The 139,931-nt window shown below is 53.1% G+C and overlaps 4 protein-coding genes and 1 pseudogene across 11 annotated transcripts in view; 1 reads left to right on the top strand and 4 right to left on the bottom strand.

Annotated features, from left to right (window-relative positions):
- Positions 1–27,696, bottom strand: part of Ppard (peroxisome proliferator activated receptor delta) — a 70,663-nt gene extending 42,967 nt beyond the window's left edge. Inside the window, exons 1-2 of the mRNA XM_075979697.1 lie at positions 27,541–27,696; positions 23,041–23,124 (exon numbers count right to left, since the gene is read on the bottom strand). The gene's annotated coding sequence lies outside the window, so the exon portion shown is untranslated. The remainder of the gene's footprint in view (positions 1–23,040; positions 23,125–27,540) is intronic.
- A 6,863-nt stretch (positions 27,697–34,559) lies between these two features.
- Positions 34,560–58,369, bottom strand: Def6 (DEF6 guanine nucleotide exchange factor). Of its 2 annotated transcripts, XM_075979695.1 has the most exons (11): positions 58,234–58,369; positions 50,259–50,399; positions 49,626–49,811; positions 48,103–48,339; positions 46,669–46,815; positions 39,553–39,661; positions 39,139–39,437; positions 37,353–37,519; positions 37,065–37,263; positions 35,308–35,398; positions 34,560–35,144 (listed from the first exon to the last, which is right to left on the bottom strand). In XM_075979695.1, exons 1-11 carry the CDS (start codon positions 58,327–58,329, stop codon positions 34,924–34,926), a joined length of 1,893 nt encoding a protein of 630 aa, XP_075835810.1. In that variant the 5' UTR covers positions 58,330–58,369; the 3' UTR covers positions 34,560–34,923. The 2 variants fall into 2 exon arrangements, with proteins under 2 accessions (XP_075835810.1, XP_075835811.1); XM_075979696.1 differs by lacking the exons at positions 34,560–35,144; positions 35,308–35,398; positions 37,065–37,263; ... (1 more) ...; positions 39,139–39,437; positions 39,553–39,661 and adding an exon at positions 46,336–46,529 and having other exon boundaries at positions 58,234–58,367.
- LOC142854311 (PHD finger protein 23 pseudogene) lies at positions 43,171–44,793 on the top strand (annotated as a pseudogene).
- Positions 58,370–59,996: 1,627 nt separating the features above from the next.
- Znf76 (zinc finger protein 76) lies at positions 59,997–84,247 on the bottom strand. 5 transcript variants are annotated; one of them, XM_075979690.1, is made up of 14 exons: positions 83,908–84,246; positions 75,097–75,252; positions 70,346–70,426; positions 70,159–70,236; positions 67,840–68,039; positions 65,420–65,536; positions 65,135–65,210; positions 64,480–64,605; positions 64,173–64,352; positions 63,240–63,476; positions 62,988–63,151; positions 62,251–62,415; positions 61,363–61,476; positions 59,997–60,805 (listed from the first exon to the last, which is right to left on the bottom strand). In XM_075979690.1, exons 2-14 carry the CDS (start codon positions 75,167–75,169, stop codon positions 60,701–60,703), a joined length of 1,716 nt encoding a protein of 571 aa, XP_075835805.1. In that variant the 5' UTR covers positions 75,170–75,252; positions 83,908–84,246; the 3' UTR covers positions 59,997–60,700. The 5 variants fall into 5 exon arrangements, with proteins under 5 accessions (XP_075835805.1, XP_075835806.1, XP_075835808.1 ...); XM_075979691.1 differs by having other exon boundaries at positions 84,022–84,246; XM_075979693.1 differs by lacking the exon at positions 62,251–62,415 and having other exon boundaries at positions 83,908–84,247.
- A 50-nt stretch (positions 84,248–84,297) lies between these two features.
- Positions 84,298–121,545, bottom strand: Scube3 (signal peptide, CUB domain and EGF like domain containing 3). Of its 3 annotated transcripts, XM_075979687.1 has the most exons (23): positions 121,163–121,545; positions 110,979–111,101; positions 110,227–110,352; positions 108,074–108,208; positions 107,114–107,239; positions 106,814–106,930; positions 104,945–104,992; positions 103,004–103,120; positions 101,357–101,479; positions 100,916–101,032; positions 100,098–100,223; positions 99,755–99,871; positions 99,514–99,618; positions 99,230–99,346; positions 98,801–98,956; positions 98,399–98,614; positions 97,892–98,053; positions 97,517–97,684; positions 96,844–97,005; positions 96,409–96,606; positions 95,844–95,996; positions 95,663–95,742; positions 84,298–89,516 (listed from the first exon to the last, which is right to left on the bottom strand). In XM_075979687.1, exons 1-23 carry the CDS (start codon positions 121,245–121,247, stop codon positions 89,367–89,369), a joined length of 3,027 nt encoding a protein of 1,008 aa, XP_075835802.1. In that variant the 5' UTR covers positions 121,248–121,545; the 3' UTR covers positions 84,298–89,366. The 3 variants fall into 3 exon arrangements, with proteins under 3 accessions (XP_075835802.1, XP_075835804.1, XP_075835803.1); XM_075979689.1 differs by lacking the exon at positions 97,892–98,053; XM_075979688.1 differs by lacking the exon at positions 104,945–104,992.
- Between the last annotated feature and the right edge of the window lie 18,386 nt (positions 121,546–139,931).

Below are 139,931 nucleotides of genomic sequence, written 5' to 3'. Positions count from 1 at the left end.
GGTAGAAGTACAATCACAGTCAGGGAACAGGGAAAGGGGAACCAGGCATAGGCAGTAAGGAAGGGAAACCGAGGCCCAGAAGAGCAGAGCCCTTTACCCTCCAGGAGGGCAAGTTTACAGAGTCATCAGGTTCCAGGCTCTGGGCAGCTGCTGAGATAACAGGGCTCTTCTGCGGGATGGCAAACACCACGGAGACTGAGATGCCAAGAAAAACTAGGGTAGCACGCTCACATGTGTGGGGGGGGTGGGGGGGTGTTGCAAGTCTTTAATCCCAGCACTAGGGAGACAGAGGCAAGAGAACTCTGAGTTCAAGGCCAGATTAGCCTTCAAAGTGAGTTCCAGGAAAATCAGGGCTATATAGAGACGTTATCTCTACACAAAATAGGGCTCAGTGGTTAAGAGCACTTACTGTTCCTCCAAAGGACCTGAGTTCAATTCCCAGCACCCACATGATGCCTCACAACCATTTGCAATTCCAGTCTTAGAGACCTGAGCCCTCCTCTGTAGGCACTGCATGAACATGGTGCAAAGGCGTACAGGTGGGCAGAACATCCATACACATAAAAATAAATAAACAAATAAATAATAAAGAAGGAGAAGGAAAGAAAAGAAAAGCTGGGGGAAGTTCCAGGGGCAGCATCTTCAGAAGGCTGGAGCTAGTGGGGCTGTCCAGGGAGGAGGTGGTAGGCCCTAGGGCCTCAGCTGACCCTCCAAGAGCAGGTCCCAAGAGCAGTCCGGGACTCCTTAGTCCCCCAGTGCACACCCCAAACACGTGAGAGACCCCATGTTGTTAGCGTGTTTGGAGAGGTTCTTGACAGCTTCCCAGACAGGAAGTGTGTGGAGAGTAGCAGGGCCTACGGCAGCAGGGCCTACTGCTGGGTGACTCTGGCAGCATGCGCAGCCGCAGCCGTGTGGGAGGCACCTCCCTGACAGGCAGCCCTACAGATTGCATCAGACTTCCTGGAAGTGAAGTGTTCCTCACTGCTATTTACATCTTCAGAGTGACATCTCTCCGGATGACTTCAGAAGGTTTCGACAGCCACATCCGGAGCCAACGTCCCTTACGTACACATCGCCCACCCAATGCTACTTCCTCATCACATGGGCCAGACAGACTTATGTGGTCCACGGGACATGAGCATCAATTTCTAAATGAGGTAGTTATAACAGCAGGTTGGAAGGTGTCATTATCCAGAAGACCACAGGACTTCTGAGGAATCCATCCAAACTCAAAGGGCTGTTGAGCTAGGAGCTCTAATGCTTCGGGGACATAAGTTAGTGTAATATGCTAGAATTTGGTAAAAGTTACCAAAGTAAGGCTGGCTGATGTGGGATTCCCCTCTGTATGCTGTGATTACCATTAATGGATAAAGAAAGTTGGCTTCAGTCTATAGCAGGTCAGAACAGAGGCAGGCAGAGAAAACTAAACTGAATGCTGGGAGAAAGAAGCATCCATGGAGCTGCCTCGGGGGACAGACATGCTGGAACCTTGCCTGTAGGCCACAAGCCTCATGGTAAAATATAAAATAATGGAAATGGGTTAAATTATGATGTAAAAGCTAGCTGATAAGAAGTTAAAGCTAACAGGTCAAGCAGTGACTTAATTAATACAGTTTCTGTGTGGTTATTCTGGAAGCCTGGGCTGGGAAACAAACAAGCAGCCTCCTTACTACAGCTGGCGGGATGGTTCCTTGGGTAAAGAGGCTTGCTGTCAAGCTAATAAACCTGAGTTTGATCCCCAAGACCCACACAGTGGAAGGAGAAACTGATTATTGTCAGTTGTCCTCTGACCCCACACATGTGCTAGGACATGCACGTGTGAGTACACACACAAGCACGAACAATAAATAAAACAATGAAAAAAAACCAAGTCAATGTCTGCCAGGTATGGTGGCGCCCACCTTTAATCCCAGCACTCGGGAGGCAGAGGCACGATGATTTCTGTGAGTTCGAGGCCAGCCTGGTCTACAGAGTGAGTTCCAGGACAGACAGGGTTACATAGTGAGTCGCTATCTCAAAACAAAACCCAAGCCCAAAACAAATAAACAAAAACCACACTACTATCAAAATCTCTCTCCCCCACCTTCAGTCCCTATTTCCTCCCCCTCTCCCACCTACCCAGGCACACTGGCGCACATCCGTCATCCCAAGATGCAGGAGGAGGAGGCACAAGTATTAGAGAGTCACCCTCAGCTACACAGCAAGTATGAGGCCAGCCTGAGACACACAAGAACCCCACAAAAGTCGAAACCACACACCTGCCAAGAATAAGGCAACAAGGGGAGGACAATGATAAGGAGCTAGGCCAGTAACGGGGGGTGTGTGACAACGGCGAGGCGCTAAGTTGGGGGGACAGATGATGAAGCTAGGCCGGCAAGAGGGGTGAGTGCTACTCTAGGGAGCTCCTTTTCCAGGGAACATGGGACCCACGGCGGCCTCCTCCCCACAGATGGCCCGCCTCCCAGACATGAGCAGCACAGCCTGATCTTAGCGCTTAGCGATGAGAGACCCTAGGGCAGCCTTGGCCGCCACACACTGTTCAAGACATACGACACGTGTGAGCATGCTCAGATGGGTCTGCGGAGACCCTGACGCCCTGTCCCACATCCCCAGCAAGCTCTCTGGTGGCTTTCCATGAGCTCATGATGGGACTTCCCAGACAGAGCGTAGAATTTTCCCCAATACATAAAACCCATGATACAGTTTAATTTACAGATTAGGTGCAGGGTGCCGTCTTGGGCTTCACAGACACTGAAGTACAAACAACACGAAGATGAGGACGGCTCCTGCATGGGACAGCGGGCAAATGCATGAAGTGTTGCGTGTTTTCATGGATTTTGTGCAGTCATAAAGAAAAATGGTGAAAATGTGACATTTGCAGAAACGTGGAAATCGTTATGCGAAGTGAAACAATCACTGAGACAGGTGCTAGGAGCCAGGGGAGGTGGGAGCCGGAGGAGCAGGAGTTCAGCATCATCCTCTGCCGCAGGGTGCTTGAGGGGGCCCAGCCTAAGAGCAGTTCTGTCTCAAAACAGCAGAAGTAAATAAACAAAAAGACAAAAACCTCAAGTTTTCTCTATAGTGCAGAGCCCAGATTTTAGTTGTGTGTGTGTCTGTCCGTCCATCTGTGTCTGTGCATGTGCCTGCAATGAAAGTATAAGCCAGGCTGTGATCAGGAAGAAAGTGACCTAAAGGGGAGGAGGGGGAGACATGAGAGCAGAAAGGAGGACTCTGGGGAGGACGAGGAGCAGCAGTGGGAAGGATGGAGAAGTGGGGAGGAGGTGAATAAGAACAAATTAGACTGCCATGAACTTAGACGTCATGATTAAACCCATCATTTTTCCCATTTACTTAAGACATCAGGCACAGAGACTGATTAACAATGGTAATTAAAGAACTGGGCTCGTTAGCACGATAATGCAATAAAGTAACTTCTATTCCTGGGACAGTCCATTCAGTTCCTTTGTAGCATGGAGGTGAAGCTGCAGATAAAGAGACCCTGCAAAAGCAGAAGGCAAGAAACAGCTTGAGCATGTATTAGCAGGACTGCTCAGAAAAGACCAGGCACTACTCTGTGGTCAGAACCCATACTTGGGGCTGTTGAGATGCCTTCCAAGGACCTCAGTTCAATACCCAGCACCCACATCAGGTGGCTCACAAACAACCCCAGGGCGTCCAGAGCCCTCTTCTGACTTCTGAGGGTGTGTGCACGCGTGCATGCACACACACGTGCGCACATACACATTTTAACAATCATTTTGGTGGTGGTGGGGTTTTATGTAGCCCAGGCTGACCTTCAACTTTCAATTCTCCTGCCTCTACCTTCCAGTGCTAGGATTATAGCATCACCACCACACCCAGCAATGCATAATAAACAAAACAATAAAACCTAAAATATTCTTGGGCTGGAGAGCTGGCTCAGTGGTTAAGAGCATGTACTGCTCTTGCAGAGGACCCGAATTTGGTTCCCAGCACCCAGCACCTTCATCCATCCAGTGGCTCAAGCATCCGTAACTCCAGTTCCGTGGGATCCAACACCCTCTTCTGGCTTCTGAGGGCACTGCACTCACACATCACACATAATTTTAAAAACACATTTTTAACAGCTACACTCACATAACCATTTTATGAGTTTTCAAAACCAGTACCACACTGATGTCTGTGAAACAAGCAGATGTTTACGAAGATCACACCCTAATGATCCCACTCACAGGAAGTGTCCAGAAGAGGCAAATCCCAGGGACAGAAGCGGCTTGGCAGTTGCCTGAGGCTGGGGCGGAAAAGACCCAGTCAGGCACAGACAGAAACTTCTGTTTGGAGCAATGAAAGTGTTCTCAAAGTTGTGGCCAGCTGTGTAAATACAAAGCCATTAAACTACACACTGTACACTGTGATCTTTGTGGATTACATCTCATAAAGCCAAGCAGGGTGTGGGCGAACACACCTGAAATCCCAACACTTCTGAACTGAAGCAGAAGGGTCTCAAGTTCAAGGCCACATAACAAGACTGTTACAAAAAAACAACCCAAAAAACAGCATGACAAGGAAGTTTCAAAGGGGGGATGGTCTGGCTGTATACGGATTGGGTGAGAGCCCATGGCAGGAGTGCCAGCACTGGGGAGGCTAGCCTGAGCTACAGAGAGTTAGAGGCTAGCTGGGGCTACATAGCAATATTTTCTCTCAAAAGAAGGACAAAAAGATAAAAGGTGTATGGGTGTGTTCAAATGGGGGCAGAGAGAGATATCAGTGAGACAGCATGAAGAATAGCCACGGAATTAATAAACCATGATGATTTTTGAGAAGGTTCTGGGTAATTTCACACTTTCCTCTATGTTCCTTAGTGTTTTCCCTCCAAGGGAATTAGGTCACTTCCTGAGGGAACCAGGCCTCTTTTCTAGATGCCCGGGCTGTGGGAGGAATCACTAACCACACGCCAGTGTACCCACAAATCGATGAGGGGCTTTGCAAACACAGACTACTGGGCAGCAGCCATGGAGTTCTAACTCTGAGGGCTGAGGAAAGAAATCTCAGGGAGTTAGCTTTTTCGAAACTCCCTGCAAAGCAAGTCAGCCATGCCTGTGTGGGAAACACTAGTCCAGGAACCGTCTGGCACAGATGAAGGCTGGCCAACCTGCACATATGCCTGCGATGCAGTACAGTGGTGAGGGGCCCACCCGGCCAGCGGGGCAGAAGGGGGTGTCATGCAGAGGGGCAGAAGGGGATCTCCACAGGGAAATTCCATGGTGTCTTATGCCTGGGGGGCAGCTGGCAGATCCTGAGGGCACAGCCCATTCTGGAAGGATCTTGACTGCTGACATGCAAATGGGACTGGCACGATTCCCACTTGAGAGGGTGAGAGGGAAAACTGGCAACACAGGCGCCAATACATTCTGCAGCTCCCTGAGAACAAGGAAGGGATGCAGCGTGGTGCAGGGCTGGACAGAGTCCCCAGGCTCTCCATTGCTAGTGCGGGGACTGAAGACAAGGCGTCCTTTGCCACTCTTCTCGTTGAGAGGTAGCACCCGTTCCTGTCTGTGAACAGGGACTAGCCTGGTGTCGGCTGCCGAGCCGAGGCCTCCCACATGGCATCCGGCTGTCAGGGTGGCCACCAGACAGGAGTAAAGATCATGCAGAGACCACTTTGGTCATTACACTCCAGCTTGGCAATCCCTAGTGTCGGGAGACAGGATTCAAGGCACAGGCACTGGAGAGCTGGCTCTGCAGTTAAGAAGTTAAGAGCACTGGCTGTTCTTCCAGAGGACCCGGGTTCAATTCCAGCACCTACAGGACAGCTCACAACTGTAACTCCAGTTTCAGGGTACCTAACACCCTCATATGGACATACATTCAGGCAAAACACCAATGCATCCAAATAAAAAAATTAAAAAGTTACAAAAAAAAAACCCCAAAAACCATAAACGGCACGGACAGTATTTGGCCACTGAGCTGTAACAGGTAGCGGAGGCCCAGGCTTCTTGAGCAAGTCAGGTCTGTACCGAGCCTTGACTTTCCCCTCGTCATGTGGGGCACGCTCACTCTGATGGGCATCTGTGGGACTCGACAGGCTGATTTTGGCTATCCAAAGTACAGAAACTAGTTACACTCCCTGTCAGAAACAAGCGCCCGTTCCAATGACTCACCGTCCCCGCCACACCAGTGTCCCGCCAGTGTCCCGCAGGCCTCTGCTGGCTGCTAGTGTCATCTCTGTGGTAGGTCCCTCTCCAGTCGGCCTCCCTCATCTCCCTCCAGCATCGAGCGATGGACCAGGACCTAAGACATGGCCTTCAAAGCCAGGCAGACCTCAGCACTCTCACAACCTCATGGCCGCGAGCACCCACAGCTGAGGCTGTTTCTGGACTACAGACTGCCAATCGTAACCTCCGTGTGGTTGTTCCAAAGAGAGGAAGCAGAGCTGAAGTCAGTCACTACAGGCCAGAAACTGGCCAGCCAGCCTCGAGGGTCTCCACAGCAGGGTCCTCTGCTGTGACTCTCCACTCTGATAGCCCAGCACAAAGCCAGAGATCTCTAGCCCTGATGACCTTATATTGGTTCCCAACAATGGCTCCACCCAGCAGCATGGAGCAGCTCTGGCCCATGCCATTCACACCGAAACCTGGTCATGGTGCCAGTCTCCAGACACGGCTGGTGAGGATTAGAGAGATGGCCCAGCAGTGGTGAGCAGGCTGGGATGCGGCTCAGCTGGAGTGCTTGGCCTGGCAGGCACGGAGCCCTGGGCTGGATCCCAGCACTACAGACGGACATGGCGGTACATACAGGTCTATGATCCAAGGGCTCAGCTGACGCAGAAAAACACGAGTTCACTGCCATCAGCTACACACTGAGTTTGAGGCCAGCCTGGAGTACGTGAGATTTTTGTCTCCCCCACACCCCCCAAAAGGGGAGTGGCTAAGGTGACTCAGTGGGTAGAGATGCCTGCCACCAAGTGTGATAAACTAAGTTTGAATTTGATCCCTGGGTCACCTACATGGAAGGAGAGCACTGACTCCCACAAGTTGCCCTTTGACCTCCACACGTGGTGCTGTGGTGTATCTGCATGTGCACAAACACAGACGAATATGATTTAAAATTCTAAGAAGCAGAAATCGAGGTTGGAGGGATTTCAGTGAAGAACAGCATGGCTGCTCTTCCCGGGGACCTGGGTTTGGTTCCCAGCACTCACACGGCAGCTCACGACAACAGGCCAGGAGCACAGAGGCAACCAGCCACCCCCAAAACACTAATGTCGGGGCACGGTTAGGCAGGGCTGTGCACTTCAGCCCCAGCACTAGGAAGGCAGAGGGAGGTGGGTCTGTGTGAATCTACCTTGGTCTCAACAGTGATTCTGGTCAGGAAGGGCTGCACAATGAGACCCTGTCCCAGAAACAAATAAGAAGTAAAACTTTTACAAGGAAAGCTTGGCGCTGGAGAGACGGCTCAGCAGTTAAGCGTGCAGTTAAGCGTGCTTGTTGCTCTTGCAGGACCCAAGTTCAGTTTCCAGGACCCACAGGGTGGCTCCCAAACCTCATAATTCCAGTTCTGAGGGATCTAGTGCCTTCTGCTGCATCCATGGGCACCAGGGACACATGGGGCACACATGCACACATGTAGGCCAAACATTCATACATGTAACATAAACATAACTAATTCTACAGCAAGTTCAGACATGCTACACACCACACAGATGAGCCTTGAAGATGCTCTGCTAAGTGAAGCAGCACTCAGAAAACAATGCCTGGTTGTGATGCACACTTGTGATTTCTGGGAGGCAGAGGCAGGCATGAAAGCTCACGGCCAACCTGGATACACAGCAAGACCCGGCTCCAAAACAGGAGGACTGAACAGATGAGACTGGAGGGCGGGTCAGTCGTTGGTAGCAATGACTGCTCTTCCTAAAGACCCCAGTTCGATTCCCAGCACACACATGAGGTGGCACACAACCTCCTGTGGGATCTGACTCCTCTGGTCTCTCGGGCACCACACTCAGGTCCTCATACCTAGAGATTCACACCCACACCCACACCCAAATAGTTAAAAATAATAATAAAGGCAAGAAGGAAGGAGAAGGGAAATATCTCCTAATTCCATTCATGTGCAGTGCTGTGAGAGGTTTACAGGGGGTAGAATGGCAGATTCTGGAGCAGATGGGGTTGGGGGAGGGGAGATGGGAGTTAATATTTCGTGTATAGGATTTCATTTCTGGAATTATGGAAGCGTTCTGGAGGTGGAAGGCGGTGATGATGGCAGAAACTCAGAGTATAGTTTTAAAACGATCAGGATGGCAAATTGTACAGTGTACATATCCTCACAAGCCCACACAGGAAGGCACACGGCAGTAGAGAAGAAGGAAATGACCAGAGGGATGAGGAGGGGAAGACATCCCAAATGTCCGTCACAAAAAATCCTAATATTGGGACTAGACTAGATAACAAATGTGACTTACATACACGAGGGAGTGTTATACACACATGGAAATGTTACACGCACGTGGGAATGTTACTTACACACGCAGGAATGTTACTTACACACACAAGGAAATATTACACACACACAGGAATGTTACTTACACACGTGGGAATGTTACTTACACACGTGGGAATGTTACTTACACACAGATGGGAATGTCACACACACGCGGGAATGTTACTTACACACGTGGGAATGTTACTTACACGCAGGAATGTTACTTACACACACGCGGGAATGTCACACACACACGGGAATGTCACTTACACACACGCGGGAATGTCACTTACACGCACGCGGGAATGTTACTTGACCATAAGAGAGGACTGAAGTCAGGGCGGACTTGTGGCTCAGACAGTAGAGCACCTGCTTGCTTGCTCAGCAAGCGCAGAGCCTGGGGTTTGCTCCCAGCACCACATAAAACAAAGCTTGGTACAGCACACCTGGAATCCCAGTACTGGAGCCAGAGGCAAGGAGATCTTAAGTTCAAGGTCATGCTTAGCCTCCTAAGGATTTTGAAACAATCCTGGGCTACAAGAGAACCTGTTTTCAAATCCAAGAGGGCTGAGGAGCGATGGGTGGGGAGCAATGGGTGGGGTGGGGAGTGATGGAGGGGTGGGGGGCACCAGCACAGAACAGGATGGCATGGGTAAACTGAATACATCACACGGGGGGGGAGGGGAACGACACAACAGCTCAGTGGCTAAGAGCAACTGTAAGCCTAGGGCCTGAGCTCCATCTTGGAACCTACACAAAAAGTCAGGTGCCATCGGTGGGGTCCTGTGATTCCAGATCCCCAGCGAGATGAGAGGCAGACACAGGAGAATGAGCTGCGAGCTTTGGGCCGGCTAACCTGGAGCACACAGTGCAGTGACAGGAACAGAGACCCTGCCTCAACAAGCTGAAAGGACGGAGCTGAGCCCTGCACAGCTGCCCTCCATCTTACATGCATGTGCCCACACTCACAAGAATAGTGTTTCCAAAGAAGCCAGCCCTAAGCGGTCACATGCTGTACAGTTCTCACATGAATATACCGAATAGAGACCTATGGGGGGGTAGGACCAGCGGCTGCCAGGGTGTGGAGGGAGGGAGGGAGTCTGGGGCTAACTCAGATGTGTGGGTTTGTTTGGCAAGTGAGACAGACACTGTGCAATTAGATGGCAGGGTTTTATATTATTCTAAACACTAAAATTCTTAATTCCAAATGCTAAAAAATATAAACCAAATAGGCTGGGTGTGGAGGCACTGGGGAGACAGAGAGGGCAGAGTGGGCAGAATCAGGAGTTCAAGGTCCTCGTCGGTTACAGTCAGTTGTAGGCCAGCCTGGGCTACCTGGGACCCCAAATCAAAATAAGTAAAAGACTATACTATAAAGCAGTTCACAGTGTGCCTGTAGTGGGGTGCCCCCGAGCCCAGCATGCCTGACCGTCACCTCCGTCCGTGTGCCCTTGCCCTTCCAGCTGCCCATCTATCCTCCTCCTTCTTCTCTTTGGCCCAGTCTTGGGCAAAACCAGATCCACCTTTTCCTGGCAGAACAACACCTACTCAGACCTGCCAGAGACCATCTGGAAGCCAAGATGCCAGTCCCCGAAGTCACCCCAGACGAGCTGCCCAATGACCAGGGCCGCGGTTACAACCATGTGTGTCAGCTGAGGGCTATGGTTTCACATGGGAACTTAATTATAGCTCTGGAGTGGAGGAAGGGAGAGGACTGGTGTGGGCTTGGAGGGGAAGAACAGGAAGCCACCACGCTGGGCCTGGGGCATGTATACAAGCCCGCAGGAACACACAGCTAATCTAAACTGTGCACAGGCCACCATGGCACACAGAAAACCTGACACACGGTTTTCCTTCACTGTCCTGCTTGCTGGAGACCACGTGCATCTGGCAGGCATAGCTGCTCTCCGACAATGTTAGCCCCAGCTTTCTCCCTGGCTTGGAGTTTTTCATGGGATGGAATCTAAAGAGCTGACCATCTGCACACCTGACTACACTCAGGTGCCCGCCCACTGCCTAGGAAGGTGCCAAGGAGGAGCAAGGCAGCTGCTACCAAACAGGTGTCAGCTGCTGTCCTGGGCACTGCCAGGTGGAGAAAGTCAACGAGGATGAAGAGGGAACCTCCACAGAGGACCATGACAGAGGTGAGGCCATGGCAGGAGATCTCCCTGTCTCTGAGGTCCCTGGTCTTCAGGCCTCTTCCTGCTCAGCCTACTTACGTCAGCAAGAAGTCTCTGCAGCATCGCTGCCTCAATCTGCTGCCCAGTGTCCCTGCCTCAGAGCGAGCCAGGGACCAGGCCCTGTTCCATTGCTCTTCCTCCCGTGTCCCAGTCTTGGTACCAACCTTCTCATCTCATGTTCCCTTCTGAGCTCCAGCGAGTCCTCCCTCAAAGCAATGAGAGGAAAGCTTCAGATCAGACGAAGTTGGCTTTTCTAGACTGGGAGGTGTCTGGGCCAGCCTGCTCTACATAGTGAGTTCCGGGACAGATACAGCTACACAGTGAGGCTTGAGCTCAAATAAAATAAAATAAAATAAAAAAGCTGGGCGGTGGTAGTGCACGTCTTTAATCCCAGCACTCGAGATATAGAAGCATGCAGATCTCTGTAGGTTTGAAGCCAGCCTGGTTTACAGAGCTAGTTCCAGGACAGCCAGGTTACAGAATAAAACCCTGTCGCGAAAAACCAAAAATAAATAAATAAAATCAAAAATAAAGAGGGGGGGAGCCAGCCTCCACCCTTGGGCAGCAACAACGAGGTACAGCCTGAGAGCTCATCTCAGGAACTTGGGGCCTTCCTGGGCCAACTGCCTCCCCACAGAGGGGGTTCTGAAGGAGGTTGGCCTCCAAGAATAACAACATGGCTGCCCACCTTCCGGCTGCACCCCCTGAAGCAACACTCTACCAGGGCGGCGGTAGAGGTCCCCTCTGTGCTGAGATGGGGCCTCTTCTCAGCGGTACAGTTCCTGGGGGTCACTCACTGGTTCACTGGGCTGAACTTGGAAGGAATCCACACTTTGGCCTGTCACTGGTGTCTCATCTAGAGTAGACAGACTTTTGTCCCTCTCTCCTCAGGCAAAGTCAATGCAGGGAGGCAGATCACAATGAAGCCACCCAAAAGCTAGTCAGCCCAAACTGAATGCTAACAGCTGGAATCTGACAGAACGAGGAGCTGCTGAAGGAGGCCAGCGAGAGCAGATGACGAAAACGGTAACGGGAGTGGATGTGCTCAGGATGCATATATACAACGTATGACAACGCCACAGTGAACCCATCCTTGCACAGAACTGTCATATGTTGATAAAATATAAAAACAAAATAGCCAGGCTCACACAATCTGAGAAGACTGGAGCTGACTACAGCTACCTGCATGACTAGAAACGGAGGATTTTCTTCCCAGTGTTTCTCCCTTTTCTTTCTCTCTCTCTTTTTATTGTTGTTATTGTTTGCTTTGAGACAGGGTTTCCGTGTGTAGCCCTGGCTGTCCTGGAACTCATTCTGTAGACCAGGCTGGCCTTGAATTAGAGACCTACCTGCCTCTGCCTCCTAAGTGCTGGGACTGAAGGTGTGCGCCACACATCCAGCCGAATCCAGTGTTTTTAACCAACTACAATAAGTGAGTATAATTTATATAATAAATTTTTTTTCAGTTTTTTTGAGACAGGGTTTCTCTGTAGAGCGGGCTGGCCTTGAACTCACAGAGATCCACCTGCCTCTGCGTCTTGAGTGCTGGAATTAAAGGCGTAAAATATTTTTTAAATATTTATTTATTTATTATGTATACAATATTCTGTCTGTGTGTATGCCTACAGGCCAGAAGAGGGCACCAGACCCCATTACAGATGGTTGGGAGCCACCATGTGGTTGCTGGGAATTGAACTCAGGACCTTTGGAAGAGCAGGCAATGCTCTTAACCTCTGAGCCATCTCTCCAGCCCCAGGCGTAAAATATTTTAAAAATAAAAACGTAGGCCAGGCGGTGGTGGCGCACACCTATAATCCCAGCACTCGGGAGGCAGAGGCAGGCAGATATCTGTGAGTTCGAGGCCAGCCTGGTCTAGAACAGCTAGTTCCAGGACAGGAACCATAAGCTATGGAGAAACCCTGTCTCGAAAAATCAAAAAAAATAAAATAAAAAAAATAAAAACGTAAAGACGTACTTGGCCTCATACCCTAAAAGCAACAGTCTCCCACGTCCCCACAGACCAGCGACAAGTGGCATCTGATCCTCTAATATCTGCAGTTGGCAGGCCAGTGGGCACAGTTCTCAGAGACCAGCCAGAGCCACTGCCAACACTGTATCCCACTCTGGACTAGAAATGGAAACAGAAGCAGAAAACGGCCTCTAAAATAAGCACACGGGCCAGGTGGAGGTAGCGCCTGCCTTTAACCCCACCATTCGGGAGGCAGAGACAGGCTGAGGTGGCGCCTGCCTTTAACCCCACCACTCAGGAGGCAGAGACAGGCTGAGGTGGCGCCTACCTTTAACCCCACCACTCGGGAGGCAGAGACAGGCTGAGGTGGCGCCTGTCTTTAACCCCACCACTCGGGAGGCAGAGACAGGCTGAGCTCCGTGTTCAGGTGTGGGGACTGTGGACCCTAGACCTGAATTTCCTGTGTTCTGAGCAGCCTGCAGCTGCTCTGAGCTCGGGACCCTGATGGCAGGGGAGTGGGTTCTGATGAGGTCTGCAGCTGAAAGATCCCGAGAGCTGGGGCGTGGCTATCAGTTAAGGATCCCTATGTAAGCTTCCCTGAAACACAATAAACTTGGCATTCTTATATCAGGGATGGCCCATGTTCTTGTCTGTCTGTGTGCCTGTGTTAAGTCTCCAGCCCGGTTCCCGGCTCGCGTACCGTAGCGTGTAGTGCAGATGTTGTGTTTTACATTCAAGGCTACAGAGAAACCTGGTTTCAAAACAAACAAAACAGTCAGGTGGACTAGTGAGATGTTTTGGTAGGTAAAGAAGCCTGCCACCAAGCCTAAGTTTATTCCCAGGACCCACAGAGTAGGAGAGGACTAACCCCTGACATCCTCTGACATCCACAAGGGTGATGTGGCCTGAGGCTCCTGCCCCAGTAAACAAATAAAAACGTGGGGGCTGGAGAGATGGCTCAGAGGTTAAGAGCACTGACTGCTCTTCCAGAGGACCTGAGTTCAATTCCCAGCAACCACATGGTGGCTCACAGCCATCTGTAATGAGATCTGGTGCCCTCTTCTGGCCAGCAAGGATACAGACAGACAGAACACTGTATACATAAGAAATAAATAAATCTTTAAAAAAAGAAAAAACGTGGAAAGTTTTAGAAGAGACAGGGAAGTCCCTAAAACAAACGGAGTGAGGACACTCGCAAGTATCCCTGACATCCCAGTTAGACCCCCGGATTTCACAAGGTGGAAGCAGAGAACTGATCCCCACAAACTGTCTCTGACCTCACACAGTAAGCCGGGGTGGGCATGAGGGGACAAGGAAGAAGAGAACATGACACTGGCTGCTGGGAAGTCGGGCTGCAGCTCTAGGGAGGGTCCCAGGGTCACGACTGCTTCCGACCTCTGCTCACAAGCCTGAGGATGTAACACAGCAGCCACAGACCCGAGGACCTGGCTGAGGGGACACTGTCAGGACAGGCAGTCACTGACTTCAGAACAGAGACACTGAAAGCTCAAACCCCAGTTCTGCCTCCCTCATCTCAGACCTCATCTGTAAAATGAGATATCAACAGGGCTGGGGATGCGCAGGTATGTGTGTGTACGCACGTACGTGTGCGTGCGTGTGTAACATGTCTGCAGGGTGATGACAGGCTCAAGGGAGACCCCGATAAAGGCAATGCCCCTCCTTCTCCTCTCCCCATATATAAACATCTCAGCCATCTTTGCTTACCCTTACCACCTGGAGTCCGGCCCCCATCCCCCACAAGGCTCGCCCACAGTTTAGCTGGACAGTTATTTGTGTTTCTCTGGGGTTGTTGGAGTGGGTCCAGGGAGCCCCTGATCATTGTTCACTGGGCCTCCTCTGCCTGCTGACCTGGAATGAGACCCTGCAGGAGGCCTGCCAAAAGGCCGCGTCCGCTCACTGACCAACAAGGGGACTACTGTTCTCTGAAACCAGCGCCAGGCTAGTGAGTCAAGCAGGTGATTTCCAACTGGACCAATCAGATTCGCTGTCCATGCCTCCTAAGAAACATTCAATGGCTCCGAGAAGCAGTGACAGCCAGCATGTTACCATCTGTGAGTGACGCATGCATTCGCAGTCACAAGCATGCACACTCCCACTCCCAGGTAGAATGCAATCAAACAGCTGAGGAGTGTAAGTGGTACTGGGCGCTCGGCTCGCCACCCAGCTACAGCCGTCACCAACAGCTCCTGGGACTGAGAACAAGGGAACTCCTAACGTCACCATCTAACAGCCAAGTCCACCGTCATACACCGTGGCAGGTACCAGCCAGAGGTGGGAGGACCTCAGACCCAAAAGAGAGGAAGGTGCCGAGGTGGAGAGGTGGGGGGGGGGGGGGCAGTGGGAAAGCCTCACCAAAGCCAGTCTGTCTTCCCCACTGAGTTCACAGTCAAGGCAAGGGAGTCCCTGGCCTGGATGTCTTTCTGGGAAGGACTGGGCTGTTGTGGGATAATCTTTTTGTGAAGATGTCTTTGCCAAGGCACCTTCTAATTGGTTTAATAAAGACCTAAATGGCCATAGTGAGGCAGGAGGTATAGGCAGGACTTCCAGCACAGAGAGGACTCTGGGAGGAAGAGAAGCAGAGAAGCCAGGCAGAGACAGGAAGAACAAGATGGAAGAGTGGTAACACCACGAGCTAGAACACAGATTAAAGTAAATGGGTTAACTTATAAGAGCTAGTTAGAAACATGCCTAAGTTATGGCTCAGCTTTCATAATTAATAAAGTCTCTGTGTCGGGGCTGGAGAGATGGCTCAGCAGTTAAGAGCACTGGCTGTTCTTCCAGAGGTCCTGAGTTCAATTCCCAGCATCCACATGGTGGCTCACAACCATCTATAATAGGATTTGATGCCCTCTTCTGGCATGCAGGTGTTCATACACAGCACTCATACATAAAATACAAATAAATAAAAATTTAAAAGTCTCCGTGTTATTATTTGGGAGCTGGCTGGCAGGACAGAAAAAGGCTGGTTACACTGCTCCCCTTGAATATTCCCAGGGAGGACCACTCTATGGAAAGGTCACACTGGGTGACACTTAGCCATCTCTGACCTGACCAGGGCTTGCTGAACAGCTCTGGGGGAGGCACTGGGGTTCCATCAAGGCGCTGGTTTCTGGGGAGATCACTAAGAGTGACCAGTGAACCCCGTCCAGGGCTGAGAGCTGGCTGCGCTGCAGATCTTCAACTCCCAGAGCACACCGGGTGGACAGAGCAATGGTGTCATGGTGGGAGGAGAAGGTGGACAGAAGGCAAGCGCAGCCATGCTCCCAGGGGAACCAGCTCAGGGAAGGCACCGCTTGTCTACCCGCACCCTGCTCAGCCTACCCGCACCTCTCTGGGGGAGGGCACATACAGGAGTGAACTAAGAAACGGTGGCTGGCTGAGAAGATGGCCACCACCCTTGACAGCCTGAGTTTGAGCCCCCAGTCCCACATGGTGGGAGGAAAGAATCAACTCCCACAGGATATCCTCTGATCTCTACACACACAATCAATCACTTAATCAAAACTAATTTTTTTTTCAATTAGAGAAAATGAATTGAGTGGCCCTTACAGTGGTGGGGTCAGGTTGACAACCCTCCTCCATGCCTGTGGGGTCAGACCACAGAGAACTGTCTCCAGCTAACACTATGATAGGGCGAATTCTAGACTTGCTGCAAATGGAAGGCAGGTGGATCTCTGAGTTCAAGGCCAGCTTGATCTACAGATTGAGTTCCAGAACAGCCAGGGCTACACAGAGAAACTCTGACAAAAAAAAAAAAAAAACAGGCCAGACAGTGGTGGCGCATGCCTTTAATCCCAGCACTAGGCAGGCAGAGGCAGGCGGATCTCTGTGAGTTCGAGACCAGCCTTGTCTACAAGAGCTAGTTCCAGGACAGGAACCAAAAACTATGGAGAAACCCTGTCTTGAAAATCCAAAATAAAAAACCACTTATTGATCAATTTATTGATTATTGATGGTTTCGCTCATAAAGCCCACCCTATCCCTCCTTCCCCAGTACTCCCACCCAGAGGAGACCAACCCAGGGCCTTGCCAAGTGAGCCACGTTAGCCACCCTGCTACTGAAGGTTCTGTTTTCTGATAAGACTCAATCTGGGGTCATTACCAGAAAATATGAAGTCAGGCACAGGCAATTTGTACTCTGGTCCCCAGTTGACAGTGGAGGTTACTATAAAAATGACCAGGGAAATAGAGGTGGGGTCACCATCCAGGGGGAGGGTGGCTTTTCAGCTTGAGCACCTTTGACCTGTGGGGTCTGAGTCTTAGACGCCCAAGGACCAGAGGCAGGAAGGAGACTACTACAGGGGCGGGTGGGGGGTTCCACTTCTGGAGACAGGGAAGAAAGCCCAGCATGAAAGTAGGGATGGGGAGAGGGAGCACACAGGTGACAGCCACACACACACCCTGGCTACCAGGCTCAGGGAAAACAGCTGTTCAGCCAGGAGGGAAGGACCAGGGGCTGAGACAGTATCTTAGGTAGGCATCTTGGGAAGAGTAGAAAAAGAGGGCCTTCCTTGGGCTTAGTCTCCTCATAGGCCTCTAGCTGAGGGAGGTGAAGGCCTGCCTGCTCTGAGCTGAGACCCCACTCCAGGCACACGCCCCACACCAGCGCTGACCTGGGAAGGGAAGGCTACTGTCAGGTGTGTCTACCAGGTGACGCTCCTGGGTACAAAGCAGCGGATGTTCTACAAAGAAGGAAGGAGGCAGGCTGAGGGAGAATAATACTCATCTCTGGAGATCTGGGGGTCAGGAGGCCAAAACCAGTTTCCTTGGACCAGAATCAGAGTGCTGGCAGCGCCACATTTCCCCGAAGGTCCTCGGAGAGCCCTTTCTGCGGTCTTTCCCAGACACAACTGCATTCCCCACATTTTCTGGCCTCATCTTCTGCCTTCAAAGCCAGAAGTATAGCGTCTGGCACAGAGGTCACACGCCTGTTCTGCCCCAATCGCTCGGGTTCCAGTGGATGGAGAACCCATCAGGAATTGCAGAACAATCGCTCCAGCTCAAGAGCCCTAGCTTAAGCCTTTATCCCAGCACTCGGAAGGCAGAGGCAGGCGGATCTCTGTGAGTTTGAGGCCAGCCTGGTCTATAAGAGTGAATTATAGGGCAGCTAGGGCTACACAGAGAAACCCTGTCTCAAAAGACCAAAAACCAAAACAAAGGAAAGAGTCCTAGCTTAGTCACACCTGCACACTCCACGAGGTCGCCACACAGCAGCGACAGGTTCAGGGGTTCATGGCCTTGATGTCTTGGGGGACATTATTCAGTTCACAGAGATAGAAGCATCCAAGGGCACTGAAGGAACACAGGTCCTGTCCAGACTGGGAGTCTGGTCGTAGATGGAGTCTTCCTGCTCACTGTTTATGTGGGTGGGGGAGGGGGAGTTGTGTGAGCCTTAACATTTAGGCTTTGGGGGGCTTCTCTGGAAGTGAGGGGGTTTTCTCCAAGCTCCCCAGGAGTTCCTGAGGATTCACTGCAGAATGTGCGCTGACATCAAGGGGCTCTCCCCACTGTCCTCAGGGCTTTTACCAGATAGTGAGCTGGCAGACTGTCCTGGGCCAGTCAACCCCTGTGGACCGGGGTAATGGGTGCTTTCTCTCAGCAGCACCATTGCCTGAGCAGAGGGCTTAGATGAGCCACGATGGCCAGAGTGCCCAGATCCTTGGCCATAAAGGCACCAGAGTTGGTCAGTGCAGGGCAGTGTGCACGCAAATGTCACCAGCTGTCCCAGGAATGTGGCTTCTGCAGACACTAGACATGTGGCCAGGGCGATGGCTGTGCCTTAGGCGCTGACCCTCTGCTGCGTGGCTATCCCTGGGGCACGCGACTCTTTGTAAACCACTTCCCAGCTTCCCAAAGCCGCCCAGCACCTGCTGAGGTGACAAGGGTCGGCTTCCCACACAAGGACTGTCTGCTCTCCTTACCAGTGTGCCCAGCTGGTCAGAGACACTGGTCAGGCTGACTGTAGCCCTAAAGGTACACTTGGCGATGTCTGGAGACCTTCTTGGGTTTCCACAGCTGGGGAGGGGCAGTGCCATGGACCTCTGGTAGACAAATGCCATGTATTGCTTGCCCCCGCCGCCCAGGAGAGAGGGCCACAAACTCCCCCAATATACCCAGAAGGCTGAGGAACGAGCCTGTACTCAAAATATTGAAGCAGAGGCAGAGGGAAAAAATTAATCACAAGCCCAAAAATGCTTTAGGCATTTAGGGAAACTGAGGAAAAGCAAACCTCATTTATTTGGAAATCGAGATGAGTGGCGTTCTGAGTTCCAGAAAATTCCAGCGCAGTGTTTGTGAGGTGAGAGAGGCCTAGTCAGCTACGCTGCCAGCTGGGAAGTGGGCTGGCCCGCGCAGCTGCTGAGAGGAGGCCAAGTTCTCTGAGCCTCAAAGGTCACGGACTCCTGGACACGGGAAGTGCCGAGGCTATGCCAAGGATCATACAGGAAAGCCATAAGAGTCTCATACGGGACACCCACAGCCAGGAGCTCCCTGCTGCTGTGCCCTCCAAGGACAGCAGCTTCCAGAGTTGCATCCAGATGAGCTGTGAAGAACTCAATCACAATGCCAGGAGAGCTGTTGAGGACGGCTGGCTGGGCTGACGCAAGGTACGCAAGATGGGATAAGGAAGCAAGATGGGGTACTGTTGTGTGCTGCCCTGTCCCCAAGGCCATGTGACAAGTAGTGAAGACGGTTCCAAAGGTCACTCCTGAACGGGGAGAGGAGATGCCTCAGTCACAGAAGGGGACACTCTGGGGTTTGTGGTTCCTCCCAATCCTCTCCGAGAAGCTGGAAAGGCTGGGGACACTAAACTGAAAACCATGGTTAACAGGGCAGCTAAGGGTGGCTCTCTGTCAGCCTGCACCAAATCCACACACGCCTCTTCAAAGGACAAGCTGGGAACAGGGCTGCTGACTTGGGGGAGGACGACCTAGGAGAGACTGTCCTTTTCAGTCCCTGCTTCAGGCTGCTTCCTGACCTTTGACCCTTGCTGTCACTCCCCAACATGGCCTCACTCTCGTCTCTTCTCACTCTTCTTCCTTTTGTTTTTTTGAGGCTTGACCCACAAAGCCCAGGTCAGCCTCAAATTTCCTGAAATGATCCTCCTGCCTCCACCCCCCGCACCCCCCATGTACTTGGGTCACAGACCTGTGCTATACAGGACTGTCTTCCAGACCACACTGCTGTCATCTTCAGGAGTTTGCCAGGGCCAGCTTGCCAAGGATCATCACGGCTGGGTTTGCAGACTGTCGGGGGGAGGGTCACGGGACCCTCACCTGAGTACCCAGGCACCCCTCCCAGCCATGTGTATGCAAGTCTGCCCTAAGTGCCCCATCTCAAGGTCTCTGGGAACAGTGAGAGGATGCAGATGGTGAAGGACCAGGAGAGGGGACAGCCATGGAGCAGCCATCATCCACACTGGGTGCAAACCTATTGTGGTTGCTTTAAGGTCACCCATGCTCAGCAGGTAAAGCCTAATAAACTCACTGCTTCCCAGAGTGAAGCTGATGGACTCACACATGGTCTGTCACTGGGACCACAGTGGGAATGTCCCAGTCTCTCAAGGAAACTTTAGCAACACTTGGCTGCTCTTCCCACTTTTTAAGAATATTTTTTAAGATTCATTTATTTCAGGACTATGAGTGTTATGTTTTGCTTATGTCTGTGTAGCGCTTCCATGTCTGGTACACTAAAAGGTTAGACACTGGATCCTCTGGAACTGGAGTTATGGACAGTTACAAACAGTTGTGAGCTACCATGTGGGTCCTGGGATCGAACCCAAGAAGAACAAATGTTCTTAACCACTGAACTACCTCCAGCCCCTATCCCTGCCTTTAAGGGTCCGAAACTTAAGTACACTTGAAACAATTAACAAATGGTGCTAACAATTATTCTGTCTGCCTGGCTTTTCAGTTCTTTAGTAAAATGCTTAGCTTTATATGTGTCTTAGCCTTGACAATAAAGCTTAAATTTGCTGCCTTTTAACATGTATAGACCCTTTAATTATTTCTCCCATGCATCAATAACCCTGAGTGGGGCTGGAGATCCCCTCTCGCGCTCTGGGCACTTATATGACTGGTGTAGATCAAAGCCAGTGCAGTCGCTGCACCCACAGGGACGAGATCAAAATGGGGAAGAACTCCCCTCCCCCACCAAGACCCCTGTACTGTCCTCCCATGCCCCACCTCCATCCCTTCTCTCCAGTTACCTTGTGCAGTATTGGTGCTCCATCTCCAGAACTGCCCAAACTAGACACAAACACCTTCCCTGTGACTCAACATCCTCGATGAACCTAGCGGGGAATTCCTAACAGGTCTCCCCACAGCAGTGGCTGAGCTCAAGAACGCCTCTCCCTCTCCACGTCTCTCCAGGACACAACTTGGTGTCATCCTCCCTTTGGTCTGAATTGGTCCTGTGACCAAAAGATCAGAGAAGACGATGCTGTGTCTTCTAAGAAGACCAAGCATCTCTTCAGTACTCTCAATCTGGGCTACCTGTGCTCAGAGCTCAGCCGTCATGCTAGGAGCAGCTGTTGTCCTGACTTCCACATACACACACGGTGCGCATGTGCACACAAGCACACAGACAGTCAATAAACAAACAAACAAACAAACGTAATTTTAAAAAATTAAGTTGGAGCCGGGCGGTGGTGGCGCACGCCTTTAATCCCAGCACTTGGGAGGCAGAGGTAGGCGGATCTCTGTGAGTTCGAGACCAGCCTGGTCTACAAGAGCTAGTTTCAGGACAGGCTCCCAAACCACAGAAAAACCCTGTCTCGAAAAAACCAAAAAAAAAAAAAACCAAAAAAAACCCTTAAAGATGGCTGGATGTTGGGTTTCACACCTTTAATTCCAGCGCCCTAGAAGCAGAGGCAGGAAGATCACTGTGAGTTTGGGGCCAGTCAGGTCTACATAGGGTCAAGAAAGAGGTGTGTGGGAGGATGCTGAGGACAGAAGTTTGAAAACTACTACTTTGTATGGTGACTTCAAAGCCCAGCTGCCTGTCTGGCCCTTGGAATGCCGTCTAAAGATAAACCCTCTGACAGTCACACTCTGGGTACCTGCCAGTTCCCTAAAATCTGAAAACTTAGCCTAGGCATGTCTTCTCCCCTCAGCCAGGCTCCTCGCGCCTGAAGAGAGGTGGCAACTGAGGACTGTGTCTAAATCCCCTTCCCCTTCAGAGCGCCTGGGCCAAAGAGGCAACAGCCACAGACCCTTAAGATTTGCACGGAAAATGAGATGCAACTCAAACTTAGCCTTCATGGGAGGAGATGAAGGCTGAAGCTGAACTACAGACATTGTTGCTACACACGTGACAGAAACCAGTGTAGCTCAGCAGCTCTCTCAGCCTGGAGGACTTCCTCCTTATCCCGTTTGGGACCTTCAGAAGCCTCTGCCCCGTTCTTCCTCCTCCCTCACGTGCCCTTCAGAGCAAAGGGGCTGGATGTGGGTCTGAGAACTGCAGGGGCTCTTGCCCCAGACCTTCCAGAAGGATCCACAAACAACCTGATCCCTATGACAGACAGACAGACCCAGGCTGGTCACCCGCCTTGGCAACAGGAAAATCCGCCAGGTGTAGAAGGCAGAGAAAGGGAAGTGGCGCCCACAAACAGCTCCTGGCCCCGCTGTACATCAGAGATTCAAACAGGGCCAGGCTTCCCCAGCCCCCAGCAGGGACCCGCCATAACTCAGCCTGCCAAACAATCAAGACAATGACCATCAAACTCCCTGGTGTGCCCCTTCTGAGAGTTTCTGGAACCTGCCAGGCATCCTGAGAACAGAGAAACAGCCACGAGAAGCCCAGAGCATTGTCGGGATCTGCTGAGGGCTCAGACACCCAGCAGAGAAGGAAGAGCCCTGTTTCTGCCCCACAGATGTGGGGGCAGGGATAAAGCATCCTTATTATGCCACTCCACCCCAGCCCCAGCAAATGTGATGGTGTGCACCTCCACTTCCAGCACTTAGGAAGGAGAAGCAAGGAGACCTGGAGTTTTAGACCAGCCTGGTTACAAATCCAGGCTCTGTCTCCAAAACAACCAAACAGCAACTCATCTATGGCATAAACGGAAGAAAATGATGAGGGGCATCTTGGGGACCCGTGGCGTACCCACGTGGCAGAGAAGCAAGAGTATTCATTTAGTCACTCAGCAAACACTGACCACCCTGTATAGCAGGTGGTTCTTCAGACACAAGAAGAGCAAGAGTAAATAAATCCCTGTTCTTGTGGAGTTTATGTTTCAGTGGGTACAACGGTGAGACTCCCCACACTCCTAAAGACCTCCATACGCCGCACAGACCCTAATGAGCGCCCACTGGAGTTCAGTGATGGTGCAGATGCAATGAGAGGGGACTCAGCCTGCGGTGGAGCTTGAGGCCATCAGCCAGACACCCCAGTCAGTGAAGAGGGCTTTACCTTTACCGTGGGTTCGTCTTCATCTGTCGGTGAGCAGGAGCCACTGAGTGAGTGTCACGTGCATGCCCACACCGCTGCGCAGCACTGCAAGACAGAAAGGAACCAAGGTCCATACCTCAGTGGTGCCAGGGTCCAAAAAAAGTACTAGGAAGTTTTAACACAACAGTGGGACTCAAAAACCAGTGGTCCCATGTGACTTCACACACACACACAACACACACCACACACCCGAAGAAACTGTCGAGCTCAGCTTGAGTCAGCAAATATTTCCCAATCCTGGATGGAGTCTGCACTTCCAAGCAAGTGGACACCAGCTCTGCTGAGCTTACCTGGGTGGGGCGGAAAGAGCTGGCAAGGTAAGGAGGAGATGCCCAACACCCCACTTGCTCATAAAAGGAGAGGCCCTGAGTCACACCAGATTCCTTAGGGGAACATGCAGAGAGACCGGAGTCACACCCCAAGTTCTGAAGGCTGTGGGAGAAGACCCACACGCCTAAAACCAGATGCTGAAGGCCCGTTTCCCTGCCAGGCTCCAGCTAGGGACACCCTGGAATCCTGCCGCTACGGCAAGCCACACCCCCCCCAACATGGCACACACACATACTCAGCGACATGAAACCATCTCCAAGAAACAGTCACAGGGCAATCTGGGACGGCATGGCACAGACAAGGGCACTGGGCACAGGGCTTCGGACATAAAACAAGTCAGAGTCTGGCAAGACAGACAAGTCTGTGTGAGTGCTGGGTAGGCGGGAAGGCTCCCAATGTGGACAGTACCAGGGAACTAGTCCTGGCATTGCCGGGTCCCCCAGCGGACAAACACCCCCCAACCATACAGAGAGCAGTACCCTGGGAAGGTGGGCCTTAGGACAGAACTCAGCTGAAGCTGATGGAAACCATGGGTCCAACATCTCCTGATGACACAAGTCTCATTGCACCAGGACATGCCAGGCTGAAGTCCTGGGACAGTTTGCACAACAGCTGGGCAGCTGTGTTCTGTCCAAAATAGAGGCCTACCAGCTTCCCAGGCTAGTCTCCACACTGACTATCCTACCAGGCCTTTGGGGAAGAGAGTAGGGGACCATAGGTGGGGCTGGGAGGAGGGCTATGAGCTGCTTTTCCTGGGTGGTTTAGGCATATACCAGAGCGCAGCAGAGAAAAGGCAAGAGGAAAAGTTCCCAAACAGAGTGGGGGACAGTCCAATAAACTATGGAGGTGACAGGTGGTGCCACTGGCAACGGCTCATCCACCCGCACCTTGAAAATAGGCACTGACCCACAATCTGCAAAAAAAATCACCAAATGGAAAGCAACTATTTCCTTGAAGGTCACAGAATGGACGCACTCCCAGGAGACTGTCCGGCCAGCGCAGCTAGGGCTTACAAGGCTCTGCCAGGACGGGTCCTGCGCTGTGCTGAAGGCTCCCAGGGAGACCTCAGACAGGACAGTGGCAGACTTCTCAAGAGTGCTAGGTGGGGGCCTCGAGAGATGGTTTAGAGGTTAAGAGCACTTGTTACTTTTTCAGAAGACCCAGGTTCAATTCCCAGCACCCACAGAGTGGTTAACAACCATCTGTAACTCCAGTTCCAGCAGATCCAACGCCCTCTTCTGACCTCTGAGGACCCATAGCACCGCGTACATAAGTGGTGCACAGACACATGCACCAAGAGAGTGTCGGGCAGAGTTTCTGGGCAGCCAGAGACTGGACTAATCGTAGCCAGGCACTCAACTGCACCCCTCAAAAATGACTGAGGTCAGGGCGGAGTGTATCCCAGTAATACCAGCTCTCAAAACAGAAGCAGAAGACTGCTACCAGGTAGGAGACTAACCTGAGCTACAAAGAGAGCTCAAGGCCAGCCTGGGCTATAAAGGGATATTGTCTCAAATTTAAAAGAGGGGGGTGGCTCATCAGGTAAAGCACTTGCCACCCAGCCTGGTGACCTGAGTTCAATACCTGGGACCCATACAACAGAGAAAAACAAATTCCCAGAATTGGTCCCACACACTCACACAAAATAAACAAATATAAATAAATGTAAAAGATAGTTTTAAAAAACCTTGGAGGGCCGGGCGGTGGTGGCGCACGCCTTTAATCCCAGCACTCGGGAGGCAGAGGCAGGCGGATCTCTGTGAGTTCGAGGCCAGCCTGGACTACAAGAGCTAGTTCCAGAACAGGAACCAAAAGCTACAGAGAAACCCTGTCTCGAAAAACAAACAAAAAAAAAATAATAAAAAAAAAAACCTTGGAGGATGTTTTTCATAGGAAGAAAAGATTTCTTCTAACCCACTCTACTTCCCCGAATCCATTGCTGCACAGAGGAGGCTTGGGTACCAGTGGAGAGGAGACTGGCTCATCCACAAGCCAGGCACAATTGTACTGCTTTCATGGAAAAGGGTCAGTGTACACCAAGGTTACAAAACTGTAAGGTCTGGTCGAGCTGGTTCAGTTGGCTCCCTGCTGCAGTTCCAGAAGGTTGCCTGTTCTGTGACCAATTCTGGCTCAAAGACAGGGAGCACAATCCTCAACAGAGGGAGACCAGAGACCTGGTGCCAGCGTAACCATGGGTCCCCGCTTCTAAGACGAGAGTGGGTCACACTTCCAGAGTCTGCCGAGATCAGGTGGGGTAAAAACAGGGTATACATTCTTTCCTGAGGGATCCAGGGCTAAATGAAGGGGTCCAAGCCCAGATACATCAGAGACCACGATCCATGTGCTGGAGGCAGGCAGCTCAAGTTCCTCGCAAGGCCTCACTGGCGCAAGCCCACAGCCTGCCCAGGCAGATACCAAGGCAATACCCCAGACCACACCTGGGCGGCAAAAGGAACAACATCGGCTGCCTCTCCCAGCCACAGAAAAGGAAGAAAAGGCACTAAGAGACCATGTCCAAAGCCGGGTGGTGGTGGTGCACACCTTTAATCCCAGCACTCGGGAGGCAGAGGCAGGCGGATCTCTGTGAGTTCGAGACCAGCCTGGTCTACAGAGCTAGTTCCAGGACAGGCTCCAAAAACCACAGAGAAACCCTGTCTCGAAAAAAAACAAAAACAAACAAACAAAAAAAAAAAAACAAAAAAAAAAGAGACCATGTCCAGTGACCAATATGTAAGGCACATTCCGTCAGTGAAAGACAGAGGACAGAAATTCAGTGTGGCCTTTACCCAAGACATCAAGACAAAAGGGTACAGATGCCCAACAGCCCCAGGGCTAGCTAGCAGGCCCATAATCCATTTAAAAATGCAAACAGGGAGGGGGGAAACATATTTTGGGGCTGGTGAAGTGGCTCAGCAGCAGGTAAAGGTGTTTGCCACCAAGCCTTGCTGTCCTGAGTCTATTTTCAGGGCCCACACAATAGAATGAGACAACGAACTCCCAACTCCAGTAACTGTCCTCTGACCTACACACACCTACTTATGCCCCACCCCACACAAATAAATAAATGTAACTTTTAAACCAAGAAGGCTTCCAAGAGCCAGTACAGGGAAGAAAACCCAAGTTGAAGACCACAGGCATACTCAGGCATGACTTCTGGAGACTTCTCTTAGCTCTCTGGGATAGAGCAGACATAGCTTGAAGTGTCATGGTTTAAATGGGTTCCATAATATCCCAAATGAATCCTATTTCCTGGAAGGGGAAAAGAGTTATATGAGGCCTCCGGCTACCGCTGGCGCACACCCAACTCCGAGCCGGCTCTCCCCAAGGGTTCCTGGAAGTCAACAGACCCATAAAGGGGAAGTATTGTAAAGCTGAGATTAGAAGGGCCTAACAACTGGACATCCCTCCCACTGCAACAACCACTAAGCCCGAACAAACCTGGTCAAGAATGGTCAACACCCCATTCTACAGTCCTCCCAGCTCAACCGAATGTAAAACGGAAACCTATCATGTACCTCTGGGTTCTCGCCGAAGCAGAGGCAAAGAACCTAGAAGCGAAGCGGTCGGGTGACAAGAGGTGAAAAGGACAGGACTGCTACCAAGGAAATCAGAGCCGGGCAAAAGCAGGGCCTCTGCCGGTAGCCAAGATAAAAGAGGCTTGGACAAACCGGACGGGCTCACAACATCCTAGGGAAGATGGGGAGGGATCAGAAAACCGGAGAAACAGGGGACGCAGATGGGGAGAGAGAGAGCAATGACCGACAGGGCAAGGATGGGAGGCTGTCGAGGGAGGCTGGAGGGTCTCCAAAGAGGGCTGGGTAGCGGGGCACTAGAGAGGCACTCGTCAAGAGGTCAGAGGGGAGGTGGAGATGGGGTTCTCCGGGAATCGGGAGGAGATGAAGCCACGGGGCCCCAGAGTGGGTCAGGGTGGGTGGGAGGAGGCAGAGACGCCGGCTTGGAGCGGCTTGGAGCGGCCACCGAGGTCTCCGTCCTGAGGACCCCGGCGGTGGCGCCTCTAGAGCACAGGCCGAGAGAGAAGAGCCGCAAGCCCCGCGGAACGCACCCCCGGAGCTCCGACCCCACCGTCCACCTCGGCCCGGACCACGCTGACCTCTCCCGACCCGCACTGACCTGTCCCGGTCGCCTCCCGCGCCGCCGCCGCAGCCGTCCCGCAAGCTCCGCAGAATCCCTCAGCTCCTGCCAAAACTTTTCCCATTAATCCCCAGCTCCGCCGCGGCCTGCGGCGTCACACGCTCCGAGCCCCAGCCCCGCCCCCGTCCCGCTGACGTCACCGCGCCGCTCGCTCCCGCCCCCGCCAGGCACTCACCACGCCCTCTTCCCCCAGGGCAGCAACCAATTGCCGCGCGGCTGGAGTCATCACTCCGCCCACCGCACTGCTGGCGCGTCTGCAGCGCCCTCTGGAGTCAGATGTGGGAGCAACAGCTGAGGAAGGCGCTGGGGAGAAGGTAGGGCTGGTAAAACGAGTCCAGCAAGTCTCACTGAAGGAAATTTAAAGCGAGGAAAGAAGGTGGAGGTCACCTAGTACAACCTCCTCGCTCTTCCTGAGAAGAAAGTAGGCACAGACTTGTGTGGCTTGAGAGAAGCAAAGCTAAGGGCGCTGGGGCAAGGACAAGCCGGGAATGAAAGTACATACACAGCCACATACATTTTAAAAGTATTTGTCTATTTTTAAGTCTGAGCGTTTTGCCTGCGTGTCTGTGCTCTATGTGTGTGCAGTGCCAGTAGGAGCCAGAAGAAGGCGTAGGGGGCCCGGAAGTGGCGATACAGTTTGTGCAGAGCTTCCAGGTATCCATGGAGATGCTGGGAATTGAACACTGGTCCTCTGCAAGAGCAACAAGTGCTCTTCACCACCGAAACGTCTCTCCAACCCTCCAGTTTTTTTTCAGTCCCTGTGACCCTCATAATAGAAGAAGAGAACTGGCCCCCTGAAGGTTGTCCTTTGACCTCTACACACCCAAGCGTGCATGCACTTGTACACACATATACACACACTAGAAGTAAAACATGTAATAATCATATTGAAAGAAAGATCTGGGAGGTATGGTGACGATGTGGATGAAGAAATAACAAAGGTTCAAGGTCACCCAGTTCCAGGCCAACCTGGGCTATAGGAGACCCTACCCCAACAGGAAAACAATTCAAAAGGAGCTTTCCTCCCACTTGAGATCTCAGTGGAAATCATGGTCCTGTATCTTTTTGTCCCCCTAAGTCAGAGGCTGCCTTCCCTGATAGAGGAAATTCTGCTCTCGTCTAGAAGAGGGACCTCTTATCCCAACTCACCCCTTACCATGTACCCTAAGAGGGTATGCACCCAAAAGGCAATCTGGCAGGAGCTGGTTTCATCATCTTGGAATGAAGAAAACTTGACAGGCAGGAGTGGCCAGCAGGCCCCTCCCTCCTCCATACCTGCGGTAAGGGTTCCCTTGCCCTCTGCAGGCTCTCTACGCCGCAGCCTCAGTACTCCGTGCTCTGGATTTGAGAGTCCCTCGCCACTGCGCGCGCGCGCCTGTGTGTGTGTGTGTGTGTGTGTAACATATTGTGTGTGTGACATATTGTGTGTGTCACATACGTGTGTGCTCCAGTGTATGCTAGAATCTGAACTCTGGTCCCCCTGCTGGTCCCCTCTAACTTTGGAGCTGTCTCTCTACCTCCCTTTATTGCCCTCCCCCTGCCACACAAACACCCTGACTTTTCGTGACAGGGTTTCTCTGTGTTCCAGCCCTGGTTGTTCTAGAACTTGCTCTCTTATCCTCTGAGACTACAGTAAAGGACCGTGGAAGTCAAAGTCTGCCTTGAGGTTTCTGCCATTTTGATTTAGATGTGCTCTCACGTAGGATCTCAGGCCAGTCTGGAAGAGGACGACCTTGGTAGCTCCATTTCCCACGTTCAGGAATCCTCTGTGCCCAGTTCGTATGGCAGTGGATGTAGAAGCCAGGGCTTAGGGCATGCTAAGCAAGCTCTCTACCCACTGAGCCACATCTCTAGCCCTCTTATGAATTTCTTTCTTATAATACAATATTTCTGTTAGTTTGGGGGATTTCCTACTTGTATATTATGTATTTTGTTCTTATTCACCTCCCTACACTCTTTCTTCTAACTCCTCCCAGATCCAAATCCAAACCCATCCCCTTCTTTGTGGTTCTTGCTGCTGTTCTTGTTACATTGAATTTAGTGTGTGTGTGTGTGTGTGTGTGCATGCACACATGCAAAGGTCAGGGCACAACTTGCCGGAGTCAGTCTTTCCACCGTGTGGGTCCTGGGACTCGAAATCAGATCGTCAGGCTTGGCAGCAAGCCCCTTTACATGCTGAGCCTCTCACCTGCCCCCTTCTAGGTTCTTAAATATTCTCTTTATAGGCTGATAAGATGTTTAACGGGTAAAGGTGCCTGTTGCCAAGTCTAATGACCTGTCCCCTCCCTGGGGCCCACATGTTGCCAGAAGAGGGCTGATTCCTGCAGGTTGTCCTTGGAACTCCACATGTATGCCATGCTGAATTCATTCACTTCCATAAATAGTTAATGATTCAATAATAATTCAGTCTCTTTCTGTGACTTGAATCATAACCTTGATTGAAAGAGTGTCCCCAAATCTTCCTGTGGTCTAGATTTACCTTGGGGGCAGCTGGGTACGAAAAGCAGATCCCAGCCAAGTTTTTATAGTCCTTTGAAGCGAGCCAGGGATCTCAGCTATCCAAACCTGCCCAGAGATGCCCGGTGTCTGTGTAGTTTGTCAGCTAGCATCCTGCTCACAACTGTGTCAGCCGCTGGCCTGCAGGTGGTGCCGGTGACTCTGGGGACCATTCTCCTCCTTCCCCTTTCTCTGCAGCAGGGGCTAGGGCAGAGGGGTCCTTCTCTGCAGCAGGGACTAGGGTAGCAATTCAAAGCAGCTGCTTGCCAGGTCTGGGTGGCTCCTGACAACAGCGTCTAACACACCTGTAGCACTCCAGCTCCATGTCCCCACCCGTTCTTATACAGAAGTCACACAGAACTAGAGAACCTGGGGCCACAATGGCTATGTTTCCCATGGGAACCCCAGGGTTTGGAGGGTATGAGGGTGTCTGAAACAGGACACACTCTTAGGACGTTGGACAGCACAGAGGAATTCTTTTCTTTATTATTTGCTTTTTCAAGACAGGGTTTCTCTGTGTAGCCCTGGCAGTCCTGGAACTCACTCTGTAGACCCAACTGGCCTCGAACTCAGAGATCCACCTGCCTCTGCCTCCTGAGTGCTGGGATTAAAGGCGTGCACCGCTACCATCACTACCCAGTAGGAGTTATTTTCTAGCCTTGGGATTGAAAAACTAGGAAATATCTTCTGCCCCCCAAGATGACAGCTTCTCATGCTGCTCAAAATTAGATCACATTCAGACATCACATGATCACTCTTGTGACGTCATACCTCAGCTCGTCAGCTGTAAGTGCTTCCCCATGCTATACCACAGGACACTGAAGAGCCCAGAAGAGACTCCACTTACCGCTGAGGAAACTGAGGCACAAGGGATCGTTGGTGACCTCAAGCCTAAATCCTTTGTCGGGGTGGGAAAGTAGGAAGGCCCCATTTGAACACAGCATGGCAAGAATCCAAGCTCGCCTTAGCCACGTGTGGTGGTGTGCACATCTACAACCCAACACTTGGGGGTGGGGGCAGAAGGGCAGGAGTTCAAGGCCAGCCTCAACTACACAGTGAGTTTCAGGTCAGTGTGGGATATATGAGATGCTGGCTCAATAAACGCCCCCCAGACAACCAACTTTATCTGACACATGGTTGATGATTTAGCCAGTCATGGTGGGACGTGACTGTAATCCCCACTCTGGGAAGGCTATGTCAGACTGAGACCTCAAGTTCCTAGAAGCCTGGGCTATAGGTCTTGTCAATAATAATAATAATAATAATTTAGAAATCAATCAATCAATTTATCAATCAATCAACTCTGTCTGAGTTTTAAGAATTTCTTAATTCTTCCTTCACCTTTCTTTTCTGTCCTCTTCCTCCTTCTGTGTGTGTGTGTGTTTTGTTTTGTTTAGAGTGTGTGGAGAGGGTCTTACTATGTTCCTGGCTTTCCTAGTACTCACTGTGTAAACCAGGCTGCCCTGGAACTCACAGAGATCCACCTGCCTCTGCCATTCAAGTTGGGACTAAAGGTGTGTGCCACCTTGCCCAGGAGTTATTTGATTTTTATCATCCTTTTCTCCTTTTTCTCCCCTTTGTTCCTGTTTTTGTTTGTTTTGTTGTCTCCTTATTGTTTTGAGACCAACGGAGTCTCACCTGTTCTGGGTTGGTCTCAAACGTCCTCTGTGTGTAGTGAGGATGACCTTGAGCTTCTAGTCCTCTGGCCTCTGTTATCATTAGTGGGGGGTGCACAAGTGCAAGTGCACGCCTACAATAGAGAGCAGGAGGTCAGAGGACAGCTTCCAGAGACCTCGAACTCCTGATTCTCCTGGAGGCTCCACTCTTGGAAGAGGCTGAATGGGCGAAGGGATGGCCAGCCTCCCTTCTGAAAACAGGGAAGGTGGGATTGAAAACTGGATAATTTCCGTAGACAGCACTTGGGAACTGACAAACTAATTTTCTTCCAACTCTGCACTCTAAAGAATCCCTTTTCCATGGGGGCTGGAGAGATGGCTCAGAGGTTAAGAGCATTGCCTGCTCTTCCAAAGGTCCTGAGTTCAATTCCCAGCAACCATATTGTGGTTCACAACCATTTGTAATGGGGTCTGGCCTGCAGACATACATGGAAGGAATGCTGTATACATAATAAATAAATAAATATTTTAAAAAAAGAATCCCTTTTCCAATCAGAAGAACAATCACCCATCAATTCTACCCCTTCTAATAGCTGGATCCCATGGGTGTGTGTGTGTGTGTGTGTGTGTGTGTGTGTGTGTGTGCGCGCGCAATATGCAATCAGACTGGCTTAAAAGTCTTTGTCTGTGTAGTCCACCCCCCTTGAAACTTTTGATCTGTCTGCCTCCGTGCCTCCTCCTGCCCCTCAGTGCCAGAATTATAGCCCATACGGGGCTCAGAATCCAGACTTCTTGTACCCATAAATAGTGCTACTTATTCAGTGTTGTCCTGATCTCCTTCATATTTGTAGGATGCTAAGGGCTTGCCAGCTCAGTGCACACCCGACATTTCGGTATGTGGGAGGCTGGCAGGAAGAGGGTGAGCACAAGGCCATCCCGGACTACGGAGTGATCTGAGGGCAGTCCAGCACATCGCAAGAACATCTCTTTAAAATAATAATAATAAACGAAAGAAAAATGAGGGAGGGCAGTGCTGGAGAGGCAGCCCCTGCACGGTGAGCAGTAAGGCGGAAAAGGCTCTGGCTTCCATCCTCAGTGCTGCGGAAACAAAACAGCAGCCAGGGCATTCTCAACTCCCAATTCCCCTATGCATATCTCTCTGCCCCAGTTATTTCCACAGCACTTGGAGTTTGGACTTCCCCTCCCACCACCCTCACCTCTGCACCCTCTTTCAAGGAACTTTAAATGTCACAAACTTCCTTGAAAGAGCATCGGGTTCACTGGCAGGAGCTGTGACCTTCGTGATCAAAGAGCAAGCAAGCTCCAGAAGGGCAGGAGCCATTTTCAGATAACAGCGCACACCAAAGGGAACACTCTGCACATCGCACATCGTCCTGACACACTGGACTGGATGAGGGACAGATCTGAGCCCCAGCCTCAGCTACGTCTGTCCTCACGTCCGAACTGTGCCACACCCATTTAAGTTGTGCACGACATCCATTTACTACATGTTTGTTACACAGTTTCTCAGAAGCAAGCCTTAGGCCAGGCACTGGGAACAGCACTGAAGAACTCCAACACTTAGTTACAAACGCTGAGAAAGGACAACCACGAGGAGACCCAGAGGAAGGAGGAAGCTGAAGCTAGATCCCTGAGGCAAAATTGTAGCAGGTCTTCCCGGGTGGATTGCCACAGCCCTCATTTCCCACAAGGAAGGGAACAAGCAGACTTGACAGGTCAGAACTCACAAGGCAGGTCCAGGATGATGGCTCAGCAGGTAGAGGTGCCTCTGCCAAGCTTGATAGCATGAGTTTGATGCCTGGGTTAGGAGGAGAGACCTGACTTCTGAAAGTTGTCCTCTGACCTCTACACATTCACCATGGCATCAGTGGTCACCGGCAGTAGCACCTCTGGCGTGGATTTGGGACGGACCCAAAGAATCCAGTCGAATGGGCGATTTATTAAACACGGGCCAAATGGAGGAGCCCACGGTTCACACTCCGCAGCTATGGGGATGGGAAAGGAGAGCTTAGTAGTTACTTCTGTGTCACATGACAGCATCCCAGCGTCCGGCACAAACAAAGGGAGGGAAGGGTTTTGTTTTGTTTTTTTACATTGCAGCAGGGGCGGCATGGTGAAGTAGTTCAGTGGATAGTCCTGAGAAGCTGTTTATATCCTGGCAACACAGTGAGCAGAGAACACAGAGGAACCAAAGCTGGCCTCATAGTGACCTACTTCCCAGGTAGGTCCTACCTGCTACAGACTCCATAGTCTCCCCAAAATAGTGCTCCGAGCTGGGAACAAGCATTCAACACATGAGGAAGGGGACAACCATCTAGATTTAAAGCATCCGAGAGAGGTACAGGAACACACAGGAGAGCGGTCCTGGTGAACTTCCTAGGCTTGCAGTGAGGGGTATGAAAACGGGAGCAAACTTTGCGGAGTCTAGAACCTAGGCTCTCGTCTGAGGGAACAAGGTCCACGTTCAGAGAATACGGGGTGCAAAGCGAGTCTGAAAGGCCTCAGACAAACGGCCTGATCTGCCTGCACCTCTAGTATTGCAATCACAGTAACAGTAATCCAGCTCTTACGGTTGCTATGGGAATGGAGTAATGTAGGTGGCCTCCAGGTAGACAACAGACGCTCAATAAACACTTGAGACAAGACTAAGGATGCTGTCAGCATGAGTCTGTGCTCCCCAGGCCCTCCCCATCGGAACTGTGGTCATCTCCATTGACCAGCACGGGGAGTGCAAAGCGGCAGAGCCAGGTCCAGCCCACAGTCCACACTCCTAACCACCTCACCACACCGGCTGCCTCTGGGACCTTGAACTTGAATTTGAGGGAGGGGCAGAAAGAGGGGGGGAGGGAGGAACAGGAGCAGGGGGCAGGTGGGAGCAGTTTTATTTGGAAGTATGCCTCCATGACTTGGTGGTGGTCTGGAGGGGAGAGGGCAGATGACCTTTGGGGACAAATGACCTTTGTCCTAATTGTCTAGTTTCTTTCCCAGCCGTGGTCACAGGGTCCTTGAGGCTGAAGCACAGAACCGTATTCTTGATCATTAACACCCCAGACAGCCTCTGTGGTCTGGACCTGGCGAGAATGGCAACCACATCCTATCTTGGACCGACTTCTGGTCAGCAGACCCAGGCCCGTAGCCCCAGGACCGTTCGCAGAGGCTGGAGTCACCCACAGCCCGCTGTAGCCAGGTCCTGGTAGACACAGCGTCAGGAGACAAGGGTCATCAGAGGCTAGTTTTCTGGTGCCGGGTCCAGTTTATCTTCCTGAGAGGTAGAAGCCAGGGTGGGAGTCTCGTCCCCACCATTGAGGGACTTCTGTTCACTGCTGTTGGCTGAAAGGGTTCTGTTGCCTTGGGAGCCCCAGCGGGTCAGCCGCTTGAGAGAGGAGTCCCGGCGAGCCAGGGGAGGGGGCTGGAAGCCAGTGAAGGAGCTGCTGGTGGTCGGACGCTTATCTGGCAGAGAGAGAGAGGTGGGAAGGAGAAAGGCGAGTTGAAATGGGAAAAGTGAGGGTCTTGCCTTAGCCCTGTGAGAGGGGAGACCTTTGACTTCTTCTACCTTTGTGGCCTGGGAGACATGGAAGCCTCCCTTACTCCACCCCAAGAAGGGAAGGCTCACCTCCTGGCTCAATCGGACGCATGAGCCTGTTCATCTGGACATTCCAGTGTTTCACGTTGGTGCTGGCCTGGCGCAACTTCCTCTGGGCGGCCTGTGGGGCAGGTGGTGGGAAAGGGTCAGAGCCCCTGAGAATCTGACCCCATCATTGCCCTAGGAAACTCATGTAGAGCCAGCCATGGTGGTGCATACTTGAAATACGTACTTGGGATGTAGAGGAAAGGGGAGGTCATGGCCTGGACTATATAACAAATTAGAGATGTGAGATCCTGTATTAAACATGGTGGGCGATGGGAGCTAGAGAGATGGCTCGGTGGTATAAAGCACTTGCTACTCATACAGAGGACCCAGGTTTGCTGCCCAGAACACACGTGGCAGGCAGCTCATCTGTAACTCAAGGCCCAAGGACGCCGGTCCTTCTAGTCTCCAAGGACATGTGCATGCAGGCTATGCATATACACATCACATAAAAGAAGTAAATCTTAAAAAAAAAACAAAGCCCACGCATGTTCACAAAAAGTCAGAGTCTGCCTCCAATTTCAGGGAACTCGTGTCCCCCCAAAGGTTCAGCGATCATCATTTTCATTCCCTGAGCTGCTAAGACACGCTAAGCGCATTTCCTGTTTTTTTTTTGTTTGTTTTTTGTTTTTTTGAGACAGGGTTTCTCTGTGGCTTTGGAGCCTGTCCTGGATCTAGCTCTTGTAGACCAGGCTGGTCTCGAACTCACAGAGATCCACCTGCCTCTGCCTCCCGCGTGCTGGGATTAAAGGCGTGTGCACTAAAGCCCAGCAAAAGCTTTTTTAAAATGTATTTATTTAATTTCCTTTTATGAGACAGGGTCTTGTGTGTTCAGACTCATTATGCAGGCAGTGATGACTGTGAACTTCTGATTCTTCCCTGTCCAACTCTTTTTTTTTATTTATTTGTTTGCTTCTAAGATTTTATATAGCTTTATTTTATGTGCATTGGAGTGAAGGTGTCAAATCCCCTGGAACTGGACAGCTGTGAGCTACCATGTGGGTGCTGGGAATCGAACCTGGGTCCTCTGGAAGAGCAGCCAGGTGCTCTTAGCCCTTGTCCAACTCTTGAGTGCTGAGATTACAGCCTCAGTGACTGATGCAAACAGTGCTGGGGAGTGAACAGGGGCTTTGTGCACGCTAGGTAAGTCCTCTACAAACTGAGCCGCATCCCCAGACCCTAAAAGACATCTTTGTACTGGAGAGATGGCTCTTAGAGGACCAGGGTGGGACACGCACAGGATAGCTCACAAGTGTCTGTAACTCCAGTCACCGGGGGTCCAATACTACCACTTTCTGGACACGGTGGGTGCTGCCTGCCCACAGTACATAGACATACATGCAGACAAAGCAACCACACATATAAAAGGAAATAAAAAACGTAAAAGCTTAATAAAAAAAAACTAGAACCCTTATCTACAGGGATTCAAGCTCTAAGGAGTGTGTACAAACCTAGGGCTTAGAAGAGGAGGAGGGGAAATTCTGCTCGGGTTAATTATACTATTGGCAAATACAGCCACAGGTGCGTTCTGTATTTACATACTAAATACCACGTATTAGCTTGTTTCATTGTGGTAACAGGAGTTATCTGTTTCCTTTCCCAGAGCTTCAGACTCAGAGAGGTTAAGCAATCTGTAGGCGGTAACACAGCCAGCGAGTATAAAGCAAGGTAGCTTGGCTCTGGGGAAGGCGCAATGACACACTGGCTCCCCCAGTTTCTCCCGGTTCCCGCGGGTGTCTCACCTCCACGTCCTCGTCCGCCCTCTGCCGGTTCAGCCGCACCTCCTCCAGCTGCTGCTGGGCTTGCTGGAGGGAACGGCTCTGCAGCGCCATCTCCTGCTGCATCTCCTCCTTCTCCTGCTGTGCTCGCTCGATGTAGCGCTCCTGCTCTTCCTTCAGATGCATCAGCTGCTTCAGCTTCTCCTCCTCCTCCTCCAGTAGTCTGCAGGAGCGCATAGGAACCTCAGAGCGGGGCGTGGAGGGGGGCGCTCAGGCGCTGGCGGAAAAGGGACTCCGTCCTCGTGCGGTTACCTGGTCTGGGCAAGGCGTACGGCCTCCTCATCCCGCCTAGCTTTCACCTCCAGTTGCAGGGCTTCCTGCAGCCGCTCCTGCATCTCCTCCAGTTCGGCGATGCGTTGCCGCTGCCGGGCCGCCTCTTCCTTCTTCAGCTCCATCTCAGCCTGCATAGATGCCCGGGCCTGTGGGAGCGCAGAGCCGGTCAGTGGGACACCGGAGGAGACAGATAGGCTACTGCCTCTCCCGGGCTCTGCCTGGCTGTTTGTATTGGAGGATGTTTAGTTGGGGTTTCCTTGATTTGACCTGTCCAAGAGCCTGATGCCTCAAATTATTCTTTCCTTCCACTGGCCTTAGAAATAATAATTAGGCGTTTGCTGGGGCTGTAGCTCAGCGGCAGAGGGCTTGCCTAGTATGCCCACGGCCCTGTGTTTGCTAGCCAGCACCTCACAAAACAACACCAATTATAATTATATGTAATTAAACATCATAATATGTTATATTACAATAAAATAACATATTAAATTACGGTAATCCCTTCCTAACTCCTACCATAACAATTATAATATTATGGTAGGTGTCAGGGACTGCAGTTATTAGGACAACCAAAAGGTATTGAATTTTTTTATTATTTAAAAGTTTTTATTCATGTGCATGGGTGTTTTAGCTGCATAGCTGTCTGTGCACTAGTGTGGACAGTGCCCACAGAGGCCAGAAGAGGGTGTGGGATCCGCTGGCTGGTTTTGAGCTGCCATGTGGGTGTTGGGAGCCCAAGCTGGGTCCTCTGAAACAGCAGCCAGGGCTCTTAACTGTGGGGCCATCACTCCAGCCCCTCTTGGTTCTTTGAGACAGGGTCTCAGGAGGTCCAGGCTGGCCTCAGACTCTCTAGGTAGCAAGAATGACCTTGAACTCTTGAGCTTCCTGCCTCCACCTCTCCAGTGCTGAGATTAGAGGCATGAGGCACCCTGCCTGGCTTTATTGAATTTCTTACAAGTATTTCTTCACCAAATCATCAGCCTAGCTCCAGGAACAGAGTTCTAGTTGCTGATACAGGGAGACTTAGCACGTGCTGGGTTCCTACAGCTCTTACGGTGGAGGTGTAATGGGCACACATGCCACAACATGCCTATGGCGGCCAGAGGACAGCTTTGTGGAGGCAGTTTCCTCTGCCTATCTTTAGGGGGTTCCAGGAATAGAATTCAGGATGCTAGGTTTGTGCGGGAAGCGACTTTACCCGCTGAACCAGCTCGATGGCCTAGAACCGAGTTTTCTCAAATTATAAATTCAATTGTTTCTGCGTGTGTACTCGGCCTTCGTGTGTCCTACCTAACTAATCCCAGCCTATAGTCCCCAAACTGGTTTTGTTAAAATGTGGTTCAAGTCTAGACGGACTTCATTCCAAACCATTTACAGTCACCAGCTTTTTCGGCCCAAGTCCTGACCCCAGAAAAGATTTCTGAGCTAGGTCCCATCTATACCAGGGGTTTGCCCTAGGCTCTACCCACTATTACGGCCCCGCCCCACCACTCATTAGGCCACGCCCACAACATCCTCCACCCCACGGGATCCACCCTTTGTTCAGGCCCCGCCTACAGCATCCTTCAACTTCTACTCTCCGTTTGTCCATCAGCCTACGGCTCCACCCTCTCTAAGGCCCTCTCATAGCATCCCCCAGACGTCCTGCACTGTACGTAGGCCCAGCCCTGGTCCTCTCCCTGTCACTCTTCTGTCATGACCCTGCCCCACCCGACTCCCTCCCAGAGGCTCCGCCCCTATCCAAGCCCCGCCCTCTGGACAGCCTCACCTGCTCCGCCTCCCGCAGCTGGCCCTCCAGAGCCTGCTGCAGCTCCCGGTGCTGGCTGCGGCGGCGCTCCTCCTCCTCCTGCAGCAGCCGCTCGGCCTGCCGTTGCGCCTCCTGCAGCAGCTCCAGCTCCTGCAGCTTCCTCTCCTTCTCCTCCTGCAGCTGCTGCAATCGCAGCAGCTCCTCCTCCTTGGCTGCCCGGCGCCGCTCGCGCTGCTCCCGCTGCTCCCTTCGCTTCTGCTTCAGGTCCTTATGCAGCGACGTCTTCCCCTCCGCCTGCAGCCGGATCGCGGTCTGGATGGCTACGGGGCCGAGCGGGACGGAGTCAGCCGGGGTCTAGGCCACCACGGCCAAGGGCGTCCAAGGGTCGCTTGGATGAAGTGATCGAGGCCCAGCTAGACCCAGACCGGCACTCACCGGCCGTCCACTCCTGGCGCTGGCGCGTGTCTGAGGCGCTCATCTCGTAGGTGCGGCTAGCCGTCTTCACACAAAACATGCAGCGCTTTCCTTCGCGGTCCTGAAGCACCTAGGAAAGGGGTAGATGGCCCCGGGTCAGATGACTCACTGAGATGAGGACCATATTCGCCTTAGAAGTAACCCAGCTCTAGACACCCCCCCCCCACTGACCTCTTCTCTGGGACTTTCCCCCACCCTGACGGGAGTATGCATGGTCTGGGGTGGTGGATGGTTAGTTATGGGGTGCCTGTGTGCCCACAGTTCTCGTTTTTGTTCTCTGAAGGCTAGCTGGCGCCATTTTCATCTTGGTATTTCTCCACAAGGTTTAGCATATAGTACACGCTTAAACATGTGCCTGAGTCCTCACCGCCTGCAACTGCTTTCCAGCTAGTCTTTCAAACGTCACCTGTCTTTCAAGGGTTTGGGGAGAATAATGGTACAGGGGTGTGTCCGGGGTTTTTGCCTCCACTAAACTTATATTCTGTGGAAAATAACAGTTGTCTACAGTAGTGGTGTTTTTGTTTGTTTGTTTGTTTTGTTCTTTCTTTTTGGTTTTTCGAGACAGGAATTCTCTGTGTAGCATTGGAGCCTGTCCTGGAACTAGCTCTTGTAGACCAGGCTGGCCCTCGAACTCACAGACATCTGCCTGCCTCTGCCTCCCGAGTGCTTGGATTAAAGGTGTGTGCCACAACTACCCGGTTTACAGTAGTGTTTTCTTTCTTTTTTGTTTTTTGAGACAGGGTCTCACAGTATAGTCTTAATTGTTCTATAATTCACTACATAGACCAGGCTGGCCTTGAGCTGGCCTTGAACTCACATAGCTCCAGTTTCCCAAGGGCTGGGATTAAAGATGTGCACCACAACATACCCAGCACTGTACTGGCGGGGTTTGTTTGTTTTAACATTTTTGATGACTTATTTATCTTGATTTTATGTGCATTGGTGTTTCTGCATGTATATCTGTATGAAGGTTTTAGATCCCCTGGAACTGGAGTTACTACAGTTACAAACTGTCATGGGGATGCTGGGAATTGAACCTGGGTCCTCTGGAAGAGCAACCAGTGTTCTTAACCACCCTGCACTGGTGTTTTCTATACAACATTTATCTGTGGTCATATATTCCTGTCAGGCATCACTTCACAGAGAAAGAAACTGGTTCTGAGATGTCTGGAGGCTTGTTCAACACCTGTTTACTTATGTAACAAAAGTGTATACAGCCAGCCAGGCGGGTGGCGCTCGCTTTTAATCCCAACCCTGAGAGGCAGAGACAGGCGGATCTCTGTGAGTTTGAGGCCAGTCTGGTCTACAAGAGCTAGTTCCAGGACAGGCTCCAAAGCTACAGAGAAACCATGTCTTAAAAAACAAAAAAAAAAAAATGTATATAGCCTTAGGTAACTGATTATTTTTTCTTGAGACAAGGTTTTGATACGTAGCCCAGGTTGACCTCTACCTCCTGTCTTCCCTGCCTCAATCTCTTGAGTGCTGGAAGCCCTTAACAAATCTTTAGTGTAATGTAAAAACAAAGATATAGAGATTATATAAAAAATGTAATAAACAAAGATATAGAGAAACTGTAATACTTAGGTCCCATTGATGAGTGTATCAGATGATACAACTGTTGAAAAAATTGGCATTTCCTCAAAAGTTAGAATTATCATATGTTCCAGCAATTCTACTCCTATATAAGTATGGATCAAAGAGAAATGAATACATATCCAGTAGAAATATGTCCCGTGCCCAGGGCTGGAGCGGTGGTTCAGCAGTTAGGAGTGCTTGCTGGCTGCCCATGCAGAGGATCTGGCTTTGGTCCCCAGCACTCACATGGCAGCTCACAGCTGTCATTAACTCTAGTTCTAGTAGCCCCGACTCTTCTTACCTCCCAGGTTCCTGAACACATATGGTACACAGACACACACTCAGGTACACAGACACATAAAATTAAACAGAAAAATAAATATTGAGAAACCCAGTGCCAGGTGTGAGTCACTTTTGGAGTTGTTGGCCCCTGAGGTCCCATAGATCCCCAAACATCACAGGCTGTTGGAATTTACTTCAGAGCCTGACAGCGAGGCCCCGTTACTGAAGGCTTGAGTCTCAGAACATGGCAAAAACCAAGCTGGTGTGAACTCAGAAGCTTTCTCTCTACTGGCTGGCTTCCACAGTGCTGGAAGGTTCAGAAAAACCTTCCAGAAAAGTGGAGAAAAGTCATCCTCAGTCGTGCTACAAGCTACAATAATGACTGACCTGAAAGACACGCCCACTGGGGCAAAGAGTCATGACCACCGTGGGAGCAACCAACCATTTTCTGATTAGATCGGCGTCCCACTTCACAGGATGAAACCTGTAGTAGCATTTCATTTGTATCTTAATAAATAAAGCTCGCCTGAGGACCAGAAAAGTAAAGCAGTCACACTGACCAGCCTTACAGACTAGGCAACAATAACATACACCTTTAAATTAATCCCAGCAGCCACACCAGCTTGCCATAGAAACCAGGCGGTAGTGGTGCACGCCCTTGATCTCAGCCCTAGGGAGGATTATAAAATTGGAGGAGACAGCTCTTCAGACACAGTATCATTCTGAGATTCCTGGAGGCAGGATAGCCTTTTCAGACTGAGGTAGAGGTAAGAGCCAATGGCTGGCTGTTTTGCTTTTCTGACCTTCAGGTTGAACCCCAGTTTCTGTCTCTGAGTTTTTATTAATCATGCTTCAGAAATCCACACTGACACCATTATTTAGCTACCTATGGCTTAGACAGGTCATAGGCCCTAGAGGAGAAGCCACTACAATTTATGTCGCCGAAGGGCAGAGTGTTACACTAAGTCCCAATGACGCATCACTGGTCCCCAAGACCAAAGCATCTCTCATCCCTCAATTGAGAAGCTTCTGTGCACGGTAGATGGTGGTAAACACAGTGATGCATAACCGGCCACGTAAGAGATTGCACAATGCTCAGCCCTAAAAGGAGTGGGCATACTGCGAACTCCCTCCCAAGGTTGAGGGATCATTTTGGAAGGGAGTGTGAGAGCCTGAGGCAGCTGATGGCTAGAAGGAACGCAGTATCTTCTGGACGTGGCAGGGCAGCTGTACGCACAGCAGTTTCGACACCATGGTCAAAACCTGTTGCAAGCCCAAGCCAAAGAAATCCCAGCAGGAACAGGAGAGGTGGGCACACTATCCTACCACAAGCAGCCAAGCTAATGTCAACTGTTTGCTGGGAAAGGAAGCGTCAATTTTCTCTGAGAGGGTAGCCCTTGGTAACTCAACCGCTCTCCAGAATCCAGGAATATTTGGGCAGCACAAATCATCTTGAAAGATTAAGAGAGTGTGGGAAGGGGGCTGGAGAGATGGCTCAGAGGTTAAGAGCACTGCCTGCTCTACCAAAGGTCCTGAGTTCAATTCCCAGCAACCACATGGTGGCTCACAACCATCTGTAATGAGGTCTAGTGCCCTCTTCTGGCCAGCAGACATACACACAGACAGAATATTGTATACATAATAAATAATATAAATAAATATTTTTTAAAAAAAGAGAGTGTGGGAGGCAGTGGTAGAGGGGGGTGGTGGTAGCAGACTGGAGTCTCAACCGCGCCAAAGCAGACACTTCTGTGGAGCAAGGCCGTAGGAACATGGAGCACCCAAGGCAGTGCCAGGAGTCCTGGCTTAGAGAAAGGGGTTGCGGGACCGGATGGAGAGGAGGGGGCAATGCTGGAAGCCATGGCGGAGCCCAGTCCCAAAGATCCACCTCCGACTCTTAAGCCAGAGACTCAGCCACCAGAGAAACAGCAGTGAACAACTGAGGATTTCAACAAATTCTGCAGTTTTGTCTTGGCTTGTGCAGGTTACATCCCTCCTAGCAAAGAGGCCCCTGACAGCGCCACTCTGCTGGGGAAGATGAAGCTCAAGGACTCTGTCTGATCTGGAAGGGCCCAAAGTGTCATTCCCGCTGTCTCCCACGTCCCGGTCCCCTGCTGCTCTCATCCCCGTGCCACTTTCTCAGGGGGACCTTTCTCAGCCTCGAAAGAAGGACCAAAAGAACAGAAAGTTCAGACCAGAAGGTGGGGCTGGCTTTGGGGTGCTTCAGAGGCCTCGACCGGCTCCTGGGGATGGGGAACAACGGTCTCAAATCAAGAAGAGCAAGAAGCAGAAGTTGAAATAAGTAGATCGTGGGGATAGATTTCCATCTTTTGGCCCTCCTAGGGCACCTCCCAGTGATACAGACTCTGAAGAGGAAGAGGAAGAGGAGGGGGATGAAGAAGAGAGGACAGCAGTGGTGAAGTTCTAGTCCCTGTGCTCCAACACCCCCCCCCGAAGCCCCCAGACCCCCTGTTACAGGACACCCTGAAGGTGCTCCCCCTACTGACAGTGAAGGCAAGAAGGTGGGACAGCACAGAAACAAGCCAAGATGGAGATGCCAGCTCCAGTGAAGGAGAGATGCAGGTCAGGGATGAGGACATCATGGTGGAACTGGGTGAGAAGCGGTGACTTGTGGGATCTGATCACATGATCTGAGCACATGTTACTGCAGAAAGCCCTTTGCTGGGCAGCCCGCGATTGAGTGCAGCCTGTGTGGGACATTGATCCAGCTCTCCTGTGCTAAGATTAAGAAGACCAATGTTCTTGACTTCTTTTGTTGCCAGAAATGCACGGGACTTCGTCCAGAGGCCCGGCGTTTCGGGGGACTTCCCGAATCGGGAGAACCCTGACATCACTCTTTGAGACTGGAACCCTGACATCACTTGGGAACTGGGCCTCAGAGTCTTCAGCCTCTTCAAAGCCGGAATTAGACCCATTACAGTTGGGTCAGGTGAGCCTGGGTCTGTAGACAAAATCTGTTGGGTGAATCGGCCACCCTTTCCACATTCAGGGCCAGGCTCAGATGGGGCTGTAACAGGTTAGTTGTCTATAAACTGTAGTGTGACTACAAGATTCCCCTCGTGGCTTCCTCTCTCTCCCTCCCAGTTACTTTCTTCCATACCTGCTGTATTTTTAATTTTGGACTCCCCATGTTTGAGCATGGTGGTTGGTCAAAGGCGGAGTACCATACCTGGTGGAGTGGAGGAGGAAAGCAAAAGGCATCAATTATCACTAGCCTCGTTTTGAATAATATTGGCTGGCTGCTTGTACAGACAGCCAGCGTGTTGTAAATAAAGCTGAGTGGGCTCTTGTGTCTTATATAAAATAAAATAAAAAAATAAAGAAAAAAGTTATATGAGCTGGGCAGTGGTGGCGTATGCTTTTAATCGCAGCACTCGGGAGGCAGAGACAAGCGGATCTCTGTGAGTTCGAGGCCAGCCTGGTCTACAAAGTGAGTTCCAGGACAGGATCCAAAGATACAGAGAAACTCCATCTCAAACAAAAACAAAAACAACAAATAAAAAACAACCACCCCACCCTGGAACAAAAAAAAGAAAAAGTGATGCGAAGTTGGGTGGGGAGGGGGGGTGGGCTGTAGATATGATCAAGACAAGTTGGGTGGGAAGAGGGGGTGTAGATATGATCGAGACAAGTTGCATGACATTCCCAACTATAAAAGGCTTCCATTCAATCCCTAGCACCCATGTAGGAAGCTGGATGTGGTGTCACCAAAGCTGGGTATGATGGGATGAGCTCTTCTACCAGCACTGAGGAGGTGGAGACAGGCAGAGAGCAGAGCTCAAAGGCTACCACGCTGCCCTAGATGGCAGACCCAAGCCATTAGGATGCCGTCTTAACAACAAGCAAACAAAAGGAGGTTGGGAGAGCTGGGAGGCAGTTCAGTGAAGTGCTGGCTGTGTAAGCCTGAGCTCCTGAGTCCTAGCCAAGTGCGGGGTTAAAAGCCAGGCATGACGATGCATGTCATAATCCCAGTGCCAGGAGGCAGAGGGAGGGGAGACCCTGGGTTTCTCTGGCCCAACAGCCTCGCTGAACCAGTGCACCCCAGGTTTCAGTGTGGGGGACTCTGGGGTGGAATATCACTTTAACTATGTAAAGATGTGTTATATTTGCTTATGCTGTATTTGTTTAATGACGTAAAGAGGTGTTGCTTTGCCTACCTAAGGCAGCTGATTGGTCTAAAAGCTAAATGGCCAATAGCTAGGCAGTAGGAGGATAGGCAGGATGGTGGGCAGAGAGAATAAGCAGGAGGGAGAATCTAGGCTTGAGAGGAGAGAACTAGGGAAGAGAGGGAGATGCCTGGGGCCAACCAGCTAGGCAGCTGCCAGCCAGACACAGAAGTATGAAAAGTAGGACATACAGAATGAAAGAAAGATAAAGAGCCCCAAGGCAAAACACGGATGAAAAGGAACATGTTGACTTAAGTTATAAGAGCTGGTGGGTTCATAAGACCACATCTTCATTTGGGAGCTGATTGGTGGCCCCGAGAAAGCACACTACAGGACTGTATCTCAAAAACTCAGGTAAATGACTCCTGGAGAAATGGCATCAAAGGATGACTTCTAGCCTCCGTGTTCATATGCACATGTGTGTGCAACATGCACACACCACACAAACAAACAACAAAGTGCATAGCGCTTAGAGAATGACACCCTAGTTCAAACTTCGGTTTCCATATATATGTATATGCACACCTACAAACAAATGTGCACATGGACCCACGAGAACGCGTACACACACACACACACACACACACACACACACACACACACACGATCCCAGTATTTGAGTAGTAGAAGAAGCAAGAGGGCTGGGAATTCAAGGTCAGTCTTGACTGTGTAAGTAAGTTCAAGGCCATGCTAGACTACAAGAAACCCTGTGTCAAAGGGAAAAAAGAAACTGGAAGGTTTGCTGTGGAGGGTAGATATGAGTCATCTCTATCGGGGTTTAATAATCCACCAATGACTTCCGCGTCTGGTCGGTGGTTTTATGGGGCTGACACTGGGCTGGTATGGCGGAACACCTGCCTGTCGTGCTCGAGACGCTGGGTTTGACCACTCACACTACAAAAGGAAAAGAAGTGCTGACGTGGACGAGAATGGCTTCACGGCATCCAGGTGTGTCTGAGCTGTACCATCCCAGTGAGGTTTCTCTTTCCTCCACCCCTGCTCCTGGCCCCTTGTCCACGCACTGCGCCCTCACCTCCACACAGCAGTGAGCATCCAGTGGAATGGTGCCTCTTTTCTCCTTGCATTCTTCACTCCCAAAGTAGCAGAGGCAGCTGGGCTGCAGCTGGAACCAGCGCTCTGCCCAGTTCCTCCTCAGGTGCCCTCGCTTCCACAGATAGCCCTGCAGACAGAGGCAAGTAAGAGAGGCCTCCTAGGTATCCATCACCCCCTCCTCATGGTCCTCTAAATCTTCATCACCCCCTCACGATGGTCTTCTAGTTCTCCATCACCCCCTCCTGACGTTTCTCTAGTTCTCCATCACCCCCTCCTGATGATCCTCTAGTTCTCCATCACCCCCTCCTGATGATCCTCTAGTTCTCCATCACCCCCTCCTGATGGTTCTCTAGTTCTCCATCACTCCCTCCTGATGGTTCTCTAGTTCTCCATCACCCCCTCCTGATGGTTCTCTAGTTCTCCATCACCCCCTCACGATGGTCCTCTAGGTCTCCATCACCCCCTCCTGATGGTTCTCTAGTTCTCCATCACCCCCTCCTGATGGTCCTCTAGGTCTCCATCACCCCCTCCTGATGGTCCTCTAGTTCTCCATCACCCCCTCCTGATGGTCCTCTAGGTCTCCATCACCCCCTCCTGATGGTCCTCTAGTTCTCCATCACCCCCTCCTGATGGTCCTCTAGGTCTCCATCACCCCCTCCTGATGGTCCTCTAGGTCTCCATCACCCCCTCCTGATGGTCCTCTAGGTCTCCATCACCCCCTCCTGATGGTCCTCTAGTTCTCCATCACCCCCTCCTGATGGTCCTCTAGTTCTCCATCACCCCCTCACCATGGTCTTCTAGTTCTCCATCACCCCTCCTGATGTTTCTCTAGTTCTCCATCACCCCCTCCTGATGGTTCTCTAGTTCTCCATCACCCCCTCCTGATGGTCCTCTAGGTCTCCATCACCCCCTCCTGATGGTCCTCTAGGTCTCCATCACCCCCTCCTGATGGTCCTCTAGTTCTCCATCACCCCCTCCTGATGGTCCTCTAGTTCTCCATCACCCCCTCACCATGGTCTTCTAGTTCTCCATCACCCCTCCTGATGGTTCTCTAGTTCTCCATCACCCCCTCCTGATGGTTCTCTAGTTCTCCATCACCCCCTCCTGATGGTTCTCTAGTTCTCCATCACCCCCTCCTGATGTTTCTCTAGTTCTCCATCACCCCCTCCTCATAGTCCTCTAAATCTCCATCACCCCCTCACGATGGTCCTCTAGTTCTCCATCACCCCCTCCCGATGATCCTCTAGTTCTCCATCACCCCCTCCTGATGATCCTCTAGTTCTCCATCACCCCCTCCTGATGGTCCTCTAAGTCTCCATCACCCCCTCCTGATGGTCCTCTAAGTCTCCATCACCCCCTCCCGGTGGTCCTCTAAGTCTCCATTACCCTCTCCAAACGATCCTCTCAGGCTGACCTGTTTCAGGACATCTTGGATGAGTTCCTGGTAGACTTCTTGGATGGCCATGCTGAGGGAGTCCCGACCCACACCCCGCAGGCAGCGGCCGGAATTGAAGAGCTCTAGGAACTGCCAGACGCTGAGACCCCCAGAGGTCTGAACTGCTTGAGCTTCCTGGGCCAGCAGCTCTTCCAGCTCGCCCAAGCCTATCTCCAAACTCATGCTGCCCAGGAGTTTCTTTAGCAGATACTCAACCTGGAAGGGAGAGGGAGGCTAGGTGACGTCAGCAGCACCTCCAGAGGACAAGAGCGTGGGAAGCCACATACAGGTGGAAACAGGGGAAAGATTTGAGAGGGAACCTAGGACCCTAGGCACACCTAAGTCAGCCTCCCTCTTCCCTGTGCTAAGTCCACCTCCTTTCTGCCATAACATAAAAGTCATGTGCTGCGTGGTGGTGCCACAACTTTAATCCCAGCACTCGAGAGGCAGAGACAGCGCGAGTTCCAGGACAGCTAGAGGGAGCTACACAGAGAAACCTGTCTCAAAAAACCAAAACCAAAACAAAAAAACAAAAAAAAAAACAAAAACCAAAAAAAAACCCCTCCTACTCAACACTCTCAACTTTGCCTATGACAAACAAGGAAGGAAGGGCCAAGGTGGAAAGCGACTTCCTTCAAGTCACAGGGCAAGTGGGAGGCAACCAGCGCTTGGGTTTCTGATCCTGAAGCCAGTCCCCAGCCCTTGAGGTCCTTCCCTTGGGGAGAGCAATGGAACTAGGGCTGGGGGTAAGCAGGGCAGGGACAGGAAACCTAAGGCAGAGGCACAGGAAGTGGTGGTTGGGGTACATCCTGCTGCAGTTTGCTCTCACAGCAGAAAGAACCTTCCTACTCTCTGAGGGGCCACCTTGCCCCGACTGGCAGGGACCTGGTTAGAGTCCACCCTGGCCCCAGTCGTCTTAAAACACTCTTTAGGGCCTCCAGCGGCGGTTTAGTAGAAGGCCTTAGTTCAGCTCTCAGCGATCCCCCAGAACTAAGAAGAAAGGGTCCAGACTCCAAGCCTCTTCCCCCAGCATGCCCTACATCTTTAGAGTTGGTCTGGCTCACCAGTTAAAAGAAAAGAAACCCTCTGAGGCCAAGGCCAGACTTGGCTGTCCATTTTGCATAACCAGAGTTACTTCCTGTCTGAGAGAACACCCCCACCCACTTCCCTTAACAAAGCACCTTCCTAGATTGCACTGCACCTAAGAATCCGCTGTTCCATCTGAATGCTCTCATCAGTGTGCGGGGCATTTGTACTAATGCAGAACGTAAACATTTGTGGCTCATTTTCCTCCTTAGAGAACCCTGATGCGAATGTAGTTTGGCGGCGGCTGAGGCGACGCGCGCTGCCGATAGTTCTCGCTACCCAGAGGCAGTCAGGTGGGGCTGACCCGCATGGAGAAAGGGGATTGGGAAGGCGCATAAACCACCTGTTTTCCTTCCCGGCTTTACCAGGGGCTTGGCCCTGAGTGACTCAATCCCTGGACCTGACGTCACCCTCACCTCATCGGGAACCATGATCAGTGGGTACTTGTCCTCAGACAGGAAGTTGAAGAGGCACCAGAGACGGAAGGCATCCTGATTGGAGAGCAGGCTGTTTCCATTGCTATCTGCTCGATAGTTCTTCTTGGCTGTCAGTGTCCAGCACAGCTCATCAAAGTGCTCTTTAACGAAAGCCCCCTCCTCCACCTGTCATGAAGCCTGTGAGTTAGCCAGCTGCCTCACGCCTCGTCCCGGCTCCATCCGTAAGCCCCGCCCTCCACGCCTGCAGAGCCCAAGACTGAACTCAAGCTGGCTCAGGCACTTCACCAAGGTCTCCACTTCCTCCCCCTGATTTCCCTGGCAACAGTAAAGCTAGTTCCTCGGCCAAGGGAGAGAAAGGAGGGGAACCCTAGGGGGCAGGACAGCCGAGGAGAACCTGCACAGAGGGTGACAGATGAGATGAGCTGGGTGCAGGTTAGGGGGATTGGCGGGGAGGGGTACGGAAGCTAAAGCAGAGGATGGGCAATGGGGGGCAGGTGACTGAGGAGGGGAGTGGAGATGGAGACGCGAGGATGGCAGCGTGGACAGAAGTGGGAGTGGAGAGCCGGAGTAGAAAGCTAGGTATTGGGGTCCTAGGGGAGGGGCGTTCCCCACCTTGTCGAGGATGTACTTGTTGAGGTAGGGCATGTAGCCTTGACTGGACACAGGGCCATCGTCGTCATCCCGGAAATGCTCCTCCAGGGCCACGGGGTCATGGGGGATGTGCAGGACCGTATACAGGTTGTGGGACAGCACCTTGAACAGAGCGACAGTTTGCTTTCCTGCACCCAGTCAGGCCTTGACCAAAGGACTGATTCCATTGGCCTGTCCGTTCACCCCCACCCTGCTCTGGCTAAGTTCTCTTCGGCACACAGGAGCACACTCGCACTTCCCATCATTCATAGCACCCCCATAGCGACCCTCCATGTCCCTGGGCGACAGATGACGAAATCTTCAGGTCCTACTCATGGGCAGAGCTGGGATTCAAACCCGGGAAACAAACGGCACCCTCTCCAATTATTTAATTACGACTTGGAAGCTTCTTTCTATAAACCAGGACTCAGAAGCTCCTGGCTGCTCAGTAAGGGAGTGAATGGGAACTTGGGATTCCAAGCTCATGTGGCAAAATTCCAAAGCCCAGGGGCTTCCCACAAATGCTAGGCTATCTACAGGGAGGCAGGAGGCCATTCCAGGGCAAAACCCTAGACTTGATCTCTTCTAATCACGTCTCAGTATTCAGGCTGCCATTCGCACCCCGGTGAGTCCGATCTGGGGAGGGCCCTAGAGAGCAGGTGAGGGAGCTAGGGAAGGCTCAAAGAATGCTCGTGAGAAATGGTTCAGAGATGAGAAATAAGAGTGATGGCAGCCATGGGGCAGGATGGGACGTGTGGGGCGGGCATTGATGATGCTGAAGGCTCATGAGATGAGAAAAGAGCGATGGCAGCCATGGGGCAGGATGGGACGTGTGGGGCGGGCATTGATGATGCTGAAGGCTCATGAGATGAGGAATAAGAGCGATGGCAGCCATGGGGCAGGATGGGACGTGTGGGGCGGGCATGCTGACCAGATTTATGATGCTAAAACAAAGGAGCTGAAGTTTGAACAAGAAGATTTGGTAAAATGAAGAGAAGGGGGAAGGTTGCTTGGAGAAATTGTTACACTGCTTAATCACAGGCAGTGTAAAGATTTAAAAATAACCACTTATTGGGTGGAGCATAATTAGGCAGAACCTTAATCCCTACATTCAGGAGGCAGAGGCGGGTGAATCTCTGTGAGTTTCAGGTCAGCCACGGACACACAGTGAGACTCTGTCTCGGGGGCGGGGCAAGCCAGTGCTATCTGCCTGCCACTCCCTATGGACCAGCACTACATAAAGTGATTTAAATGGATCACATTTATCCATTAAGTGTGGCCAGGGCAGTGCTTAAGCCACAGTGTCCATGTGGAGGTCAGAGGGCAACTTTAAGGATCCAGTTCCTTCCTTCTACCATGTGGGAGATGTTTTCAGGCTTGTCAATAAATACCTTTACCCACTGGATCATCTTTTCAGCCCAAAATTGCTTTCTTAATTACAGAAGAAGAATTTAAATGTACCATGAACATGGTGCGCATACATGTAACCCTAGCAATTAAGTAGAGGTGGGAGGATCAGCAGTTGGAGGCTAGCCTGGGCTACATGAGTAAAATATTTATGTGTGTGTGTATTTGTGTGTGCATGTGTGTGTGCCTGTAAGGTGACGAAGGCACAGAGCCAGGCTCACGTCTGCACACGGTGAGTGTGAGCTCCTGTCCAGGGTGGAAAGGGTGGCTTTTTAATCTATTTGTCAAAGATGAGAAAGACGATAAGAGCAAATATTGAGGAAACTGGGAAAATGGGGGCTTTAATAACCCACCACTAGCCGGGCGGTGGTGGCAAACGCCTTTAATCCCAGCACTCACAGAGGCAGGCAGATCTCTGTGAGTTCCAGGCCAGCCTGGTCTACAGAGCAAGTCCTAGGATAGTTAGGACTGTTACACAGAGAATCCCTGTCTCAAAAACAAAAAACAAACAAACAACCCACAAAAACAAAACAAAACCTTATCACCAGGGTGTGAATTAGTCACCTATCTACCCTCAAGTAGCCAAGACTGGCCTTGAACTCACCGCACAACCAAAGATAACCTTGAACTCAGGTTCCTTGTGTCTCCCAGCCAGGTGCGGGGAATCCAGGGAATCCAGGGAATCCAGGTGCGTGCTGCCGTGACTAGCTACACTAGTCATCCTGTGCTGTCCCCAATTTATCACCTTAAAATTGGAGGTGGGCTGGAGAGAGGGCTCAGTGGTTAAGCGCACTTGCTTGCTGCCCTCCAGAGGCCCTGAGCTCAGCTCGCAGCATCCGCACCAGGCAGCTCACAGTTGCCTGTAATTCAGGAGGTCTGACATCTTCTGGCCTCCGAGGGTACCCATGCTCATGAAGACACACACACACACACACCACCACCACCAAAAATTTAATCTTTTAAATTGGATGTGAACTTTAACTCAGCATTTTTTGTTTTATATTTTCTTTTCATTTAAGACCTATTTTACGTTTAATTACGTGGTGTGTGTGTGTGCCTACGTGTGGGTATGTGCTCACAAGTGTGGGTGCTCTCGGAGCCAGAGGAGGACATCAGATACTCTGGAGCTGGAGTTACAGGCTGTGAGCCGTCTGATGTGGGTGCTAGGAGTCAATGGGTCTTCTGCAAGAGCAGTGTGGGCTCGTAACAAGTTAGGCATCTCTAGGTCTTAATCCCTTTTTAAAGTAAAAAAGAAAATCTAAAATAAAAGGATTTAAAAACAATTTTATGTACATGGGTATATTGCCTGCATGTGTGTCTGTGCATCTGATGTGAATGCTGTGCCCGAGGAGGTCAGAAGGGGGGGGGGAGAGAAAGAATGTGTGTGTATGTGTGTGTTTTAGAGACAGGGTTTCTCTGTGTAGCCCAGGCTGGCCTTGAACTCAGAGATCCACTTGCCTCTGCCTCCTGAGTGCTGGGGTTAAAGTGTGTTGCCAGGAGCTGGTCCATTTATTTATTGACGTGTGTGTGGAGTACACACCTCACAGGTCTCAGGAGTCACTGAGACATTCGACTTGGATCCAGCTGAGCTCTGGGGAAAGGGTTTGGCCTAGTGGTTCTTGTCCTTAAGGAATGGGTGACACCCAGAAACACACAAACAGGGAGGCACAAGACTCTTCCATGGAGAGACTTAATAACCAGGCAGGGTAATAACAGTGGTTAGTGCTGCGCCTTGTTCTTTACTTCTCTGTTATTTTAACAGCTCCTGTGTGAAGCACAGAGAACTTACAGGGAGACAGGTCTCTCCTTCCAAAGGTGGGTGCTGGGAATCAAACTGGGGCCATCAGCGTTGGCAGCAGGTGCCTTCACCCAACAGCCTGTCAGTGTGTGTTGTGTAAGTCTGGAACATAGATTGTCTTTATGACAAGAAATTGGAGGAAGCATTTGAGACAGGGTCTCATTCTGAACCCTGGGCTGGCCTTCCAATCCTCTGCCTCAGTTTCCTGGAGCTAGGTTAACATTATCTTGCCTGTTTGCGGAACTGGAATTACGGAGAATTGTGAACCACCATGTGGGTCCTCTACAAGAGCAGCCAGTGCTCTCAACCCCTGAGCCATCTCTCCAGCCCATTCCTATTTTATTTTGGTTTTTTGAGACAGGGTCTCAGGTATCCTGGGCTGACCTTACACTCATTCTGTATGACCTTGATCTTCTGATCTTCCTGCTTCTCCCACCACAGTGCCAAGATTCAGTGCGTTCTCTCGTGCCGCGTTTAGGTAGTGCTGGAGCCCTCCTCCAGGGCCCCATGCACACTAGGCAAGGGCTCTCAGCTGAGCTGTGTCTCCAGGCCTGTTCCCTTCACCTGCAGCCACAAGCACAGCAGGGGTCCTCATCTGTGCCTTCTGGTGACTGAATCTGCAGAGCCCAGGGCTGGGCTGTCAGTTGTCAGGATGCTGCGGTACTCAGGGTTCTAGACACTTAGGGTCCTCTACACAGAGAACCTAACCTCAGACTGCTAGACATTCTCTGCCTGGGGTGGGGTGAGGGGTGGGATCAGGCAGGAGAGGAAGCGGCAGGGGTGGGGCAGTGATGAGTGGGAGCTCACTGTGGAGGTAAGTAGGGACTCCATTCACAGGTTAGGAAATGGAGGCTCAGGAGGAAGTGTCTTGCCTCAAGTCTAGCTCGGAGGTCCCTCTGGGTCTCCACTGGAGTAGATGAAACTGAAAGGCCTACCCCACCCTGACCTACTGACTCAGAGTTTCCAGGGGTGGGGTCTAGGTGTCTGTATTTTCCCAATGCTGTCATCTGGACTCCCCCAGAGAGGACATTTACAGTCCCCACTGACCCGCTCAGTTCCCGAACTCAAACTCGGGTGAGTGGCCTGGGCCTGGAAGATTCTGTGTGTTCCCACTGTTGGTGTGGGGGGGACCTCTTCTCCCTGGGGACCCTGGGTCCAGGGAGAGGTTGGCTGTCCTGTCTACACTGACCACGAGAAATCAGAAGGGCTGACTCTGCAGTCCCCAGCCTTCAGATCCCAGGCCCCTGTCTGACAGAGGTCATAAGCGTGCACACAGTAGAAGCCCGTGAAGGCACTGGGCAATGAGCTCACAAAGCCGGAGCCATCTCTCCCACTCAGACTACTCCTTTGTTTATTTTTCAAGACAGGGTTTCTCTGTGTAGCTTTGGAGCCTTGCCTGGAACTCACTTTATAGACCAGGCTGGCCTTGAACTCACAGAGATCCACCTGCCTCTGCCCCCCCCAGTACTGGGATTAAAGGCTGCCCGGCTATTCTTTTTTTTTGACTCTTCCTTTTTATTTGTTTGGTTTGGCTTTTTGAGATAGGAATTCACATTGTAGCCCAGGCTGACCTCAGATTCTCAGCAATCCTCTTGCCATAGCCCCACGAGTGCCAGGATCACAGGTGTGACCTCTGTGTGGGTTCCACGTCATCGTTCTAAGGCATCGCCAGGCATGGCAGCACACACCGTTAGTCCCAGCACTTGGAGGAGGCAGAGGAAGAAGGACCTCTGTGATTTGAGGCCAGCCTGGGCTACCCTGAGTGCTGAATTTAAGGTAAGATATTATGGTAAGGCTCAGCAGATAAAGGTGCTTGCCCCAGGCCTGACAACCTGAGCTCAATGCCTGGGACCCACCTGGTGGAAGGGGGCCTAACTCCCCAAGCCGTCCTCTGACCTCCACATGCACTGTGGTCCACACACAGACAGACACAGAAGTAAACGCATAAGATTTAAATATACAGCTGGGCTGTGGTGGCGCACGCCTTTAATCCCAGCACTCAGGAGGCAGAGGCAGGCAGATCTCTGGGAGTTTGAGGCCAACCTGGTCTACAAGAGCTAGTTCCGGGACCGGCACCAAAGCTACAGAGAAACCCTGTCTCGAACCCCCCCCCAAAAGATTTAAATATACAGATAAATAAGAGAGGATTCATAGAAGAAATCATGTTTCCTCCCCCACCTGTCTCTGTTCTCTAGGGACAACAAAGCAAAGCCACTCTCCTTCCTTTGGGCTTGTTTGCTTTTTTTTTTTTTTTTTGAGACTTTCTGGGGTGTCCTGCTTCAACCCTGAGTGCTGGGGTCACAGGTGTGTGCCGCCATGCCAGCCGCTTGGGCTTTGCTCTGCCCTTCCTCCTCCTCTGGAGTCAGCGGGATGTACCCAGGCTAGACAAGGCAGCCCTCTATGAGCCTCTATGAGCACCTTAGGGGAGAGGAGGCGACTCACAGCCATAGCAAAGGCTTGGGCTGGTGCAGCCTCCCACCTGCCCCCACAGAGGGCACAGAGGCTAACCCCGGGACCTTCCTTCATCCCCGTTTACAGAAGACAGAGTGTACCTCGCTGGTGTGTCTGTTGCCTCTGCTTCTTCCTCTGCCTTCTGACCACTTCTCTATTACTTCTCTGCCTCTGCCCCACCTCCAGCACCATCACTGCTTCCTCTCGGTCTAGTGTCCACCACTGTGGGCCTGGATGAAACCCTCTCCTCCTCAGCAGGGACCCTGCCATTTCTGCCTTGCCTCCACATGGCCCAAGAGTCTCAGTTAGTTTGAGAATGGACAAGTTTCCTGTCAGGCAGGTGGGACATTCACTGTTGATCCTGTATAGCCAGAGATGTCCCTCACAAGTGGGCTCGATCCGAGCTGTGACAGTTCAAGCGTGCACACTCTCAGACTCTTCCCCAGAAACACTCAGCCTGTGAGGGTTGTGGCCAGTCAGAAGCTAACACGAAGGTGTTCTAGATGGGAGCGTTTCCTGGCTGAGAGCACCAGAGAATGGGGGCTGCTCAAGGGCTGTAACCTCTGCGCGTAAGGCACAGAGAGCCTCGAGGGGGGTTACAGATGGAACAGGCACTATCTTGGGAGCAAGAAGTCATATGGCAGGGTACCAAAAAGATAGGGTGGGCCAAGTGGTGGCTCAGGCCTTTAATCCCAGCATTCAGGAGGCAGAGGCAGGTGGATCTCTGTGAGTTCGAGGCCAGCCTAGTCTATAAGAACTAGTTCTAGTAGTATCTGAAGATGTCTGAAAAAAAAAAAAAGAACTAGTTCCAGGACAGGCTCCAAAGCCACAAAGAAACCCAGTCTAAACAAAAACAAAACAAAAAAAGGCGAGTCCAGAACACTGCTCTCCAGAATATTGTGAAAGATTCGATTAGATCCATTTTGCAGAGATGGAAACTGAGCCTACAGAGCTAGTTCCAGGACAGATAGGGCTGTGACAAAGAGAAACCTTGTCTCAAAAAGTGGGGGGTGAAAAAAAAAAGTGGGGGGTGGCGATGAAGATGGATGTGGGGCGGTTTTGGCAGGATCGGTGCTGTTCAGATAGTCTAATTTCCTTTCAGGGCAGAACTCAACCAGACGATATGAGCTGGATTTACCCAGGATGGAAGGACTAACCTGGCTCCCTAGGGGACCTGAGGTGGCTTTGGACTCTCCTTCCTGGGGAAGTAGACCATTAGTCATTAGATGCCCACAAATCCAGCTAAGGGACAGACCAGGACAGAACTAAGTGGTGCATCTGAGTTCACAGGACCCAGCTTAAGCAACATGAGGGTCGAGGTGGAGGGGGACATGCCCACGCTGTCCTGTTTGCTCCCAGGTGTCCTGTCTGTCAATACAGGTTGTAAATACACCACTCTTTTGATGGGAACGAAGACAGCCGAGCCTTGCGAGCCCCGCGTTGGCCCCACAGCCTCCCTCGTGCGCGGCACTAGATGGAATATTATTTACAGAGAATGAGTGGATCCCTAGGCAGGGTCTGAGAGCTGAGTTGTTCTGACGCTTTCCCCAGCATGCCAGGACTCGAGCAGCCGAGGCTTTAATTTCTTCCCCAGGAAGAAGACGCTTACCCAGGAAGAGAGCTCCTTCGTCTCCTCTGAACTGTCCAGACCATATAGTTTTAAGACGACAGGGGTGGTCACTGATGGGGTTTTCCTGGGCCTGGCTTACCCCCACTCTCAACTTCAAGTCTCAAGGCATAAGGCAAATTTCCCAACCTGTTGTGTGCCTTTGCTGGTAGGTGGAGCTGGACGGTGAGCTGTGTAGCAACACAGGGGAGACTTTGGCCATGACCCCTTAGCTGGCTCACACTGTAGCTGCCGGCTTGCTTTGCAAATGGAGGAGGCTCTCCGCTCCAAAGGAAGTGACTGGCAACACTAACTAACTGTTTTTCTTCAAAGCCACGAGGAAGCCACAGGGAGGAGCAGGGTACGTGCCCAAGCATGACTCTGGGGAGTCCACAAGAAGCCTGAGAAGGGGGCAGGTTACCAAGTCTCAGAAGCCCACGGTGCCACCTCTACTGTGCAGTCAGAGTACATGGTTCTGGACAGCGGCACTGGTGACACGTGCCTGGGGGCCTCTGGGAAGCAACTTCTGAGCTAGGTTGGCTCTGGTACCTCCCCTGGGCCAGCACTCCACCAAGGCCAGGGCTGCTGGGTGGCAAGGTGCCCGCCGAGTAGCAACGGCTTCCCTGTCTGACTCCCGGCGGATGAGAACCGGGGTGGCGAGTGAGCCTCCCCTAAGCCCCCAGGATGCCCCTCACCTTGAGCTGGGACTTGGAGACCTTGCCACTCTTCTCCACGTCCAGGGCGGTGAAGGCGTACCAGATGGACTTGAGCAGCTCCTTGCGCAGGGCCATGGCTGAGGCGCCCGCCCCGGCCCAGGGGCGGCTCTGACACCAAGATCCGGTTTCAGGAAATGCAAACGGCTGCAGACCGCAGAGAGGCCCTGGTGCAGAGCGGAACAAGAGCTCCACCTGCCTGCTCCCTCTGGCTTCCAGGGCTGGCTTGTTGCTCTGCTGTCCCACTCCCCAGAGCCAGAGAGCCCTCCTTTGCCTGGCCTGGCTCCTTTAGCACAGGGTGTACAAGTTTCCTTGCCCCAGAACCCTCCCAAGCTCCCAACAGTAGTTCAAGGCCACCCTGAGTTGGAGGTAGACAGGGTCAGGAGTCAAGTCTATGCCAAGTGAGATGCCAAGGCCCTACCTCCCATGGCTGTGCAGGTGACAGAATGGGCACAAAGACACAGCAGGCTTGGGACAGGACTTCTCTTTTAGGGCCCCCAGCAGGATCTCATGAGGTGATCTGTCCAAGCAGAAGAAACCCACCTGGAGGAAGAGCGGAAGCAGGGCCCTCCCTCACTAGGACAGGGCGACTTGGCACTCGGGCTCTAAAGAATCTCACAACACTGGCCACTCTGCACCTAGTGGCCTTGAAGACACCAGAGTCTGTATGTGTGACAGCAGGGCTCACCTTCGAGGTCCTGGCAGGGGCAGGCAGGGGCAGGTCCTCTTCACTAAGGTCTCCACTTTCTTAGATGCAGAGGCCTCTCGGATTGGGATGAACCCACCTCATGGAGGCCATCAGATTTCAGTTAAGCCTGGTTGAGGTTAATTCTGGGACATCCCACTCCCAGGGGAGCATGCCCAGCCTCGGAGCAAATGGGAAGCAGGCTGTGGAGACACACACTATCGTCCCTCGCTTGGAGGTCTGAAAGTCAGGGATAAGTCTGGGACCACAACTCTGAAGCACAACTCTGTCTCAGAAACAAACTAATAAAAAACCCCAAACAACAAAGGGTAAATATGAACTTCCTAGGTACCCAGGAGAGGGTACAGGTAGTTCTCAGTGTTCTGGGTCCACTCAGGAAGGGGCTGGGGGCCCACTAGAGCATCGTAGTAGAGACAGAAGAGGCACCCTCAGTTCCTACAGCATTCCCGCACAGCTGCGGTCAGCCCTAGAGCTGCTCTCCACGAGGTCCCTCGGGTATCTGTCCTGTTGTGGCTGCTCTGGCACTCGGCTCACTCTTCAGTAGGTCACATATACCTCTGAAATCCCATGGCATGGGGAATGGTTAGGGTGGTTACTGTTACACAGTAACAGCATTAGGACCTCAGGAACCTGGAGGAACCTTGCCTGGGGCTTTGTGGTAGTGGCTGGGAAAGGAAGGTCTCAGGCTCTGATCAATGACAGAAAGACAGGAGACCCAGAATTCTTCCAGGCCAAGCATGCAGAGACCAGGGTTCAGTCACACCCGGGAACCACAGCCACTCTAGTCCTGTTTGGCATAGGTGTGGGCAGAAGCCCACTGGCAGCTCCTCAGGGCTCATCTTTCCCAGAGCCTTCCTCCCGACTAGACTCATGCACAGAGCTGTGCTAGGGGAAGCTGGAGCCCAAGGAACCCTGCCACCAGGGCCCTGCCTGGAATGACGGGGCCCAGGGAACCCTGCCACCAGGGCTCAGTCTGGAATGACGGGGCCCAGGGAACCCTGCCACCAGGGCCCAGCCTGGAATGATGGAGGAACCCAAGTGGAAACTTGCAACTTTTATTAAATATTCATTCACCCGTTTGCCGCTGCCACCCAGAGCAAGAAAAAAATAATTATCAAAATAGAATTAAAAAACCAAACCACAAAACAAATTAAACCTGATCCCCAGCAGTCTAGGTACAGGCCACTCTCTGCCTCTCTGCCATAGACAGAGTGAAGAGCCACTGGGGAGCTGTGGCCTGGGAACCCACTCCAGCCACAGGCCCCTGAGGAATTAATTCTGACTGCGTTGGCAGGAAGTCCCTGGTGCCAAGTGGCTAGGCATCTTGGCCAACCTACCCCCAGGAAGTGGTTATTGCTGGGAGACGCCGGGCTGAAGAGCTGTCTACCTTTCCCCTGGTGGCAGACCAGTCAGGGTGGAGGCCAGTCCTCACCTACCTAGTTCCCATCTCTCTGAGAAAGAGAGTGTACAGAAGCGAATTTTCCCCCAAGGGAGGTAAGCAGGTGTCCAGGGCAGCCTGGTGACCACACTGGTTGTTCTCGGTCCCCACTGTCCGCTGCCTAACCCTCATCTTAGGTGTGGCCCACAGCCCTTTCCATTAGAGGCCATTTTCCTGCGGCCCTCTCATCCCAGCGGCCTAAGTGGTCATCTTCTTGGGGTCAGCCACAGCCAGGGCCCCAGAGGCAGGGCCGCCGTCGAGTGTGGCACCTTCTCCAGAACCGTGTGGAGCCGGTCCTCTTGGGTTCAGCAGCCACTCTCTGCCACTGCGGTTTCCAGAGTCATAGTCCCTTGCTGCATGGCAGCGGTGGCTACACTTATGGCCTCCTCCAGGGTCTGCTGCTCCTCCAACTGTGAAGAGGGTGCACAGGAAGGACAGCGTGAGACCCCAGCCAAGGCACGTGTGATCACCTGAGCTTTCTAATGTACAAAATTCCCCGATAAAAAAAGTCCTATTAGGCATGGTCTAGGGAGACCACACGCTGCCTCAGGGTCAGAGACACCAGACAGCTTATAAAAGAGTAACTGGCTGGGTAGTGGCATATACCTTTAATCACAGCACTTGGGAGACAAAGAATCTCTGAGTTTGAGACCAGCCTGGTTTTTACATAGCAAGTTCCAGGACAGCCAGGGCTGTTACACAGAGAAACCCTGTCACCAAAAACCAAACCAAAGCAAACAAACTAACAAAAAAGAGTAACTAGCTAGAAATGTCCTTGGAAGGAAGGTACCTTCCTTATCTCCTGGGTGAAGAGAGAGACTCAAGAAGACAGGGCTTGCGTCAGTCACCCCCAGGGCAAGGATGTCCCCACTCTCCTTCAGACATGCGCATGCTGGCAGAGAGGAATCCTAACAAGGCTTCACTGCCCTCTCTGGTCAGGGACCCTTCCCTCCTTTCTTCTACCCACCTGAACGGCGATGTGTGTTCCGTTAGCTGTGGCCAACAGCGCCACCTGTTGATGATGAAGAGACGCCACACTTGAGTCCTCAGTTACCAGGGCCCCAGAGGTAATGATTGTGACCTGAAAACAGAAGGGAAGACCGTCCAGCTACCTGCAGCACCTACCCCTTCCCCATGCAAGTAAAATGCTCCCAACGGAGAAAGCCATATGCGTCAGATTAAGCAGCTTGGGCTCAGAATTACACAAGGTTGAATCTTTCTTCAGTGAGGTTGGCAGTGTGGTAGTGATGGTACTGGAGACCGATCCTCAGGAGTGGCGCAGGCACAACAACCACCTCGCTACAACCCTAGTCCTTAGCGCTGATACAGGCCACTATGCCTACTCTGTCCTAGACACTGTCTGGAGATGGTCTGTTTTAAAGATGAAGGTTGCTGAGGAGACTTTTTTTTTTTTTTGAGACAGGGTCTCTCTTTCCTATCCTGTCTGTTCTAGAAATTGCTGTATAGAACAGGCTGGCTTTGAACTCACAGAACTGCTGCCCAGATGCTGGGATTAAGGTGTGCATCACCACTCCTGACCTTAATTTTATTTTGTAATAGGAACGGAACCTAGGACTTTGCCTATGCAGACAGGAAATCTGCTACTGAGCCATGCCCACATCCCTTGTACTCTTGCTTGAGACAGGGTCTCACCAAGTTGCCCAGATTGACCTTACACTTGTGATCTTCCTGCCTCAGTCCCCCAGGGAGCTACAATTATAGGCCTATGCCACCAGGCCTGTCAGGGAGACCTTCTATGCCATCTTCCTCGTGAACTGTCTTAATTGGTTTGGACTGCACGTTTAATGCCCCCATGGGAAGGAACACAGAGAACAAGCAAACCGCCTGGTCATACGGGCTGAGTCTGGGTGCCATCGGCGCTGACCATGGTGACTGTATGTGTGCCAGCTGTGGCCAGTTCATCGTGGTGGCTGGGGATAGTGACGGTGGTGCTGCCGTGCTGAGTCACCACACTGATGGCACTCCCCAGGGCCTGCAGCTCTTCAGGGGACAGGCTGACCTGCCGACAGGAGGGAGATGAGCTGGACGGGGCATCAGAAGAGGGCTGTGTGAGCGCACCCACAGGCCACATGCTACGCTAGACAGCTTGGCTTACAGAAGCTGAGAGAGAGAGAGAGCGTGGCTGGGGACCAGGACCACGACACAGGGCCATGGTTGCAGAGAGGACCACGCAGGGCATCCCACCGGCACTTCTACTTCCCACTACTTTGCCCCTATAAGCCGCTGCATGCAGGTCAGGATCTGCACCTAACCTGTCTTCCTGCTCACTCTGGAAGGAGGAGGCACACTAAACAACAAGGTATGGCCAAGGGGCAGGATATTCTGTCACCGGCCCTTTTGAGAGCATGCATGCATTCGGATGAAGAGCAACAGCCTCAGAGAAGGGAAGAGACTGGGAGGAGCAGGTCCCCTCAAGGACCACACGGGTCTCCTCAGTCTTAGCTCTTTCAAGTCCATAAAGGCAAAACAGGAGCATGGGTGGCGGTGAGACTGAGAACTTCAGGGCTCCCCAGAGTCCCCAGACTGGAGGAGCCACTCGGAAACTGCTCCACCCATCCCCAGGGTCTCTACCTGCTGGGCACCATCCTGAGTGATCAGAGCCACCTGGGAGGCCCCATCTTCCTCGGTCACCATGGCTACTTGGGTTGGGATGTCATTGCTCTCTTCCTTCACCTCCGAAAGGTAAGCAATGTGGGCTCGTTTGGTTGGTGGGCTTTCCTCAGCAGCAGAGGCAGCTAGGAGAGGAGGGCCCAGGCTGTCACCTGCTGCCAGACACCAGGAGAGGCCCTGTGGGCCCCACCTCCCCGCTTCCGGCTCCCTCACCCTCCAGCTGCTGCTGCTGCTCATACAGGGCCTGCTCACTCTCCTCGGTGGCCTCCAGCTCCCCATGCGCGCTACGCTTGTGCATGGCCAGGGTGGAGGTCTGCCGGTAGGTCTTGCCGCAGCTGCTGCACGTATAGGGCTTGCAGTGTGTGTGCACCACGTGGTGCTTGTACAGGCTCGAGTACTCAGTGAAGCGTTTTCCGCAGCCTGGCACCGTGCAAACATATGGCTTCTCCCCTGGGGACACTGGGCTGTGAGGGGGCGGGAACTGGGGCTGGCAAGGGGAAAGCTAAGGGGATAGGGCTGGGGGACAGGGCTGGTGAGGGGAGAGCAGAGGAGCTGAGGACTGAGTGGCAGGGGTTGGGGAGACAGGAGGGCATGAGAGTGGGACCCCTGCACCCAGAGACAAGGTGGAAAGAGCAAGGTCGGGCTCTGAGAAGGGGAGTGAGTAGGGCATTCTAATGTGTGTGGGGGTGAGGGTTCGAACAGCAGAGACAGTGGGGCAGAGCGAAGTGTCAGGGAGGAAGGGAGAAATGGGGCACACGGTTGAGAAATGATAGAAAGCTGGACAAAGGGTGTGACCCTGGAAGGGTAAGGACTCAGAGCCATATGCACAGTAGAAGCTCGGAGGGGACGAGGGTGACATTTCACTGTTTCTTCCAGACCACTCCTGACCCTGGCCTCTTTCAAGAGCTCAGTGGGTATGTGGCTAGGGACTGTCCAAGTCCACGAAGGGTGGACAAGACCTGTCAGATTAAACCCAACTACCAACGGGTAACTGTTCACAGGAGGTGACAGTCATCTGGGTGACCCACCCCAACTCAGCCTGGAGTAGCTGGCAGAGAAGGGCTGGAGCTGAGAGGTGTCCCAAATCAGAAGCCTACAGGAGATGGGGCCTGGGAGAGGGCAGTGCTCACATGCCAGTCGGCCCACCTGTATGGATGCGCACGTGATTCTTGTAGTTGGTGGCACTGGTGAAGCCACGGCCACAGTGGGGCTCAGGGCAGGTGTAGGGCCGCTCGCCCGTGTGGGTACGCACATGTACCTTCCGGATGTTCGATGTGGTAAAGGAGCGGCCACAGCCCTCAAAAGGACACCGGAATGGGCGTTCACCTATGTAGACAGGGATTCGAGAGGAGGCTCAGGAGGACCAGGGCAAGAAGGGATGGCCCCGGGCTCTGGGACTCGGTCCGAAAAACACCCCTGGCCGCTGTGGACAGTGTGGCGGGGCCCAGCCTACCTGTGTGGGTCCGGACGTGCTTCTGCAGGTCCCCTGAGGTCTTGAAGGCTTTGCTGCACAGCTCCTCTGGGCACTTGTATGGTTTCTCACCCGTATGAGTACGGACATGACTTTTTAGCCCATAGCCTAGCCATGTGTGGTGGAAAGTGAAAAGAGCAGCCAGCGGAACCCCATCCCTCAATGCCTACCTTATTTAGAGGCTCTCTGTCTAACGTGATCTTCTGGAAGGCTCTAGAGGCCCAGGACAACCTCTGTCCCGCCCAGGAAAAGCCCATAATGTCCCATGATATTCCCTAAGGCCAGATGGAGACCTTCCAGAACATGACATTCAGGGGGAGCCTAGAGAAGTAGGACCAAAGGGTCCTTGTTTCACTGGGAAAGCAAAGCTAGAAAGGCCTCAGCCCTCTGCAGCCCACAGCTGGCGCTGTCAGAGCTTATACAAGAGGCAGACTTCTCTACCCGTGCCCAGCCTCTCCTGAAGGCCCAGCCCCCACAGGCTCTCACTGGGAGCAGGTTCTTCAGGGAGCACACATCTCTCTCAGTGGTTTCTCTGGGATAGCAGTCTGAGCTTGGCCACCTGAGGAGGTCTCTAGGTAGATCTAGAACCCTTTGCTCTCAACTGGAAGCAGACCATGACTTCATTCAGGTGTATTACCTGTGGCAAAGGCCTTTCCACAGCTGGGGAAGTCACACCTGTAGGGACGGTCACCCGTGTGAGCTCGTTCATGTACCTGTGGGGAAAAGCAAACCCATAACTCAGCGCTCAGTGTGATGGGGATGGACTCAGCTCTTTGGTTCTCCCTCATCTGTGTCCTGGCTGGCTTCCTTTGAACATGCCTCTTCCCTCCAGCAGGTGGCAGGAGGCTGGGGCAGGGCAGTGCCAGGGTAGAAGTACAGTCTCCCAGGGAAGAAGATAGGGCTAAAAGTTGTCAGTCCTTACCTTTAAGTGATGGGCAGTGGTGTAGAGACGGCCACAGCCCTTGTAGCCGCAGCGGAAAGCTCTGTCTCCAATCTGCTGTCCTTTGCCATTATGGGGAGCCGAGCTACCATGCAGAACCTGAGAAGAAAATCTTGGTGTCCCTAAACATACTCCCTGCAAAGATGAGAAGGAGGATACAAGACCCAGCTGGTGGCCCGAGACCCAGGGAACAGAACTAAACTTCCTGGGTCAGGAGCAGAAAAGCTGAGCGCTCACATCTTCCAACACAAGCCCAAGACAGAGCTGAAGTGGCATGAGGCTTCAAATCTCCAAGTCCACGCCAGTGGCACACTTCCTACTACACCTTCTAGGTGTCCCCAAATAGCACCACCAAGTGTTCAAAAATTCTCACTCAAACCCAGAGCATGGAGTAGCTCCGTGTGACCACAGGCTGGACTCTAGAAGGGAAGGGCTGAGACAAGAAGACACACCAGTCCCTTGAGCAATGTGCTTAGAACGGGAGCTCCTTTCCAGAGTTTTATATGTAGATGATGTGTATGAGAGAGTGTCTCTGAGGCAGCTAGACAGGCAGGGTCAGACAAACAGGCATAGGACGTGACAACAGGGCTGGCATGGGCATGGTGCAGCCCTGATGGGTTAAATCTGAACATTACAGGGCACCTAGGAGGATCTCCTAGATAGCTGCGAAGGCGGGAAGTGACAGGTTAAATCTGAACATTACAGGGCACCTGGAGGATCTCCTAGATAGCTGCGAAGGCGGGAAGTGACAGGTTAAATCTGAACATTACAGGGCACCTAGGAGGATCTCCTAGATAGCTGCGAAGGCGGGAAGTGACAGGTTAAGTCTGAACATTACAGGGCACCTAGGAGGATCTCCTAGATAGCTGCGAAGGCGGGAAGTGACAGGTTAAATCTGAACTTTACAGGGCACCTGGAGGATGTCCTAGATAGCTGGGAAGGCGGGAAGTGACAGGTTAAATCTGAACATTACAGGGCACCTGGAGGATCTCCTAGATAGCTGGGAAGGCGGGAAGTGACAGGTTAAATCTGAACATTACAGGGCACCTGGAGGATCTCCTAGATAGCTGGGAAGGCGGGAAGTGACAGGTTAAATCTGAACATTACAGGGCACCTGGAGGATCTCCTAGATAGCTGCGAAGGCGGGAAGCAGGGTTGCTGGGATGGCTACACTTGAACTAGGCTGAGTTAGAAAGCTGACCACACACACACTAGGAGGCCGGGGTTCAGAAGCAAGTCCTCTTCTTCCCAGTGGGAGGTCCTGCTGGGAGGAGCACACACAGCAGGCACAGTGGGGACAGCGGGCACAGCGGGCAGGGGTCAGAATCATCAGAGCCAGAATTGACTGCTGAAATCACCTGATCCCACTTAGTTTACTCTCTCAGCTCAGGTCTTAGAGGCAGCAACTCTCCTGAGCTGGACCAGGCAGCGGCAGAGCCAGCACTGACCTCACGGCTCTTGTTTTAAATAAAGCCCCATTCTCTTGGTCTTTAATATTCCCAGAGTCATAATGGCTGAAAGGAGCTGTGACATAGTGGCCTGAGGTGGTTTTGTGCTTTCTTTTGAAGAGGCAGGAGAATTTCCTCTTTTCTCCCATAGCTTATAAAACCAACTCTCCCAGCATGCAGGTTAGCCAGTGTTTGGGAAACTGCCCATCCACCCAGCTCTGTGGTTGGCCCAAGGGGAGCACGCCCATGGCCCACGGTTTTCTGTTCCTGTCCTCAGCAGGGAAGACAGCAGGTCCAGGAGACTCTGGAGAACCAGAGCCTTCTCTCAGGGCTCCTGTTCCACGAATCCTAGTTGTCCTGGTATATGTGGCCTGCTCACTGCCTGCTGGGTTTACTTCCCCAAGCGACTAAGTAAGTCTGAGAAGCAATAAATACAGCAGCATTTTACTTCAGTGGGTGGAAAAACTAATAAAAGACACGGGCAGAGCTTTCCCAAAGAGCAGAGGATTATCACGGCAGCCCGAGTGGGCCTGGGTCTGCCTTCCTACCACACGGAAGCCACTGCTCCCTGGGCAGCCTTCCCTCCTCCGGCAGTGTAAACAACAGTAAGTGCACACAGCTGTCTGTCACAGCCCCAGCGGTCAAAGGCACTCATTGGGAGAAGACTGATAGGAGCTGGGGTAGAGGGCTCAAGCGAGAGCAGCTGTGGCTGTGCCCAAGCACAGGCCTGCCTGTTCTCTAGAGGTGAAGTTCTACGCTTTGCTTCCGTTTGATGGATATTGTGTGGTCCAGGCTGGCTTCAGGCTCCTTTCTCCGAGGTCAAGGGCTGAGATTCTAGGCTCAGACCACTACACTTGGCCATACAAGTAAGGTTTTGGCAGTGTCAAGAGGTGGTGGGCAGGTAAGGCCCTCTACTCTCCCGAGCAAAGGCAGTGCCAGGCTCTGCATGCTCACCTTGTTTGCATATTGCTCCAGGGCCACCACTGTGTCTGTGCTGAAGCCCTCTTCGTCCTCGGCTGCCAGGTCCTCCAAGCCCACCTCTGTTTGCACAGCCAGGATGGTGCTGTCCGACGGCTCAGACACAGGGTGATGAATGTAGGCGGTGGAGCCGTCTTCCAGCTGGACAGATTCCAGGGCGCTGGGGTCATAGCCCTCTACAGGGCACACGAAGTTAGTCCTGATGCCACACAGGGGAGACCCAGCTGAGACCCTGGCTTTAAATTATGAGTGGTAAGTACACCAATGGGGGGAGGAGGGGTCAGTGTGGACTTTACAGCCTTCACTGTGACTTTTCTCTTGTTGGTCCTCCTGGGGCAGTCTCACATAAGGACAAGGCCTCCCAGGGTATAATGACTGGGACTCAGCAGCTCCTTGAGGGCCTGGTCCATTATCTTAGGATAAAGACCTGAACCTCTACTCTGATGAGTCCGCAGTACTCCGGCCTTGGCCCTCGCCCCTCTGCCGTTTCCCAGGCTTCTTGCTCCAGTAGATCCTTGATGTCACCTCCCACCTCCACTTCTGCACTCGCTGGTCCTGTCTGGAGCGCTGAGTCCAAGCTGCCGCTCCTCTTCCCCAGTTCCCAGCTGCTTAGACTGTGGCTAGTGACCCCGGACGGCTCTACATAACCGCATATTGGAATCGTGAAAAATTGGGCCCCTCTAGGTGTTTCTGCGTGTGCAATGGCTAAAACCTGATTCAAACAAAACGTGCAGGGATCTGGGGTGTTGCTGGAAGTCCTTGCTAGTGTTGCAGCATGTGACTCCACTGGAGCCTCAGTTCTGAACACACAACACAAACCAGCCCCGCCTGAAACACCCAGCCAGTTCAAATTCAAGACCATGTCATAATCTGCAGCTTTAACTCTTCATACAAAGTGAATTACAGAAATAGTTATTAAAAATTGTATTTTTCTATTGTATCAAGTATCAAGTCAGTCTACTTTGGACTATATTGTGTTACAGATTTGATTTTAAAAATTGCAGTTTGGCATGGCAGGGAAACCCAGAGACAGCTGACCCAAAGCTCACAGACTCTAGTCCGACAGTTAGGGAGTCTGCACAGGACTGACCTAGACCCTCTGCATGTGGGTGACAGTTGTGTAGCTTGGTCTGTTTGTGGGGCCCCTAGCAGGGGCACCAGGATCGTCCCTGGCACATGAGCTGGCTTCTGGAACCTATTCCCTGTGGGGGGGTGCCTCAATCAGCCTTGATGCAGAGGCAGGGGCTTGGTCCTGCTTCAACTCGATATGCCATGCTTTGTTGACTCTCATGGGAGGCCTGGCCCTTTCTGAGGAGTGGTTATGGGGTAGAAAGAAGGTGGGGGGAGGTACCTGGAGGAAAGGAGGAGTCAGAAAACACTGCATCCTCTGGAATTGGAGCTACAAGCATTTGAACACTGCCTGACTGGGGTGCTGGGAACCAAGCCTGGGACCTCTGTAAGTGCAGGAAGTGCTCCTAACTGCTGTGTCATCTCTCCAGCCCCAAAACTGTAAATTTCTTTATGATTCACTATCAGTGACTGTTTATGCATATATAAATGTTACATACCTATAAATCTAGGGCTATGTACAATTTCTAGTGCAGAAAGGGGTCAGAAAGGGAAGAGGCTGGCGCAGCGCAGCACCCGAGGAGTCTATCCGGCCTTGCTGTATACAGCCGGTTCATCCAGGACAGCTGGCCAACAGCTGAACAGGCCGTCTGATTTTGTTCTGCTGTGTATGCTCCGGCCCAAACACAGTGCCGAGGGTGGACTTGCCCACGGAACCACTTCCAATCTAAATGATTATTCTTTTGTACATTAGAAACTATTTTCTTTTGGGTCTTTGAGACAGGCTCATTCTATAGCTCCGGCTAGCCCAGAACACACTAAGTAGCACAGACTGCCCCTGAGCTCCTGGCAATCCTGCCTCAGCTTCCTAAGCGATGGGAGTGTGGGATGAGCCACGACACTTGCTGGGGAGCTTCCTTCACTGCTAAAGATGAGCAGGTTTCTTTTCCCTGGCTTGTGATAGTGCCCTCAGGTCCAATGCAAAGACCTAAGTCTTGATGGCTGGTCTGGTGCCAAAGTCAGCACCAAAGCCTATGCCAATGTTTAAGACTTGCTGCCATCTTATGACAGAGGCAGCTGCTTGTGTGGTCTGCCCCAGGGAAGGCGTGCAAGGCTGCTCTCGGGTAAGCAAGGCTGTGTCTCTGGGAAGACAGTGCTTGTGTTGACCGCCTGGCTCCGGCCAGTTCTGCCTCTTCTTTCCCACCAGGCGTGCCGACCATGGCCCACCTTTGGGTGTGCGGTGTATGTAGGCCACGCTGCCATCCTCCAGCTGCACAGGCTGGCCATCCTCAAAGGAGAAAGACTCTGTAAAGGGAGCAGCACCAACCATCCTCAGGAGCGTGCAGCCATGGAGGGAGCCTCAGGGAGGGCTGCCAGGCCCCGCTCTGAACAGGGACGTGCCAGGACGCCTCACCTTTCTGTATCGTCACCTGGTGGATGTACGCAGCGGTCCCGTCCTCCAGCTGGATCACCTGCCCTTCAAGCAGCTTCTCTCCTGGGAGGTGGAAGCAAAGAAATGGGCCAGGCACAGGTCTGCCACATGCTTGTCTGCTTTGGTAGACGCCCATGGAGTCTCTGAATTCATGCCTGTGACCCAAGCATGGGTGACATTTACAATGTTCTCTCATTCCCCACTTCCTAAGCCTCAGTCTGGAGGCACTAAGGGAAAAGACATCCTGCCACGGGGTAACCTTCAGGTGTCCCCTTGGGCCACTGACCCAGGAGTGATCTCCTCCAGTGCTCCAGCCAGGCCTGCGAAGGTAAGAGCCTCTAATCTAGCACAGAGCTGCTGGGGTGGAGCTGTGCATAGAAGGAAGAGTGTCCTGAGACCAGGGACGATCCCAAATGCTAAAAATTCAGATGCAGACCAAACTAATGCAAAAAACACATCACCTCATTTTCCCTGTAACTGTATGCCAAACCTGGGGCCTCCAACAAGGCAGGCCTTGGTGTGGGCAGCAGCTGTAATGGGCTCTGGAGCTAGGACAAACCTCCCAAGTGTAAATTCCAGGTTCTTACTCATTGTGTGACCCTGAGCCACTTATTTAGCCCATGTCTCAGCTTCCTGTTCATATTCTTAACAACCCTCCCTTCCTTATATGGTAGCTGTGAGGACTGGGTTTCCTGGGAACATGCCAGGGTATGGTCAGCCCTCCCTGAACTTCCGGGCTCACGATAGCAAATCTACTGTGCAGTTTGAAAGCCAGTTGTGGTGGTGCACACCTATAACCCCAGCATGTGGGAAGTGGTGGCAGGACCAGGAGTTCAAGGTCAGCCTCAGCCAGGACTACAGGAAAGACTTTCTTGAAAAACAAACAAAAGAAATGGAAGTAAAGCAACAGGAAGCTATGGTGTATGTGTGCACATGTGTGTGTGTGTGTGTGTGTGTGTGTGTGTCTGCACGTATGTGCCGGAGGTCTACGTTGGGTGTCATCCCTCAATAAGCCTTCTCTTGTTTTTGAGACACTGTCTCTCACTGGTTGACCAGAAGTTTCCAGATGAAGCAAGGCTGGCAGGCCAGTGTCCCCAGCGAGCCTGCTGCTTCTGTCTTCCATCAGTGGGATTACATGCATGCACCATCCATCGCACACAGCTTTTTATGTGGGTGCTGAGAGTTGAACTTGGGTCCTCAAGCTTGTATGCTGACAGGGTGAGCCATCTGCCTAGCCTGAGTGTCGCTACTGTGCTATGGGCCCACGCACTGTCATGAGCCATGTTCCCATAACGGATCTATGAAATGTCAAGCCCCATGTCCACCCCACTCAAAGCATTTCTCATTACAGGATCTTGCTGTGACCCAGGTGACCGGAATTCACTGACCAGACAAATAAAGACCTCACAGCCGTGTGCCTTCCTCTTTCTGCCTTCTAAATGCCGGGATGACAGGCGTGGGCATCATGCCAGGCAGGGTCTCACTCATGAGCTGTACCCCTAATCTTTGATTTTATCTTTTAGACAGGGTCTCGATATATGGTCCAAGTTATCAGTCCTCTTGGGAACACAGATGTGGGCTTTTTTATCTCTTCTCTCAGACAAGGTCTTGTGCTGCCCAGGTTGGCCTCACAGTCATTACAGAGCTGAGGATGACCTTGACTTCCTCCATCCTCCTGCTTTTACTGCCCAAGTTCTGGGCTCACAGGAATGAGCCACCAGGTCTGGGTGACTCCTGGAATTAGACTCAAATGCTCCCTGCTCAGGTGGTCCTCTCAGGAGGGCAGAAAGAGGAATGGGAGTGAGAAGAGAAAGCAAGAAGGGGAGATGAACAAGTTCATGCCAGAGACAGGTTTGTTCCTTCCTTCAGACAGTTCCTCTAAGTCAGCAGAACCACCAGCTGGCTTCTGCTGCTATGCCCCGCAGGGGAATCCCCAACCTTGCCCCTAGAGGGAGTCTTCTTGGGTTCTCTTATAAAGGGCAGATGACTCACCAGTCATGGTCATGGAGTTGTACACAACCTTCAATAACAAATGTCTTCCTGTTTTGGAAAGTTCTGGAAACTACAGGAGGGGGGCTTGGCTGGAAGAAGTGGGTCTCTGGGGGTTAGGTGGTGAGTGTGTGCGTCACTTCCTCCTTCCTGTCTGCCATGAGGTGAACAGCTCTCTCCCACTACCCACAGGCTCCTGTTGGCCATGACGTTCTGCCCAAGCAGGAGGTTAAATGACTATAGACTGGACACCTTCAAACCGTGAGCCAGAGTAACCTTTCCCCTCCGTGTCATTTCTGGGAGGTTTTCATCACAGCAAGGCAGAAGAACTCACAGAAACGGGTGCCAGAGAAGGGGGTGCCGGCTGTGCCCATGGTGTAGATCTTAAGTCTTGAGAACTTTTTGTGGGAGGGCTTTGAAAAAGTTTGGAGAGGCAAGTCACAAAAAGCTCAGGCTGCTGTAAGTAAACTTAGGCAGTTCCTGTGGGAGTTCGGAAGCCCAGGATGCCAAGAGGCAGTGGTCAGTTGAGACCAGGCTCCCGTGATTTTAGATGGGAAGAGGAATTCTAGGGGACATGGACTGGAGGGCCATTCTTGGTACATTCTGGCAAAGAGCATCGTCCGTGTCCTAAGATTTTGAGTAAGGTTGAGTTTAAAAGGAAAAGACTAATTATTTTGGTGAAGGAAATTTTTTAAATGTTTAAATGACATTTATTTGTTTGTGTGCATGTGAGTGTGTACAAGTGCATGCACACACACTGCAACTTGATGGAGAAGGCGGGGAACAGATTCAAGAACAATGGCAGAAAGACACAGAGAGGTGGAGGAGGCAAAGGCTTAACTTACGGAGGGAAGATTTACGAGGAGCGGCTTCTAGGCCAGAGAGCTCACTTCTTTGCTGTTGTGCCCTTTTAAGACAGGGTCCCACTCTGTAGCGCAGGCTAGCCCCAGTCTCCCACGTGTAGAGATTGTAGGCCTGGGCCTGCCTGACAACTGCTTTTATTCATTCAACTACCTATTCCCTGTGGGAAGCTGGCACAAGGGAAGTCACAGGGTCTAAGGAGAAACACAGCCCCATCTAAATTCTTTCTCTCACAGGCGTCACCAGAGGGACAGGACTTGTAACGGAAAGTCAGAGAGTTTGGGGCTTTAGCAGCATTGTAGAGAAAACACATTGGCAAGAGAACAATCCTAGACAGGCCACAAACAACAGTTTGTGACAGGCCTTTCAGAAGCCTGGCCACCTCCTCAAGAGCTTTACAGAGGACACCTAGGTGTGTCTCACATCATTATCAAGAAACAAAATTTTAGGCTGGACTTGGTGACGAGCACCTTTAATCCCAGCACTCAGGAGGCAGAGGCAGGTGGATCTCTGAGTTTGAGGCCAGCATGGTCTACAAAGCGAGTTCTAGGACAGCCAGGATGACACAGAGAAATCCTGTCTCGAAAAACCAAAACAACAACAAACAAACTAATAAAGAAAGGAAACAATTTTAAGTGAGCAAACAAACAGAAACAGGCGGCACCTGTAGACCCAGGCATGGGAGCTCAGCCATGTACTGAAAGGGAGGCGGCAACACGGCCACAGGGAGAGCGGTGCTTACCGCATTTAGGAAAGGTGGGAGGAGACAACAATGCCTGGGGCACGTCTGAGAATGCTGGAAGAAAGGAGGAGCACCCCACCCAAAGGAGGAGCACCCCACCCAAAGGCCCATATGCCCAACAGCACTCTGCTGGCTCCACACTCGCCTGGATTTGAACTTCCTTGACAGAGGAGGCAGGATGCCAGATGGAACACGCGACTGCTAACTAAGTCTGAATTTCAAACAAACTTTCATTACGAGTATCCCTCATCTGAAAATCTAAAGTCTACAATGCTTGAAATCCTAATGACTTTAGATTAGGAAGGTGCAAGCTCAGGTCTGTGCAACATTCCAAACCCAAGTCTCCAAACCTGGTATGTGTCGTCTGGTCCTGAACACTTGCATAAGGGATAGCTCATCTGCTCTTAAAGCTCTTTAAAATTCGCTTTTACTTTTAATTAGGTATATATGTGCATGGGGTGCTATGTATATATGGGTAACCTCAGACACCAGAATAGGGTGTTGGATCCCCTGGAGCTGGAGTTACTGGCAGTCGTGGGCCGCCTAACATAGGTGCTGGAGACCCAACTCGGGTCCTCTCTAACTGAGCCAGCCTCAGCTCCCCAGTCTACTCTTAAGGACTGTGTAGATCTGTTTTGTGATTTGATCCTATAAATACATGACCCATGCAAATTTGAGGACATACTTATACTACCAAAGAATCTGTTACTTACCTGCAACTCAAATTTCTTTGTGAACCCAACATTTTTTATTTCTGGCACCTACTAATGTCAGACAGTAAGGCACAAACTGCACACTGGGATGCCCCCTTCTGAACCTAGGGTATCTGGTACATGGTAGAGACTCAGGAAGACAGTCCAGGGCTTACGCTTTCCTGAATCAGGGTGGTAAACTGCCTTTATCTAGGAAGGACCATAAAATGGAATAGTTGTGTCTGAAAGCAGAGGCCTTGACTTGCAGGTGAGCACCTGCTCACCCATCCCATGAGGGTTTACTCTAAGGAGTGCTCTTCCCTCATGTACATATGAGACCCTCACACAGAGGCTGCTCCGGGCAAGGACAAGCAGGCAGGAGGGCAGTGAGGCGGTGATGCTACTGGAAGCGGCTGAGACACAGGACTCAGGTCCCCGGCAACACTCACCTTTGACAGCTTGCTGGACGTAGGCTGTCGTCCCATCACTGAGGGTCACCGTCTGCAGCCCCAAGCTTTCCATGACAAACTGCTACTTGTGTCTTCAGACATGAAGTTGGCTTCTGGCCACCAATGAGGTCAGAGATTTCCTTCTGGGTCACCAATCTGAGAAAATGGATAATGTCACATAAAAAGGCTTCACGGCTTCCTCCTGCTGCAATGACTGAGGCCAGCCAAGAACACACAGCCATGTTTACAGAGAACTAAGTGGGTTCCTCTGGGAAGTGTACAAAATACACACACGGAGCTCTAGATGGTGAGCGTAGAAGCACGCTGGTCAAGCTGCATGTGAAGCCAAAGTCCATGGATCTGAATCCTTTGAGATTCACTCCCTTTAAAGGCTGTAGGCAGGCAGCTCCCTGTCTGGTTCTCTGGGCTTGTTCAGCATCTTCCCTGCGCTCAGACCCATCCGTCCACTGGCACTGCCGACCATCCTCAAGGAATAAGCAAGTCTCTAACAGAATTCACAGTGTCCCCACTCCAAGGATGGCAACTGAATCCCCCCATGGCGGGTCATTCCTGAGGACTGTCCTCCTAACAGTCGCCTACCTATCTCAGGGCAGTACCACTTCTCAATGGTCAGAAAGCCCCTATCCGTGTGCTCAAATAGTCTTGATGGCTTCTGGCCTTTTTTCTAATAGGCTGTGAGAATGACATTAAAACAAACAAACAAAAGACCTAAAGCGGCACTCCCGACTTCCTCAAAGCAGCATCCAGCCAAGTTCTGGGCTCCCCTTCCAAAGCACGAATTTAGCCTGTTGGCGGAATGCAGAAAATCACGGAGCAGACAGACGGATACGGGGTGCAAAAGCTAGGACTAAAGAGCACACGTGCTCTGTGCTTCCCCTCTTCGCAAAGGTTCACTCTGATCTGGTCCACAGCCAAACTTCTCACAGACGAAAAACGTTAGTCTGGGAGGGACAAAGGCTGATGGAACACGGGGCAAACAGATCAAAAACAGATTTGGTAGAGCTGTGTTAACAAAAACGATTCTATATTTGTTACTACAGAAAAGGACTTCAGTGCACATCAAGACGCGAGCCTAATTCTGTGGTTTCTAAATGATGAGGAGAGAAGAGGAAATTAGTAACAGAAAACTGCATTGCTCTACTGAGATGTAAAGCATCTACACACGTTTCTGTCAGAAAGCACACCGGCTTTAAAAGCCCAGCTCACGTTTGCATGGTTATGTGGCTATTCCAACTGCAGAGATGGGAGCCAGTCACAGGAAACGGAGTGACTAGGTGGAGTGGATCATTCCCAGTTCCAAAGGGCAGGGAATGTATGTCCCTACCCTTACAGAACAGAACTCATTTCAAATAAAATGAAATCTCAGCTGCATGTTGAAGCAGGATTTTAACACCTCAACTTGTGACAGCCAGCGTGATTATCACTGCTGGATCTCAGCCTCACTTCTCATTCACCGAAGTCTAGACTCGAGGCATAAGCAAGTCGGCAGGGGTACAGACTAGCGGTGACAGAGTAAGCCCTTTCTTATTCAATTATTTTTCCACGGAGCACAGGAAAGCTGGGCTGATGCTCAGTTAGAAGCCTCACCCACTGCTGACCATCATTCGTGGTGCTGGAAGGTGCTCCACACACCACCAGAGGAGAAAGTAAGGATCGGCCTCATCCCACATATGAATCCCATGAGCTACAGTCATGGCCTGCCTGCAAGTACACCCATTGGTACAGTAATGGGAGTAACCAACCACCCCTTGAGTGGCATGCCTTTAATCCTAGCACTTGGAAGGCAGAGGCAGGTTATCTCTGTGTGCCCAAGGCCAGCCTATACTACATAGCAAATTCCAGGCCAGTAGGGATATACAGCAAGACCCTGCCTAAAAAAAGAAAGAAAAAAAAATATTAGCAGAGCAATGATCAAAGGTATTCAGCCATGGTCACCACTGGCTCGACGAGGACCACTGATGTGAAGAATGATATATTCTATCAGCACTAGGAGGGACAGGATGCTTAGACACCATTTTATCAAGACATCAAAGTGGAACAATCTGCAAAATCTTAATAAGGAAGAGAAAGTAGCTCTGACCTTCAGAAGGAGAAAAAAGACGTTGGATAAAAGAGCTTGTTAGAAAGATCAATAGTTGGGGAATATTTTAATAAAAGAACTGTGAAATATATTAAAAATAGACATATGCTGGGTGTGACAGCGCATGCTGTAAATTTACAAGGCTCATACAGGAGGATCCCCAGGAAGTTAGGGTCAGCCTGGGCTACACAGTGAGACTTGTTTCAATAAAGCAATAAAGAAGGCAAAAGAGTTAGAGAGACATCTTAACACAAAGACGTCCAACTGAAAACCAGTCACTGGGAGACCATTAGAAGGGTGAGCCCAGAGCACCGACAGCATCACACAGGCCAAGGGTGTGGACGGACTGATGTGAACGCCCACCCTCTGCCACTGGGCATGCAAGAGGGGGCGCAGCCTCCAGGGACCACACCCCTTGGTTATCCAGATGAACTGAGAACACACTCACAGACGCATTTATTCAAAGTTGCCTAAACTGACAGAAACCAAGCAAACTGTGGGACATCCTTACGGAGGAACAGTTAAAGCTTTAAAACATGTGCGTGTGCACGCATATGTGTGTGTGTGTACACGTATCTGAGTGTGTGTGGAGGTCACAGGCTGGAGGCCGACATCAGGAGACTTCCTTAATCACTCTGTGCCTTACTTTTGAGAAAGGCTCTTAGGAACCTGAGACTCACTGATTGGCTAGAGTGCTGAGGATCTGTCTGTCTCCAGCTCCCTAGGGCTGGAGCTGCAGAGGCACACAGCTGCATCCAGGTTTTAAGCCATCAGGGCCTGCCAGCAGTGAAGCTCGCTGGTGGCTCGCCTGCAGAGCTCCAGGAGGGGAGACTCACAGGCCCCAGATCATGTCCTGTGTGGTATCAGCGCGTCACACACGGCAGTGCTCCCAGGTTATTACTTATGAACCAAGGAAGAAAAGAGGAAATTTATCGTCAACATGATGCCCAGTCAAAGCTCAGCGGCCTCGAAGGCTCCCACTCCACCCACACGCTGTCTTGTTTATTCTGAGCCGCAAACCCATCCATATCCACAATGGAAGCTGAGAGGACAGGTCCTTTCTAGACACTGTGGGGCCACACAGCTCCGTGGGGGCAGAGCCCAGGCAGACTCCCAGACCGCTAGCTTCTCCTTCTACCCGCATCCGCTGCCCAGTGCTAGGAAAGGAGAGTTACTAAGGCCCCACAGATTTGCATACTGAGCTACTTACCAACAGCTCTATGGGCTGTTTAACACCACTCACAACTAACTTGTTTATTCCAGGACAGCCAGCGCTACCTAAAGAAACCCTGTCTAAGACTAAAAAACATGAATTCCACCCAGATGTGGTAACACACACCTTTAACCCCAGCGCTCAGGAAGCAGAAGCAGGTGGATCTGTGAGTTCGAGGACAGCCTGATCTACAGAGTGAGTTCCAGGACAGCCAGGGATACAAAGAGAAACCCTGTCTGGAAAAGAAACAAACAAACAACAACAACAACAAAAGCTCAGGTCATCCTCTCTTACATAAATTTGAGCCCAGCCTTGGGAAGGGGGAGTGAATTCCTAATCTCCCCTCTCAATCTGACTTTCCAAACTCTTTCCCTCACTATGAGGGAATTCCATCCTTCAGTTGCCAAGGCTACAAACTGGAGTTGTCCTCAATATATTTACTACACATTCAATCCATCCATCCGTTGGTACCTTTTTGAAAGCAAGTCCACAACTCAACAATTTCGTTTTTACTCCTTTACTTTGGATCCAAGCCATCAACTTTTCTTTTCTGGACCACTGCAGGAGCACCCCATCAGTGCCCACTGCAGGGGCACCCTATCAGCGCCCACTGCAGGGGCACCCCATCAGCGCCCACTGCAGGAGCCCATCAGGGCCTGTCCTCCAACTCTGCCCCATACAATTTAGTCTCAACATGGCAGCTAGAATGAGCTTTCAAGAACGTAAGTCAAATCATGCCAGTCTTCTGCCTAGACTCCTCTGGTGGCTGGCGGCCTATGAGACCCAAGATCTGCGCCCAATCCACTCCACACCTCAGCAGCTCCACTCTTTATCTCTTGTCAAAATGCAGCCATTTCGGTACCACAGCTGTACTGGCTGGCTCTTCATGTTTTTAGAATATACAAGGCTTATTTCTGCTTCAGGGCCTTTGTGCTTGCCTGTCTACTGTTAGGAAAATAAATTTCCTTCGGATATATGCCAGGCTCATTTCTAACTTCTTTCTGGTCTTTGCTCAAATGTCACCTTTTCAGCAATAAGTTCCTTGCCACTCTGTCTAAAACAAGAATCCTGGCCACTCTCTCTTCTGTATTTAATGGTTCCAACTGTTTTGTTTGCTTTACTGTCTGTCTCTCTTGTCTATTCCCCAATGGGCAAATTCAGTCTCCTATCCCTAGCACCTAAAAGAGTACTTTGCATACGGCAGACAAAATATTTATAGGATGGATGGATGGATGGATGGATGGATGGATGGATGGATGGATGGACGGACGGACACCCATCCCTTCAAGACCTCCAAGCAGGTCAGAAGGGGAAGATCCTTGTTGCGCCTGGGCTCCCAGGGTACCCTCTCACTGCCTCACCTGTTCCCAGGTCCAGTCCAGCTATTAACCACCAGAGCCCTCTCCTGAGCTGGGGAGCACCAGAGCCCTCACCTGAGCTGGGGAGCACCAGAGCCCTCTCCTGAGCTGGGGAGCAGGACGGTACCAGGGCAACAGGTTCTTGTTGCTAGGAAAGCACAGGTTCCAGGCCTCTACAGAGACCTCTGCAGAGGCTGATTTTTAAATTTAGCACAAACAGAAGAGGTCAGACACAGGGTAGCGCTAAATATTCTCCTCAGTCTAGGTAAGTCCCACTTCAGTACTGGAGGCTCACTGCTTGGAGGCGTTCTCTGAGGAACAGGGATAAATTTGTGCTTATTCATCTACCTTCTCCACCACCATCTCCTGACGTAGATTTCCACACACAGAAAAGTAGAATATTCGAACTTTCACAGGCCCAGTGATTTCCTACAGTCAGCTAGCAACCTTGGTTCCCTGTTCTCCACTCTTACCTAAGCAGTTCATGGAGCCATTTTCTTAAAGCAGTCTGTACAAGGTAGCCCCTGACTGTCACCACTGGACCCCAACGCCTCTAAAACTGTCTACGTATCATGTGTGGGTGCACTCTCCTCAGGAGCATGCCATCTGCGAGGAGGTCCGAGGACAACTGGGAGGAGTCAGTTCTCTCTGACCACATGGGTCCTGGGGCACTGGGCTCTTTACTTGCTGAGCCATCTTGCCTGGAGTGCAGTGCCAAAGCCTCGCACTGTTAGCCACCCCCTCTCCAGAACAATGGCTAAACAGAGCGGCATCTGAGTCCCACAATGTCTGGCTGTCGGCATGCTGAGGGCTCTGGGGACGGAGGGTGCGGCTACAGGAGGTGTGTTTCAGAGCCCACTCAGCGCAGTAAGCACTGACTGACTGACTGATGCTTTCTACAGACAAGAGGGAGGAGGATTAAGATACCAGAAGATGAAAGGATCCAGCCTCTATTCTCCAGGAAGCCACAGGGCGGCTAGTGGAGGAAAAGAGTACATGCACAAGGCAGATTATGTCCTGTACCCTAGGAAGATAAAAGCAATGATGCAGACTGCAGGAGCCTTCTGAGATCCATCCTCAGAGTTCTGGGCTCTCACCTTCTGCTGTTTATGGCTATACAACCAAGACTGGGTGAACAGACGCTGGGCACGGTTCTTGGTTCTTTGATGTCCTATCTGCTACTCACCATCTGGCTTCCAGTGGGAGGGGAGCCAAGGACTTGGAAAACAATAGGGCCAATTCAGTGCTGGGGAGGCTGACAACACATTCTAGCCTCAGAGGGTCTGGAGCAAAGCAACTGTAGGAGGAGGCTGGGAACAAGAGTGTGTTCAGGAGACACAGCCAACCGAGGCTGAAGCACTTCCCAGGGCTCTCTCCCTACTACCTGAAGACAGGAACTCTTGGGGCTCTGGTATCTGAATCCATCAGATGTTCCCAAAGAGTGCAGTTCTCAGCGCAAACCCGAGGCACAGGATGTCTGCCCTGCAGGCCTGAAAGCTGCAGCCCCAGAATTCAAAGCCCTGCAGGGCCTGAGAGCAGAGCCCTGTGGGAGGGAGAGTCACGATGTTGTCAACTGAGACAGGCGGGATGGAGCCTGCGCGGTGAGAAAGAGGGAAGAAAGAAAGGCAATTTCTATCTGAATACGAAGGGGATGAGATGCAGGGTTTGAGCGGGGTGTGGGCAGAAGGGTGGAGCCCTAGAATAGGCAAGGGTATATAGTCTATGAAGGGTGGGGCTGTGCTGGGCAGAAGTGACTCATTTCACAGAAACTGTGCCTATTACAAGGTCACTAGAAGAACTAATTAGAGGTTTCAGGGGTCAGGATGTGGCTGGGATGGCAGAAGTTAGGGAATAATCAAGGATGCACACTGAAAACAGGTTTCCAATTGCATAGGGATTCCTTGGGCCTGAGAGCTGGGAGCGCTAAGGTCCCAACTTTGAGCAAAGGACAGACACAAGGGCTGAGACTGTAGCTCAGCGGTAACAGTGCTTGCTTAGCACTGCAGGTGTTAAGGTTAACTGGGGCCAGGACATGCTACCCCAAAGCACAGCCATCTGAAGACTTGAGAACCAAGATCTCGCTTCTCTTCTCCTCTGAAGCAGGTCATAAGACCATCATGTGCAGATGCCCTTCCTATGCCCAATGGATAAAAGCATCCTTCTTCTTAAAGATGCAGGCCACAGGCAAGAGCCCAGCCATCTGGAGCTTGTTACGTGACCCCACCCCCATCTACTGCACTCCCATGGCCTTCCATTCTTCCTGAACCACCCATCTTCATCAAGCCTAGAAGTAAGATATACAGGTGTAAGCCTCAGGTCTTCACCTCCTTCGCAGAAAGCTTTCCATGGGGTAAGTTACGCTAAACAAACATACGCTTTTCACGTGTTAGTCTGGCTTTTGTTACATGAGCCTCAAACAGGGATTTTAAGAAGGTATGTATGTCCCTCCCACCGAAGGGACAGGGTCTTAGGGGAAAAGAAGTCAAAAGTCACAAAGAGGATGAGAAAAGCCACAAAGTCATGGGATAAAGGGCGCTAAAAACCCTTGTGGGTCTCAAAATAAGCTGATGAATCTAAGAATTTAATGAAGTTTGAGAATTACAAGAAAGCAAGGAACAAGGGTCTGAGGAGAATCTGGGAAACGAGAAAGTGAAGAGATGGGAGACAATGGAGTTAGTGGGTTTCTGAGATGGTTCAAAGGAATGAATTCCAGGTCCTTTACTAAAGCAACTCCCAGGAAAAGTGGGGGAGGGAGTGGTGACGGAGAGGTAACGCTATTTTATATAAAGCTTGCTATACAGTAGCTGCTGCAGAGTGGGCAATCACTAAGGAGCTGTGGAAGTTGAAGTGTGAGGGAGTTGCCCTCGTCAGACTGGGAGAGGGACTCCAAGATGGCAGCAGTAGTGACTGGCATGGGCCAAGTGCTCATTGTCTGTGGAGTTCCTGGCACCCAGGACTTCACCCATAACAACTGCCGTACCTTAAAGGTTTTCTGTGGGCCAGCAACGGTGCTGAACATCCTGCATGTGTTACTGCATCATCATGGGCACATGCCCATGTTCACAACCCTCTCTTGGCAGCATAGTGACAGAGGGGTTGGGAGGTTTTAAATGGTATGCCGAAAGTTGCAGAGCTGAATGGCCAAGCTTATGAAGTCAACAGCGCACAGGGAAAGCTCTCCTGCGACACTGCTTTCCCAGACAGGTAGAGCCCGATCAAGGGGGCATGGGTGTGGACAATTAAGTGTAGGCTCGTGAGAATGAAGAAGAATGAGGCAAGTGGACCCTGGGGCACTTCTAGGGCAGAGTACAAAAAAGCCCCCTGGTTTTCTCTTGACCAAGAATTGCGGAACTTTAATCGGAAGGAACATCAGGGAGCATCAAACTCAACCACACAAAATATTGACCAGACGCTGAAGTCCAGCCTAAGGAAAGGACAGCTCCCAGGCTCCCCAAGCCCAACACGATAGAATCTGGACTTGAACCTGGGACCACACACTCAACCCAGAATCTTGATGCCCCCATTGATATACTTCATTCCGTATACTCTTCAGCACCACCATGGTGGCGGTGGTGAGGGGCTTACGTTATGTGCTGATTGACACTGGAGCCTGGGGGAGTCAAAGACGGGTGTCAGTGGGGCGAAGATCACGAGAGTTATGGAGATGAGTTGGGTGGGAAAGTACCGGAGTCTGAGTTGCAGTGGTCAGGAGAATTTTGAAGGCTGTCCACAGAGGATAGTTTAGGGGTCACTAGGGGCTGTGGGGATCTGGGAGCTGTGTGATCACTGTATCAGAACTGAAGCAGGGCTGGGGTTAGCAGTCAATGAATCAGGGGTCACCTGGTAAGGTCTGCGGGGGGGGGGGGAGTGGGTGAGGTGTGTGTCTGGGGTCAAAGAGGTGGAGGCGGGCGCGGTCACGGGGTGGGGTTTGGGAGCCCTGGGGGAGGAGTCCAGGGCGGAATGGAGGGGCAGGGACCCTAGGTGGGGGTGGGGCCAGGCCGCCGTCCCGGGAGGCCCAGCTGCCCGGCCATGACCCGAGGAGGGTGGGCACGACGGGCTCCGGACCTTCCCGGGGCCCCGCGTCCGCCCGGCCTCCCGCCTCGGGGCACGGTGGACCCACTCTTCCCGCGGCCACCAACCTGACAGCCCCCGAGGGCGACTCCGCCGACAGACCGCCATGCACCGGGCCCTGCCACCAGCGCCGGCCCCGCAACCCGCCTGCGCCATAGCCCGCCCGCCCGCGCGCGGCTTGCCTCGCGCGATATCCAGGTTCCAGGGCGGCCGCACTTCCCTCTGGCTCCCGGCGCGGCCTCCGCTGGGCCCCGGAACCCGGATGACCAAGCGCGGGGCCACGCTCCAGCCCGCCCCCCTCTGTCGCGCCGGCCGGCCTGTTTATCCCGGTTCCCGGGCCTCCGGAGAGCCTCGGAGCTCCGCCCCGGCTTCCCTCACTGCTGGCTGCCGGGTGACGCGGCCTCGCCAGCCGGGGCGCCCGGGGAGGGCGTGATGACATCACGACGCCGGGTGGAGGCCGCGGTCGCCATAGCAATGGGTAGTGCTCGGCGGCGGACGGCGGCGGGAGGCAGCGCTGCAGGAGCCGGTCCCGGGAGGAAGCCGCGGCAGGTACCGGTAGGCGGTTACCGAGAAGGACGGTGCCGAGGAGCATCGAGGGCACGGGGCTCCGAGAGCCGGTCCTCCCCGCGCCCGGTCGGACGGTTCCCCGAGGGCTGACACCCCGAGGGACGCTGCTCCTCAGCGCTCTGAGGGAAGATGCCCTGGAGGACAGCGTCCTGAGGGACCATTCTCCCTGCGGTCCCCGCCGTGTCCCGTGTTCTGGCGGACAGTGCCTTGGGAGCATGCGTGTTTGTGAGGGATGGTGTGCCTGTCTCCAGAAGAAGAAAGGCCCTGGAGTTCTCCCAGAGGGATGATCCTCCCCGAGATCGTACTCCATAAGGAAAGCCGCCCTGACAGCCCTTGCTGAGGAATGGTGCTCCCTCAATCCTGCCTTCCCTGAGAGGCGACTTCCGGGTGGATGGACACCAAGGTAGAGCACCCTGCCAGTCCTTCTTAGGTTCTCGGGCGCCCACCCTTCCTCCTAAGCCAACCGCACCTCTTGGTAAGCTAGCACTGTGAAGGACAGGATCAAGTGCCTGCCCCTCTTTTCTTTTCCTTTTTCCACTCAGACTCGCTATGTGTCACAAGGTGGCTTTGAACTTGTGATCCTCTTGCCCCTGTTTCACAGCCGGCACCTAGACTTTAAAAATTATCATTTCCTCTCCCATCAGGAAGAAATTGTGGTTTAGGGTTATTTCCAGAAACCTGAGAGAAAATGAAAAAGGGAATGAGCTTCCAGTTAAAAAGATAAGTAGATTGCGGGGGGGGGGGGGGGCTTGGCATGTGCCTGTTAATCCTGAAGTCTCTGTGTGGAGGGCATCAGACCCCCTAGAGCTGAAATTCTAGGCAATAAAGAGCCACCTGATGTGGGTGCTGGGAACTGAGCTTAGGTCCTACGGAAGAGCAGCAAGTGCCCTCAACTGTACCATCACCACACCCCAGGAGAACACAATCGTTTACACAGCTACCCAGCGCCTCCCCCTTGTTTTAGACTGTGTTCCATTATGTATCCCTGGCTGGCCCGAAACTCACCATGTAGATCAGGCTGGACGCAGATACCCTCCTGTCTCTGCCTCCTGAACACTGGGATTAAGGCCGTGTTGTACCACACTCAGCAAGGGACAGTTCCTGATACTGCTTTTAAAGATAGACAGGGACGAGAGTTTCCAAATACAAAGTTATTGGGAATAAGATGTTGGGGGAGGAAGGAGCCAGCCTGGTCTGGGAGGCAGTACTTTGAACTTTACGCTTCCTTCCCAGCTGTAGACCAAGCCGCTGAGGTAGAAAAGATGCTTGCCAGCTGAGGGGTTCCGTTTAGTATTTTAATAATATAAAAAAGACAATACAAAATCCAAACATTCCTTTTTTACAAGTTCAGATACATAATTTCCCCAAGTGCAAAATACTCTATGAACCACATGGTTTGCTGTTGTCATTGACCGTGAGATGCTTGCTGTAGCGCACAGCGGAAGGCAGGTATAAATACAGTATTTTGAGGGTCTCTTCTGCGCAAAAAAAAAAAAAGCCTTCCACGTGATAATTATTCTCTGAAACGTCAACTCACCAAGACCAAAATTTGTAGCTTGTCCAAAGGCCTGCCATTTGTTCTGCGCTGGTGAGCTGCCAGCGTGAACCAGCGTTTCTGCTCCTTCTAATTCTTAAAGGATTCCTAGTCCGAGTCATGGCTGTTCTACCCCAGAGACGGGTCCACTGTAAAGGTGGTGTCTGCTTCCACTTTTCCTGGGCTTGAGGAAGAAACCAGGCATGCTAAATCTGCTTGGAGTCAGTCACGCTTCGCCTCCACTCCCGTCTTGAGACTGTCGTTTGGAGGCGCAGCAGCAAATACCAATCCTCGAACGCTCCCTAACCTTTTCTGACATATTGAGCTACAATGTCCTAGCCCATTGGAGTCTCCCCTACATGCATCTGGAGAATGCTTCTCGGATTCACAAAGAATCGTAAGAGCCAAAAGCGAAACCGTACCCCTGAACTCAAAGCAACAAATCAGTCTTCTCTGCCTCCACATTTGGGGAAGTGGAAGTATGGGTAGCTTGGTGGCAAACCTCTGGGCATTCCTAAAGGCTTAGAGTGGGCAGCGGAAGTCCAGGCTCTGGACAGTTTTCCCCTAATTCTGAGAATTACCTCCGGGTTAGGAACTGGCTGGCCTGACAGTACAGAGGCCGAGGGCTAAGGGTACCACTGTGCTGCTGAGGACCTAAGCACCTTCTTGAGACGTGTCGCTTGGTGCTTGGAGCCCTCATGGAAACCACGTCCCACGTTGGAACTCAGATCAGGGCAGGTCTGTGCTAAGATGAATGTGGTGCCATGGTTATGTAGCCTGTGGGCACCGCAGCTGAGACGCTCCTGGGTCAGTTCATGAAGGCTCTGTTCACACCATCTTCCCATCCCCCCACTTCCTCCTAGAGACCTCACCTAACCTGTGCAGTCCTAGAAAGTCCCTGAGTTGTTATCCTGGTCCCATCGACCAGAGCCCCCAGGCTAGGTGCCCCAGGGCCAGTTTCCTCTGAAAGTTCAGCAGCAGCTCTGCCTGGACTAACCGCTGACTTGGTTGGTAGTAGCCAGTCCTCGCTCGATTTCCTCCGTCTGTCTTGATGTCAGCTAGGTCTAGTGGCCTCTTCTCTCTGTACCATAGAACTCACGAGCTGTCCCACCAGCCATTCAATAAATGATCAGAGGAAGTAGACACGTGCATGGTATGACAGGAAAGGGAGCAAGGAGAACCATATCCTAATGGCAGACTTTGGGAGGCATCACTGTGTGGCTTTTCAGGAGCTGGGCACAATGGCAGGGAGAGAGGACTCACAAGTTACCCTGGCTTCTAGTAGGATGGTCAAAGTTGATTCCAGCCATTCTGTGGCACTTCTGAGGAAGCAGACACTGCCACCAAATGCCCACTCACCCTTGTATGAAGCCATCTGGCAGCTTTACAATAGCTCTCTGACCCAGACAGACAGACGGCAGACCCCTACCCCACCCCAAGGTGTTGGCTAACTGACGTCCAGGAAACTGGCTTTGATTGCCATTGACTGTTTGGTTGGTGTGGCTGGGGGGTCAGATTATTTAGTGTGGAATTGTTGAATCTCTTGGCAGTCACCTAGAGCTGGACCTGAGGAGTTAGTTGGTGGCTAGTGACTGTCTAGGACTACAGCCCTGGGGGCCCTAGAAGGAGCAAACTAGAGACTTTACAGCAACAGTTGGGTTAAAGGTGGAGCATGTGCAGGGCCTGGGCTTGGACTTATTCTTCTTCCTTTTGAAAGACAGTAGTTGAAACCGGCTGGACGTCAACTCTTAAGAGGCAGGTGGCCAGTGTCAGCACACATCTGGTTCTTGCCCCTGCAGCAGCTTCATACATGGAGAACTGTCCTATCCGAGGCTGCTCCGCCTTCTCTGGCCCATGCTCAGAGTTTGTCCTGAAGCTCCTCCATGTGCATGCCAGGGGAAACATGAAGGCCGTGAAAGGGCAGAGGGTCCCCTACCTGCAGTGGCTCACCGACCAGTTCCATCTGCATCTATAACCATGAGCCACAGAGACGCACAAGGACAGCAGGGTCAGCTTAGCCAACAGCCCCTCTCCTTCCTGCTTCACCAAGTTACCAGAATTACTCTCCTCCACTTTTGGCACCTCCGAGGGATTGCCCTGGCTCTGCACAGCTGAGGGCCCCGAAGTTCTGGGCAGCCTCAGGCAGAGATGCTCCAGTGCTCAAGGCTCGTGAGAGCCAAACCGATATGCTTCCATTCCCAACACACTCTTCTCTCCTGGGCAGCTATAAATAGGGTTATTTTGAGAGGAAAAAGAAACAAACAAAAAACAAAACCCCTCCCTCTAGAAGACATAGAAAGACTCAATGATTGCACTTCTCAGACGTGGACAGGATGGGCCGGTGGCTTGCCAAGGGCACACATTCTTCCTGCTGCCCACAGCCCGAGGGCAGAGGTAGGCAGCTCCAGGCTGGCTGCAGAGTGGGGTCCTCTTTGGTGGAGCCCACCAGCCACCTGGGGCTCCAAGGGCAAAACAACTGTGGAGCAAGTTCTAGGCTGGTGGGGGTCAATGGCCAGGATTCTTTAAGGTCAGCACTTAGCAAGGGGAGTAAGCCTTCCCCGGGGAGCACTTAGGCAGTGAGGGCATGGTGGGCCAGTGAGGGCTGGCAGGAAAAGGGTTAGTGTCTGAGGCTGGCTTCCACTTGCTCTGCAGCCCAGTCCTTTAGGGAATACATTTCCTTTTCTGTTTTAGGCAATGTTTAAAAAACCTGCTTTCTGTCCCAGAGCTATCTGAGAGCATTGTCTCCGGGAGCCCCAGTTGTGCTCTGGCATACAAAATGATACCTGTTGCTCTCCCTACTCAGCCAGGGTTCGCCAGCCCAGTGTATGGACCACCTGCAGACCCTAGGGAGTCAGCCCCAGGCAGACAGGAAAAGCTGTACAGATAAGAATGCCAGCTGTGCGGGCACCCAGGGCTCAGACTGTGCCTAGCAGCCTGGGTTGGCATAAAGTTGGTCAGAGCTTCTCTGTCAGGGCTCTGGGCTGTAAAGTTATTCTGGGGAGCACAGCGGGGGACATTTTGGCTCCTGGCTAGTAAAGGCACAACCCTATAATGGCAGAAGCCTTTCTTACCCACCCCACCCTCCACTTCCTAGCAGGCCAGATCCTATTCCAGGCCTCCAACACCCTTCCAGACTGACGGGGGGGGGGCAGGGGTGTGAGCTGGTGAGCTGGCCAGAGGAGAGGGGGTTCTGTTCCTTCACCTCTGGGGGGACAGGGACAGCACTGAATGGCTTTTCCAGGAAACATGTAAGAAAAAAGTGTAGGGGGGCGGGGGCAAGATAACTAGGAAGACAGAGGGGATAGTGCCTGGTGTAGAGATGTTTCTCCTCCCAAAGGAGAGGCCAGTTTCTTGTCTGAGTTGGGGGGCCAGCTCTGAGGGCAGGAAGTCGGAGCTCTGAGACCTGGGGCTCCAGGCCCCCAAGCACTATTTGTAAGGCCTCAGGAAGCTGGAGACTTTAGAACGCAGCAGCTTGATGAACGACTTCGGCAGCATCTCCTTGTGTTTCTCCGTGTACTTGAAGTAGTTTTGGGGGTGGGCCAGGACCTCAAAGAAGGCCTTGATCAGCTTCTTGTCCTGCAGAAGACAGCAGATGGCAGTTGTCAGGCTCAGTGACATACCTCACAGCCCATCTTCATGTTTAACGGCATTGCACACTGAGCGTGCGTGGGCGGGGGGGGGGAGACACCCCTGGGCTCTTCCTACCATCTGCTCCTTTAGAATTCCATAGCAAAGTTAGTGGCAGCTCTAGTCCACTGCTCCTCAGACCCTGGTCTGCAGAGCTATCTGTGAGCCCACCTGCTCAGACCCTGGTCTGCAGAGCTATCTGTGAGCCCACCTGCTCAGACCCTGGTCTGCAGAGCTATCTGTGAGCCCACCTGCTCAGACCCTGGTCTGCAGAGCTATCTGTGAGCCCACCTGCTCAGACCCTGGTCTGCAGAGCTATCTGTGAGCCCACCTGCTCAGACCCTGGTCTGCAGAGCTATCATCTGTGAGCCCACCTGCTCAGACCCTGGTCTGCAGAGCTATCTGTGAGCCCACCTGCTCAGACCCTGGTCTGCAGAGCTATCTGTGAGCCCACCTGCTCAGACCCTGGTCTGCAGGGCTATCTGTGAGCCCACCTGCTCAGACCCTGGTCTGCAGGGCTATCTGTGAGCCCACCTGCTCAGACCCTGGTCTGCAGAGCTATCTGTGAGCCCACCTGCTCAGACCCTGGTCTGCAGAGCTATCTGTGAGCCCACCTGCTCAGAGCTACGGCACTGTTGACTCTGCCTCCAGAGCACACCCGGGGTCTGACGAGTCCACGCCATCCCCATGGCTACCACTCTGAGCCAAGCCACCCGAGTTTCTCCCTTGGACTAATTTTTGTTTTCGAGACAGGGTTTCTCTGTAGCTTTGGAGCCTGTCCTAGAACTAGCTCTTGTAGACCAGGCTGGCCTTGAACTCAAAGATCCGCCTGCCTCTGCCACTGGGATTAAAGGCGTGCGCCACCACTGCCCATCTCCCTCGGACTATTTCAATAGCTGAGCTATTTCTTTTGTCTTATACGATACTGAGGGTTGAACCTAGACCCTCACATATACTAGGCAACTATCCTTTTTTCTTCTTCTAGATTGGCTTGTGTGTATTTCACCTGTGTATGTGTATGTGCCTTACATGCAGGCCTGGTGCTAGAGGAGAGCAGAAGAGGGGGTTGGATTCCCTGGAACTAGAGTTATGGATGGTTATAGGCATTGTGTGGATGCTGGGAACTGAACCCGGGTCCTCTGCAGGAGTAACAAATGAGCCAACTCTCCAGCCCCTAGGTGCGCATTCTGTTATTGAGCGATAGCCCCTAGGTGCACATTCTGTTATTGAGCTATAGCCCCTAGGTGCACATTCTGTTATTGAGCGATAGCCCCAGGTCTCACTTTTTCAGACAGGGTCTCACTAAGTTGCTCAGCCTGGTCTTAAACTCACTTTGTAGCCCCAAATGACCTACAACATGCCATCCTCCTGCCTCAGCCTTTTGAATAGCTGGGATTAGAGGCGTGAGTCATGAACCAGATCTTCACGTTTCTGTCCTTGGCCTACCACAGAGCCTCATAAGGGTGTCTATTTAGTTTGCTTCATGTTTGAAACACATTTTGGGTTTCTGTTTTCTGGATTTTCTTTCCCGAGATGAAGCCCTGCTATCTTGTGTAGGGTAATCTTAAACTCCTGGGTTCCAATGAGCTCACACTTGAGCTGCTCCAGCAGCCAGGTCTACAGGCAGGCACCATGCTGTCTGGTGGAAGTTTATTCTTATAATGACGGCAGGCAACAGAAACTGTGGTGCGGGCTGACCCAGGGCTTCGAGCCTGGCAGACATTTCTCCACACAGATCACTCTCCCAGTGAGAGTCAGGTCCCTCGTGTGACATGCTAACTGTGTGTCCTTTGTGTCCTGCTCCTCCTCTGCTCTTTCTCACCCTGTGGAACCACAGGGGTCCTATGGTCCCCAAAGACAGCCACCACTGCCATCCTCACGAGCATGGGATGCTCCTCAGTCACCCTCAGCTCTTTACAAGCCCTTTCCTCGAGGCGTTTCCTGCCCCCTCACCAGACACCAGACACTCACTGCTTCAGGAAAAGGCACCGACAACCTCAGCTCAATTCCCAAGACCCACACGGTAGGAGAACCACTCCTCTAAATTGTCCTCTGACCCCACATGCACACACCCCCAACATACAACACTCATGCCAACAAAACCACCCCGTATCTCCTGGCTTCTAGACTGTACCACGGAGTTCTAAAACAAGAGGGACTTTCAGCCTCTCCGGGCCGCTTTAGTGAGGACAGCTGTGCTACATTGTCCTTTTGTTTTGAGACAAAGCCTCACTGCGTGACTAGGGCTGGCCTGAAACTCACTGTGTCGACCAGGCTGACCCACAGCTTACAGAGATCCGCCTGCCTCTGCCTCCCAAGCTCTGGGATCAACGGCGTGCGCCACTGGACCTGCTGCAGCTGCGCTGCACTGTAAATAATCCTGTTGCGTGGCGCATTGGATGTGCTGTTTGAGATGTTTGTGTTGCCCAGGCTGGTCTCCCACTGCAGCTCCGACTAGTTCAAACCATACGTGTGCACCCTCGCAGCCAGCTACATTTCATTTGAAATAGTGGCTCAGGCCTAGCGAGATGGCTCAGAGGTTAAGAGCATATACTGCTCTTGCAGAAGACCAAGTTTAGTTCCCAGCACCCACTCAGGGTGGCTCACAGCTTCCTGTAACACCACCTCCAGGGGGATCCTATGCCTCTGGCCAGCCTCCTAGCATGCACAGGCACACAGCCACACAAACACCCATAATTAAATATGAAGTAGGGTCTTATTGTGTATCCTTGGCTGGTCTAGAACTCCATGTACACACCAGGATGGCCTCGAACTCACAAAGACCCATCTGCCTATGGCTCCCGAGCGCTGGGACTAAAGACGAATGCCACCACCACTGGTGACTCCACAGACCCAGCACGTTATTCGTTCCTCAATATTAGACACGTCTCTTTCTCTCTCCCAGCACTTAGGAGGTAGAGGCAGGAGGACCTGGAGTTCAAGGCCAGCCTGGACTATATACGTAAGACCCTAAAACAAAACAAAAAATCATTCTACATTTTATCTCCCCGGCATTTATTTATTTACTTATTGGTTTTTTGAGATAGGGTTTCTCTGTGTGTAGCCTTGGCTGTCCTGGAACTCACTCTTGTAGACCAGGCTGGCCTCAAACTCAGAAATCCACCTGCCTCTGCCTCCTAGGTACTGGGATTACAGGCGTGCGCCACCACCCGACCCGGCTCCCCTGCATTTCTTGATGACATAGTTAGAGGACCTTTCTTCTCCTCACCTTCTCTCTAACCTCCCCCAAAGTGTGACACCGCGTGGCAACACTGCAGTTCCAGGACCTAGGTCGGACCCAGGCCTACTACGGGCAAGCCCTTTGGTGCTCTGGGCCTCGGTTCTCTCACCTTGGAACAGGCCTACTACGGGCAAGCCCTTTGGTGCTCTGGGCCTCGGTTCTCTCACCTTGGAACAGGCCGACTACGGGCAAGCCCTTTGGCTCTCTGGGCCTCGGTTCGCTCACCTTGGAACAGGCCTACTACGGGCAAGCCCTTTGGTGCTCTGGGCCTCGGTTCTCTCACCTTGGAACAGGCCGACTACGGGCAAGCCCTTTGGTGCTCTGGGCCTCGGTTCTCTCACCTTGGAACAGGCCTACTACGGGCAAGCCCTTTGGTGCTCTGGGCCTCGGTTCTCTCACCTTGGAACAGGCCTACTATGGGCAAGCCCTTTGGTGCTCTGGGCCTCGGTTCTCTCACCTTGGAACAGGCCTACTACGGGCAAGCCCTTTGGTGCTCTGGGCCTCGGTTCTCTCACCTTGGAACAGGCCTACTACGGGCAAGCCCTTTGGTGCTCTGGGCCTCGGTTCTCTCACCTTGGAACAGGCCTACTATGGGCAAGCCCTTTGGTGCTCTGGGCCTCGGTTCGCTCACCTTGGAACAGGCCTACTACGGGCAAGCCCTTTGGCTCTCTGGGCCTCGGTTCTCTCACCTTGGAACAGGCCTACTACGGGCAAGCCCTTTGGTGCTCTGGGCCTCGGTTCTCTCACCTTGGAACAGGCCTACTACGGGCAAGCCCTTTGGTGCTCTGGGCCTCGGTTCTCTCACCTTGGAACAGGCCTACTACGGGCAAGCCCTTTGGTGCTCTGGGCCTCGGTTCTCTCACCTTGGAACAGGCCTACTATGGGCAAGCCCTTTGGTGCTCTGGGCCTCGGTTCGCTCACCTTGGAACAGGCCTACTACGGGCAAGCCCTTTGGCTCTCTGGGCCTCGGTTCTCTCACCTTGGAACAGGCCTACTACGGGCAAGCCCTTTGGCTCTCTGGGCCTCGGTTCGCTCACCTTGGAACAGGCCTACTATGGGCAAGCCCTTTGGTGCTCTGGGCCTCGGTTCTCTCACCTTGGAACAGGCCTACTACGGGCAAGCCCTTTGGTGCTCTGGGCCTCGGTTCTCTCACCTTGGAACAGGCCTACTACGGGCAAGCCCTTTGGTGCTCTGGGCCTCGGTTCGCTCACCTTGGAACAGGCCTACTACGGGCAAGCCCTTTGGTGCTCTGGGCCTCGGTTCGCTCACCTTGGAACAGGCCTACTACGGGCAAGCCCTTTGGTGCTCTGGGCCTCGGTTCTCTCACCTTGGAACAGGCCTACTACGGGCAAGCCCTTTGGTGCTCTGGGCCTCGGTTCTCTCACCTTGGAACAGGCCGACTACGGGCAAGCCCTTTGGTGCTCTGGGCCTCGGTTCTCTCACCTTGGAACAGGCCTACTACGGGCAAGCCCTTTGGTGCTCTGGGCCTCGGTTCTCTCACCTTGGAACAGGCCTACTATGGGCAAGCCCTTTGGTGCTCTGGGCCTCGGTTCTCTCACCTTGGAACAGGCCTACTACGGGCAAGCCCTTTGGTGCTCTGGGCCTCGGTTCTCTCACCTTGGAACAGGCCTACTACGGGCAAGCCCTTTGGTGCTCTGGGCCTCGGTTCTCTCACCTTGGAACAGGCCTACTATGGGCAAGCCCTTTGGTGCTCTGGGCCTCGGTTCGCTCACCTTGGAACAGGCCTACTACGGGCAAGCCCTTTGGCTCTCTGGGCCTCGGTTCTCTCACCTTGGAACAGGCCTACTACGGGCAAGCCCTTTGGTGCTCTGGGCCTCGGTTCTCTCACCTTGGAACAGGCCTACTACGGGCAAGCCCTTTGGTGCTCTGGGCCTCGGTTCTCTCACCTTGGAACAGGCCTACTACGGGCAAGCCCTTTGGTGCTCTGGGCCTCGGTTCTCTCACCTTGGAACAGGCCTACTATGGGCAAGCCCTTTGGTGCTCTGGGCCTCGGTTCGCTCACCTTGGAACAGGCCTACTACGGGCAAGCCCTTTGGCTCTCTGGGCCTCGGTTCTCTCACCTTGGAACAGGCCTACTACGGGCAAGCCCTTTGGCTCTCTGGGCCTCGGTTCGCTCACCTTGGAACAGGCCTACTATGGGCAAGCCCTTTGGTGCTCTGGGCCTCGGTTCTCTCACCTTGGAACAGGCCTACTACGGGCAAGCCCTTTGGTGCTCTGGGCCTCGGTTCTCTCACCTTGGAACAGGCCTACTACGGGCAAGCCCTTTGGTGCTCTGGGCCTCGGTTCGCTCACCTTGGAACAGGCCTACTACGGGCAAGCCCTTTGGTGCTCTGGGCCTCGGTTCGCTCACCTTGGAACAGGCCTACTACGGGCAAGCCCTTTGGTGCTCTGGGCCTCGGTTCTCTCACCTTGGAACAGGCCTACTACGGGCAAGCCCTTTGGCTCTCTGGGCCTCGGTTCGCTCACCTTGGAACAGGCCTACTATGGGCAAGCCCTTTGGTGCTCTGGGCCTCGGTTCTCTCACCTTGGAACAGGCCGACTATAGGCAAGCCCTTTGGTGCTCTGGGCCTCGGTTCGCTCACCTTGGAACAGGCCTACTACGGGCAAGCCCTTTGGTGCTCTGGGCCTCGGTTCTCTCACCTTGGAACAGGCCTACTACGGGCAAGCCCTTTGGTGCTCTGGGCCTCGGTTCGCTCCCCTTGGATGTGGCAGTGAAGAGAACGCCCACCCCAGAGAGCCAGGGAATAGCCCATCATCCCGGTCCTCAGCATGTTGCCTGCCCACTGGCGCGTGTGCCCATTTACGTTAGCTGCTGCAGTGAACATTCACTTGCCTTCAGGATCTCCTGGTGGTTTTCAGATGCGTAGAGCCGGCCATCCCGCACTATGTCTTCCACCAGCTGCTCATAGTCCTCTGTAAAGTCAAGCAGGGTTGGGGGCTGAGGGTGGGGACTCTTTGCTCCCCTGCTCCCTCACAACCCCAGTCCACCCTTCCAGCCCTCCTGCCTTCCTCACCATCGTAGGTTACGTAGGGAATCTGGAAGCCACGAGCGCTGTTGGCCTCACTCGTCTTGAAATTGATCCAGAGTTTCCTGGACCGGGCCGTGAAGGCAATGGGCCGCTCATAGGTCTGGCAGGTCTCATAAGTGGTGATGGAGGATGGGGAGGCTGGTAAGGCAAGCATCAGGTCAGAAAGTAGTGGGGCTGGGAAGCAGGACCCAAGTCATTCCAACAGCGGCTCCTTTCCCCTAACACACGCCTGCACACAGGCTCCCCTCCAACACACACCTGCACACGCCCTCTTCCATTCTACACCCCTGAAACTGCAGTCACGTGGTGAGCTAAGTTGACATTCACACAATCACAATGGCAGAAAGACTAGAGTTAGACCAATGCAATGCATTTGGCAGCACTGGCTCCCAGCTCTCCGCAGCTCTCCACCAAGCCTGTATCAGCTTCTGCGCCAGCTTCTGGCCCCAAGGCCTCACTCACGTTGGCTCCCATTGGTTCCCAACATCACCACCCCAACCAAATTCCAACTGCCCTTCCCCCTCCTCAAGCCCACTCGGCAGTCACCCACAGTTCTTTCTCATGACGAGAACATCCCCACACTCATCCTCGGATGGCAGGAAGATCTCGGGGACCACGATGAGGATCTTGCGCTTGGGTGGGGGGCTGATGTTCCAGATGCACTCCACACCCGCCGGGTAGTTGCCCGGGTAGTTGGGAGACTCGATGTAGCCAGTGAACTCACCTAGCTCCCCCCCACACTGCCGATCTGCAGCCATACCCCAGGAGACAGAGCAAGAAAACAACAGAAAGTCAGTGGGGACCCATGGTGAGCAAGCTGAAGAGTTTGAAGGCAGAGGACAGATGCATAAGGTCGCCACCATGCCAGTTCACCCTCTTTGCTGCCCGCCTACCCATTCACTAGCCCAGCTTCCTACTGGTTTATGCCCCCCCATCCCTTATCCTGTGCCCACGGCTCCGAGATCTCTCTCCACTTCCCACGTACTCTTGCACTGGGCCACACTGGTAGAGCCATCAAAGTCAGTGCTTGTATTTCCTGGGCAGCGGGTGCAGAAGTTCTGGCGGAAGTGTGGCTGGTAGGAGCCCATGGCACAGCGGATACAGCGATGGGTGCTGGTGTTGTAGTAGTGGCCTGGAGAGCACTGGACTGCGGGCAGGAGGGAAGAAGGCATGAGCTAAGACGGGTGGTAGGGAAGTGGGCATCTGGGCGGTGGATGGGCAGGACACATTTGTCATGGAGACTCAGGGACCAAAGACCCCCAGGTTTCTTCCAGGGTCCTACCTTTCCCAGCCAGGCCATAATTTAAGGCCAGGGAAGAGACTCTCCAGAGTGGCTGGCTCCGGCACCAGGCCTCCTCCTGCAGGCACTGGGCAGTGCCAGCCTGATACAGGAGCTCACTGGGGGAAAGGGGGGGTGTCCACCCAATCTCCAAAGCAGTCTAATAGTGGGATTATTAGTTACTTTGTATCCCCAGGCTCGGCCCAAATGGCTTCTGAGACCAGGACGCTGTGTTTGGTTAGGCAGCTGGGGTGTTCTCACTTATTCGGGAATATGGTGGAATGACATACTCAGGGCTGCCCAGGGAACCTGGACAGTGTTGGAGGGCAGTTCCTCAACCGCCAGGGAGGCCCCTGGTGGAGTTAAGTAACCTACTCACCCTTGGCGTCACAGTCCTGGAAGGAGACTGCCCCCTCATGCTTGGTAGTGAGGCCTCCACCACAGGGGAAGCACAGGGTTCGTCCTGCTTCAGGCTGATAGGTGCCCCGTGGGCATGGCTGGCAGGGTTTGAACCCATCTACTGAATGTTGGCCAGGTGGGCACTGACCTGCAATGGAGCAAGGGCCCAACTCTGATGGGGTTGTTCCTAAGTCTTTCCATGGGGTCACCCCAGTCTTAGGGAACAGAAGCATATGACCAGGACCTCAACTAGGAGAGTGGTTTGGAGCCTGGACCTGCCCTTTGGAAAATCCCATGCCCATGGCCGTCCCAGTGCCCACCCTAGCCCCATCTGTGTTATTTGTTCCCCTGGCACCTGCACACGTGGTGACGTTGGTGGCTCCAAGAGGCCCATGGGCATCACTCCCAGGGCAAAGGTCGCAGGAGAGCTGCCCTTCTCTCTCCTGGAAGGTGCCCGCTGGGCATGGCACACACTGCTCCGTCTGGCCGTGGTAATACGTTCCCTGCGGGCAGCTGACTGAGGGAGAGTCGGCCGCGCTAGCCACCCCCCATCTCCCACCACCCAGGCCTAAGACTCCCCTTCCCACTCTTCCAGATACGGGGAGAATCTGTCAGGGAACTAACAGAATCCTGCTTAGTGATGGGGAGGTCAAATCTGTGTGCAGGAGGCTGCTGGTCCTGCCTGGGGTCCTAGATTTCAGCCTGGGACCAGAGAAGGGAGGACAGTGGTCAGGAGGGTTTTCTCCGCCTCGCAGTTTTAAGAACTGTACCTGAGGCAAAGGGTCCTGCTCTGCTCTGAGCCAGGGCCAAGTTGGGGCTCTCCCACTCCCCACACCCATGGCTTCCCAAAAAGCTCTCTTACCACACTTGGTGCCTGCTCGGTGCTGCCCAGGCCTGCAGACCTCTGCCAGCTCTGCTCGGTCCCCAGCCACCTGGCCTGGCTTGTGGGCTAGCTCATAGTCAAGGCCTGCCAGACGCAGCAGGAATCGGTCCTGGTTGATGGACTTTCTGAGCATCTTCAGGGACCCTTTCAGTCTTCGCTCCATCCTCTGCCGGAGGCAAGGCAGCCCACAGCCAGCTGGTAACAGACAGTCGAGGAATCGGAAAGAGGAGAGAGAGTGGTCAGTGCAGAAGGCAGGGAGCCATGGCAGTAGGATGCCCTGGGCAATTAGGAGCTTGCTGCTGGCCGTGACACAGGCCGAAAGAACAGGTGCCCCCTTTTTGGACCCAGGCTGTGTGCCCTCCTCTCTGGTCCTCTGCCCACCTGTTGTTTCTTCTGCTCTGACCTCGGCCTCTAATTCCAGGGTGAGCCGGGTAACCTCCTTGCCAGGAGTCCGGGCCCGTCGGCCCTTGCCTTTCCGAGAAGAGTCGCACTTAAGGTGGATGAAGGTGACTTGGCAGTCTGAGCAAGTGGCACCACCTAGAAACAGAGGCCTTGTCAACTTCAGACTGGGGGGCTCCCACTGAAGATGGAGTTCTCTGTCCTAGCTCTCACTTCCCCATCGAGCCCCGGCGGCCCTCTCTCTCCTGGTCTAGTTTATCCAGTGGAAGGGGATGATGAGAACTGCTCAGGCCTTAGCCTCCAACAGCGTCCCCCTTTTCTGTCAGGGTACAGGTGAATCGCTGGACAGGACCAGACGGGGACTGAGTAGCGGGGAGAGATTGGTGGAACCCATTGGAGTGAGGTCCAGACCTGGCCCTGGAATTCTGCTGGCTTCCTCCACTTTGCCTTTGTTTCGCAGATGCAAACGGCATTTCGCGTCCTTGATCTTGAAAGAGGCCCGCTGCTTAACGGATAGGGCTGCAGCCTCTGGAGGGGTGAGGAAAGCTCAGCACAGCCTGGGGGCCGGGGCGGGGTGAGGCTGCTGTTGGAGGTGGTTCAAAGCTGGGCTATAGTCAAGTTTAGCTGGGAGCAGGACCACAAAAGCCAGGGGCATCAGAGAGGAGGGCTTCTGGGAGCTCTGGGCAGGCGCTTACCATGGCAGTAGTTTGAGGTGGTGCTGTTTCCAGGGTGGGTGCCTCGGGCTGCAGCAGCTTTAAGGCTGGGGGTACCACAGCTCACGGTGAAACCATTCTCGGACTCTGAGAAAAGGGGTCTATCACAGTTCTGACCTGACCGCCCCCCCAACCTCCAATGGTTAGAGGAATCCCAGGGGAAAGAGGAGTGCCGGACAGCCAGCTTCTCCCTCAAACTCTCCAACCTCCTCTCCCCACATACCTGGCAAAAACCGGGCCCGGGAAGGGCAGGTCAGAGCACAAGTGTCCTTCTTGCCAGACCGACTGCAGCTGAGCATGGCTTTGGAGGCCCCAGGACTGGTCTGACAGGTTACTGGCTCTAGAAAGGGGACCAGGGCCTGAGGCTATGGAACGTGCCTTGTCCACCTTCTCAGATGGTTAATTGAGAAAAAGATTATCTATGTGCAGAACTACAGACATGCCCAAGGAGACCGGACACTTCTGAATCAGGAATGGCATGCCTAATCCAACCGGCTATGCCCCTCACATCTTCCCACCAGATCCCCAGCCATTTCCAGGTCTTGCCAGCAGAGGGCGCCACACACCTGTGCAATCCTTCCCGTTCCAGTGAAGGCGGCCCTGGCCTGCTGGGCAGGTACACTGAAAGCTGCCGGGGGTGTTGATGCAGCCAAAGCGGCAGCCTCCCTTGTTAACGCTGCATTCGTCCACATCTGTGGGGGGAGCAGGGAAACAGACTGGCAGTGGTGTGGAGAAGTAGGAGCCAGGGGTTGGGCCGCAAGTGAGGACCTTAGGTAAGTGTCCAGCCGCACTGAGTGATACAGGGTGAGGGGTGCCTTCTAGAAACCTGCTGTGCATTGCCAGATCTCTCAGGTGGCCACGCTCACAGCAAACATTCACAGAGATAGTAAAGGGCTCTCTGGCCTGCGGGGAGGGCAAACCTCCTCCCATTCTCTCTATCCCCGGTTAAAGACACAGTTGAGCAGGTGCCAACTTGACCAGCATCTCGGTGCCTTCCACTCTTACCCTCTCACTGAGCTAGAGAATCAGGGTGGGACTCCGGGAATAGCGATGGGGAGGGAGGGTAGAATTTAGGAGGCAGAGTCTGGGCATGGTGGAAGTGAAGGCAGAAGGATCAGGAGTTCAGGGTCACCTCTGGCTACATAGTGTGTTCAAGGCCAGCCTAGGGGTCAGGAAACCCTCACATAATCACCCTGCTGGCAGATGCTGCTCCCTGGTGCCTGTCTGCTAGCTGGCTTTGGGGTGTCGGATGCAGACGTCACACATGCTCCCAGGGATTTCTTATTACCCCAAGCCAGCACAGGATTATCAAGAGTTTTGGAGGGTGGAAAAGTGAGGGACCGAGGTGGCTGGGAAGCAGGATGGTATGAGCTTGCTGGCTTACCCCCACAATGAGTGACACCATACAGCAGGTAGCCACGATGACAGAGACACTGGAAGCTTCCTGGTGTGTTGACACACATGTGGTCACAAGTTCGATCAAAGGAGCACTCGTCTATGTCTGGAAGAGCGAGGGTTTGAGATCCTGAGTCTGTCTGCCCCATGTTCAGGGGGCGGATTTCAGGGAACTGAAAGAGACCCTGGACTGCCCCCAGATCTGCGACTGAGCAGGGCCAACTCCCTCTGTGCACCATGCCTGGAGTTTCTGTTTGCGTCTAGAACCTGTGGGTCATGACCTAGCTGCAGCAGGCCACATCTGGAAGAATCAGACAGTGGCTAACACTGCCTTTTCATGTTCCTGTGTCCACGGGGTGGTTTCCACCCTGCCATCCCAGAAGCTCTCCCAACCGAGAGCCTCTCCAGAGAGTCCCCTGAGCCTGCTCACCCTGGCAGCTCCTCTCGTTGATGAGAAGTTTGTAGCCCTTCTTGCAGCTGCACTCGAAGCTGCCCACTGTGTTGCGGCAGATGTGGTCACAGCCCCCATTGTTTAAGCGGCACTCGTCGATGTCTGGGGGAGCAGACAAAACACAACAAAGGACAATACTGAAGGCTAGGAGCAAACAGGAGACAAGAGCTCTTTCTCGAAGAGACAAGGAAAGTCAAGGAGGGACCTGGTCTGTCCCTGTTAACTTGGCTGTCACCCTCTGTCCTCATGTCTTCCCTGTCCAGGATATCTGACCATGGTAACACCTTTTATTCCCTGAGGTTGAGTCCAGGAACCACCTAAGCCAGCAGTGAACAACTGTCTGGAGTTAGGGGAACAGGAGGCCATTTGAACTCCAGGCTGGGCCACATCCCGTACTCTCCAGCTGATGGCCATCCCCGAGACGGTGACAGGACTCTCCTTTCGTAGCATGTAGCACGGACGCTGTCACACAGCTTGGGTCAGGAGGGCTGAGCCTAGAGAGACTTGCTGGAAAGGGGCAACCTCAGGGAGGAGGAACTGGCAACGATGCTAGGTCGAAAGGACTTTCAAGAGAGAGAGGGGCTGAGAGATGAGCAGGAGTGGGGCCAGGCAGGGGACTGGAGAAACTGGAGCCTGGCAGTGTCGGGTACGGGTACCAGAGGGAAAGGGGCGGGTGAGCAGCTTCCTTCCTGAGGTCAAGTTCCCTGGCTGGTGGCAGACAGGACCCAGGCTACTCACCACTTCTGGAGGGGAGGGGGTGGGGCTTCGCTCGGCAGGCCTACCTGTCAACAGTCCTGCCCAGCAGGAAACCTCGAGTGCGGCTGGCTGACCTGCTGCCCCAGCCCTCCCCCTCCTGCAGCTGCTGGGCCAAAAGACACAAAGAAGGAGCCGGCCCTACTTCCCGGTCCCCACTTCTCAAGACCAGAAGACAGACGTGATGAGTCATCATTTTCTAAATGGCCTCCCTCCCCCTCTCTCCCTCACGGTCCACAAACCCCAGTGAACTGGAAGGAGGGGAGTAGAATGGGTAGTGTGGGAACTTAACCATAAAGACAGCCAAGCCCAAAGGGTCCCCACTTGCCAATCCTCATTTGTATACAGTTCATCCATCCCCACAGCATATCTATGAGCTAGGTCCAATGGAGGGAGCCCGCGGAGCTGGGCTCAGAACTGGCAGCCAGGCTCTCTTTGGTGCTTCCGACTCTCACTCTCCCTAGTACAGTCTAAGAGATCCTTCCAGAGCCACTGGGAAGAGCTGAGGAATGCGGGTCCAAAAAGTGAAAGCCACCCATGCCCTCAGGCAAGGGTCGGCTCAGATGGCCTTCCAGCTCAGGGGTGACCATGTTCATTCAGGGCAGGAACCTTCTCCCAGGGACAGGACAGGACGGGGGTGAGAGTAGGAACAAGGAGGGCTGGGCCCAGAAGGCAACAAAGTGCTAGCTGGACTTTTGTGCCCCTAGCTGGATTTGTTCCCCTTGAACTGAGATGGGAGAGTAGACAGGAGCCGGCCCTTCGCTTTGTCCTGGGTTCTTTGGGAGAAGGGAGTTGTGGCTCCATAAGAGCTAAATCTCGGCCCCACCTCATCCCGGCGAGGCTGCCCTGCTCCTGCCCTCTCTGAGGTCTCACCTTTGCAGGTCTTTCTGTCTGGCTGCAGCATGAAGCCCACAGGGCAGCTGCAGTGGACCCCGGTCGCGGCGTCGTGGCATTTACTGTCGCAGCCCCCATTGTTGACGGCACAGGTCTCTGTGGAGGGAGGTGTGGGGAGCGTTGGGGTTACTGGCCTGAGGGAAGGCCTCAGCCACCTCGCCGGAGGTCAGCAGGAGCATTAAGCAGAAGCCCCAGGCTCCATCCTCCCCTTCCTCCCGAGGCCCAGATCCTCAGGAGTGCAGCCCAGCGAGCTAGCACTCCACGTCCCTGCCCCCTACTTGATTACAGCAGCGAGGCAGGTACAAGCCGGAGCTGTCAGGCAGGAATGTGCTGGGGGGTGGGGGTGGGGAGGCAGGAGAGATGAAAGCTAAGGGAGGGCTTGGCCTGCCCGGGAACAGAAGGGGCAGACCAGTCTCTTCCCATCCTGGGGGTGGGGGGTTCATGGTGGACAGTCTCCTAAGAGGTTTGGTGGGAAGAGGGTCTCAAGACACTGATGGCTGCCCATTGATTCATCCCCCTCCCGGACACTGCGGGCCTGACACCCTACCTCAGAGGAGATAGCCAAGCTGGGCCATCCACCTTTACCTCCTCCCAAACCCTCCTGTCCCCCTGGAAGCAAGCTGGCTGTCTGGTCCTCCTATTTTACTGATGAGATAATGTGCACGCACAGGAGGGGCTGGAGGGAGGAGGAATCCAGAGAGGGAAGGTGGAAGGGGCACAGAAGAGAGTTCAGAGCCTTGTTGAGCTCCATCGGTCCTGAGCCTGCTGAGAGGCCTGGCCCAAGGGAAAGGGACTCAAACAGCTGCTTTTGAGAGGAAAGCCATCAGCCCTAGTACTGCAAGAACCTGCACAAGGACCTGGAGTGATTCGGCCTGTCATAGAGGCACTGAGCATCCTCCCATTAGCATCCCAAGGCCTCCATGACACAAGAGAAAACTACTCTCAGGATATCAGGTCCACCCTTGTCACCAATGAGGGCAGCGTGCCAGGGCTCCAAAAGAAGCCTACCTCTGCCTGGGAGTCCCTGGCATGTCCTGATCTGGGAACGACCACAGTGGGCTCCTCTCATTGTGTCTGAGGCCGCCAGACCATGAGCAACTCAAGTCCAGTCTCTCCCAGAAGTGCTCAAAGTATGGAAAGAGGGCCCCCAAGGCCTGGACAAGATCCTGTTTGTGTGTAGATCCTCCAGAGGACCCAGGATGGGCACAGAACTGGCACGGTGCCTATGCCAGGCTGGACCAAGAAGCTGGATAGAGTTGTCCACCTCTGCAGGACAGTTGCTCAGAGCAGGGAGGGCGGCAGGAGGACACAGCTTGCCCTGTCCTTGGTGCAAGGCACTGACCACATGCTGTCCTGATCATCATACCCACAGGAGGACTATCACTGCCCCCTTCTGCAGAAGAGTAAGCTGAGGGCCAGAGAAGATGGGGCTCGCTCGAGACTGTCTGGTGAGAATATGGCAGAGCCAGGATCCAAACTCAGGTCAGGCAGAGATCAGCAGCTGCTCTCAGTGGTGTACTAAGAGTAGGAACCCAAGCAGGATGACCCACAGAGGGGATGACATCCCACTCTGATGCCCCTTATCTCAGTGGCTTAGTGGAAACGATGGGGAAGATGGCACTGGCTAAGACTTTAGAGGCAGTGACGGGCGGGGGGGGGGTGCTGATGACTGGGAAGGGGATAGGGTGTTAGAAGGTGGTATAGGAAGAGGAAGCAGATGAGGAAGGAGGGGAACCAGGAGAACATCAGCATGAAGGTTCCCAGGCCAGCTTTGAGGAACTCGAGTTCCTTACCACCTGATGGGTCTAGTGCTCGCACTACCAGGGGAAGCCCTGCTGGGCATGCAGTTAGTGGGAGCCCCAGCGGGTTAGCCCTTCCCTCGCAAGCCAGTGAGAGCAAGCGGAGAGCAGACATATTTACCATTAGAAACGGCCTGAGTGGGCATGTGCTGCTCTAGCCGCCTTTCCCCTGTTTGTAAAAAAGCTGTTTAGATCTGGGGCAGGCGCCACTGCAGCCCACTGGGCCCCAGGCCCACCCTGTACCCTCCACCCTGAAGGTCCAAACCACTAGCCCCACATGGTGACCCTCCTTAGCCTCATTCCCCAGCCTTGTCCTGCCTGGTACCCTCAAAGAAATCAGGCCCCCATCAAGACACTATAAAACAGAAGTTCTGAGTCTCGACCCCACAGAGCATGTCAGAGGCAAAGCTGGCATGAGATGTCAAGGCTTGCACTCAGCCACCCCCCAAATACCTTCTCTTTTAACTACACTCCCAGTCTTCCCCTCTGAGCGTCCTGGTAAACCCAGTGACAATTCCTGCCAAGGCAAGTAAGCTCATCTCCCTCAGAGCAGGGGAAGAGGGCTGGGGAAAAGGCTGCTCGTTTGTTCTGTCCTGCCTCGCTGCTGCTGCTGCCGCCCAGATGGTGCAGTGTGTCCCGGGTTGGAGAGGTCAAGCTTGATACGGGCATTTTCAAAAAGCAGCCATGTTTGAGAACATTCAAACAGAAACCCAAGAAGGAACTCTGCCTCTTCCCCATGGGACCTCTGTCTCTTCTCCCCAGGGACCACATGTGGTTTCTTCTGGGAGAATATGGGGGTATGTGGGTGTGTCCAAAGGGTGGTGGGAGGTTTTCAAAGCAGACAAATTAGCCCTATGAGGAGAATATGAAAGGAGCTGGACTAACCCAGCTGGAGAAGGCATTAGGAAGACCTGAACCTGTTTTAGGGTCCTTGAAGAGTTAGAGGGGATGGGGGGGGGAGCGAGAGCAGGAGAGCTTTTCGTTAGAGGGGCACTTTCGATCCACACATATCTCGAGCAGTGCCGGCAACCTGTGTGAGCCCGTCTGCTCCCGTCTGTGGCGGACGTGGAGAGGACAGGGGCAATGGACTGATCGGTCCGAACCTGAATCTGTCTTGGACACACAGAACACAGAGCCACCGTGCTCACCTTTCCCCCCACCCCCTGCCTGCTACAGCCCACCAGACGGACAGCTCTCCATAAGTGCCCATGCCCACAGAGCAGGTATGCCTCTCCATGCATGGCTGGAGACCCTGCCTCAACTCTGGCCAAAGCCCTTTCATTTCCTACTTCTCCAAGGGGACACACTGTCCAGTCATCTCGCCACTGAAGAAATGGCAACGGAGGGAATCCAAAAGGTAACTTGAAGGAATTAGCTCATTCAGGGTATGTGAAGACTGGTCAGGCGTAGGAGTTCAGGAGATGGGTTTCAGGCAGCAGGGGGTGGAAGGCTGCAGCAGCTGAGGGGTGCGGGCAGCCACAGGCTCCAGTGGTCGGGGAGTGGGAGGTGAGCCTGGGGGCATCAGGTGAGGGGCAGGAAAGGGATGGAGTTGCAGGGGTGGAGAGGAAGCGGTGGCCGGAGTCACCCTACTTGTCAGCCCACGACTGGCTGCTCTAGGGACAAGCAGTATGTCCTGGCCTGTTCCACAGTGGGGACACCTGCCTGTCCCAGTCCCCACCTCCCCACACTGACCACCCCAGAATTCCTCAAGACATCCCTGCAGTCTTGTTGACCAGAACTTCTGCTAATGGGTCCCAGTTTGGCAATGTTATAGCCTGGGAGGGAAAGGAGGGTGGGACTCCTGGGGAGGGCGGAGGGTTGAGTGTGCCTTTTAGTCTCCCGGAGTCCTGTCCCTTACTGGACCTGCCATTACGTGGGTCGTCATCCCTCGGCAGTTACTAGGTCCGGCACCTAGACCCCCCCCCCGCAGTCCCCAGTCCCTGCGCCCACCCTGTCACAGTGCCTTGAGCTGCTCCCTAGCTTCACCCACCGATGCATGTCTTCCCGTCAGTATGGAGCACAAACTTGACATGGCAGCCGCACCGGGGACCCTGCTCCGTGTCATCGCATGTGTGCTGGCAGCCACCGTTACCATAGTTGCAGGTCACTGTGCAGAGAGGGAGACCTGTCAGCCAGCTTTCCCCTTGTGCTGCGGGTCAGCGAGGCTGCTTCCTCTCTGCGTCCTTCCACGCCTCCCTCCTCCCCCGGCCTCTTTCCTCCTGTCCTCCTGTCCCTGCCCTTTGGCTACTGAGCCGCACCCCCCCCACGCCCCTGCCCTCATAGGTCTCACGTTTACAGTCCCGCTGGTTCTTGGTGAGCTCGAAGCCAGGGCGGCATTCACAGGCAATGCCGCCCTTGGGAGTCTCCCGGCAGATGTGGGCACAGCCGTGGTTCTTGTTCATGCAGTTCATTCCTTCTGCAAAGGGAAGAGCAGAGCCTGGTGCTCCTGCTGCACCTGGAGGCCGCAGAGGGGCGGGGCCAGCTGGGGCTAAGGACACTGTGAGGGTCAGCCGAAATCCAGAGCTGCTTGGGATTTAGGAATGACCCAGGAAAATCTAAACCAGGACCTATTTGCTCAAAGAGCTTAAACCGGGACTAGAAACCTGAAGATAAATAGCAATCAGATTGATAAAGCGGGAACTAACTAGCAGAGGTGATTACTATGCCACTTTGTCGGGGAGGCAGAGGGAGACAGGGTTTCTCTGTGTAGCCCTGGCTGTCCTGGAACTCACTCTATAGACCAGGCTGACCTCAAACTCAGAGATCCACCTGCCTCTGCCTGCCGAGTGCTGGGCTTAGAGGTATGCACCATCAAGCCTGGCTATGGCACGAATATTAAGTTCCTCCCACAGGCAGGGCTGCTCACTGGATACAAAGCAGACCAGAACTATTGCCCTGGGGACATCAGATCCCAGTGAAAGAAGGAGTAGGCAGCACACACTCCAGGCTCCCTCTGACAACTTCCTCCATCCAAGCCATGGAAGGGGACACTGGTGAGGCTGTCCCTGAGAAGTGGCAGCTTATAGATGAATGCCCACCAACAGGGTCCCCATCACAGCCGAGCCAGAGAACGCCCCAAAGTAACCTCAGTTCCAGGCAATGACCTGATCCCAGATTTATCCCCTAGATTCTTTTTCTAATACAGTGTTGTGTGTGGAGCCCTTAGGCCGTGACTACATTAAGAAATTAGAAGGGTGTAGAGGAAAAGTGGGGTAGAGAAGCCTGGGGGCCTCCCAGGCCATGGGCTGACCTTCTGGCCGCTGGATGCAGGTATGCTGGTTGTCGCTGAGGAAGAAGCCTTCTCGGCAGTGGCATTCGTAGCTGCCCATCATGTTGACACAGCTCTGTTGACAGCCACCGTTACCCTCAGCACACTCATCCACATCTGTGCAAGACAGGTGATTGGTGGGGCTGCGGTGGCAGCACCAGAGACTGGGCCACCTTAGCAAGCAGTCCCGTACTTGTGAAGAGGAATGCAGATTAGAGCTCAGGTAGGGTGGGGAGCATCCCACATAGCTAGCCGAGGTGAGGACTGGATCCCTCCCCCACACAGTAGAGAGGGGGTCGTCAAACCTGGAGAGACGACAGCTCAGCAATGAGACCCAAGTTCTAGTCCCAGTCCCCACATGGCAGCTAACTGCCTCTAACTCCAGTCCTGGGGGACCTAGTGTCCTCTTCTGGCACCTCAGGCATGTGGTATACAGAACACACAACCCTGGGCCTGAGTGCCGGGGTCAGGAGGGAAGCCAGGGTGAGAGGAACATTGCGGACGACAAGGATGGAGATTAGTCACACCGGCTGGCAGTGGCGGACCCAGGAGTGGCCCCTAGCTGTGATGACAGCCAGGAACCTGGAAATGGCTCTGTCCTCAGGCAGCAGAATGGCTGTGGTGCCGACAATGGCGGGAATGACAGCTGAGTCACAAGTCATCATGAGGCAAGGACCATTCTGTGGACCGGCCACAACCTCCGCCTTCTTCCCCTCCCCCCGGGCCTGGGCTCTTTGCCACAGTTCCTAGCTTTTCTCCTATTTTGGTTTAACAAAACAAAGCCTGGCAGTGTGGTATGGAAGGGTGGGGAAGGTGACCAGGCCACACCCTGAATGGCTGAGGAGGAACAATAGGATGCCACCAAGTCACCAGCCCTAGAGCCAAGCTCACCCTGACAGCTCACTTCTGTAGCTCCATCTCTATGTTGGCTACTGCCATCCTGATTCTCCCTGGGGAAACTGAGGCCCACCACATGGACAATTTTCTCAAGGGTTCCCTAAGAGTTAAAGAGATGGTTGAGGCTTTGAACCCACACCTTACACAGACTGTTGTAACTCTGACCCTCTCAGTACTCTCTCTCTCTCTTTCCTCTCTCTCAATCTCTATGGTTAGTTCTTGGTGAGAAGTGGGGTTAGAAAGACCCAGAACTGATATTCATAGTCCCATGGGTACCCCTATCCTGCACCCAGTGTTTCATTTCTTGACCCTAAGGAGTCTCCAGGTGATACAGTGACAGAGGGGATGGGGAAGACAGCCACTAGGAAGGGTCTGCCAGGGACCTGGGTAGAAGGGTGGCAGCAGCAATGGTCATGTGCCCTTCTGCAGTAAGGGAGGTCCTAGACCAGGGGCATCTGACACCCTAACCCACTGCTCTTTCCTTTGCCGATTCTCTCTTCTGCCAGAACCAAAGAGAAAGTTGAGAGAATTTCAAATCTCAAATCCTGTACACTTCAGATTTTCTCCTTAAGGGGACCTCTCACTTGGTCTGACTAACTCTCAAAAATGACAGACTAAATAAAGCTGAATTCAGTGGCCCAGGGAGCCCATCTGGATCGGAGCTCTTGGGACGAGGGACATCAGGTAGACTGAGGCTCAGAACTGGGTAGGTGAGCTTGAAGACAGGAAGGCTGGAGACAAAACTAGGCACAAGGAGCAGAGGCTTCCAGGGCCCTGAGGAGCACCATCTGCAGCAGCAACAATGCTCCCGTCCATGGAGCACCCGCTCGTGTTAAAGCTGCACCCGGCTTTTCTACACAGGTTCTTGTGATGATCCCCCCCCCCGCCACAAGCAGCCTCTAAGAAGGGTACTAACACACTTTAGGGATGAGAGATCTAACGATGAGAGATCTAACAGGTTCTAAGTGACCGACACAGGGCTCGTCTGAAGCTAATTCACCCCCCACGCACGGAGTTGAGCCCACCATTCCCATTGCCCCCACGTGCCTACCTCACAGGGGGGGCTGCCCATGCTCCCTTGAAAGAATTCAGCTCTTTCTGGCCCCTTTCCTCCTCCACTACCGAATGAGCGCCGAGCCCCCCTCCACCACCGAATGAGCGCCGAGCCCCCCTCCACCACCGAATGAGCGCCGAGCCCCCCTCCACCACCGAATGAGCGCCGAGCCCCCCTTGCTCACCCAGACAGTTGTGTCCGTCGTGTGCCAGGTGGAATCCGTCGTAGCAGGTGCACCGGTAGTTTCCAGGGATATTAACACAGTCGTGCACACAGCCCGCATTATCCTCCCGTTCACACTCATCCACGTCTGTGCACAGAGAGGATACAGGCTGGAGATGCTGAAGACCACACACAAACAGCTATGCCATTTTATATAGAGACTTTGAACAATTTTTTAACTGTGGTACTGCTGGGAGGGGGTGGGGTGTCATCCTTGAACCAATACCCCTCAGGTCCTAGCGGGTAACAAAAAGTTACCAACAAGCAGTATCACAGACCTCGTCCACCGAAGCCGCAGCAGTATGCAAGGTCACACACTGAGAACAATATTCCTAAGCTACTTGGAATTAACCTTTTTAATTATGGCAGAAGATATACTTGTTTGTGAGTGAACTCCCACTGGGGAACGCCAGTCCCATCCCATGAGCACGATCTGAATGGTACAAGAAGAGGCTGAGGCTTCAGGGATCTTCAGGCCTTAGTTCTGAGCCTGAGGTGTGATACTCCAGACGGCTATGCGGGTAAGAGGCTAGGGAATGTTCCCGCCAGCTCTCCGGCTCATCTGTGCAATGCTTTGATGCACACCAGGACACTCTGCTCTCTGGGAAGAGGCCCTCCTGGGCCTGTAGAGGCTGCAGGTGTTGGGAACTGTGACGCCGTCCCCGAGGCAACAGCGTTGGTTCCCACTCTTCCGTAGGCACCCCCCAGTCTCACCTTTGCAATGTTTGCCATCCCCGGTGTAGCCGGACTTGCAGATGCACTTATACGATCGTGGCGTGTTCTGGCAGATGGCATCGATGTGGCAATGGTCAGTCCCTTCCACACACTCATCCACATCTGGCAGGGGCAGAGGAGGACATGTGAGGACCACCACACTGCCCCTCAAGTAAGTTTTGAAGGTGTACTCCTCCAAGTCAGAGTCCCCTCTTAAAGACAGAGCCAGTGCACCTGAGGTCCCCACATTCTCTGGTCCTTTCAGGGAGTCACAATGAACACTTACTGCCTCCAAGATATTCAAACCACAGTCATGGCTCAGCTATTCTGAGACACTCTTCAATTTGCCCAGCACACTCAATGTGTTAGACACAGTGTGAATTAGTTTATTTTTCGTAGCAGCAGGCTTATAGCAAGGGAGACAGGCACGGAGTCACTGGTCTCCTAAAAGTCCAGTCACTGATAAGTTTTTTTTAGAAAGGGACACCTATGGTCTAGCCTGGTCTAGAGCTTGTTACATAGCTGAGGGTGGCCTTCAATGCCTGGTCCTCCTGCCTCCCTCTCTCCCAAATGCCGGGACTACAGGCATGAACCACCCTGCCCAGCTGATCACTAGTAAATTAAGGAAGAAAAGGAGCCGGGACCTCTGTGGGCTCTTCATGTGCCTCACAGTCAACTGTAGAACAGACTTGTCCTTCCGGTACATTGGCGCACACCCGTGACCCCGGCTCTTGGAAACCGAGGAGGGAGGAGGATCAGGAGTTCTAGGTTAGATAGTGAGACCCTCTCTCAAAAACCTGGACAAAAGATCAAGCCTGCTCCTACTTGTTCAGCATGGGACCAAGCGGCTTTAGAGGAACAGAGTTCCATGGAAGGTTTTCCTTGGCCCCTGAGCTAGCAGCAGAAGGGCCAGGATCTGACAGGTGTTGGCCTGGCCATCTGAAGCTTGGTAAGCACAGTTCTTGGAGCGCTCCCACTGAGCAGGCAGCGCCCCTGCCCTCAGTTCTGGATCTTTTTGCTCCAACGCCAATGCTCCCTCTAATAGGCACGACACTAAGGGAAGAGGCCCCTCCAGAGGGGCAAAAAACGAAGATGATTAAGAAAGGACCTCTGTTGGGAGGCAAAGGCAGGCAGATCTCTGTGAGTTCAAGGCCAACCTGGTCTACGAAGCAAGTCTCAGGACAGCCAGGACTGTTACACAGAGAAATTCTGTCTCAAAAAGCCAAAATAAATCAAATAAAGAACCTGGGGAAGTCAGAGACAATACCAGAGCGCCCAGACAGCTGAAGTGATGCCGAGGAGGAGGGCCCGTTCAGAGGGAAAGGGCTATGCTGGGGCAGTCGTTACATTCAGAACACACAGGCCACTTAGCCCAGTCAGATAGACCAGTGAGAGGAAGCAGGAGCAGGTAGGAGCCACGAGACACTGGGCATGAGGAGATCCTCCTCTCAGCAGCTCCCGGCAAAATGCCCAAGGCCCCAAAGTCTGTAGTCAAGTCTGGGCCGGGGCCTGGCAATCTGTAATTTACCAAAGCTTCCAGATGATTCTAATGAGCAACTAGGGTTGAGAGTCCTGTCACAATCTGAGGAGGAAGAGGCCATGCCCACCTATGAACTAGAGAAAAGTATACAAAGTTTCCAAAGAGTATCTGAATAGACAACCAAGTGGGGCTTGAGAGCAGGCGGGTATGACTCCTGAGCTGCCAAGTGGGTTTTGTTAGAATGGAGGCTCTCAGCCCTTGCCAGATCCAGTGAACCCAGCACAAGGCACGTCCTGGAGTTTCTGACTAAGCAGAGCACACTGCACCGGCAGTTCCTGTAGTTTGTGACACTCTGCTTCCAGAAGCACTGGGGCCAGGGCTGGGGTACCATGGGCTGAGACCTGCAATGAGAGCACCTCACACCCTGCCTGCCTCAGCTCCTCTGGCTCCTTTCAGCTCCGCTTGGCTCTGCTCATGACCCCCCAGCCTTCTGTGCCGTTGCTGGCCGTCCCGACAGTCCTGTGTACACTTACTGCCCACGTCACCCAAGCTCAGCAGTCACGAGCCTGCCAGCCTGTCACCATGGAGTGAAAAGATGAAGATGGAGTTCATAAACCAAGTCCGAGTGACCTTGTGGATGGCAAGAGACTGTTGGAGAACCTGTCTGTCTGACTGATACAGTGGATACAGAAGCGAGAACTGTCCAATTGAAGGAAGGTTAACAGGAGCTGAGACAATCCCAGTTAAGGTCCACTTCTCCCACCTCTGGGAGGCTTTATCCTAAGTTTTCCTTTAAAAGACAAGGCTTTACTATATAGCCCAGGCTGACCTCCAGCTCATAATCCCCCTGCTCCAGCCTCCCTAGTGTTGGGATGGCAGGCATGCGGCAACACACTTGGCTTCTTTTTCATTTTTGGTCCCGAGACCCTCCCCCCCAAATGGGGATGATGGTGCCTCCTCAAAAGAGGCTGCGAGCAGCCATGAGGTTAATTTGTCTGAGTAAGGATGTGGGCAACAGGAAGTGTTAACCAGACTCAGCAAAGAAATTCACTAAAGAAATGGAAACTATGTAAGGTTGAGAGACATAAAAAGATAATTTTGGGTTGGTAACGCAAGTTAAAAAAAAGTGAATTAGGTACAACACTTTTCTCACAGAGATAGGATTACTGGAACATTCTCACCGAGATAGGACTACTGGAACATTTTCTGAACTTATCAAATGCAAATGGACCAGACATTGTTGATGTACTTATTGCCTGTACATACTGTATATGGTTGTTATACTTATTGTATATAGTTTTCCTTATATTAGTTATAACCTTTTTTATTTTAGACAAAAAAGGGGAAATGTGGTGATATTTTGTTTGTGCTTTAACAAATAAAGCTCACCTGAAGACCAGAGTGTGGAGCTAGCCACACTAGTTAGCCATAGAGGTCAGGCAGTGGTGGCTCACACCTTTTACCCCAGCACTTGGGAGACAGAGGCAGATAGATCTCTGTGAGTTCAAGGCCACCCTGGGCTACATGAGATTAGTCTAAGAGAGAAACAGAACCAAACAGTGGTGGCACACCCCAGCACTAGGGAGGTGGAGACAGGAGTGATGCGGCTGGGCAGAGAGAGGAATATAAGGAGGGAGGGAATGGGACTCAGGATTCAATCTGAGGACTGGCAGAGGCAGGACATCCCACCCTGGACTATTCCCTCACCACCACCTGACCAGTGCACTGCCCCCCACCTCCTCCTCCTCAGCCATGCTCCAGGCCCACCCTTTCCATCTTTCCATGCCTGGTTCAGAACTGTCCGTCAGCTCCTGGGGAGCCCTGGGCCCTGGGAGACTCAACTTGCCCTCTCTTTGGTTCACACTGAGTTGCTCAGCTAACACTCTGAAGCGGTTTTATGTAACATGGTCCATTTCTCCCGTGGCTGGGTGCTTGCTGGAGAAGGGACCATCCAACTGTGGCTGGCATCTTCTGAAGCAAACTGGGCTGAGGTACAGAGCAGGAAACAGGGCCCCCGATCGCACCCTGTTCCCCCTCCTCTGTCAGTTCTTCAGAGCGCCTCAGCGTACCTGGCGGCCCAGAATGTGTCCTTGCAGGGACCTCTGTGGCACGCGTGGGCAGCCTCAGCTTTGGTCCATCTTCCTAGGGCACAGCTGTTTACCAGCTGCAAGCCAAGTGATGCTCTTGGGCGTGGGTTGGTTTAGACTGCTGGTTCTTGGTTCAGGCTGCACACTGGAATCAGAGTACCTCTAAAGACCCAGGGGTGTCTAGACCCACCAAATCAGGACCTCCTGGGCAGGTCTGGGAATATCTTTTTCAACTCATGTAAATAAATGATTTATTTGCCTGAGCTGGGAGACACTTTGCCAGAGGAGCACCATGACGGACTGACTCAAGGTTCTAGACTGACGCTGTAGCAGTGCAGGTTCTAGACCGGTTCCGGTGCAGGCTCTAGACGGGCGCTGTAGCGGGCCCAGTGCAGGTCCTAGACCAACATGGTAGCAGCCCAGTGCAGGCTCTAGATCGATACTGTGGCCGTCCTGGTGCAGGTTCTAGACTGGTACCACGGCTGTCCCAGTGTGGGTCCTAGACTGGTGCCATGCAGTCCCAGTGCGGGTTCTAGACTGACACTGCGGCGGTCCCCATGCAGGCTTGGCCTGTGATTGTGTCGTCCTGAGTCAACCTCTGAGCACCAGTCACAGCACCATCTTGGGGGCTGCTCCCAGCATCAAATGAGCTAATACCCAGCACGTGCTACAGTATGGACATACGTGAGTGCTTAAGAAAAGCTTGCTGTCATTATTCACCCCTCCAGTATGCTCTTGGATGCTTGCTCCATGTTAACTTGGTGCCGTGAGTTCCTGAAGGCCATGACTTCTGACCCTTTGGACCCATGGCACTGCTGGCAGAGCTGTGTGTACCTGACCACCCAACAAATGGCCACTAGGTACCACCAGGGCAGTGTGCCAGGTGCCCAGGGCTCAGCAGTAAACGAGACAGAGTAACAGTGGAGTGGAGGTACTTCGTAGGTCTCTGCTAATCAGATGGTTGGAGGAGGCCATTCCCTGTGGCATACCCCAGAAGGAAGCCTGCTTCTTTACTTTTCTGGAAAGAGGGGTGCCCTAGGGAGTTTATTCTGAGGAGGAGAGAGCTGGGGAGATAGCTCAGTGTGAAAAGCACTGGCCGTGTGACATTGAGGACCTGAGCCAGGAGCCCCAGAACTCCTGGAAAGCCAGATCCAGCAGCGTGCCTCTCTAATCCTGGCACACCTGCAGCAAAACGGGAGGCAGAGGCAGGAGAATCCCCAGATGGCAAGCCAGCTGGTGCACAATGACAATGTGTCAAACAAGGTGGACGGTGAGAAGGACACCAGGGGTTGTCCTCTGACCTCCACGCGTGTGCCATGGCAGTGTGCCTGCACAAGCACACATGGAGATTTTTTAAGAGTCCCCAAAGACAGTGCACCGAGGCCTGGAGGATACAGTGGATGTAGGCTCTTGGGCTCCTTTGTTACCTTCCCGGGCAGCTGCAGGCATGTCTTATTTAATGGATGGGGAACTGCCTAATGTGGTTACCCTGGGGAAGAACCAATAGCCAGTGTAGAGACAGAACTCTGTCCCGCCCCCGAAAGCCTTCAAAAGTACTTGAGAGATGGGTCTCTGCCTCCCCTGGCCCCAAGGCAGCACTCAGCTTGAAGCAAGCAACCAAACAGAGCTCGAGATGGATTGGAACTGAACTGGCTGGTGGTCAAAAGCCAGCCTCTGGATGCTCCATGGCAGAAGAGGAGACCAGGATAGACAGAGAGCAGGCAAGGAGAGGGTGGGCGGGCGGGCAGGCGCAGTGGTGGGCAGGTGTCGCCAGCCTTGGGATTCACTTCTCTGGGGCCAAGCAGCTGGTTAGAAACAAAAACAAACACCAGGGATACAGGTTCCTGCTGTTAACAGCTTCAAACCGCCAGAGGAAAACTCCAAATAAATATAATTAGAAACTTGTAAAAAGCATCCTCTCTCTAAACCTGCCCCCCAGGGTCTACCCTTTAACATCCCATCCTCCCACGAGGACGCCTACATAGCCTGACGCTGGACCTCACCCAGGGATTCCTTATCCTGCATCTTCTACGGGTCAGCAACCATGTCCTCAGTTTGCCACTGTCCGTAACCGCAACCAGACAGTCGTGGGCACAAAGCTCTGAAATTCAAAGCCCATAGCTCTCTGGGGTTATGGTTTGTCACAGGAGAAAACCATTGACAAACCAAAGTCCCCAGCGGCCTGATCAGGACGGGGGTTGGGGGGTACCCCACTTCTGAAATGCATCCAGCTCCGAGTCCAGAGCGAGCCCTTGGTCTGAGGAGGGCAGGGCTCGGGGATTGGTAGGGGTCAGTCTTGGCACCATAGTGCACACATACACAGAACCGTGTCCGTGGGCTTCTGGGGCTGGTTTCTAGGCTAGCTGCTCGCCTGACACAGGACTACCCTCCTTGGGAAACTGAGGTGGGGGAAGAAAGGAAAAGTACCAAGTGGCCCGACTTCCAACCGGCAGAATGGAACACGGTCCAGGTGGAGAGGGTACTGAAGCTTACGGATATGAATGGGGTCAGCAAATGGGCAGAACCCGAGTTCGCAGCCAGCGGGCTTGAGTTTGGGAGAGCTCACACCTCCTCTTCCACCCGTCTAGTGCCACCTGAGTCAGGCAGAAGGCGGGCTGGCAGGGAAGAGAGTGGCTAGTCTGCGGACAGAGAGTCAGTGTCCCTCCTTTGCCCAGGTGAGTAGCCCATTCATCCCCTCCACACGGCCCTGCGCTGGCTGTTTTCACCTCTCCCCTGAGCTCCAGCAGTCCAGTGCTTCCCAGACTCCTGTCTCCCCAGGTCTGGGCCTCCCGTAAGCACTGCCAGCCTCAGAGCGGCTCCGCAGTTTCCAGCCCTGACAGGAACTCTTTCTTAGTGAGTGGTCATGTGCTAGGGGTACAGAGGCCCACACCCGCACACCGAAGCAGGCGGCAGAGATCAGGGTGGGATCTGGCAGCAAGTTCCTCCACCTCCACCATCTTCTCCAGAGGATCTGAAGCCACGCATTCCCCTCCCCCACCCTCGGTTCAAGGCACTGGACCAAGCCATTCTACTTTCCTTCTCCAACTAAAACAAAACGCACATCGCCCACCTCCTCCCCCTCACCGGAACACCACACACACATGTGCTCGCACACACACACACACACACACACACACACACACACACACACACAGAGTCATGCACATGCATGTTCACACACCCCAGTGGATGCACACCTCACATTCCCAACCTCACACCCGGCCTGTCTCCATTCACAACAGGTCCTAGCCACTCACATCGCAACGCAAACAGGTTCTCATGCTTTCAGATTCCAGAAGGTTCCAGAAAGCGGTCTCATCTGAGGCCTCTCTACCTGTAACGGTTGGGACTCCTAGGTCTTTGTAGTCCACTCTCCCCCATTCTATCCTACAGAGACTCGGGTGTGTGTGGGGGGGGGTGGAGAACAAAATTTATATCCTCCTAGCCCCAGGCTTTCCCCACACCTATGACACGCCACCAGAAAGCCACAGAAAGAGGTCAAAGGGATTTCTGAGGACTTCCTAAAAGTGGGGATGAGCTTAGGGAAACTGATAAAACAACAGGATCTAAGAGTGCGGTCTGTCCGTCTGTCTGTCTGCTCTCTCCAGTAGGGCCTCGATGGGGCACAAGCGACGGCGGCTGCCTGAGGAGCCACCCTCACCCGCTGACACGGTTATGGTTTTCATTTCATATTTTGGAGGGAGGGGCTAGGAGGAACAGTCCCCTCACTGTAGGAGCTGGCCACAGGAGCCGAGGGAAGCCGGGAGGAGAGGAAACAGCCACATTAAAGAGGAAGAGAGGGTGGGGGAAAGGAGAGACACATACACCCAGACAGAGACCCAGAGACAGAGAGACACTGTTCCCACCAGATGAACACGCTCACTCTCAGGGATGCCGTGGCTTTAAATGGCTGACTTTCTCAGTCTCCATCCCCAGCAAGGAAAGAAAACTACCAGGTAAACTAAATGGCCAACCTGGCTGTCCCGGAGCCAGAGCCGGAGCCGGCCTGGGGGCTGGACCAGTCCCCCTGGAGGCCCTGAGACCTTTTCATTCAGCTGCAACCTGAGCCCTAAGTGGGGATTAGGTCTTTTTAGCCATGGCTGTCCTCCCACCTCTACCCCACCCCCACCCCTCAAAAAAAGCAAAGCAAATTAATGCTTTTAAGTTTACAATTATCTTGGTTATCCAGTCTGTCTACTTTAAGACACACAGACAGGCACTTGAGAACCACTCAAAACCGTGTACCCAGCAAGCTCACTCATTCCCAGTCCCACTAGCTGACCCGCCCACTCATCCACAGGGACAAAACGTTCAGCAATCCCCGACTGGGGCTAGGTCCCAGAGGACACAGCGGGCCAGGGGTGGACCGTGCTGCTGGAGTTGGTGTTCCCTCTCGCTTCCTCCCTCCCTCCTTTATTCTTAAGCTCCTGTCCCAGTTCCATCCTCGTCCCCATCACATGGCTTTGACGCTCCCAGGGACACGGATGTCCCCAGAAGTGCAGCAGTTCTTTTCAAGATGCTTGCTGAGGGTGTTTCCGATTTACAGACCCTCTAGGGTTCCACTGAGGAGCACGTGGCATCAAAGGCGGACTTCCCAGCCCTGATGATAGATGGGAGATATGCCGAGGGGGCAAGGGAGGCCTCCCGGAGCTCACAGCACCATGGGTAAGCCTGTAAGGCTCAGACCAAAGAGTTCTCACCCTGCCTGCAGCATCTACCTACAAATCTGAGTCCAAGCACAGCTCTGTTTTCCAGCAAACCTGTTGTTAGGCAACCTTTGATGGACGGGGTTTCACAGATTTCCTGGATGGTAGGGTTAATGAGAGGTTCCAGCCTAGCCCCAGCCAGACTCAGAAATCCTACGGGGGGAGGGGGCAGATGCCAAGTTACCGCAGCCTCACCAGGGCAGGTGGCTGGCGCTTAGGACTGAGATAAGCAGGGGCCTTGCGGGTACCGCCTCCTGCTGAGTGTCCCCCAGCACCCAGTGGGGTGTCCAATAAAAGAAGGTACCCGAGGTACCCTGGAAATATCCTGACTTCTATCCCTTGAGAGCCTTGGTTTCCCTGCACACCTGTCCCATTTAGGGGTCTCCAGCTGCACCTGGAGCCCCTTTAATAGGCTGCTTCTCCTCTTGTCCCCCCCACCTCTGCAGACACTGGCTCCAACTTGAAAGAGGCCCTTATCTTGTCTCTCTAGATTACTGCACGAAATCTGTTCCTTCCTCAGACTAAACTCCCTAGCTAATTCCATGTTATGAGTAAGTCAGCGTGCACTACAAAAGCCAGCTTTGTTTACGAAAACACACAAGCAAATCCAGAGTGGAGAGAGGGGCTGTTCCAGGCAGCAGGCTGTCTGGAACCAAGGCTGCAGAAGAAGCAGTTTGGGGCTGGAAGGAGTGTGGTGTGGGGTCTGGTACTTGACAGCGGAGGGTCTCCCGTGTTTAGTTATGTTAATGGACAGGTTGGAGGGGGCAAGGGTAGAGACCGTGTTTTGGGGGAGGCGGGTGGTGTTGACCTAGCACCTTCTAGGAACACAGTGAAAGCGGGTGGCATACAACAGCTTAGGACTCCAGGGCTCAGGCCCCTCCACACAGCGACCTGACTGCCAGACACTCAGACTTGCCCAACTCCCAAGTTCAACTTTCCTCCTGGCTCAGACACCTCCTCATCCCTGGCTGGCTTCAGGAGCCCCTGGGACAATAGGCAGAATCTACCTCCCGGGCAAAATCTTGCTAAGAGGAATTTTCTTTTTGTCCATATAAATCTCTTTTGGGTGAGGACAACGTGGGGGGAGGGGTGTAGCAGGTCAATGGGGGAGGGGAGGCTGTCCCCAGAGAACTGTGGGACACCAGCCTGGTTTCTGCCAGCGCAGCCTTGGGACTGGCTGGGCAGTGAGCTCGGGGTCAGGGACCGGGGCAGGAGGGCCTCCCAGTCTCTCTCTAATTCCTAGAGGGAATCTGTCAGAGCTCCCAGCCTGGAATTTTACTTTGTTATTTTAATGCAATTCTGACCTGGATTTAAATGGAATTGGAAACCCCAGGCCTTAATAAATAAATATTATGATAAGAAATGAAAGCCATGCGAGACGAAAGAGATTTCCCCCCAAAAGGCAGAAACGCAACGTGCGTGCCAGAAGCCAGTCACAGACATTTTCTCCTTCTGCCCCCTACCATCCCGTGACAGGCAGTCGGTTTCACCGCGAAAGAGCCTGTTTTTCTTTAACATCTTTAGACTTGATAAGACAGCAACTTTGAAATTTCGGCCTGTCTGCGTGCGGGGAGGGGGTGAGGATACGAAGTGTGCGGCACGGCTAAAAACTTCTCTAGGTCTCAAGCCCCCGAGTGAAGTCCGTGGCAATGTTTGAGAGAAGATTCTCTAACCTCGGCGGAAGATGCTAGAGGTGGCAGAGAAACCGGCAGAAGTGCATGCTCCCTGCTGCCGGCCGCCCCCAGGCTCCTCCAAGCGCTTCGCTAGGCGCACAGCGCCCAGAGGTCTGGCCCTGGCCGGAGAGTCCGGGACACAAGGCCGGGTCCTGACAGCCACGCACTTCCAGGCACCTGCCCTGACTCGGGCCCCGTCATCCCGCAGCCCCGCAGCCCCGCGCCGCGCCTCCCTTACCTTGCGCAGCTTTGCCATGCTGGGCGGCGCGCGCGTGGACCAGCAGGACGAGCAGGCAGAACCCGGGGACGCGCCCCGAGCCCATGGCCTGGAGCTCCGCGCGGCGGGGCCGCGGGGGTGTCGCAGCCCCGGAGAGGGCGCGAGGCAGAGGGGGAGGGGACTGGAGGGCGCCCCGCGGGGGCTCCGGGCTGGGCGTGAGGAGCGCGCGGTGGGGAGCGCGGCCAGGCGCGGGGCGGCGGCCCGAGGGGCGGCCCGGGCTATCGCACCCGACGCCCAGCTTCGCCTGCGGGGAGCTGGAGCCGGAGAGCTAGCGCGGAGCAGGAGCCGGAGCTGGGACCTGAGAAAGGGGAGGGGAGACGTAGCGCCTAAACACGCCCTTTCTGCCTCTTTCTTCCTCTCTTGCTTTCTCGTCTCCCGGGCTCCGTCTGTTTTTCTTCGCTTTTCTCCTCCTCCTCCTCTTTCTCCTCCTCTCCTTGCTCCTTTTCGTTTTCTTCCTCCTCCCCTTCCCACTGCCCCTCCTGCTTCTCTTCTCCGTCCTCCTCCTCCACCTCCTTTTTCGTGCCCTTTTTTTTTTTTCTTTCAAAGGGGGCCTCGGCGTGGCGGCCGCTCCCCCTGCGCGCCCGGGCGCGCGGCCCCCTCCCCAGGCTGCCGGGCCGCTGCCTGCAGGAATTTACAATCCGGCGCTGGGGGAGCGGGCCCGGTCTCCATGGAGACGGCTTCCCCGGGAGCAGGGAGGTCAGGCGCAGACCGCGCACAATCAATGGATCAATGCAAGCCCCCGCTCCGCTCCAGACCAAACAGCACCCGGGCTCCGGCTCGTCCGCTCTCCCCGTGGGGAGCTAGCGGGGGAGTTGAGGGTGCACCCCCCGCGCTCGCACACCAGGAGGGCCGAGCGGAGCAGGTCTGCAGGCGCACCTTGGCGGGGAGACAAAGAGGGCGCGAGGTGTTGGGAGGCTGCACCTCGGAACACAGAGATGGACTCACACTCCCGACCAAGTAACATCCTCAGAACTTCTTCTCCTAAGTCACTCGCACCCTCGGGACACAATCCTCATTTTCAGATCCGAGTCCCTCGGCTAAAACGGGCCCGGCTCCAGGGCAGGCTCTGTGGGCGTTGGAGGTAACTCGCTGACTAGGCTCCTGTATGAGCTGTCTAGTGCTCAGCACGCAGGCAGAGGCTAACCACGATCGTCTTAGAACACGCAGAAGGCCCTGTCCATTATCTCCAAACCGACTTCCATGGCTAACTTCACCGGCAGCAGAGGATAAGTTTAAAATAGAGACCCACTGCTGAAGGAGAAGTCCCCCAGGCCTGGACACTGTCCCCCTGCCCCCTTCAATTGCTCTGAGCCAATTGTGCCAGGTCTCAGAGTCCTGCTCCAGAGCCAATTTTGTGCAGAACAGAAACTGTCATCCCAGGGCACCCAGGAGAACTGGGCAATAACCAAGGTCTCCCTAAAGATGACTCAGTTCTCAAACCCTTGACATTGGCAGCCCGCGTCAGCTGGGGTGGGGGTGACAGCAGACTCCTTCCTACCCTGGGGAAGAGTCAAGCGCTTTTGCAGGGATTAAATGGAAAAGCAAAAGAATGAACGCAGGCAGAGGCTATGAATTTCCTGCCCTGGCTGTCCTGAGACAGATTCCTTTTGGCTTCCAGTCCCATTCCAGTTGGCCTCAGTTTCCTCAGTTAGAAAACCAGGGTGGATTTATTGGCTGGGTGATGCAGAGAGGACATTGCCCTTGGGACTCTGGGAAGAGGAATCCTGGAGGCCCTTGGCTAATGTGAGAGATGCCACGGGGGAGGTGAACACATGGGTCATGGGAATGGTGTGGAGGCCACAGAAAGGTTGGTCAGATGATCCCCCTCTGTGGTCCCTCCCAGCCCTGTCACTCAGGAGTCCTCCTCCCTCATTCCTCTGGTAAACCCCTCCTTCTCCAGCAGCCTTGCCTGCTGCCACCAATTATGTGGAAGCTGGAGGACAAGTTCAAACTTGTCACTCTTTGCCGAGAGAGAGAGAGAGAGAGAGAGAGAGAGAGAGAGAGAGAGAGAGAGAGAGAGAATTGGAGGTATCCAGACAGTGCCTGAGGGAACTGAAGAGAGTTGAGGAGCCCCAAGGTGGGAGGGAATTTTGTCTCTGTCTTGCTTGCTTTTACTTCTCCGTCTTTGGATACTAACTGTGTATCCTTCTGTGTCCCTGGGCATGAGTCCTGCCAGCCCACTCCTACCCCCCCCCAGCTAAGGTGGTCCTGGGGGGACTCTCCAGGAGCTTGAGTGTTTTCTGGGGCCTTCTCAACAGTTCCTGTGAGTTCCCAGACCCCCAGACGGCGCTGTTTCCTCCTGAGTCTTGGACAGAAGGCTCCATGGCGTGCCCACTGAGTGGCATGCCCTTCCTCTGGCAGCCCTGATGTTTTGCTGCAGTTTCTCTTTCCACGTCCCAGTTTCCGTCTGATCTGTCCTCTCTGCTCCCCTATAACCCGGGGGCTTCTCCCATATTCTGCTCTCTGCCCACCCTCACTGCGTATCAACCTGTCTCTAGCCCATTCCCCCACTGTACCCCAATCCATCTCTAGTCCACTCCCCCACCACACCCCATCTGTCTCTAGCCCATTCCCCCACTGTACCCCAATCCATCTCTAGACCACTCCCCCACCACACCCCATCTGTCTCTAGCCCATTCCCCCACTGTACCCCAATCCATCTCTAGTCCACTCCCCCACCACACTCCATCTGTCTCTAGCCCATTCCCCCTACTGTACCCCAATCCATCTCTAGACCACTCCCCCACCACACTCCATCTGTCTCTAGCCCATTCCCCCACTGTACCCCAATCCATCTCTAGACCACTCCCCCCCACACCCCATCTGTCTCTAGCCCATTCCCCCACTGTACCCCAATCCATCTCTAGTCCACTCCCCCACCACACTCCATCTGTCTCTAGCCCATTCCCCTTACAGTACCCCAATCCATCTCTAGACCACTCCCCCCCACACCCCATCTGTCTCTAGCCCATTTTCCCCGTTGCACCCCACCCATCTCTTGTCTACTCCCCTCCACACACTGCACCTTGATCTGTCTCTAGTCCATCCCTTGCCCTTCAGAGGACCTTATGGGGTAAAAGCAAGGATTCTATCGCTGGGCACAGTGAGTTGGGGTGTGGCCCCAATGCCCTCTGTGCAGTCAGTGTCTGCAGGGGTCCCACTCAGACAGTAATAACTCGAGGACTAGGAAGGAGCACGGAAATGCTCGCCAAGTGTCCAGTGTCTTCTGGGCCTCTCCATCCATCTCTCAACTGCATTTTAAAAATTTACCTTTAATTAATGTACTTAGGGCTTTTGGGGGAGGGTTGTTTTGTTTTTTGAGATAGTGTCTCATGTAGCCCAGGCTGACCTCAAACTCACTGTGGAACCCAAGATGACGCTGAACTCCTGGCCCTCCCTCCTCCGTCCGTGCTGTGCTGCCATGACAGGTGTCCACCCCGTGCCCAGAAGTGCTGCCATTTGCTCTTAAACCTCATCCCCCTTGCTTGTGAGACACTCCTAGTTAATATATCCGGGGGCACCCCTGTTGGAATCCAGCCACATGCAGAGACCCCCGCCCCCCAAATTACCTCTCTCAGCCTCCTCTTTCCCTCGCAGTGCCTCAGTTTTCTCAAAGGTGAAGCCAGTCAATGACAATAGTTTGATGGGCAATAGTCTCCTGGAGAGCAGATACAAGCCAGAAGGGACTGTCCCGCCACCCGTGTCCAGCTTTGCCACCCCTCTCACCTGGTGACTGCCATGAGCTGTAGAGTTAAAATGACTGCCTGCGGGGTTCAAATCCCAGCCCAGTGCCTTTGCTTTACCGTTCGTGTGGAGGGTTGGGGGGGATGGGGTGGGGAGGTGTATATGTATGTTTGTGTGTGCATGTGTGTGGGTATGTGTGGATGGGTGTGGGTATGAGTGTGTATGTGTGTGTATGTGGGGGTGTGTAGGGGTGTGTATATGTGTGTGCATGTGTGCGCGCATGTGTGTGCGTGTGTATATATGTGTGTGCTTGCGTGTGTGTGTGTGTGTATGTGTGTATATACAGGGAGTCAAAAGGTCAACATCCAGTGTCCTCTTCAATTGCTCTCCACCTTATTTTATATTTTATCTGTTTTTTGTTTGTTTTTCAAGACAGGGTTTCTCTGTGTAATCTTGGCTGTCCTGGAACTCACACTGTAGAGCAGGCTGGCCTCGAACTCACAGAGATCCACCCGCCTCTGCCTCCCAGGGCTGCCTCCGAGGAGTGCACCCCCACCGCCAGGCTCCACCTTATGCTTTGGGTCAGAGTCTGTCACTGAATCTGGAGGTCACCTACCAGCCAGCGAGTCTCAAGGATCCTCCTGCCTCTGCCTCTGCAGAGCTGAGATTACGGGTGTGCACTGTGGCACTGGCTTTTCACATAGGTTCTATAGATGACCTAGGTCTTCATGTTCCCTCAGCAAGCCCTTGACCATTTGGGCGGGCTCTTCAGCCTCCAGCCCAGCTCTGGCCCAGCTGCCTGTATGACTTCTGACCAGCTTTATCCTCTCCTCGAGCCTCACAGGGTTCATAGCATCAGTTCAAGGAGATGAGGTGTGGAAACACCTGGCGCAGAGCACGCGCTCTACAGAGGCCGTGGTCCCTCCTTCCACTACTTGGCAGGGACAAAGGGGTCACAGTGTTGGGTGGGCACAGGGCATAACAGCCCTGTGCCAGGCCAGGCTTCAGTGCTTGAGGTGCTGGCGAGGTCTCAGCACCCCTAACAGGTTCCTGTCTGTCACACATTCCACTGAGAAGGTTCCAGAAATTCCACGCCTTCCGGCACACTCGCTTTACCCATAGCTTTCCCTTTTATAGAGATGAAACGGAAGCTCACCTGCCCTGCTTCCCCAGGAAGACGCCGATGCCAGGACACAAATCAGAGCTCCCAGATACTACTCACTAACGATGTATTTACATGCCGGCCCTCTACGGCACAGTCCAGCCAAGGCCCGGGAGGCAGCAATTTCAATGAATACCTCGGTGCATCTACCGCTGCTAGTACTGGGTGTTGAACTCGGCCCCCCTACTTGCTACACAAGCTCTCTACCGCTGGGCTCTGCGCTAGCCCTCCTTTTGCATTTTATTCTGAGATATCATCTAAGTTGCCGAGGCTGGCCCTGAACTCAGTCTGAAGCCCACACTAGCCTTAAACTCATGATCACCCTGCCTCAGCAGAGTAGCTGGGATTGCGCTTCCGCAATACCATGCGTGGCTCTAGTCCCGTTTTTTATGGATGGGAAAACTGAGCTCAGGCAGATTGACTTGCGCAGTATGCTACACAGGACAAAAGCCAGGACAGGGGACAGCCACTACTTCAGTCAGCTGATGAGAGTGGTCTTGTGACATGCCCACGGTCACACAATGTAAAGGTAAAGCTAGAACCAGGGCACATCTGTGTTCTGCTCCGACTCCTAGATCAGGACTGTTGCTTCACGTTCAGAGCGACCGGAGGCCGCTCCTGTTTCCCCTCCTAGTGCCTGACAGCCATCCACCCTTTCACCTGTGCTGTGCGATGCTCGTCCCCGTCCAATGTTCAACAGCGTATGAGAGAATTGGAAAATGTGGTCCCTGGGCTGGTACCCGGAGCCTTTGCTTTGCCTTCACAAGGGCCTGGGTTCAATCCCCAGCCCCGCGGAAATCGGAGGTGCAAGGGCTGTGCTTGTGACCATAGGAGTCAGGCAGGCAGGCAGGCAGGCAGGATGGGGCTGGGCAGATTACTCTGTGGTTATGAGGTACTTGCTGCTTTTGTAGAGGACCCGACCTCAGTTCTCAGCCACATACCCCGTCCCACAACTGCCGGTGACTCCAGCGGTCTAACACCCTTTTCTGGCCTCTGAAGGCATGTACGCAGACAGACACATATGCACGTGATTAGAGAAGAAAATGTGGTCCCCGCTGGAAGAGTGACAGCCCTGGAGTGGGCTGAGTCAGTGGATTCCAGCCCTAGGTTCCAGGACCCGCTTGTCCCCTGCCCTTAGTCCTTAGAGAGGTCGTAAGTGGCAGTGCCAGGATACAGGAGGAATCAACCTGGTCCCCGCACCTCTCCCTGTTCTGGCCTCTCTTTTGGACATTTTGGACATCTTTCATTTCAGCGCTCATGGCTCTTCACCCCAGAGTCCACCCCCCCACTCTCCCACCGCCCCCCACTCCCCACCCCAGGCCCTGAGTGGAGGTGACGCTTCTTCTTCCAACTGTTTGCAGGAAGAAAACAGAAATCACCAACTCCAGTGGTCAGGGCACCTCGAGCCACCAGAGCCACACCTGTCCCCCAGGGCATAACTGCTTCCCTGACTTCAGTTCCCAGTCTCTGCCACTCCCTGTCCCTTATTTCTCCAGTCAGGATCCTTCGCCAGCACGAACATCCCACCCCACCCTCTGCCTTCAGGACGGAGGCCAGTCCTCCTAGCCAATACCCGGTAAGTGGACCTGCTCACCCCACAGATGAGCCGTCCCTGCGGCCCCTCCCCCTCGGAACGCAACGCCAACTTCCCAGGCTCCCAGGACTCTAGCAGGAGCCTGCCTGCACCCGGTCCTGACCCGCAGCGCAGCCCCAACACTGCTGGGGAGCCTGGGTCTCCAGTGGCTAGCACAGGCGTTTTCACGTCCTGGGCCGCCTGCCAGGCCTTATCACGCTTGACCTGACTGCGTCATCCCAAGGCCTCTGCACATTTTCCTCTTCCATCCCAGAAGCCCCTCCTTTCCCTGGATCTCCTCCTGGCCGGCTTCATGGTGGGGTGGTTGACTTGTGGAAGGCTTCTATCTCCCCCCTCCTGCCCACTCCTTCCCTCCCCCACTTTCTCCATGACCTTCCATGATGGAGAGCCATGGTAGAGAAAGGCGCATGGGCCACCCTACCCGCTCCCCCCCACCGCACCCCCACCCCCTGTCGGCCCTGAGTTTAAATCCCAGCCCGGTCAGTGGGGGACTGGGAGCAATCTCTCCTCTCTAACCCACACTCTTTCTCTAGGAAACAGAAGATCAACTCCAACCAATCACACAGGCGGCTGGAGGTGGGGGAGGGGCACAGAAGGGGGGGCGGCGAATGGAGACCTTTTAGCCCCCTGACCTCCTGGTTTTCATTCTACACGTCCAGTTTGCAGGCCTCCTTCTAGGTCTCTCCCAACCCCCCGACTTTTTTCATTTTTGACTGGGTCCTATATTTCTGACTAGTTATGTATAGTATTTTTCTATTTAAAAAGTCTTCATATTTATTTGGTTATTTTGAGACAGGATCTTGTTTTGCTGCTGTTGTTGTTGTTGTTGTTGGTGGTGGTGGTGGTGGTGGTGGTGGTGGTGGTGGTTTTTTTGCTTTGTTTTGTTAGGGTCATTTTACACAGTCCTGGCTGTCTTGGAACTCACTATGTAGACCAGGCTGGCCTTCAACTCACAGAGATCCACCTGCCTCTGCTTGCTGTGTGCTGGGTTAAAGGTGTGTGACATCATGTCCAGCCTTTGAGATGGAATCTTATTTTTTTTAAATATTTATTTTATTTATTATGTATACAATATTCTGTCTGTGTGTATGCCTGCAGGCCAGAAGAGGGCACCAGACCTCATTCCAGATGGTTGTGAGCCACCATGTGGTTGCCGGGAATTGAACTTAGGACCTTTGGAAGAGCAGGCAATGCTCTTAACCACTGAGCCCGAGATGGAATCTTATGTTGTCCAGGTTGGCCTCAGTATAAAACCAAGGATGACCTTGAATTTCTTTTCCTGCTGCCTCCACCTCTCCAGTGCTGGGATTACAGGCATGCACCACCATGCCTGGTTTCTGAGGTGTGCCGTGTGGATAGAATCCAAGGCTCCACGCATGCCTTACAATCACTCTGCCAGCTGAGCCACACACCCAGACTTCATGCATGCCAGACGAGCGCTCTGCCCACTGAACCAAATGTTCAGGGCGAACCTCCCCCAGCCAAGCTTATTCCTCTCACTACCTGCCCCAGGCCTGTCCACTCCCTAAGAGTTGAGCTGAGTGGCCCCATGACCCACTTACTTAGACTCTATGGGACTTCTGCCTGCCATGACGGTAGTATCTCGCGGGGACCACAGTCCCCATGCCCACAGTGTCTCCCGGGAACCACAGTGTCTCTCAGGGACCATTGCCAGCCAAGGTGACGTTCTGGTGCCTCAGCATGGTGCAGGTGGCCCTCCATGACGGGGACCACAGTCCCCATGCCCACAGTGTCTCCCGGGAACCACAGTGTCTCTCAGGGACCATTGCCAGCCAAGGTGACGTTCTGGTGCCTCAGCATGGTGCAGGTGGCCCTCCATGACAGCCCTGAACATGACAGCCTCTATGATGATATCTGATGTCACTCTATCCAAGCCACAGCGTACTCAGCAATCTCCCCAGATGGGTTTCCACTGCCGTCCTTTAAGACCCGGGTTCAGGGTATCTTATCTTTGAAGACATCCTGCTACCCCAGCAGATTGGAAGTCAGTGGTTCTACACACACACACGCACACGCACGCACGCATGCACACACACGCACACGCACGCACGCGTGCACACACGCGCATACACATGCGCGCACACCATGAAGGCCCTGTCCATGCTGCAGCTGTCAGACCTTTAAGGACAGGGATTGTTTGGTCTCTGCTGTAGCCTCAGCCTCAAGAACGTGTTGGCCTGGCTATTCTGAACAGATACCTGTTGAGTGACTGAAGAGATGGCTGTGGTGGGGCATGGCTGTCACCCCAGCCATAAGTTCAATGTCACCTTTACATATCAGGGCAGCTGGGCTACATGACACCCTGTCTCAAAATCAACCAATCAAACAAAGAAACAAATTATGAAGGAACAAGGGACGTTCATGGGAACCCTCAATTGGCAAAGCAGCCCCTGATCTGTCTCCCTGCCTCCCACAGACCGCCTAAATGTCACAGGGCAGCGGAGGGTCCTCAGAGTAGAGGAGTAGTGAGCAGACCCCAGGACAAATGAAAACCAAGGAGATGTACGGGGGTTCTTGGGTTCCAGAAGACTAACATGGGAAGCTAGAACCTTCCAAGACAGAGCTCGGGAACTCCCCAAAGTTTGAGAATCGGATGATGACAGCCTGGACTCAGAAGTCAGAGATTTGGGGGCAGAGAATATAGAGAGTCCCACAGGCAGTTCTCAGCTGAGTCCTGGGGAAGCAGATCCCGGGAGGCCTAACTTGAAGGGAGGGCTCTGGGAGCCCCGCCCCCTCCTCTGCTAAGGACCCGCACAGGAGTACTTAAAACACTGTTGCAAACTACTCTTTTGTGTGTTTGAGGAAGCATCTTATATAGTCCCGGCTAGCCTCCAAGTCTCTGTGTAGCCAAAGAAGACCTTGAATGGCTGATTCTCTGGTCCCTGCCTCCCGTGTTCTGGGATTTACAGCGCAGGCCATCACAGCTGGTTTATGCAGAACTAGGAACCCACCCCGGGGCTTTGCCCAGGCTACAAGAGAGTGTCTCCCAACTGAGCCACATCCTGGCTAGAGTTTCTTCTGTGAGATGAGCTGCCTCCTGGGTCTGCCTCTTTGGCCCCAAATATAAATATCCCCATACAGAAGGTTCCAGGACAAGGTCTCTACCAGGGACCAGTTCCTGCCTTGGCAGTCTCACCCTGAGTGGCCGAGGAGCCTCGCAGCTTGGCCTCCTTGCCTCAGCCCTGTTTCTTTATGGCTACCCCTCTTCTCTTCCAAGGAAAAGATGAAGAGGCAGTGTGGGACCTCACCCCTACCTGTCCCAGTTTTGTGGATGTTGGCACGAAAGGAAAGAGGGTGGAGGCGGTGACATGTTCAAGAACCAGGCTTAAGGACTGCAGTAGAGCTCCTCAGAGGAGGTCCACAGGACCGGGATCTGGAAACATCTGAGAACCAAGAGAGGAGTTGTTGGAGTGTCTGCCAGAATGTTCTGGAAGTTGGTATTACAAACTTTAGCCTTTTTTTCTTTTTCTTTTTTTCTTTCTTCCTTCTTTCTTTTTTTCCCCACAAAGTCTCCTTATTGACTTAATGCTTACTTTATTTTTCTTTGAGATAGAGTCTCACTGTGTAACTCAGGCTGACCTCAGCCTCAGTCCCACCCCGACTCTGCCTAGCCCCGGGATGGCAGGTGTATGCCCCACATGCTGACCCTGTCCTCCAAGCTGACTTGGCAGAAATGAAGCTGAGGTTCCCTGGGGTCCTGCTCTGGTCTAAGAAAATCCAGTCTGCAGGAAGTCACGGCGGGCTGGGGGACAAGCTCTTCCGGGTGTCCTGACCCCAGTGCACTGTGCCACACCTCAGGATCGATACTGGCCTTCAGTACCTGGCCTGGCGCCGCTGAGCCAAAACGGGGGCGTCTTCTAGGCTGCTGTGCCGATCATCACCAGCAGGTGCCGCTGTCCAACATTCCATCCTCCAGCCCCCGGTGAAGTTTAAATAAGATCCCGGAAGCCTCCCCCGAGGATCACAGGCCTCAAGAGCATTTGCACGCGCATTTTAGAGAGGAACGAGGTACACTCACACGGAGGAAGTGAAGGTACAGCGTTAATTGTGTGTGTGTCTTTATAACCATTGCTTGATCTTTAACCTACCATTGCGTGCCAGGGCCTTAGAGGATGCGGAGGTCCAGGATGACTCCGTGGGTAGGAGGGCGAAACTCACGCAGAACTAACTGACACATGAGGCAGAATGTGATGCTGTCGATATAGGGAAGTGTCAACGTAAATCCTAATGAGATACTAAAGAAGGCAGGTGAATTGCATCTGGAGGCTTGGGCTTAAGGAAGGGGAGGCCCGATAGCTGCTGGCGGCAGAAGCACACAGCATCCCCACCTGTGGAGCTCAGGGAAGCAGGGAGAGTGGCAGGTGCCAGGAACCAGGTGAGCAGGGCTTATGGGAGGAGAATGTCTCCCAGAAATTATTAACGGGACTCAAAAAACCACACGTGGGGTTGGGGAAGCTCGGTGGTTAGAGAGCTTGCCTAGCGTGCACAGAGACCTGCGTTCAAGCCCCAGAGCCTCTGAGAGACAGGATGGGCCTGAGCACCAGTGGGAGACCCTGCTGAATCAGCTTTGGAAACTTTAGAAAGTGTGATTTCCCCAGCACCCAGGAGGAAGAGGCAAGTGGATGTCTGTGAGTTCAAGGCCAGCCTGGGCCACACGGTTAGCCCCTATCTCAAAACAACTTTATAATTGTTGTGTGAGTTGGGGAGGGTGCGTGTGCGCACAGGTGGCCATCTTAGGACAGCTGTACACCTGCTACACGGTGAACTCAGGTCCTCAGCTTACACGGCAGATGGCTTTCTTTTAGGGGGGTTTCTCTGTATAGCCCTGGCTGTCCCAGAACTCACTCTGTAGATCAGGCTAGCCTCAAACTCACAGAGATCTGCCTGCCTCTGACTCCTGAGTGCCGTGTGCGTCAGCCACCACCCAACTCTTTTTCCTTTTCCAGCACCTGCTGGTCATGCTTGAGTCTTGGCTTTGCTTTGTCCTCATCGCAGGATTCCGAAAAGTCAGATTACTTCATCACAGGGAGACTGGGGAGTAGGGAAAGTAAAGAAATCCCAAAGGGAGGGAAGTCACAGGCGGGGGAACAGAGGTGGGGAGAGAAGCTGCGGTGGCCTCTCTGGGTCTCTGGATCCGGCCTGGAGTATAACAGAGGACAATGTGAAGTGGGTTTGTCAGGGACATGTCTTCTGCTGGCCCTGTATCCCATGGGAGCTCCCAGATATTCCCTGTCGGCCAGGGGCATCTGATGTTGATGATGGGCCACACCCCAGCAGTCCGAGGAATCTGTCTTTCACTGAGCAAGAGCTGCCCCCATCCGAGCTCATGAGTGGTCCCTGGTCTCATAATGGTAACGGTGCCCGTGAGGCTAGCTTCTAGGGGCTGTGGAAGGAGAGGGCCTGGCCCACCCTGGGGCTTGGAAGCTGCAGCTCTCGGCAGACAGCCCAGCAGTACATCCTGGCTACACCAAGGAACCCAGCCTCAAGGCTAATTCTCCACTGCCAGAATGTGTAAGACAGGGATACAGCTGAGGTTCAGGAACGCCACCTGGCCCTGAGCTTGTACACAGAGGCTTCTCATGGGGACAGCTCTGATACCTGCATAGTCTCATGACAGAATCCTACCAGCTCAGAGCCCAGCTAGGAGGCCATTGTCACTGCCCACCACACCCACCATCCACACATCCACTGTTCCTTGCACACCCACTGTCCACACACCCACTGTTCCTGTGCACACCCACCGTTCCTGTGCACACCCACCATTCCTTGCACACACCCACCGTTCCTGTGCACACCCACCATTCCTGTGCAAACCTATCTTCAAACAACTACAATAATTAAAATTTTAAACTGAAGTAGGGAAGAAACTGAGGAAGGAAGCCCAGAGGGGCCATTTTTAGACTAATTTGGAATCAAAAGGATGGTGGGAGCGTGGACAGTGGGTGAGTGGATGGTGGGAGTGTGGACGGTGGGTGAGTGGATGGTGGGAGCGTGGACGGTGGTGTTTGGACGGTGGGTGCGTGGACGGTGGTGTGTGGACGGTGGGTGCGTGGACGGTGGTGTGTGGACGGTGGGTGCGTGGACGGTGGGTGTGTGGACGGTGGGTGTGTGGACGTGGGTGTGTGGATGATGGGTGAGTGTATGGTGGGTGTGTGGACGGTGGGTGCGTGGACGGTGGGTGTGTGGACGTGGGTGTGTGGATGGTGGTGCGTGGACGGTGGTGTGTGGACGTGGGTGTGTGGACGATGGGTGAGTGGATGGTGGGTGCGTGGACGGTGGGTGCGTGGACGGTGGGTGCGTGGACGGTGGTGTGTGGACGGTGGGTGCGAGGACGTGGGTGCGAGGACGGTGGTGTGTGGACGTGGGTGTGTGGATGATGGGTGAGTGTATGGTGGGTGCGTGGACAGTGGGTGCGTGGACGGTGGTGTGTGGACGGTGGTGTGTGGACGGTGGGTGCGAGGACGTGGGTGCGAGGACAGTGGGTATGTGGACGTGGGTGCATGGACGGTGGGTGTGTGGATGGTGGGTTTGTGGATGTGGGTGCGTGGAGGTCAGAGAACAACTTTCCGGAGCCAGTTCTCTCCTTCCACCATGGGGGTCCTCAAGGCTCCACCTCGTGTCCCCAAGCTTGGTGGCCAGCTCCCCTACTCACTGAGCCAACGTTCTGGAGACAGGCAGGTGGCCCCTATGAATTTGAGGCCAGCCTGATCTACATATCGAGTTCCAGGCCAGCCAGGGCTACACAGTGAGACCCTGTTGAAACAAATCAGAAAGGGCTCCAGAAGTGAAAGACACGTTTTCATCCTGTTCGGAGTGTCTTTTATTTTGAGACAGGGGCTCATGTTGCCTGGTCTTGAAATTGCTATGCAGATAACCTTGAACTTCTGATTCTGCCTCCATCTTCCATGTGCTGAGATCACAGCTGTGAGCCAACATGGCCTCCCTGTTTCAGCTCATTGCTAAAGTGGGTTCCCCTTGTAAGAACCCAATATTCCACGTAAGGGTTTCACTGCCTAGCTAACATGGAAATACACCGAATCTTGTAAACCTTTTACGTGTGGGTCTAAGCTAGCACATGCTGTCACGTAAGTCCTGAGGCGACTGGGAATCCACCCTCCCCCATATACAAACCCTCACCCCATGTTTGGGTTTCCAAATGAAGTTTTCTATAGTGGTTTCTAAAACCCCATGCTCACCCGCCCCTGGTTAAGCTTCCAGACCTCTACAGTGGTGCATACCTAGGGTACCAGAGGCCACTCCTCCTCCATCTGACTCTTTGACCTCCTGCTTTCCTCCTTGGAGACATTTCTCCACTCACAGACCTCCCATGGTCACCCCAACACAAGGGTGTCTTTCCTGAGGTGCAGAGGGGGAGGGGCAGTAGGGAAGCCCATTAGTCCTAGATTGGTTTAGCTGCCCGGCAGTGAGCAATGGCTTTTGACACCTATGAAACACTCTAACTTGCTGGATGCATGGCACCTGGATTCTCAGCAGCTGTATAGCGACCCGGCCAGGAGGTCAGGAAGGGACTGTGCTGGGCTGGCCACAGCTGGCCTGAAGGAACCCTCCTCAGCTCAGACATCCCACCCTCTCTGAGTTGTAGTTTGTCTCCAGAAGGCCCCTTTGGGGTTTGGAAGGGAAGCTGAAGGTGGCAGGTGTCTGTCATCCTAACATTTGGGAGCCTGAGGTAGGAGGATCAAGAGTTCAAGACTAGCCTTAGATATTTAGTGAGTTCTGGGTCAGCTTTGGCTACAAGAGACTGTCAAAAAAAAACAGTAAAGGAGTGGGGGAGGGAGTAGGGGAGAGAGAGAGAGAAGGGAAGGAGGAGGAGGCAGACTAGTTAGGCGGCTCTAGTAGTCAGGGCTTTCCTTTGGACCAGAGTTCCATCCCACAGAACCCATGTTAAAAATAACCATAGACGGGCAGTGGTGGCGCACGCCTTTAACCCCAGCACTCGGGAGGCAGAGGCAGGAGGATCTCCGTGAGTCCAAGGCCAGCCTCGTCTACAGAGTGAGTTCCAGGATAGCCAGGGCTACACAAAGAAACCCTGTCTCAGAAAGCTAAAAATAAATAAATGAGAGTCTGTCTTAGGGGAAAAAGTGTGGGAAGCATAGATGAAGACGTGAACCTCTGTCTCCACACACCAGCATACCCCACGGTACACGTACCAGCACACCCCACGTCATGCGCACCAGCACACCCCACCGCACACGCACCAGAACACCTCAGGGCACGTGCACCAGCACACCCCATCGTACACACACCAGCACACCCCACGGCACACCCAGAGAAAGAAAGGCTGTGTGGGAAGGGAGCTGGGTTCTGGCAGTCAGCCGAGGGAAAGCAGTGAGCTCAGAGCGGGGAAGGGAAGGCAGGCTGGGGTGGGGCTGGGGTATGCCAGCACTGTGACCAGTAGAGCACCCGTGTCACCATGCCCCACTGTTACCTTGATCAGTCCAATCCTTCAGAACCCATCAAACCAACTCTGTGACCACGGAGGACGTCAACAGAAATGGCACAGACAAGGAGCCCAGAGGAGCAAGGCTGCCGCCACCCTCCCTTTCTCTCTTGATGTGTGGCTCAAGGCGCGGACCTCCAGGGACCTCTGCGGCCTCCTCCGGAGAACAGTTAGCATACCTGCCCTGTTCAGAGAAGAAATGAGGTCATGCTTGGGCCTCGTTCTGAGCTTTGGAGACAATGAGTGTATTCTTGCGGACAGTAAGCATAATAACAATTACAGCAAATCTAGCCAGTAAAACACCCGGAGGGGCAGCGCAGCCCCTTGGTGGGGTAACAATGAAAAGTTTAGAGTTGCTTTTTGAAGTCTCTAGGTGGGGGAGTTTTCTTGGCCCTATATCAATCTCTGGGGTCTGTGCGGTTGATACTGTGGGAGGAACTGAAGCCTGCGGCGATCTCCCAACTCCCTTTAGTAGCTGAATAGTATTCGTGTGTTTGCAGTTTCTCCCAGAGGCCTTCAAGATCCCTCTTTCTTCTTTTGTTCATTTTGTTTTTACTTACCACCCCCCCCCCCAGGGTATCATGTAGCCCAGGATGGCCTAAAACTTGTTTGGCAGCCAAGGATGCCCCTGACTTCCCAATCCTCCTGCCTCCACTTCCTAGATGCTGAGACTCCAGATGTACACGACCTCCTCCCAGATGTGTACTACCTCCTCTGGGATGTCTCAGCCCTCCGCCTCCTGCACCAGCATCCACTCCACTTAGAGACAACATTTAAGCTTTGGCCATAAACCAGCCCAAAACCATGTGCCCTGAGTCTCTCCCACCTCTGCCTCTTTTAGTGGGGCTCACTGGCAAGCAGAGGTGTGTGAGAAGCCCCCAGGTGTGAGTCCAGTCAACCCCGTGCTGTTTGCATTTGGGGCTCATTAGGTCTTCAGCCTTCAAGTGTCTGCTGGCAGCAGAGCTCCCCAGTGTGGAAGTGGATGAGGAACACTGTCTTCTTCTTGAATCTGCAAACAGACAGAGAAGCCACTGTGAGGGTCGAGGGGTGTGGCCCCGCTGATTGTGGGGGTCGAGGGGTATGGCTCCGCTGATAGTGCTCGGCTGGATGCCTGAGGCCCTGGCCCTTGTGGCTTCCAGGGCTGTCTGTAGTGCCTGTAAATGTGGGTGGTGGCGGAGCCCTGCAGCCCAGCAGGAAGGTCAGGAGTTCAGGTCACTCCCAGTGCTTGGAGGTAAAGCCTACACTGTCGTTCCTAGGAAGACCAAGTTCTCCTTCCACTCTGTCAGGATAAGCCAGGGATGCAGAGAAGATGGACATTTATGCTGGTTTGAATGAGATGGTCTTGGGCAGGTGAATTCTTGGTCCCCTTGTTGGTACTATTTGGAGAGGTTTAGGAGGTGTGGCCTTGCTGGAGGAAGTACATCACTGGAGGTGGGCTTTGGGGATTCAAAAGCCTCATGCCTCCATGTTAGCTCTCTCTGCTTCATGTTTGTGAACAAAGATGTGAGCTCTGGGTCACTGCCCCAGCTGCCTGCTGCCTCCATGGTACCATCATGAACTCGAAACCTCTGGAATCCTAAGCCCACACTAAGCCCTCGCTCCTGTAAGTGGCCTTGGCATTTTGTCACAGTGCCAGAAATGACTAAGAAAGGCATTGTGGACAGATGGCACTTCAGACAGCGGAAGGTGGACGCTGCCTGAGAATGACATCCCAGGTTGCCCTCCGACTTCTACGTGAGCATGCATGCGGGAGCTCATGCACCTATAGCAACAAGGACCTTAGAGAGCAGAGACGGGAAATCAGCAATGAACTGCGGAAGGAAATCTGGCTTTGCAAAGAAAGAAAGAAAAAAATCCTTGGTTTGACCATGCCCAGGAACAAGAAAGAAAGATCTGGATGCTTCCATAGAGAGCCCAAAAAAGCAAGTCACTGATCGAATAATACGAAGCTGGCATCATATATGATAGTAAAAGACAAAGAGCTTCCTCTCCGAACTTCTGAAGGAATGAAATCTTCAGGTAGGAGGGGAACTCGGTCAGTTTGGGGTTCTTCCCACCCTCGTGTTCTTTAATCCTAGAGAAGGTGTTCAGCCAAGTAACAGTGAGTTCAAGAAAGAGGAAGCCACGGGCTGCTGGAAACGCCCGGAACAGAGAAAGCAATGTGCACTGCTCGTGAAGTCTAAAGAATGATCAAGCACAATGTAAATATCTCTCCCAGCGGTCCTCAACCTTCCTGAGGCTGGGACCCTTTAATACAGTCCCTCATGCTGTGGTGACCCCAGCCATAACATTATTTTCATTGCTACTCCATGGCTGTCATTTTTCTGTTGTTATGAATCATAATGTAAATATGCAGGACCTCTGACCTGTGACCCCCCCAAGGGGTCACAACCCACACATTGAGAACCATTGATCTAAAGGATGGTAATTCAGAGCCAGGCTATGGTGGTTTGAAAGAAAATGGCCCTCAAAAGGAGTGCACTACTAGGAGGTGTGGCCTTGTTAGAGGAAGTGAGTCACTGGGGGCGGGCTTTGAGGTCTTTTGCACTCAAGCTTCTCTTGGTGTGATAGTCAACTTCCTGTTGCTTTTGAGTCAAGATGTAGGACTCTTAGCTCTGGCACCACATTTGCCTGCACACTGCCATGCTTACAGGGGAAGGCTCACATAAAAATGTCACCTCCATGGTATTCGTGGGGGGGGCATTGCCTTGAACATCTGTTCCTAAGAGAGGTCTCAGTAAGCTTGCTGCCAAGTGTTTAAATCCCCCCACAGTCTCGCCTCAGTCTGATGTGGAATGTTGCTTCCACTAGACAAAGATATGTTACATTTGTTTCTGCTGCCTTTGTTTAGGGATGTAAAGATGTGTTACATTTGTTTCTGCATCCTTTGTTTAGGGATGTAAAGATGTGTTACATTTGTTTCTGCTGCCTTTGTTTGGGGATGTAAAGATGTGTTACATTTGTTTCTGCATCCTTTGTTTAGGGATGTAAAGATGTGTTACATTTGTTTCTGCTGTCTTTGTTTAGGGATATAAAGATGTGTTACATTTGTTTCTGCTGTCTTTGTTTAGGGATATAAAGATGTGTTACATTTGTTTCACCTTGCCTGCCTAAGATGCTTTATTGGCCTAATAAAAAGCTGAACAGCCAATAGTTAGGCAGAGGAGGAATAGGCAGGCCTGGTGGGCAGAGAGAATAAGGAGGATAACTCTAGGCTGAAGGAATAGTGAGACAAGAGAGAACAAGGGATAAAGGGAGGAAGAAACCCAGGGCCAAAAGCCAGGCAGTGACCAGCGGACGACCTGAGGAAACAGGAAGTAAGATATACAGAATGAAGATAAAAAAAACCCCAAGGCAAAATGTAGATAAAGAGAAACAGATCAAAATAAGAACTAAGATGAGGTCACAACTAATGGCTCCGTGTCGTGATCTGGGAGCTGGCTGGTGGCCCAAAAGAAAGCCTTGCTGCCGTTTCTGCTGTGTAACCCTTACCCACCCCTCCGCTGGTGAGCCCTGCACCTGCCTGGAACTCAAGGCCTGACTCAGGGCTCATACTCCCTTTTCGTTGTTGGGGTTTTCATTTGTTGTATAATTTATTTATTTGCATTTAAGTGCATGGCTGTTGTGTCTGTACGGATGCCTTCATGAGGGGAGCTGCCACGTGGGTGCTGGGAATTAAACTTGGATTGTCTGGAAGAGCAGCCAGTGTTCTTAACTGCCAAGCCATCTCTCCAGCCCCCTGTTCTGATTTGTTTTTGTCTTTTGGGGGGTTCGTTTCTGAGACAGGGTGTCTTCATGTAGCCCTGGATGG

This window comes from Microtus pennsylvanicus, chromosome 7 (assembly GCF_037038515.1).
Source record: "Microtus pennsylvanicus isolate mMicPen1 chromosome 7, mMicPen1.hap1, whole genome shotgun sequence".
In the NCBI taxonomy this organism is placed as follows: Eukaryota; Metazoa; Chordata; class Mammalia; order Rodentia; family Cricetidae; genus Microtus; species Microtus pennsylvanicus.
This window is presented reverse-complemented; position numbering and strand designations above follow the sequence as displayed.

Excerpts from the sequence above, each read along its gene's own strand:
- Def6 (XM_075979695.1), bottom strand. The coding sequence starts at position 58,329 with ATGGCCCTGCGCAAGGAGCTGCTCAAGTCCATCTGGTACGCCTTCACC. Across the intron at positions 49,812-50,258 it reads ACAAGTACATCCTCGACAAG|GTGGAGGAGGGGGCTTTCGT; the intron begins GTGGGGAACGCC and ends GCTTCATGACAG. Across the intron at positions 39,662-46,668 it reads ATGCTCACTGCTGTGTGGAG|GTGCTTCAGGACCGCGAAGG; the intron begins GTGAGGGCGCAG and ends CCCCTTTCCTAG.
- Scube3 (XM_075979687.1), bottom strand. The coding sequence starts at position 121,247 with ATGGGCTCGGGGCGCGTCCCCGGGTTCTGCCTGCTCGTCCTGCTGGTC. Across the intron at positions 98,615-98,800 it reads CAGAGCAGAAGAAACAACAG|CTGGCTGTGGGCTGCCTTGC; the intron begins GTGGGCAGAGGA and ends GTCTGTTACCAG. Across the intron at positions 97,006-97,516 it reads CCAGGACTGTGACGCCAAGG|TCCAGTGCTCTCCAGGCCAC; the intron begins GTGAGTAGGTTA and ends TCCTGCCCGCAG.
- Znf76 (XM_075979690.1), bottom strand. The coding sequence starts at position 75,169 with ATGGAAAGCTTGGGGCTGCAGACGGTGACCCTCAGTGATGGGACGACA. Across the intron at positions 65,211-65,419 it reads CCACTGCCCATCACTTAAAG|GTACATGAACGAGCTCACAC; the intron begins GTAAGGACTGAC and ends TTTTCCCCACAG. Across the intron at positions 63,152-63,239 it reads GCAGCAGCAGCAGCTGGAGG|CTGCCTCTGCTGCTGAGGAA; the intron begins GTGAGGGAGCCG and ends CTCCTCTCCTAG.